At 36.2% G+C, this 144,179-nt stretch overlaps 1 protein-coding gene across 3 annotated transcripts; it reads left to right on the forward strand.

Moving 5' to 3' along the window:
• The first annotated feature begins 246 nt into the window (after positions 1 to 246).
• LOC100367399 (neuronal acetylcholine receptor subunit alpha-10-like) lies at positions 247 to 90,275 on the forward strand. 3 transcript variants are annotated; one of them, XM_085504782.1, is made up of 8 exons: positions 247 to 498; positions 48,599 to 48,789; positions 79,207 to 79,346; positions 82,626 to 82,670; positions 84,428 to 84,537; positions 85,582 to 85,784; positions 86,151 to 86,477; positions 88,416 to 90,275. In XM_085504782.1, the coding sequence occupies exons 2-8, from the start codon at positions 48,702 to 48,704 to the stop codon at positions 89,000 to 89,002; spliced, it is 1,500 nt and encodes a 499-aa protein (XP_085360908.1). In that variant the 5' UTR covers positions 247 to 498; positions 48,599 to 48,701; the 3' UTR covers positions 89,003 to 90,275. The 3 variants fall into 3 exon arrangements, with proteins under 3 accessions (XP_085360908.1, XP_077862575.2, XP_085360909.1); XM_078006449.2 differs by lacking the exon at positions 247 to 498 and adding an exon at positions 24,806 to 24,973; XM_085504783.1 differs by lacking the exon at positions 247 to 498 and adding an exon at positions 34,322 to 34,458.
• The last annotated feature ends 53,904 nt before the right edge of the window (positions 90,276 to 144,179 follow it).

The following is a 144,179-nucleotide window of genomic DNA, read 5'->3' on the forward strand; positions in this document are numbered from 1 at the left end:
GTAAGAACGCATTTAGTCACGTACCAGGATGCGACATCGGCCTGCAAATAAAGGACATCTCAAGCTATCTTGTGTTATTATAAAAAATAGATAATGTTGAAAATAAGCTTTACTTTAATTTCCCGTCATGCTCGGTTGTTTACCAGTGTAACATAATCGTCTGCGTCTTCGTTGATGTACGGATAACCCCTGACCTAAACACATACAACATTCTGACGTCATAGGTAAAAATCTCAGGTGATGATCGCGGCTGTCAGGCTCTAGATCGTTTACAAGGTTTTCGAGCACGCGCTGCTTGTGAGCGTTATTCAGTAGAGAGTGGATCAGAACACCGATAGCTTTGTATACAGCTCAGCTACAACTGACTCGTTTTAATTACGTTCATTCGCTCCCGGTGGTGCAATTCAAGGTGTAAGCATTTAGCTGTTTCGACACCCCGACTAAAAAGACCAATTTTATCAGTGTAAACCGACCCCGTGGAACACAGTACCAGAGCAGGTGAGTAAATATATTATATATTCAAACACTTGTGTTATATTGCATGTTTAGACAGATCGCATCAATAAAGCATATTTCTTATAGATATGACGCGACCTTGTCATAGAAGCTGTCCTGTTTTTTTCAGAACGGCGATCAACCTCAAGGACATGTCGCTTTCGATTCCACTCACTGAAATATAACCTTTATAAACATAAAATTACTGGTTTAGGAAAATCTTCAACTCGTCACCTTAAATACGTTGTGACTTTGTGTTTTATCGCGTCACTGCGATTTTTATGTGACTACATTTAGCCTGGAAAACATTGCGGCGAAATTATCAACAAGCAATTATTTAATGTTCAGTGTAAAGTTCTGTTGGGAGCCAATACTCAACATTCCATAGTAATTGCAGCGCTTTACGCCAACTACACGCCCCTGCAAACGTATGAGTTTACACACTAACGACGAGACATTTGCAAATGACAAAAAACCCAAAAGTGCATATTCATGCATACTTCCTGGCGGGCGGGACCAAGTAGTTGTAGCAGACCACACATTTATCTCATTTCCCGTGGCGTATATACATGTACAAGCGATGTTATCGATTGCAAAACATTATGATGCACGTTTTACATAGAGTGTGAATGTGATATCCACCAACATAAATACGACCGCATGCTCAGTATAGAGTGAATGAAAATAGATATGATCGTAAACAAGAGGCTCGTAGTTTGAAAACGATAGCTATATAGCAAAGATACATGAATAGATATCGGGTACGAGTGATATTCGGAATTTACTGATTACTACAAAGTGAATTTTGGGTATAAACAATATTGCTACTATTTGAGAAATGCCACCTAAGTTAAATGACATTTTTCTGTACTAAATTCGCGAAAACACGGATCACGGATGCAGATGTGTTAAACACATGTCCATACCCCTTTACGTATTGCCAGGTACGCTCTGTTCAGTGAAGAAAGGCATAAACGCGCTAGTGTGAATTATTCTATCACATAGTAACTTAAGATGAGACCCACCAAGCCAGTATATAGCGTCGGCCATTACCAAAGGCAACATTATTCCAACATGGCGCTCATCGTCCTTTGCATTGAAGCAAATCCCATGCCCGAATAAAGTATGTTCTTATGAGGGAAATTAAGCTCATTTGCTGTGATAAAACTAGAGATTGCGTCATGTTGGTATACATGTATTTATTAAAATAATATTAACTAATATCGGAATTGTGCAGCTCACATTCTACTTTAACTGATTTGATAATGTTGTATTAAACTGAAGGGTAGTGCAGTACTTTATTTAGGGAATTAAGGACGACGTAAATACTGATGCAAGATAATAAGACAAGGACGGGTATGTGTGTGACTATTGGTGAGGCGTAGTTGAGTCCATTATTTAAGCAAATATCCCCGTCCGAGCCATGTTATTAATAAATAACCAGGAACCAGACATGAAAGGGTAGATTAAAAACATAAGAGAGGGGTTTAGAATACCCACCTGTCGGTGACGCATGGGAACAATATAAATTGTAGCATTTTCGTTGGCATTCCCCCGGGATAATTCCACTGTGAAAGACTGATCAATGATCTATTTAATCGGGCATTTCATCGCAAGACGGATCATTTCTTTATTGCGATAGAATGCTATATGATAACCAGTGGGCGACTAGTTTGTTCAGGATTTGCACAAAAACCATTAGTGACATGATTATATTATCAGCCAATATAACAGATTAAAAGGATGGATCTTAAACTTTCTTTATAACGTATACAAGAAAATTTAAAAGCTCGACCTTGAAATTAAATCGTTCATTCGTGGAGTATTGTCGTATACTTTCTCAAGAGTTGTCATTTAAAAAAGTGGCATATATTAATATTTGTAACAATGCCATGCCAGCTTTGATCACTTATACACGATGTTAAAGTAGTTCACTTGGAGAGTAAAGATATGTTGAACACATGGTTACGTACATGTATGATATATGGTTTCTGGAGCACGTCCTCATAACGCGCCATACCAAGAGTTTTTTTTTCTTGTGGCATGCTCATTTGATCTAAACAAGGAGTTATGCCCTGCTCTGATTCAAGTCACCTGATATTTGTTCTATTTCAGTATGTATTTATTACGTCTTTCGTGAGCCGCATATATTGAAATGAAATATGATTGCACATAATCATTTACCTGTTTCCATGGTAATGGTTTTGACTGGATGCTAGTAAATCATTTACTTTGTAATTAACGCGATATTTGTATACGTTGGAGTCTAATTGACGTTAAATAAAAGGTTTCATTGAAGTTTCATATTAGAATGATTCAATTAAAATCATTTATACGCGGCGTTTAAATATATAAGTATTATTCATTTACTGCGTTAATTTACATACATATAAGGAAACAAGTATCATACACATTCAAAGCAAATACGTGTTTTGCCGAACAAGTAAAAAGAGCTTCTGACAATTCACTATCACTGATTACTGTATCGCAGGTCAGCTTTTCACTCTTCTTTAATTCATCTTGGATACCCGTCCACATATCCGATAACCCTTTTCAATCTATACTTATCCACTAACAGCAAAAGGTCAATTCTGTGACAGAGTGATTGAATGTGTCTCTTGGCTTTTTACTAAGAAATGTGCGTCAAAACCTGTTAAAAGGTATTTCCTATTAGACTTTTCTATTTAATTTCACAAAGACTGAGAACAGGAACATTACATGTACTTTACATCCTGTGACGTCACGGACATTTAGCCACTGACAGTATTTAGCTTATTATGTTATTTGTTTTAAGATACAAGTATTAATTAACACGGTACACAGGTTTTGAAATATTGCATAATTTAAATAAAGGTAATCTAATCTTGTAATATCGTATTTATTAAACAAGTGTAATTAGTAGCATTTCGGATGAAGTACGAAAACGAGGATTCATCTTATCGGGTGCGATGAGCAAATAATTAATGTTTTGAAACAATAAATGCGTTTATGGAGAAAACGAAATCGCACATTGGTAAATGCATGTTGTATATATAAAGTACATTCAGATTAGCCAGAGTTCAAACAGTTTTGACGAACAATATTCGTCCACTCATTAAACGAGCTATTTTTTGTCATTTTAGAGGGTACCTAGTTGGTGGCGTCGTAAGTTCAAATTGTATGCAAGAACCAATCAGATCAGGGGTGTAATATAGAAACATATTACATAGTTTTATAACTCTGTAACTGCGTGATACGTGTGATAAATGCTGACATTTAATATTCTTTTGCGGAACAAACATAACATTTTGTTTTTAACGATCAAATCAAATTACTATAGTTGTATATGTTTTTGACATAAATAACAGGTTTAGCGTAAATCTACTTATATTGTATTGTATTAACAGGAAATTAACGGGCTTTGGCGAATTTAATACCGGAACTAAGATAAACACCCGAGCTACGTAATCTGACTAACATATTATATACTTAACTGACAATGATATATACAATCTCTCATGCGTGATCCTACGTTTTCAGATTTATTAAACGAGTGTAGTATATTTCACACACGACGATTACTATTATAATATGAGTTTTATACATCGGATTTTGTAGGGTTTCGAATTTGATATCTTGTTTATCCGTCGCCGTCTTGCAGCGTTTTAATTTAACGCCGAAATTGAATTTGAATATTTGTGAGTGCATACTGAATAAATGCAATTCGTTCCATATCATTAATATATGCAATCGCCGTACATTTTACTACCAGTTACCCAATTGCAACTAATCAATTTATTTCCGAGCCATCGAGATGTTTATGGTTTAATATACACATATATACGTGTGCATACATACGTACGGCACCATCGAGTTAAACTTGGAATAAATGCAACTTTAATACAAACACATTAGCTGTTATCTGAAACTAAGAGAAATAACAAAATAATTTTAAACACATAATTTGTAATAATACCTTGAGCTTGCGTGGAGATGCATAGATGATAATGCCAAATGTTCGAACTGCTTGCAAGGGCTAATCAAGTTATTGGAATATAACGTGCTATTGCCCATATTTGGACACTGCGTTGCGTCATTTCTGTACTCTATCGGCCGATGGACAGGTGAAGAGTTTATGAAAAGTGTTTATTGGATACGCTCACTATACGTACGTGATGTTCGTGTCGCCAGATGGATGGCCATTTTCAGCAAAGTGTCCGGAGCCGTGTACGTCAGTGAAAGTATTGCTCATTTAGAATTCATCTTTCAGTAGCAAATTTTCATCAAATATCCAGATTTCCGGCTAGTGAATACGAAGTAAAACAACATAGTAAATTGTGAATGTTTCTTTATGGAAATATGTTTATGACAATGCATTGTCTGGCTTAAATGATATTTGCAATTTGTGGAATCAACTATATGTTAAAATTGTCGACCAGAAAATACCGCTTTCCCGTACATGAGTATCACGTTATTACCCGACATCATTTGTCAGTAAGAGGTTGAACAATAAAACGTCAGGAACTCGCATTTGCAGTTACGACCACCGATGGTTTCCTAAATAGGCGTTCAAATGTGGAACCGACAATTATCATACGTTTTTGTTCTTGTTGTTGCGTAATTATTTATTTGTACACAAGTCATCAACTTTGATTTCTTACCGAAATAAATGCATAAATGGCCAAATAAAACATTATTTCTTCAAAGAGAAATGGATTTTAAAAACTAGACAAACCAATTTTTTTTTTTAATAATGGACACTCAACTCTTTGTGAAAAGGGTTCAAATTGTTATAGTGTTTAATTTGCAACACGATACCTATTAGGTAGAAACATAAACTAAAATTAGAATCTCCAGTAAAAGCAAGTGACAAAGCTGCACGCGAACACATGTTTAGATGACTCAACAGCTATGTAATATTGTTTGTTTGGTTACACCATGGGGACATGACCCTTTACGCCAGAATATGAGTTGATTGCTTAATATATTGTGGTATTGGGCATGTCATTATGGGGAGAAATCAGTTTAGAAATTGTCAGTTATTGGTTTACAACCGTCATTCACTAGGTATTAAATACTAGTAATATATGCGATTACATATGTCACCGTAACGCCATAAGTTATAGCGTGCCGTAATGTTGCGGTATTTTACGGGGTATTTTCATCCTACCATATTAGGAAATGCGAATTCCAAATATGAAGAGATTACACGCGTGAGCGTCCTCTAATAATAAAAACAAATATGGCAGCACCAAGGGTTTGACCGGACTCCACACAAAGAAGTTCGCTAAATCTGTTCTAAACTTTTTGGATTTCGGCATTCCCATGATGTAATGTTGGGAGGAAAAGATCTACAATAATAAGGTTATTACGAGGATACCGCAAAGTATGCACTCAGACAGTACGCCGTCGTATCTAAATCTGCTGCGTCTCGTTCTATACTCCCGCTGTACTGTCTTCGTGCATACTTTGCGGTATCCTCCTAATAACTCCATATTAACCAGATACGGTAAAAATGCAACAGAAAAAACGTACATGTGAACAAACATTTCATTTTTGAAATCGTATTGGATTGCTAGAGAGTTCGCCATTTATTGCCATTATCAAACAACGGTATTCCTCGTCATCATATAATAAAAGCATATGCCCCGTGACCCTAGTTTATTAAAGGGAGGCAGTTTTATCGGGGTTCCTACTGTACAGTATGTGATGACAATTCACTTTGAACAATCACTATAAACACAATCAGACTGATCAATTTCAATACCTTTGTTATTCGCCTTTCTTATTATTAGATTGTTCAATCTCGTCTAATTCCGTTCATTCATAAAGTAACTAACTTCAATCGACTTTTTTTAATGACACGAGAAGTCTACTAAGTCTAGGTAATAACCACAAGCTATGCGTTTCTATTGTGTTACTCCACTCGGAATTGGCTGACAATTTTCTCTCGTAAATAATCAAGTTTCTGGTTCCCTTGTTGCTAGGTTACCATGTGTGTGATAGGGTTAATATATTAAAAGAGAGTGCGTGTGCTATTTTTACAGTCAATACACTTTACTTTTAATACTCATGCTAAAATTGTTTATTTTTGTTTTTATTTATACTCGGCTAGTGATTATTTCCAAGGAGGTTGAGAAGGGGACAACGTTCCAGTTTTCCCGAATTAGACCGTGAGTCTCACATTCATTGGAGGATCACATTGAACACATTTATTGTGTTTATTGAATGCGCTGTCCAGGATAAATCAAATAATGGTGAGAATTCTTGTCGCGGCAAGCACACTTTGATTGCTTACATGAAATGACAAACAAAATTAAAAGCGTTACGTTCCTTTCGGTCTATATGTGTTCTTATTTTATTCATACGCGACAGTTATGTTATCAATAAACATAATCTGTATAATTTTGATATCCTCTCAAATTACGCGTTCACCGAGAGTAACCAGTCTTACTGGTGAGCTGTCATATCCCCCTAATTTCATAGATAAATTATGCACATTCATATGCAAAGTTATTACATTGTAGCATATCGTACATATATGTACAAATTGTAGCTCTATATACGGTTCATTAGAATAAATTGGGATGTAGACCGTAACCACGTGTTTTCTGTTTGAACAGTCAGGAGCATGTTGGTAATTTAGAAATACATGTGGAATTTGTAATCACTTGCAACCGTGAAAATCGCTGAAATGTGACCAGAGTCGTGTAAGGATTGTCCATGCGCGACGAATGTACTTTCAGCACTATATCTTTCCTTCTTTCGAAGTTGTGACCGGGAAATAAACACAGCGGCTTGAAATAGATAATAATAATTGATATCGTAAATGATGTCACCAATACATTGCGCAATTCAACCACAAAGGGCGTTTATGTGTATTTGACAAACATATCATTATATTTAGAGAGAACGTGCATATACATTTATGATCATCGCATGTCTTAAATCATAAATATTCGCCCACCAATAGATGTTATTAGTCACCGGCTCACATAATTTTACGTTGAACCATACGTATTTTGCTGCATTGCCACAGTAAATGCGCTCTTACAATGACTAGATCGACAAGCGCAATTAGAATCTCCCACGTCATAAGGAACATGGAAAATATAATTCTTTACGCAAATAAAGCCTAGTATAATCATCGTCAGAACAACTTATCCAGTTACGAACCTCCTCGGGGACAAATCTGTCCACCAGCAGTGATGAACACGTGATGGGAAGCAATCGAAATTACAGGCACATTTTAGTCAAACTCTTAACATTTAGTAATCTACGTACATTATTGGCGATTGCCCCAGTCTGAAAGAATCTATTGAGTCAACATAAGTTGATTTTTAAAAATTGAAAGCAATAGATGATGCATGGCACATTGTTTGACTTCTTGATTGACTATTTATTCTCCTTTCCTGTCCCAGGATTAGTCATGAAAGGGACGTCGTTACTGAGTTACTGGGGCAGGTGCTTAGCCACGACAGTTTATTAAATCTTTCCAATGACATTGTGTCGTGAAATACCTATTTTGAGATGTACGATTTCCGTAAAACAGCTTCGTATTGTGCTTGGGCGTATATATGTTGCTGTACAGTCTCAGTACATATTCAGCTGTCGTGCATATGCTGTACAGGCGACGCCCGGTAATTATGGTGGCGACCTCCTCGCTGGGTTTGAACTCTTAGAAATCTCAGAGACAGCAGCGTCCGCAATTGGAAATACTATCTGCCAGTAATAAATCGCGCGTTGTTTTATCATTACGTTAGTTAAATCCACGCAAGGAAACAACAATGACAAATAGCTCATGGTGATTGCGAAAACATGTTTAATTAAAAACACAGATCTGCAAGTGTACTGAAAGTCACAGTAGACAGCTAGAAAAATATCTAATAATGCATGAAACAAACTGTGGAACCAACTATTCACATTGATATTAAGAATATATGTCAACCGTCTATTATCTAGAAATGCTATAGATTTGATAAACTGTCAAAATGGTGGTATTCGTTCATACAATATGGAGTATAGTGGTTGACAATGCTTAACATTTAATCCGTAAGTTTTGGATGAACGAATCCAATGATGTCACATGTTTCCCTGTTCTATCCACGTGCAATGAAGCGCGTTTTTGTGCATTGACGAGGTCGTTTTACTGAACTTAAAAATTCGTCTAATTAATTTTACTCTGATTGATTGCTGGTCGTATTCGCTACAAAACCTTGCATCTTCAAAATATGTTCAAATAACAGCGTGAAAATGGATTGACGTTTTCGTGAGACTGGCAATAGCCGCAGGTGACGGAGTGATATTAAACTTAAACAGGAAGTGACATGAATAAAATAATTGAAACTGTCAGTTGGAATGCCTTCTATTAAACGTTCGGAAACATGATTGCTCATAGTTTCCTTCCGATCTGAACGTTTGCAATGTACCTATTTCAATTTCTCAGTGTTGCATAATACCTGATGTTGCACAGCTTCACAATCGGACACTCGAGAATTAATCAGTGATCGAACATAGGCCGATGAAGGATTATAATACGGATATTTGCAGACTCATCCAAGACAGTTTCAAAGCTGATTTTTGGCAGTGCTACGATTTCTATAGCTAGACGGATCGGAGTGTATTATTCTTAAAAACAAAACCACCGGATGTTTGTATTACCGCAGCTTACCAGCAATATCAATTTAATTCAACGCAAATAGGGTGATTACCAGCTAAAATGCTTTCAATTTCAGCAGGTGCTTTTAGTATTTATACTAAACTCGTAACTCGGGTGTTCATAAAATGATACAGTATGAGTAACAGTGGGTTGAAGGAATCAATGATAGAGTGAACGGCCGACTGTCAGTGTGTCACTATTAGACGGTAAGTGTTACAAACTCATGACAGTCTTATGCGATTACGTGCGACCTTTTATTCGAGTACTCGCGCACACTTTCAGACACACACAAACACACATACACGTCTTACCACAGGTACGCAGTTGGTGATTTCAAATCAATGACATTTTTTAACTAAGATACAGATTCGTCTAAATGTAACGCAAAAATGTAACACAAAAAATAGTTTATCTGTTGAAAAATCTGTGAGGAATTCTATCAGATTGAAGGATTGTTCGATGCTCGAAAATATTAAAAATTGTAATCAATGAAACCTTCGAACTACGTAAATACATTTCCTATATAGAATAAGACGTACTCAGAGCTTACAACAAAATAACCAAGACAAGAACACTTACTTATATTAAAATATTTAAATAGGTGGGAATCAAAGCATATTTGTCAAAGTTGAAAAAGATCCAACGAGAATAACTTTCTTTGTGTTTTTTCCCTTTCCAAAATGTTGATTGAATCGACGATTACAAAGGGAGGTGGTCGTCGCACCGCCACATGTTCGACATTGGTATCATAGTGACGAATACAACGCATGCAAGATACATTGTTCGTTTACATGAAATTCGAAAACGAGACGACCACCGTCCTTTAAGTGGTATTTCATGCAGTATATTAACCCCATATGTCCACTTAACATAGTTCACTTGTTTCGAGTTCCTTATTAGAACTTTCAGAAAGTGACCTACTTATTTGTTATAACTATGTGCCCACGTCACCGTACAACTGCTAGAAATAGATACTTGATATGTAATATTCATGACATAAATAATAGTAAGTGAAATAAAATATACTTTTCTATACTGCTGCCTACGATCACACTAGATGAACATCTCGAATTACGTGAAATTCCATTTATAATACTGTTGTGTTGTCATGTGTAATTTTGGTCTGCATCCCCAAATGCCTTGCGTCCTACAAATAGAATAGAACACAGTCGGAATAAGAGGTGTGAATTATAATGAATATATGTTTAAAGTAGAAATGACGACTCATCTGCACACGCGGAGAAAGTCCTTAGCGCCGATATCAACGCACAATAAATCTCAAAGGCTAGTACGTAGATACTTGTTTGTAAAAACGACACGCAATGGCAGTCTACCTGTATGGGCAGACTCTCCCACTTTAATGTTTATACGAGGTTCATATGAGGCTTTATATATTGGCAGAAATATATATATATCGATTACACGACATCATTTTATTGGCGCTCAACGACACGCGCCGGCTCGGATCAGCAAAACATCGGTGTGTAAAAGAGTTAGGTCTTAACATAGCTCTGACCAAGCAAACGCATCGGGCCGAAATCACGCCCTCTTTTGGCAAATTATATTCAATTTAAATCATGGCAGCTCAGGAGTCGATATTGTTTGTTATTTCTGTGCATCTCATTTGATAGCGAAAATAAGTGTGATTCATCATCAGCTATTGACACAAATAGTTTATTGCTGCGTTCTTACTTCTCTTCTCCGAGGGTACCTGTTTCTCAAGAAATGTCATTTCTGTCATGACAGAACATCCCACGATCGTGATTTCACGATATTGTATTGTGTGGTAATTATTTGGAAACTGAGAAAAGAACACGTATAGGGAAGTGTAGAACCACCCGGTTGGATTTCTAGGAATTCCAGAGAGAATTCTAGAAAATAGCAACAAACCCGGGACTCAAACTCAGTTTCTTTTGATCATCCAATACATGAAATGACCACTCTACTGGCTGACCTAAGTAAACGAGTTATAGTGATTGTAACAAATGGTTCGTGATTACACGTAGACGCCTCGGTTTTTTTTCTTCTGCTCATAACTCCATTGTTCACCTACACAAAAAGTTACACTTATGTTCAGGCAGACAGTATGTAAATTTACACAGCAGCTGGTACTGAAGTTGATCATGGATTTTTAGAAATCTCTCTGTAGTTCGTTTCTGTACAAGGGGTGCGATTTAAGAAAAACACCAAAACGGAGGAGTAAACATAGTATAAATATAGTATAACTTGTAACTTACAATGTATTACAACGTTCTGTGTTGTATCACATTAATTCAGTGATGGGAAACTGTGAGAATATTTCAAGTAATATCGTGGGTCGAGACAAAGAGCCACCGTCCTTTCTGGCTATAAAATCGCCGAGGGCCGCCTTCTAAACCAGAAACTCCCTGGTGTCATGAGTTCACTATTGCAGACTCCACGGAGAATGAGTCAGGGATTTCATGTGTCATATACATACGATGTAGATATCGTACCTGTAATCTGCAGATAGAGTATGTCAATTCAAATGCATAGAAAATACTAATTCCTGCCAAACTATCACATGCTACGGCACACATTGCGATGATGAATATTATATGTTTAAGTTGCGGGACGACTTACATTAAAATAATTTACAAACAAATCACGAACATAAAAATGACCACGGCACCTCGCCTAAATCAAAGTTACATTATTGAAGAACATTGTTTTTCAAATCTTAATGACGTGCCACATGTTTATTTGAGTGCAGTAAAAGCGATGACCATATTATGGTATATGTATTAAGATGTATGTATGCGTTATAAGATGTATTTATTAATATTCGGCAGTAAAAACAACTGAGGATTCATAATAAGTTATATTATTGAAGCATTGTGTTTTTTAACGTAGTGATATGGAATGTGTTTCGACTGCTGACTTCAAAGAATGATCTCTATAATGATAAAGGAATGTACAGGCGACAGTTTCCTCTTCGTTGTTGTATTTTAATAATGTCCCATTAAGTCTTTGAATATCATATTGTATTCAATTTTAAGGTGCTGTCTCAATTTCATATAAGATTGAAATTGGAACAGTAATTGTTCGCTAATATAATGAGCTCGACTTCGCTCGCATTTTACTGCGCAAGTTTACACTGAAATGAATCACTGCACCGCCTTATTGGCTGAGGGTAAAGGTCTATGCAAGATAATGTGTGAGGCGAAGTCGAATTCTATATCGCGTCTAACCCTTCACCGAATCCAAATTACCACCACCATCATCAGGATTATTTTCATTATTGTTTGTATACATCACCAACATCAGAATTAACAAATTTAGTTAAATTTAGTTTGTTGTTGTTGTTGTTGTTGTTGTTGTTGTTGTTGTTGTTGAAATGAATTTAATTGCCAACAGATGTTTACGTTATCCTGTGATAAAGTAAACATTCTATATATATGGTTCCCTTCTTGAATGATATGTTAGATACGTTATTAAATAAGCACATACAAGCTAGTCCTACCCACATGTGTCACCTGCCATATATCATAAGAAACATGACATATACATCAATCAAATGACATTGTTGCCATCTAAGGCCATTTGTGTAACATTGTTATCATATTCAATCACAAGCTCATTATATATGCCAACAAAACATTTGAAGACTTGTCATTCCTCACAAAAAACAAAAGATGACTTAAATAATTTATAGTTGAATATATAAGTAGGAAAAATAATTTCAGAATTATTAATATTGTACTTAGAAATCTTACTGCGCAGATCTTCAGAATGTGTCACATAGCCTCACTCCTGACAAAGCCTATCAACATGTCACTCATGCTGGAGTACATGTAACAGTAAAATGAGACATCTTGATGTTGCGTCCCAGTTGTTATATCTTAGTCTCTGTATTTTCAAAAAACTGGTTAGACATCCGATCAACACAACCAGTGTGACTCCAAGAACCTACATATCATAGTAGGGGGTTTTGTGTTCTGACTACTGCCAACAGAAGACCTCGCTCTACAAGTGCACTATGGAAGGTCGATTGTATGCATCCGTAGATTTAAATCTGTATTTAAAGTACATTAGTAAGTGCAGTACCATCATTTAATGGAATACGCTATCAATATGTACTTCAGTGAATGTATATAGCCATTGGGGATTAGTGAAATATTACACAGATTAGCGCCGATTAACATGTACAAATGACATATTCTAGTGTTCAAGTGGTAATTAAGTATATTCTACTGAATCCAAAATACAATCTACAATAGTAATTGTATATTGTTCTCTCGAGATGTTTAGATCTCAGATCAAGGTTCGTCTGTGAATTGAATTAATCTATAGGTTATGGTTTGCAACCACTCAATAGAGATAAAAATCATTTACATTTTTATGTGTGGTTATCACCATCCGTATACTTTCGTTTCAAGCAGCCTTGAATTTAATGGTCACCTTGATTAAAATCCCTTTGAAAATATAAATGTTTTTTTTGTTCACACTCTACAATTTGTATTCAAATGAAAGAGTTATTATATATTAAATAATTATATTTCTCTAACCACAACCTAAACTATGTTCAATAGTGGTTGGCAACTGACCATGTCATTTGATGGCCGATCATGATGGCATTTTGCTGGGTCGTACATTTCATTATCATGAGGCTGAAGCCTCTCAGGGTTGTTCGCAATATCCAAATTTATCTCCGAAGCAATTTGTGTTTTCCATCGTTTGTGAACAGTTAGAAACCTGAATGTAAGTTCAAACTGCCCAATCACGTTCGGATTGGTGTTACTTTCTCAAAACAGATTTGCTAATAGATAACAATTATGTTGGTGAAGACTGACCCACAAAGCAAACAAATTGTCATGCAGAAATGAAGGATTATGATAATCAAGACTTGCTGTGGCGACACAAAAAATGGTATGTCCTGTACATGAGGTGCATGCACATTTTGATCACCATTGAGATATTGTATCGCGACGTTCATTCAGATGACGATCTCAAGACGTTACATGCCTGCATCCATCACCAGAAGTCGGATTCCGACTATGTTGAGGCAAGGGTCCAAAGGGTCAATGAATGACACAGTCTACTCTACCATCTGATTATTATCTTACCAGTTTTTATTACTGCGGGTACAAGTCATAAAATTAAACTTTGTTCTTACGATACACAGCGAATTGTTGATCCGATGCCATGACAAACACGCTATAATTATATATTTATAGAGAGACTTCACGATTTTAGTCACCCATGTTTGGATGCTACCCTTGTAGCCACACCCAACATTATACTCTGCACCAATGGATAGAAACACAATCAAGCCCAGTAAGTCTGACGCTGTCATATAGAACTTTGCTAGGCATTCCAGTGCTTATGGGTCGAGCCTTACTAAATAAGCGTTGACTCATCCATTTCTTTTGTGTGTAAGCCAATTAAATGCATTAACAATTTGTTGTTATGCAAAAAGCTGCAAAATTGAAGCCATCGGTGAAAACTTAGTGGTCAAAGTTCCATTCCAGAATCTCTTCTGCAGAGCTTTGTTCTCAACTCTCAGGGACTGCGAAAATCGCTTTATGTATTGAACTCACAAATGGAAAAATGTCTACCACTAAATGGGAGCCCTTTGCTCTGATTGTGCTCTCTATCTACCTTGAGATGATGGGTGGTCTATTGAGGCAATCAATTTTGCCGTCAGTAATAAAGACGTCCCCCTCCAGAAGTAAATATGCATGATAACTGCGGGACGGCAAACATACCTTTGTTGGTGGAGTTCTACTAGATCAGGTTTTTGCTTAGGGGTTTGGGCACTGTGAGGCTAATTTTATCAGCTTTTATTTTAGGGATTGTTTTTTCATTTTATTGCTACATATTCTATGGCGCCATTTTATAATAGTGAAAATAAGGTTGCTCTCATTTGTAAATGTTTACCTCCTATTGTTTCGATATTTCTTAAAATATCTACACTATAGTTTTTCGTTCAAAAAATCTTAAATCAGTCTTTACTTACATACCCTTCCTAGTGATACGCACACTCCAAACAAGTTGTTATTGAATCAGATATGATTCTGGCGAATAAGTTCATTCTTTCGATGTAAAATAGTTGCACTATATAAATGTCCGTGTTATATTATTATATATAAGAAAGGTGGAAATTATATTCACAACCGTAAATCCTTAAATAACACGTAGCAAATGATTGATCAAAACAAAACAACTGACAAGTACACTACACTATACATAGTTAAATCAGTAAGATAAAAGTAATTGGACTCCAAGGAATACATGATGTCAAGTGTTTCTAAAAAACGTGATTGCATCTTGCTTCACATGTGGCACCCACCGTATATCATCATTAAAATAGAGTCGCCGAAAAATATCCTTGGGGGATACCTTTGGTAAGTTGCAATAAATGAGTTGTTCATATGGTCATCGAGTTTCGAACCCAGTAACAAAAATGACCACGCTCATATTTTAGAAACCACTCCTATTTTAAAAACCACGCCCAAATCGTAACTCAAATATTTATTAACAGTTAACCGAACTTCTCGTTGCGGCAACATAGATATTTCTGTATTGCATAATGTTTTATTTTTCGAAATTCGGTTAACCGGTAATCAAAATTCGAGTTACTAAATTTGAACAAAACAAAATTTATTTTTATTTATTTGAATTTCAAACTAACATTATTCCGTCAATTATAGCGTTTTATTTATTCCGGTTTAATTGTTTTATAAGTTCCATCGTCGGATGAATATATCACAGCAGATAAATTACTTTTCCGTAGGACGGATTACGTAAAGAGAAGGTAGGAAATATGACTCACTAGATAATGTACTAAAAACGTAATAATAGATAATTGTCTGGACTTCAACCTAGACGAGGCTGGAGACGAAAACGCTATTTTCGATCAGTTTGATAAGCAAAGGGAATTACAATACAGTCTCTGGTGGCCCTGGCGTGTCAGTTTTTTGACACGCGAGTCGATTTCACGTTGGATTAGAAAATGTATAATTACCAAATTACGTAGTAATCTATGCTCGTCAAACATGCTACTGGACGCTTATAACTATATCACCAATTTCCAACTCAATTTCAATCAAGAAATTTTATTTTTCGCTTGAGTGAACGGATATATTATGAATAAGTAATTCAGTTGATTATTATTGTTATTATATTACATAATACTTTATTGAATATTGCCAATGGGTTATTCTGGTTTGCACCAAACGATGTAAAAATGTTTATAACAGACTGTATTTCACTTAGTGTCACAATATTATACATGCGTTTAGATATGGTTTCATATCAAATGAGAGTAGCGATAAACATGCAAGGCTATGTTAAAATTCAGGGATTATTCACGTGCAGTGAGTAGCTCCGTATTACGATCGGCAAACACATAATTACATAATGATAATTAAAGAGACACGAGACTCGATATGAATACATATGTGGGCGTAATTCCTCATGAACGGTTACAGGTGTCACTGAATGTCTCCCCGGGGATGGGTCATTATCTTGAGTCTGTTCAAATTGGACACGCTGTAAAACGCCTGTAACGCACCTCTCGAGTCACGATGAAGTCAGTTGTGTAGTCATGCCTGATATTCTCATTTATTTGTTGAGTACAAAGGTTGTGAGGCCATCTTAAATATTTGCACGGAACCTTGTGAAATGTGAGGGCAAGGGAAGCCACCATAAAATGTGAGTATTAGAAATATTTCTACATATATGTCAACAATGCGGGGTGCTTTCTAACTTTGTATCATTATAGTGAGAATATATACATTAGTCTCATTGGTTCTGAGAGTACTACAGAATGTTTCATGTAGTGATATAGAGTTGCATGTCAATCTTGTTGTAAGGGAAACTCGGGGAGAATGCAAATAGGACATTCTTTCACAACTGAACGAGTCGCACTGTACATGCTGAGTTTAACTCTGTGTTGGTGTTTACAGTTCACCATGGCTGTCACACGCTATTAACATTGATGGAAAACATTTCATGTATACTACTTGGTGTGACCAATACAATTTTCCATGACACGTCAATCACTGATGTTGCCGATGCAATATTATAACGACATGTAACGCCCACCCTAAGGTTGGTAACTTCATGTACTGGCCAAGATTCCGAGATACCACGTTTGACTCAATATAGTATAAACTTATGACATAAACACACCACATAAACTTATGACATAAACACACCACATAAACTTATGACATAAACACAACACATAAACTTATGACATAAACACAACACATAAACTTATGACATAAACACACCACATAAACTTATGACATAAACACACCACATAAACTTATGACATAAACACACCACATAAACTTATGACATAAACACACCACATAAACTTATGACATAAACACACCACATAAACTTATGACATAAACACAACACATAAACTTATGACATAAACACAACACATAAACTTATGACATAAACACACCACATAAACTTATGACATAAACACACCACATAAACTTATGATGTCAATATATGAGCATAGAGCATGCGTGCCACTTTCTTTTTTGAAACACATTATTTCGTATATAATCCACCGTTTGACTAGCGTAGGTAAAATTATACAAGATTAGGCGATCCTCTAAATTCAATGCAATATCTCACGTTACGGGCCTGCTGTCAAGCGCATGATCGTATCTTTATATCCATGCATTCCTTATGCATAGTCTTGTCAATAGAAAATCCCCATGAAACCAAAACCAACACAGCGTGTATTAGGCACTCTTTAGTTTAACTCATATATTTTATAATCTGACAGGCATGCTCAACTAACTCAGATTGTCAATACAAAAGCTGTCGTTACACCGCACACAGTGTCACGTGCGTATAAAAGTTATAGTCGCCGTCCCGAATCTCACGGGATATCATTGCTCGTTCTAGTTTGCAATATATGGCCTAGCCGTAGTTTATAAACACTAAATACATGTAAGGTCGAAATAATAAATAAGTAAATAAGTAAATAAATAAATAAATAAATTAAAAAATAAATAAATAAATAAATAAATAAATAAATAAATAAATAAATAAATAAATAAATAAATAAATAAATAAATAAATAAATAAATAAATAAATAAACAAACAAACAAACAAACAAACAAACAAACAAACAATTAAATAAATAAATAAATAAATAAATAAATAAATAAATAAATAAATAAATAAATAAATAAATAAATAAATAAATAAATAAATAAATAAATAATCAAACATAAAACATAATGCTGGATTTGTCAATTCAGAATATCTTTCCACAAACATCCAAACACGAAAGACGGTAATAACTGTCTACATCTTTCGTGATTTGCAATTATCGAAGGGTCAAATGAATATCATGGACGCCAGTCGGCATTATGAAGTTTTTTATAATAAAAAGAATAAAACAATGATTAACATGACTCTTGCCTCAATCTGGATTTTGGTATGCAAATTACAATAGATCAGACAATGTCGTAGGGAGGCTCTATTGCTGGAACTATGATTCAGCATGTGTATTCCAAGAACGCACCGACAATATTGCATCGTTCATGCTAAATACATCATTTCGTGTTATACAAAAGCAAATTGTTATTCGAGTTAGATTCGTGGTTTCCATGTTTCCATGTACGCGTATCATGACAGTGTAATTTGCTATATCTTCCATACAATAATAACAATCACAGTAATCTGATTGGTCCGTAGCAGACTATAACATCATCCGCAAATATCTCAATACGTTTCCGGTTTTACACATTACTGATGTCTGCTGAAGTGCGTGTGTGATATAAAATGTATTTGAGACTTCATTTCGATTCCCCCCAACATCTAATTCTCCGTGTACAGACATTTGTTGACTACTGTCGATTCATCACGCTTTGAATCGACTCCAAAACTAGTAAATACAGCGATGGCTTTAAAACTAACTCTATTATTTAATCGCAATAAGGTGGTAAACTGGCGGTGATAGATGCTCATTACTGCGACTACAATGAGCGTTGCATTGTATTGTATTTAGCTTTCAGAAGCTTTAAAATGAATATAATGGATAAACAGGATATCGACTTCGTAACCCTACAATATCACATTTATCAAACTCCTATAGTAATTTTAATTTGTCTGAGCCAAAGGCTCCTAACAAATAAAGATTACTACATTTGTTTATTAAATCCAATATTGTTGGGAAACTCATATCATAAGTTACAGATATGTACACCAACTGTGTTGCGCAGGTGAAATGTGAACAGGTGTCGCGTTCCACAGGCTGCTCGGTAATAACAAATGTCGAGGGATTTTCCCGTAATTACATTTTTTTAAATTGTTTTGATTTATGACAGTATATTCAGTATGAAATTACACACTAGTGTCATTTTGACAGGTATGCAGATCTTAGCCAACATTAAATTTAAATATACGCGATTTACATTATCCAAAATGTTTCCAAACCGTAACTTCTTTATGACGTGGGTAAACCACATAATTATCATTTTCGGATCCTAATGTATGTTTCACGCCACATTTACATTGCACGCCAAGATTCTGGATCACCTCAAAATTTGTTTCAATCGATATAATGTAAGACCGTTTTTCTGTATTTAATGTTTCAAAGTTATTATTAGAGATTTGTAATTCATTAAGCAAGCAAACACTTTTATTATTATTTATTAATACTTTATTATGGAACATTGGTTCCCATAGCAAAATAATAAAAACAATGCACAGTCAGCTGGTGCAAAAGTCATAATAAACTAAATGTGAGATAAATCAGATATAAGGACTAAATAAATATAAAAAAAATACCGATATAAAACAGATATGAGGACTAAATATAAATAATTACGGTACATGATGTTAATTCTTCACACAACAAAGGCATCCAAGTTAATTATGGTTCTAACGAGATTATTGTTACTAATAAGTCACGAAAGAATACAACTGGTTACGTCTTAAATGTAGGCAAAGCGTTCTGAACAAATATACCATATGCACTGCAGTCTAACTCGAGATCCATGAAAATACGAAATACGTTATTGTATGCAACACGCAAGCTATTTAAAGTTAGACATGTGGCGCTCATAACTGTGAATATTACAGTATGCTCAAATCAATTACATTTTGACATATATACAGCATCAGAGTAATCTATTCATTGAAGTTGAGTGGTGATCAGAAGATTATATTATGTATTACTTAATGAAACAATGTTTTCAGAGAAAGCCACGATGTGCATATAGGACATCCTCGGCATATTCTCAACACTTGAAGTACGCCATCTAGTGACATTACGTAATTATAGTATCATGATTGTTTTCACGCTATGTGGCGTCGTTGATAGCATACCTTACAATGGACATCATCAAATGATATCGCTAACTTCGCTCGAGTTAGTTTACCTGATTGTCCTCGTCTTTATAAACGTGTTGGTTTACCTTAACCCTGATTTTGATTCGCTGATTGGCCAGGTGACCCGCTGAAGTGCCACTTTGATTCAAACTTACTATGAGCAGTTAGAGAGTTCGTACCAAAATGTAGTATCTTGTCCTGATATACTCGTGTTCTTTTTTGTTTTCTAACATTCCGTAACTGTTTTTAATAGTTTGGGTTTTCTTACTGTATGTCTAGTAGACTTGCATGCAGTCTCTTGTTTGTTGTTTAGTATTTTTTCTAAGAAAATAAAATATTTAGTGAGTGTATAAACAGTGAAATGTGTTTTTATTGAACAAAACACCAAAAAACAAAGAAAATGTCCTCGGCGTGCAAGTGGCTACTCTGAACCCTGAACCAACACTCAAAAACCACAGTGAGGCTAGACGCGAATGCGTTCATTATAAACTGTGTCTGAAATCCAACCAATTGTACACTGGCATCGCGACGTAATTACGTAATGCGGCTAACAGTTAGTGTGATTGAGTAAAAGTATTATATAATGCAAATTCTGCATAGCTGTTTTTATAATACTGTTGTACTAACGTAGTTTTGGAAATGCTGACTTTACCATCATAATGTTAATTTCAAATGTTATTCCAACAATATTGGAAGACATTCACTTTATTGCAATAATTATTATTTCATTATTAATTAAATTACATTAATTAAGTACATTAATGTATACTTCACGTGGATTATCTAAATATCTTGGGCATTGCGTTCATGTGTGTCATATGTAACGCGAAGCAGTATGATGTACATTCTTTAAATAACAAATTATATGTCTGGATATTATATCACAGAATAATACATTGAATTGGTACGTACGATAATGAGAAACTAATTAGTGGTATGTTCCCAGAGTAGAAAAGGAATCTTGATACCATCGTTGTGTGGCACTGGTAGAAAAAGACAGATGATGTGTGCTTTCAACATTCCAGACTCCAGATTATGGCTTTGCAATATGAATTACCTCAAGTATACTTCCAAGACATTCTAATGTCACGTGCAACTAACTAATATAAACTGATTGTACACAATAATACTTATCTTACTATGGAAAACGTATTTTGTGACAAAATTGGAGAATTCATTGTCCAAGAATATCATAGATATACCATAATCACACTATAGTCGTCTATTGTGACAAGAATCATACGGACGACCAAAAAAACAGAATCCTTACAACTCCGGAACATTGAACCATTTTGTTGCTACGATTTACCAGGCTTATAAAATGAGGCTTTTATCCGCCTACATTGGAACGTAGTTTATTGCATAATGCGACATGCAATGATGTACTACTACTTTACTGGAGTGTGATGAACGTGAAAATATACTGTGCGATCTAGTTAAATAGGAAACACCGTGAAGTGATATTGTCTGACACCATGAACATGTTTCTCTGGCACTATAGGTGAGACGTAACGACCCTGAGAAACACGGTAACCATGGCAATTATCGTGTAGATGGAGCTAGTAGATATTCAAATACGCCGTGGCCACGCAGGCCGACAAAAGTATCCGTAGATTTCAAGGCTGAGTTACCAAAGACGATCCCGACTCCGTTGGGAGGAGTCTTGCTCATTCATGCACGAACAAACTAACAGTCTAAATGTAAATACTTCAGACGCGGAACACACTGCTAATATCTTACGACATTGACATTGCGAAAAGAGCAGCGTCGTAACAACACGTAACACGCCATCAAGGAATGTCCCATTGGGAAACAGTAATTAAATTCCATAGCCACGTGCCAAGAAAGAAAAGGGTTAAATTGTCAAACATAGAAACTCAACGACGACTCTAAATGTAGTCTTTCTTCTAAATTGGCGTCGACGAGTCGGTAAATTAATAAACGCGGTCATTGATCGAAAACGAAAACTAGGACAAATTACAACCTACTTGAATTGCGGATTTTAAAGTAGGTCGGAAATATGGTGTATCCCGTCGTTTTGCCACGCTTACATCAAAACTTCTTCACCGAATATCGCACAAATGACGTCACGTGCCGAGCACATTACGGCATATCCATGTACGCATATCAATGACAATATATAATGGGTTTTTCATTTTAGTCTAAGTCCCCAGTGGTTTATTAATTGAACGCATGTTTCTTTTTTATGATATATATATCCCTTCTAAAAATGACCAAAGTCATCGACACTCAGATTCGCGTTTTAAGTAGGTATTAGTACGCAAAGTCATGTTAGGGTCACGACTATGTTTTTCATTATTATTTCCACTGTCGACATTCATGTCAAGTTGATATGTCTTATCTTTGGATTATTAATATTAAGCGTTCAAGTGTATGATAGAAGGGGCGAAAATGTGCTTACTTGAATTTGACCATGGACGACTCGGACCCCTGCATATTGTGTAATATTAAATCAATGTAAGTTTGTAGTCTGAATTGCAGCCTACATGATGGGAAACGTACGATTACTGTTTTCATACATACAGACCCTCTCAGCCTTTCGTTCGATTACATCCGATAAACAGATTTCTGAGTGTTAGTATTGTAACGAACACGGATATAGAAAACCATATGTAAAGTACACGGTCTCGCGTTGTGAGGGCGCTAAATCTATTCTACCATGCTTTGGTTTTCGCTGGTTCCCTGCGCCCCTCGTACCGTCATCTTGTGGCATGGTGCGCCACGATGGTGGCTGAGTCTAGGAACCAAATCTTAATGTATTTATATCAGAAATACGTACGAGCACTGTTGGAGGCTAAGAACCCACAATGACAGTGATATAGCCTCAAGTTATTTTGTAAGGGAACAATTGAAATAAAGAATGAATTATGGATAGTCTGTCTATTGTCACAGTTTAAATATACGAACCAACTACTTTGCGATCAAGTTTGTCAACGCACGTCTTGCCAATAGCAAATAATTACAAACAAGTGTGTATACTTGAAGAACATGCTTGACCTGCAAAGCAGAGTCTATGATTGTACAGCATTGCGTCAATGGTATCACACAGGAGTAATACACTGACTATCCACTTATTCATATTTACAATATGACATGTAATACTACTACCCGCGTTGTGGCACTACTACTATCGATGTGGTACTACTACCCGCGTTGTGGCACTACTACTATCGATGTGGTACTACTACTCGCGTTGTGGTACTACTACTCGCGTTGTGTTACTACTGCTCGCGCTGTGGTACTACTGCTCGCGTTGTGTTACTACTGCTCGCGTTGTGGTACTACCACTCGCGCTGTGGTACTACTACTCACGTCGTGGTACTACTACTCGCGTTTTGGTACTACTACTCGCGTTGTGGTACTACTACTCGCGCTGTGGTACTACTACCTGCGTTGTGGTACTACTAATCGCGTTTTGATACTACTACTCGCGTTGTGGTACTGCTCCTCGCGTTTTGGTACTACTACTCGCGTTGTGGTACTACTACTCGCGTTGTGGTACTACTACTCACGTTCTGGTACCATTACTCGCGTTGTGGTACTACTACTTCAATACTTCATTGCATGATCGAGAATACTCGTATGTAATGGTTTAGACTTACAAAACACCATGCTATTAACTCGAAACAATATGATGAAAGTAATCTCAATCGTCATTCCAACTACGAGAGAGCGGTGGTGGTGGTAGGGAGAGATAGAATAGGATGAGAAAAAAATGTACGATGTACGAAGATTAGATGAAATATTAATCTATGCCAAGCAAGGTAGATATGTGTACGGAAATAAATTGGTAGAGTATATATTCCAGCACAACAAGCGAGAAAATGATATAATATTCAAAATGGTTTGGATTCATTTGGGAGAAGGAAAATACGACTATCGTGATTTCTGGTAAGCGTTGATTAATTAATAGATCAACACATATGTTAAAAGTGACAAGTTCCTTCCCCTTCTTGTGGCAGCCGGATCCCCGAATATTAATTTAGACTATGCACCTGTCTTCGAACTGTATGAGTGCCTGTGCAATTTACTTCACATGCACCAAACTCAATGTCATTGACCAACGCATTGTGTCATCTTTGTGCACCACCGCTATGATCAATGCTTTCGTGACAGTTATTATCCGTGAGTGAATGAAAACAACATTTGTTAGCCATGATCTTTTCGAACGATAACATATATTTGAAGAATTTTCCTTGTTAGTCGATGAAAGGGTGCCCTCAGGGAGCAAACCGCGCAGCCCGATAAAGTGGAGTGGTGTAAAAATAACGAGAAGCTTAGGGAGCTATTGTCATGATGACGGTAAAGCACACGGAGCAGTGGAGTGATCGTATATCAAGTAAGCGGACCTAACCGACACAGCCCTGAACTGCGTACATGTACATGTGTGACTGTGCAAGCCTGCGATCTTTTGTCGAGGCCGCGTGACAACTATCATATCGAAGCGGTACGGTCGATGGTGGTGAGACATACGAGTACCTTCAGAGGTAAGAACGTTTCGCAGTAGGCCGTTGATTACACATGCGATCGTCGTTATACTTTACTATTCTGTGTTGAAATGACAGCTTACCATTCCTCTTTCGATAGTTTCAACACGTTTCTATTTACCTTTTACGCAATACTAGCATACAGTGTGACTACGTGCTACAAACTTACAAACTGTGAGTGCCTTTCTCCCTTCTCCTTTTAATGAACTCATTTTGGGCGAGTAATAAGTCTAAGTTTAATCATATATAATCCACACACACACACACACACACATATATATATATATATATATATATATATATATATATATATATATATATATATATATATATATATATATATATATATATATATATATATATATATATATATATGTTTTATTGCATATGCAGCAATGACCCACTTGTGTAGTTACTGATTGCCAACGAACAATGAAATGCAAGAATTAAGATTAATGTGAATTTACATCTTATTTGGCTGTTTAGTTTGCCAGACCATCATTTCCGCCGTTTATGTGGCACATAGTCTCTGCGCGTTCTGAATCAGTGAGTTTTCACCCTTAAACACAACTGTACATTTAATGACGCATTTCAATTATCTTTGACATTGTTGAGGACGAAGAGGTATTTTTACGAGCATAGTAAATCTTCGGTGTTTCGCAAGTGAATCGAATAGGCGAGTACAAATTAGCGTGTTTGGGTATCAACGACCTGAAACATCATTTGTATATCGTCAGGTTGATTTACTGAAACGATGGTAGCCTGATCTCTTTTGTCAGTATCACGCAATTTATTTGACACCACAGTGACACCGACCTGTGATTCTACACTATGAGCGGTTGGCAACTGACTTTCGGGAAATGTGATGGCGAGCTTCTATGCCGATCGCCAGAAACTGCACTGAACGTTGCCATAACGATGCTTACTTTTAGGACTTCTGCGCGTGTACTGTGATCAATTTCTTCTTCGTGATACATTCACTGCGAGGTTTAAAGTGCTGATTACTTCTGACATTCATACTACTGGCAATCTGCCTTAGCGGCCTGCGTTATTATTATCATTATACGATGGATATCTATAGTAGGTCGCATAATAGCAGATTAGCTTTCACACCGTGCGTGAATGTTGAAATATCGTCGGTGCAACAAACCACAACTAAGGCGCCAGTGTCTTTGCATTTCATTATTGTATTGCGGTCTATGCACGAAATAGTGCATCGTGACACAGATGTACCATTTGTTTACATTGCGATCACTTTGACCCATACAGTCCTGTTATCTGTACGTTTGAATGTAAGTAGACACACTCATTGAATGTATGAAATATTTACACTATCTTTAGATCTAATAGTAAGTTGGCTTTACTTCCATAACCAACATAATCTAATGGTATAATAGATGTTCTAAAATGTTATTATAGGGAAAGGCCATCACCATTACAACTTGGATTGTTTCTCATATTGTAATTGGTGTGAAAATCTCTGTCTGTTATGGTCGAACTCTTCTGGAATTCGTCACTTCCTACTGTTTACGATAGGGACCGTGAATTTGGTAAACAGTTTATTGCTTAATTGCCATACGCAGATTAAATGGTAAAGTTATATGCGCAGGGAGACAATACAATCAACCTTGAACCTCAACTTGAATGGTATCCGTGGTCCAGTGTCATCGATATAACGAACAGGTCGCGTTGTTCCGTGAGAAACTTAGACGCGAAACTCTGTTGACACGGACATGTAAACATATGCTCATTGACGTATAGGTGGGCATAATCAAACCGCTGTTTGTCTTCTACACTATTAGTGAACAGGACAAATACTAAAGATGTATTGCTGTTGCCTGTGTACAAAATAGTCTACCCTAATGTAAGAGGCTCAATCCTGGAAAAACAATTGTGTTATTAAAAGTATTATATTATATTATGATTTATACGTTCAGGGTAAACCCATTAGTACGCCTAGTACAATATTAATGAAAAAACATTAATAACAAAGGTCAGTTTCCGTACCTTATATAACCCCTAGTTCACAATGTGTTTGGTTCAATGACAATGGCTGGAATTGAAAAAAATACTTTATGAATATGGCATGTATTAGAAATTTTTGACAAGAAAATGCGTTTTTCATTATAATACACTTACAATAATAATGATATAATGCAATGTATTATCTGTATCGCGCATGCGTGCCACAGGCTTCATGCTCGTGTAGTGTCACAGTTCCGATTATGAACACATCACATTCATATACACATTTAAAACAATTTAAACAACAAAGAATTACTGCTACCATATACATGTGTATACATATTGATATAGTGGTCCGGAACAAGTAATACTAAAACGGAAATAATCACTTGTTTCCATGCATATCCGGGATAGCTAGAAAGGACCAGATTGGATTCGAAGGAGAATCACTAAGAAAGGCTCTATTATGAACCCGGAGAACTTCATAAGCTACTACGTGGTCCACTTTGTTCTATTGCCGAGTGATCTGATAAGATCGGCTCATAATAAGACTTCGTTATTTGGAGGATCAGGCTCATCATCGAACCAGAAATCTATTTTTATCTCAATCGACGAGTGACGCCAATAGTTTGAACTCCCAACGGACATCGCGTCATGCGCTTGAATATCCTATACCGATTTGAAGATAGTATATCTGTACACCGTCAACTTACATCGACGTATATGTCTGACTGCAGTCATTGATTACACGTCTGCGTATCGCGCCACGCAGTCCCTGCCAACGAGGTAACCATCGTTCATTGCCGTGGTCTATGGTTAATGTCATTTACGTTGAACTATATACACTTGGCAGGCGGTAATGATCTAGCCTGACTCACATCACGCTCATTTAACATCATACCGCCTTCTTAATGGTAATTTTTCTTTACTCGTAATTTGTAACCAATTACTATTTGTACACTAAAAGCAATTGACGATTCTAAGCACATGTATAATGGACCCTTCTTGACTACGGCTTTATACTAAAATGACGCCATTGCCTTTGCACTTGTGCCTATTGTGGACTAATTTGGACATATTTCTTGCAGTATGTCCCTGGAGACACCTATACAAAGATGAGAATTACGAACACATTTCGCCTCGGTTAACCCGACCGAGCCTCTGAATGAGCGTGATGCAGCCATTCACACGACACGACTGACCACCATCACAATGATATCGTTGCTGGCTTTGCTCGGCACCCTATCACGGCCCCTTTGCTCGGTGGGCGTAAATATAACGTTAAGTTCATGTGCGATATTTTCAACTGAGCACTCGTTGTTAGTGGAATGAGTAATGAACACAGTGCCAAAATCTGCTCCAATTGTTCTTGAATTTTAAAGCATAATAAAAAGTGTACTACTCGTTAAAAGACAAATGTAGCAGCTATGCACATTAACTTTAAGTTTGTAAGTTATTATGGTTGTTATATTCGTTACAGTTCACACTTTCGCAATGACCAGGTGTCTACTATTTGAAAGCAGTGAATCGACGCAGTAGATTCATCAGTTGTCATGCTATAATTTTACACTTTATTTCTCACTTAAAAAGTTTAAAGCGCGGCGGTCGTCGCGCAGCGCGTGTTCGAATTTCATGTAATTAAACAATGTATTTTACACGCGTTGTATGCGTCGCTATGAGTCCCATATCGAACAAGACGCGGCGACTGCCGCCGATTAAATAAGTAGTATAAGTAGATAATAATATGAAATACGCAGAACACATGGTGTCAATGGATATCTAACAAAGAGGGCTACGATATTTGAGAAAATTGTTTCCATTGAACGACCATTTCGGCGGGATAGTAAATATAACTTAAAAATTATAATCTAAATCGACCAAATTCGGTACAAATTAATAATAGTAAGTAATGCATGTAAATATCGTGTCATGGAATCTTGTCGGATTAGTGAAAATTGGAACCCAGCGTGTTACTGTTTCAAGTAAAAAAATAATAATAAAATGCAATCAATTCATTGGGAAAGTCATGAAAATTTAGGCTATCCAATATAATCAAATAGATGTACACAACGACCAACTAAAAGCTGTCGTTTCAGTCTTAAATCTCCGATATATTCGACCTTCAGCGATATGGTCATTTATGACAAATTGATAAACTACTAAAAAATGGTTGACATTATCATGAGAACGCCAAATCGAAGTCAGTCAAGCAGACATGTGTTGAAGATTTGACGGTCGCGGCAAAATGTAAATCATGTGAAATTCAGTAAACTTCACTTAATCAAAATTTGAAACATTTTTAAAAGACTTTTCAATAACTTGAAAACAATTGAAAAATTACGTCTTTCTAAAATCGTGACATTGTCCTAGACCCTGCCATTACGATTCACCCTGAACTACTCTCAGACTGCATGTTCATGATTAATATCGGACAATCTCCGCGAATTGATTTGGCACAGTAGAATGGCAGAGATAAAATTTGTGTGTACGTGTTTGGTACTTAAGTAGGTCTATTATGATTGCTGCAATCACGTGACTGGTGGTAAATGACTATGTTTATCGTGTAACTTATTTAAAGGAAATTTCATAATTAGCATTATTCGCATGAAAACAAACATAGAATGTGTTTAACAAAATTAAGAGTGTCTTTCCGCATGCCTTGGAATGGAAAAGGCAAGTATAATGACACCAGAAGAGACAACTGATTTTGTAAGCTCTGTAATTGCAATTAAATTGGAGATGAAATTGAATACATTTTTTATTGTTATCAACAATGCATCTCTAACGGAAACTTCTTCGACAGTTAGTTTATTTATACACCTAGAATTCAAAGCTTTTGGCAATCAATATTATTATTGTTTTATAAGAATTGATCATTTTAGTAGAAATAATTTAGTATATTTTGTTTATAGTATATTAGAATTGTTTTAGTTTGTATGTCTTCACTGCGATAAAGAGTTTCCGTTTTCAGCATTGTGAAATTGTTTCAGAAAGAAATAAAGTTCGATATCTGCAATTTGGTCATTTCATTTCAAGGTCTTTCAATCAAAGTAACGAGACCGAAACGACAATTTTATATTGCTCTCATTAAGCACGTGACACTTCCAACGCAACGGCCACTGGTGACTAACATAAGAAGCATGTTTTTGTTTTCTTCATTTTCCAGTTTGTTTAACATCCCTCCTTTTTCGACACGCATGCTGTGCCCCCTCCCACCAAGTAATAAAATAAGAAGTACATGTGACCTCAAGTAACAACTCATTCCGGGCACTCTCACTGAGATCGGCGTATCACTGAGACATCGTATGAAATCGTTTGAAGGAGGGCACGCTACTGGTAAATTATTATTTATAGACCGTTAAGAAAACAAACAAACAATAAACAAAACGATTTCTGTACTAAATGATGCTAATGTTTGCTTTATGATTGAACAGTGTAGCTCATTATCTTTGGCCTGTTCATTGTAACCACTTCAGTACTTATTCGCGGTGGTAATTATGCACCACGTGACCACTATCACGTGATGGATATTAATCCGGATTTGATGAGGTAAAACCACATAAATATACAGAAAACGATCTTGGCAATCCAGATAAATGACTCCCTCGATCAGGATAAAACTTAACTTAGCATAAATGCTGCAGGCCAGCCCTGAACACGCTTAGCAACACAACTTCACGGTTCAGTACTGAACGGATAAAAAGCGACTCACGTAGGCTCAATGTATTCTGTTTATACTGCATCATGATTCTCTGCTGTTTCGACATCGACTTGTGAAAAATTACCAGTCAATAAAAGAAGTAAAAACCCGTCGGGTAATTATTTTATTTTGTCGGAAGCAATTACGAGATTAACATGTCGGAAAACATGTGTTAAACAAAGAACTGTCAAACAGGGTACAATAAGAAGAATTGTAACATATATGTGTATCGGAATTACACGCGTGTTAAAAACACAATGACGACTGAATTACCCGTTAGCAAAACAGTGCCGAGTGACCCGAATGTACAACAATGGAAGGAACACAATCGACGTGGTGGGAGTCTAACATTAAGAAAATAGAACAAAAAGTTCATTCAAGGGAGGAGCAATAACGGTCAATGTTTTTGCAAAACAAAAGCACACGACCTTTCAAGGTTATTTTTAATAGTTTGTGATTCTAAAACACGACAAACAATAACGACGAACTCAGAAACAAATAAAGTAATGCTCTTGGCAATAACCTTTTTCGGATATTTAAATTGATTGCCATGGGATCATTGAGTTTTATGGTATTTGTAATTACAAGTTTGTCATGAATATTCACATAGTGATAGGCTAGAATGTACTAGTAATGTAGCGCCACTGCATCTGTCGGCAAAATGATCGCAACAACTGCGATAGAATAACGTTAAATTTACTATATCGATTGCAGCAGTACAGTGATTTATGTAATGACTTACAACAATAGCACTTTATGAGATCGTTATTATACATATTTGTCTATTGTAGTTGACCTTGTACTCTGCGGAGAAACAGTGAAGGCATTCCTCAATCTCAGACTAGTAATAGATCCTGAGCCTATATTACACTTTTCATACTACATGTCAGCCAAACTACGTGATTTACATTCCGTGTATTACATAGAACATATGTTTTTTTTGTATTTCTTAATTTATTTTTGAGTTTCACTGATCAATTTTACAACTTGTGTACTGCACAAATTATCTATTATACCATCATTAACAGTAAATTTAAATTTAATAAGATAACAGTTTAGTAAAGATTCTGCGCACAAATATTTAACATCTTCCTCGTATACCTGGAACCCAAACACTGATTTAAATGACATCGAGCCCCTATAAATTTAACACCCAGCATAATGACCCAGTTTATTTAATATACTAAACTATGCCATGTATATTTCCCGTTTTCAGTTCAATTCCACACTGTTTTAAAAACGCTCTGGCTGGGTACCTTACTTTCAACTCCATGTTATTTAATGCGTTTCCCACGAATAAAAACTTGTCTTTTTGCCAATATATCGGTTATGCCATACACTCCGATTATGGACATGATTTTTACATTTGGATACAAGCAACGTTTGTAACATACTACGAAAGAACCGCTTACATTTTAAGCATTCCCATAGACACTTTTTCTTATTAAGACATTATTATTACATAATGTGTACTAACTGAAGCAGTAATGATGACGACGATTGCATATGGAATATCGCACACGTCTGCATATTTGCATGGCTTCAAGTCACGCTATCTCTATACTGTAATGTACACCATATTTTATGTAGGTATAAATCAAATCCGACTTATATAAGTTACAGATTGTGATCCTGACAAAATAACGAGTACGGTTACAAAGGTTGTGTCTGTACGTATCATCATATCCCTATTATAAGAAAGTGACAGACTAGTGTCAAAGGTGAGCGTCCCATATATATGTGTCATGATAACTTGATATATGTTGTTATATTATAAGAATGCAAATCTAATATGCATCGTGATAATATCAAGAACAAACAAACTTTGGATTCTACACGTTATTCAAACATTCGCGTAAGACCCCACCCCTGAGGTTCCGCTTACAAATTGACATTGAGGAATGAGAACCGTTTCTTTATTTAAATATTGGATTAAGTTGGAGAGATCACATCGACCTTCTGAATACGTGCCACGTGTCACCGTTTTGATGAAGGAAGAAAACGACAATCCGTGTTGCCTGTAGTTACAACATAGCTAATTTTAGTATCACTTTCAACTTGTGACCGATTGAGCTATGTCAAGAATTCTTTAAGTATCGACGACAGTGTTACAGTTTACCTAACTTAAAGCAAGTACACGCCAAAGTCAACCGGGAACACCATCCCCTGGTATGCCTTGTTGTGATTGAACTTCTGTAACAAGAACATATGTTGGGTTTCAGTGGGACTCACGTTGTGGGTCAATATTATTGCTCCGGTAATGAGCTGGATATGTTCAGGAGAAAGTGATACCACGAACCAGAGAAGGGTAATATAGAAGGGTAATGTGTTATATAAAAATATATACTTTTGTGTTGTAAGTAGACGTCACATTTCCATATAACTTTGCCACATTAATTTGACTTGAGTTCAACGTACGCAATTTGAAACGGATAGGCTTAAAGAGATGTGACGTAAGGCCTGCGTACGCCCACGTTTTTGTTCTCTGGTTGTTTTTCACTTACATCGCATTGTATTTCGTAGTTAATTCAAACGCAGTACTAAAACAAAAATAGAGATTGACGTAGCTTACAGTCTTACATACTTTATCTCCGCGTCAAGTCTGTAGAAATATTTTGGTTTAATCCAATTAATGTTATTAACTAAATACATTTTAAATATCATTTAAATGAGATTGCTACGTGCGTATTCTGTTTGCACGAGACTAAACTCACGCACATACATTCAGTTAAATGGTGCTATACAAGGGCAACTTGGGTTTCTGGGTATTTTGAAAGCGGTCCATGAAACCAATATCGAGAGAAATATATAAATGACGTAGGTTAATTTCACTTGAATGAGAATCTACCTGGACATACGTGTATGGCAGTGCAGTAGAACCATACAAACTGTTATAAGTGTTTGAGCAAATGTTCCCCGGTGAGCTGAATATAATGTATAGATGTTAGTTTCATTCATTCCTGAACAAATTTCACCTGAAGCTAGATATACCTTGTCGGAATTTGAGCTTTTATTAAGTTCCGTTTTTGTGTTTGTTTTGCGTCTATACCCCATAATATCGGCAGGTAAACACGTCTAGTGGAAGTGACGGCAAATTGTATTATCTGATTACATTATCACTGAGCAGTACTACGCCGCAATTCACGTGAACACGTCTGTTATTGCCATTTGTGGTATAATTACTAGTAAACATTGTCGATATTTATGTTGGTTCACTGACTGTATGAGTTGTATATAGTGGGAACAGATCTATGGCATGACGTGAGTCCCTGTTAGACAGATGGAATGCTATATGAAAATTCGCTTGGCTTGACCACATCACAAATAAATATGCACAAACTCGAGTATATAAATTGAAACCCTGCTTACTGCTGGGGCAGATATAAGTATATTTTGAAACTATTACTTTATATGGTCCGGTAACGATTTAGTGAAATTACGTAATAATAATAAAATAATACTAATAATAAAAGATCCACTTCCACTTGAAAAATTACTCCTTATACATTCCGAGTTAAATGCCAAATGCGTTTACCAAACAGTCGCACGCAAGTGTGATTTCTACGGTGATTTGCACGACAAAGGCAGGTGACACCTCCGAACAATCCCCCTCACTGTTCACGTTTCAGGGGGAAGTAATAATATCACAATACTCAACAAAACGGCTAGGACTGATGAACCAAGGGTTAACTCTCTTCAGTGCAGTGGCGCATATGCAGAAAACAACATATTCGGCGACACGTCGTGTATTGTTACAGTCTGCAGTGGCCTTCGAGTTTGCGTCGACATATTGGTTGAAACTTGCACCGTGTCTGATTAAGTAAGTTACTGGTCGTTTAGTTTTAATATAATTAATTCTTCCATGTTCCGTGTTTATAGTATCGTCATTGGAATGATGATGCAATTCCGCTAGGAAAGAAATTCTATTGGTGAGAAAACATTAACTTGGACGACGAAAACTTTGAAAAAATATACTCTCAAACTTGATGCTTGATGTCATATTTTGGGACTTTGTTATCAGCCAATCTCAATAAATGCAGTATATTGGAAGTAATAAAATAAAAACAAATATATTCTTCCAAAATTGGAACGTACTCATACTCGTAAAGCATAACGTTTATTACTGAATGAATTGTAATTGGTAACACAGACAAATGAGTTTAAAATACACGCATTAATGCGCAATTCCTTATAACCGTGACGATGTGTAATGTGTTTGTTTAATGCACAGTAATGACGTCATAATTACTTCCCGTAACTCCCAAATATCCCATCACAACGGCTGGCGCTAACACTGTATGCAAACAAGGCATATACTATGCATACGGCATAGTTTGTGAATCGTGGCTCAGTGCTTGGCGATGATCAACGATACGCAAATCCTAGTATATCTTTAACACGGCGGCAATATAGTTACTGATCTGATCTGGTGTAAATGCATCGATATTTACGAAAAGTACGACATTGTTTATGTTCGACGACACGGGTGATGCCTATATTTGCATAAGCTTGAAACCAACGGAATCGTGAATATTAATATATTATATATATATGAAGGGAAAGTTGCTATGTATGCATTCTGGCAGTGCCAATCATATTATGTATTATGTACACAAGTCAGTTGCATGAGAGCAACTTTCAAACACTTACAAATAAGCAATCTTTAATTTACACTGCGCGAGGTGTCATGTATAAGTTGTAAAAACGATTTATTGTTCATGGTTATTAAATTTATTATTGACATTTGCATCAATCGTATATCGATCATTACATTTTACAGCCAATCGGCGTGACGTGTGTAAATCCATTTCCTTTCCTGTATAAATATTCTTTATAGTTATCATTAAATATTCTTTTAATTTAAATATAATTGTGGTGAACTATGATCGCAGAGCAAGTAGAATATTTATATCTATATATATCTGTTTATTGTATAATATTTGTTGAGTTCGATTTGTTGGAATATCCACTCGTTCAATGACATGATGAACTCAAACGTGTATGCACTTTGAATTATTAGTACGTACCAGTTATTCAAAACGCATACGCATTAACAAAGTATTTCATTAAACATACTCTATTTTGTGCTGGTTAATAATAATAATAATAATAATAATAATAATAATAATAATAATAATAATAATAATAATAATAATAATAATAATAATAATAAAAAAAATAATAAAAATAATAAAAATAATAATAATAATAGGGCCAAACTTGATTGAGTTGGAGGAGCGCTATAATTTGTGAGTTTCACTATCCACGGAGTGCTCCTTAAACATAATTGATCGACTCCTGATATCTTTAGAATTAATATCTTTCAGAGATCGATTAAAAGTGAATATGAAGTATACAAAACAATCCATTAACTGATTAAGCCTGTTGTCTTTGAGGCAAATGTGAACTGGTATATTTATCACGAAAGCTATTCAACATTGAATTTAATTATCTTGTCAGCTGCAGTCGGTTGGCCTCACACGACCCCATACTTCAGAGCCCGCGCTGTTATGCTGACACTGAATTTCACTACGGGATATCCGTTGCCCGCTACTCGTCGCTATCATTACTATTTTCCATGCATCGAAACACAGGATAAAATGAATGATAGTCTGGGAGTATTTTATTCTGAAATAAAAAAAAAAAAACAGTACTTGTGTCTGTTCCTTGAAGTGATGAACCTTTGAACGCTAACGGTTTCATCGCTACCGATTCTCTTATTTAATCACGTACTTTTTGTAACAGTTTTTATTGCCGTCTCGATAAATTGATTAAACACGACTGATTATAATATGCCAACTCAAATTCGAGGTTTTTTTATTCACACAACCCGTACAATGGCAATCAGTCATGAGTAAGGTGGCCTCATAATAACAGCCAGTATGGAGTTGATTAATAATGAAAGGCAGTACAGTGTCGACTCTTCAGCCATTCACGGTTACCTGTTTGGTGTTCAGTGTGGTCGTGCTGTTTCAAGTTTTAAGTTTTTCTATCAAGTCTTGGTTCTTTGTTTGATTCTGACAAGCAGTACTGGTTGTTTTGATTAGTTGTCACATATTGTTTGGAATACGTCTTTTATATATTGTATATCGCATTTATTATGCACAATTCCGATCAGATGGATGTAAATTCAATTATTGGATTAAACATTGAAAAGTGCACCGATATTTCAAAGTGAATATTTCTTGGTATAGTAATCGTATTGATTGGCAGCCCATCCAATAATGGCTTGCTTAATCTTCACGTATTCCTACTTGTAACAAACGTTTATCTCAATATAGTGGTTGACTGTTACTAACACGTGCAACTGTGACAGAATTACGTTTCACCGTTAACACCGAGCACATTCATTTGAAGACTGGATATAGTATGACCTTTAAACCAAGTGAAGGTACTTATAGCGTGGTACGCGCCACATACTCTTCCTGCTATTTACCAAATACAAAAACGTTTAGATTGAAACATATACTGTATCTTGTCGCACATTGACTTCTTTAGTGCATTAAATAGTTACAAATCCCCAAACAGATGTTTAAAGATTATTAGGACGATGATTTGATCGAACCATCAATGGCAGTTTAAATTTGTTCCAAAGAAACCCACACAAGACTTGTTTAATCGCCTTTGCACAAATTCCACAACAAAGACTGTATATAAAGCGAATATTTTACCACGGTCATGGTTATGGCATGCACGTTTTTACTGGTTCTACCAGTACTTCAAGTTGTTTTCATGACTTTGTTTTCAAACCGGAAACGAGATAATGTCATACACATCTGAAAGTCATCTGATGTCGAATCATTTTTTTTTCTGAACATACGAAATTTCCAGCAGTTTAATTTTACCACTGTTGGTCAGTTACTGTTATAATGCAGTTAATGTTTACCTAGGTGTCACATGACATATATGTTTTTGACAATGAAAGTTGAAACTCATTCTATATACGTTGTTTAGTCGTGCGTCATATGTGTATCTTCGCTAGCACAGTAAAGTACGAGTAAATGTAAACCAAGACTTTTACGAACAAATTTGGGTGGGCACCCCTCGCCTCCTCCTCCGACTGACCACAAGAACGGGAAATATATACTTACTCGTAATTCATAGATCAGATGCGTGGTTAATTAATTAAATATTTTATAACCCACTTAGGGTTAAGTAAGGTAATGTCTATCATGATGTCACATACTACGTGTGAGACATGTCTCTGGTTGTCATGCATGGCGCGTAATTTATTTAAAGAATTTGAGTTGCGATAGTGGTGGTGGCAGTGGATGGGAAGTGACGTTGAAATTAGCAGTGAAGAGATAGGAATGTCGGCGGTGGCAGTGGAAAGGATGAAACGTTCGTAGTGGCAGGGGGAGAAGGAATGTTGGCGACAGCAGTGGAAAACAATGATATTGGTGCGCGGCAGTAGAGGGGGAGGGACGTCAACAGCGGCAGTATACGTTGGTTGTAATAGTTGAGGGAAATGGAAACGCGTGGTCGTTAAGCTTATCACACACAACTAGGGCTACGAATATGGATTCAATATAAACTAATTTTATTTGATATACCAATATATCTATTCACCTGTAAATTCCAACGCTGGCATTGATGTACAGAATGGTTTGGAATATCTGGTTATATATCAATCAATATATATGTTCGTATTTGTGCCTGTAATCATTTCAATCAACACATTAAAACGTGCGATACATGTCATACATATTCAGCAAAAGATATTTTGCATGTCATTTAACGGTTATATGATAGTCCGGGTTGCTCTAATTCAAAATTTATTTAGATTGTATTAAATACTGCTTAATTTTATTGGGAATGAATATTACCATGAGGACAAAATGAAATTAATATTGCGTCAATGTATTGAATGCCTTCCTGACAGAATGGCAATTTTCGTTTCAAGGGAGAACCAAATTATCTGCAATTGTGCAGCTATCACCAGATACACTCAACCAGGCTTAAAATAACTTATCTTATAATAATATTGTCGCTTGTGGGAACCGGTACATGATTGTTACATTTTTCGATGCACTAATACCAAGTGACCGAATTCAATCGCCGAGGGCGCTTTTTATAATGAGATGCTCAGTTTTGCTCAGTGACACGCTGTTACAACGTCTCAAACTCAAAACAACGTCATTGTACTTTACACTTACTATGAATAATATGAATAATTGATCTGTGTAAAAACATGTTGAGCAATTAATACTTACTTTTTGGATTTTTTAAATTGGCTTATATATAATGTAAATTTTATGGTATCATCGCGTGCCAATCATGCATATCGGAGTCTGGGGACCAACAGCCACAACAACTTGTTTGATGAAAGTATGTGTCGTGAAGAAATGTGTCAATTTTGTGAATAGATGTCAATTTTGTGAATAGACGCCAGTTTTTAAAGTTTACCTATAATACATGGACCTGCACTGGCGGATCAAGAAATTCGGTAAGGGGCGGGGGTGCGCGCTCCTGTTGACGTGGCCTCTGGGGGGGGGGGGGGCTGGGTTTGTCAATTGAGGCGCCCCCTAAATCCGCGCGTGCCCTGTTATCAGGTAAATGTCCTACGCTTTCACTTTGAACTCGTCCTCGCACGCCATAGAAAATATTGATCAAACTAATACTACTGTCTTTATCTTCCCAGTTTGACATGCACATTAGTCGTTGGATTGATTTAAATGGCAGCGAGATTTATGTTAATAACAGTGCTTTTCCCACAACCCGTGACGCTCTCCCAGTTGTAATCATGAATGAGAGTTTTGATAGTTTTGATCTGGTCGTGATATGCATTAAATATAGACTTTGACTCATTAGAGTCCCCCGCTGCGTTCTAATCATTTCAGTAATGACCTTTGTACGCGTTGATCTGCGCAACAACTTGAATAAAATGCCCTCACTTTGTTAAAGAGACTCATAACTCGCGCATGCGCGACGCACATTCCTTTAAGTGTTGTTGTAGATGTTACTGAAGTTTATTCAAACAATGTACTTACAACAAACGGTAAACAGAAAACGGTAAATTACCTGCCAAAATAACTGCACAAAAGAGCAAAAAAAGTGTATTTTTCAACCTTAAAACCGAAACCCCATGGCATGCAAATAAAAACAAACAAACAAACATTGTCTCTTACCCACCATAAAATGAGATGCTTAGCCTATTTCATATTTAGGTGAATTCCGCCATGTTTATTTCTAAGAATAGATCCATCACATAGGATTATTTATACATTTAGCGATTAGTTTAATCAATTATTGTGCCACACAGGAGATTTGCGATTATTTGAATTCCATCTGATCAATGAATACATAAATCTTTTTTCAAATACCTATCATATTCAGTCTACATTATGACTGGTATGCACACTAAAGCGGGACAAATCAACCGCTCAGTTCCGTTCCACAGCGCAGTAATTAAAAAGATTCTGAAGCTACTAGAGTGTTACTATGGTGGTTGCATATGCAGTCCATCAAACAACTAAACTGTGTTCTACACTGATACATCCCTTCTATCTCAATACGTTGTCACACGGACGGCTTCCATAATTGGAAAATTACGATAACTGAGATGATTGACGTCGCGGCATGTCGCGACACCTTTACGAGTGGTTAGACCTACACAGCTGGGATATAGAGCAATTTATCAAGTCCTTAATTGTTATGTGCTCGAACAACGGGAGATCGAATAACTAGTTATATCGTGTTTAAACGAAATATGTGTCATTTAAAACGTTCTATGGAGTACATTAACGACCCTTTTCTCACCTCTTGCAAGACGTGTGTCTATGTTATAATGATTGGCTAAATATCGCTAAGAATGAGAAGGCAAATGACTAGTACAAGTACACCAGTAAAACGATGAACTCATAAAGTTTTTGTTTTGTTTGTCGCTGAAACATACACGCGACTTTTTCAAGTCCACGTGCGTTTTACATTAAACGTTCATTGGTTGCTGGGTGGTGTAGTTATCACCGCTTCAGTTCGGTGACGTTACGTCACTCGCATCTTGTTACGGCATAACTTCCGTCATGAGTATCGGTAAACGTTTTAATAACCTATGAATCTACAGTAAATGACGGAATTGATTGTTACGTCAGGAGATAGATGTGGCACAAAAGGGCGTGAAACATACAAAACAGCGGCAGCGGCAATCACACAGGGCCTCGACAACTGCTATGACATGAATGGTATTTGTAATACAAGTGTATAGTTGGTAAAATCAGACACAACAGTTCACTCATTGCACTCCTTAAGTGTAACGTGGCGATATAACGTCAATATTAAACCCTTCAGTGCAATGTGACGATATAGCGTTGACATTGTACTCCTTTGGTGTAACGTGGCGATATAACGTCAATATTAAACCCTTCAGTGCAATGTGACGATATAGCGTTGACATTGTACTCCTTTGGTGTAACGTTGCGATATAACGTCAATATTAAACCCTTCAGTGCAATGTGACGATATAGCGTTGACATTGCACTCCTTTAGTGTGACGTGGCGATATAACGTCAATATTAAACCCTTCAGTGCAATGTGACGATATAGCGTTGACATTGCACTCCTTTAGTGTGACGTGGCGATATAACGTCAATATTAAACCCTTCAGTGCAATGTGACGATATAGCGTTGACATTGCACTCCTTTAGTGTAACGTGGCGATATAACGTCAATATTAAACCCTTCAGTGCAATGTGACGTTATAGCGTTGACATTGCACTCCTTTAGTGTAACGTGGCGATATAACGTCAATATTAAACCCTTCAGTGCAATGTGACGATATAGCGTTGACATTGCACTCCTTTAGTGTGACGTGGCGATATAACGTCAATATTAAACCCCTTCAGTGCAATGTGACGATATAGCGTTGACATTGCACTCCTTTAGTGTAACGTGGCGATATAACGTCAATATTAAACCCTTCAGTGCAATGTGACGATATAGCGTTGACATTGCACTCCTTTAGTGTGACGTGGCGATATAACGTCAATATTAAACCCTTCAGTGCAATGTGACGATATAGCGTTGACATTGCACTCCTTTAGTGTGACATGGCGATATAACGTCAATATTAAACCCTTCAGTGCAATGTGACGATATAGCGTTGACATTGCACTCCTTTAGTGTGACGTGGCGATATAACGTTAATATTAAACCCTTCAGTGCAATGTGACGATATAGCGTTGACATTGCACTCCTTTAGTGTGACGTGGCGATATAACGTCAATATTAAACCCTTCAGTGCAATGTGACGATATAGCGTTGACATTGCACTCATTTAGTGTGACGTGGCGATATAACGTCAATATTAAACCCTTCAGTGCAATGTGACGATATAGCGTTGACATTGCACTCCTTTAGTGTGACGTGGCGATATAATGTCAATATTAAACCCTTCAGTGCAATGTGACGATATAGCGTTGACATTGCACTCCTTTAGTGTAACGTGGCGATATAACGTCAATATTAAACCCTTCAGTGCAATGTGACGATATAACGTTGACATTGCACTCCTTTAGTGTGACGTGGCGATATAACGTTGATATCATTGTACTCTTTCAGTGAGAAGTGACTATATCTTCAATTTTGCGCTTTTGCATCCTGTAACGTGACGACATGATTATCATTCAAGAATAACACACTATCTGAATCACACTGTTAGAACAAAATCCCTGTGGCATGTACATCTAATTGTTTTTACAAGAAAGCGTGAATTTTGAATTATCAAATGACAGCTTCGATAAATAGAATCTAAAGCTCATGACCTTTAGTGTTCCATTTATTGAATGCCTCGAAGACTCGCAACAAATAAAATTTACTACGACTGTATAATAAATGAAACGTTGCAGGATCACTCGAGTACTGCACAATCTGACAGTTTGCCTACGGTCTTTGATGTGACAATATTACTGCCGGAATGTGCTACAATGAAGTCTATTGTAAAATGACATCAGGGACTTGACCCAAAATGCAGTAGTACTATACTCATCTAATGTTATGATTTAGTATTACTGATAACCGAGTCGTAAATTATCACGGATCAGATATCACCACAACATGTCAAAAAGTTATAAATATGTAGATGACAATGTGTTGTATTCCCAATCCAGTGTGTATCTGTGTCATATAAAAATAACCGTTATGCAAAGACATTATACTTTCTCATTACACGTAGCCGTTCTATCATTACACGTGTCCATTTTACCATTACACGTAACTATTCTCGCATGATTATGGTCCTCATTTCCTCATTACGCGTAATTGTTTTCTTAGTCTCTTTTTTTAAATCACTGGTATTATTTCAATTAAGGATGATACCAATGTTTGTAGGCCTGTTTCTTCAAACTATTTTTATTCTAAATCATCCTCCCTACGGTAGTCAATTTCCCCGGGAATAAGCGTGGGAGAAATCAACTCACAGTGTTTTAAAGTCAAAAGATAAGAAACGATGTGTTTCTGGCCTTGATCATAGAGTACAATAACGATGGAAATCGTAGAGATTGCTTTGGAAATAATTAAACATTCAACTATGAAAGGAACATATATTAAAAATGGCTAAATTAACATTTCCAAACTTATTTCAAGCTCATTCTCACACAAAATGGTCAACTATGTTCTACTACCATAATTCTCAAAGTTAATACACGAACTAAATCTAATTGTTGTTGGTATTTTGTTGATGTAAACAATTTGTTCAGATGTCCAAAGTCAATGAAACGGCGAGGATCATAAACAAATATCTAAAGTACGTCCCAGTTCGGCATTTTTCCGAGCAAATGATAGTTTCCTAATCACAAGATTGCAATGCATTCTAGGTAATCGAGGCGCGTCACGTGCGATAAGTATATTTGTATATAGTTAGGGTGTCCATAACAGTCAATAATACACTCGTCTAGCTCACTGAGTGGGCATGGGAGATAACCACACTTATGCTGAAACTATTTATGGACCTAAATATTTTCAAAACAACCAATTCAAGTGTGTTTATATCACGTAGTGATAAAAGACAGTCAAATGGTGTACCAGACAATCTCTAATCTAAACTGCCAATGTTAATTAATACACAATGACGAGCAACTAAATTCAGGGTGAGTGCAATGTGTTGTATTTTTCTCCATGATCAAGCAATATATTTGCCATGGCTGTTTAGAGTGCTTTTAGGCGCCACTAAAGTGTATCACATTTTCCCGCTGTGGTTCAGTGACATAAACAAATATTAGAACGAATAAACCAGACAAATTTAGTTTTCTGATAATAATGGATCATTGAGATTTTCTGATGGCGTCATAATCTGTTAGAATCCGTCCGCAACGTGCAATCTTATTTGAAGTTTACAAACAATGCGAGTTCAAATTGCCTGGATTACCCAGCGTTTCAAATCACACATTTTAAATTCACAAACCTGTATTTAGGTCAAATAAATGCTTGGAGTGACATTTTAGTTATTATTGTCGCAAATTTGTGATGACGTAGGTAGACAACAAATAAACGCGTTTAAGTTTGAAGTAACGTACAATAACGCGTATGTGACATTTGAATTCAACAGTCGTGTTTCTGCGTGGGTGCACGTGTGGTACCTTCGTTAGGCATGTTCATAAAATAAACCCTTCATACATTGGTCAGCGTCGCCAGTTAATGTGGGCGCATGCGCATGTGGTTGTTGACATTGGTGACGTATGTACTCATTGTTATTCATAACATACAAATGACTGTTTAGATGAACCTAACACTGTATCAGCGATTAATGTCATGCTATCTTAAAACGACAATTAAACACCCAAGCAACCAGTATCTAACGGTTTACAGAATTTATCATTGGAATTCGGTAAATCCCACTGGAACTGTTTTTCATTCATAGTAAATTATCATTGTACCGTTCAAAACAAAAATATTTTCATTGAATCCGACACTTTACATATATAACTTGTGTGACTGCAATGCGTTTAGTGGAAATGTAGGCATTATTTCGTGAGAAAACACGTGATTCATACAGGTGAAGTATTTAAATGTAGACAAGTCGTAACATGTCGTAAAATAGTGCACATTTTGCAGCATATACACAGACGCAGCTTAATTTCCTTTACACCTTGTGAATGCAACTTTGGAGTCGTACAAACCGCACAATTTAGACATTTATTCCAGACATCGGGATATGATTCACCCTACTGTGTTACAATGTATGACTTCCCGATTTTTATTTTGTCGCCATATCCTCAGATATGCCCTAGTGACATTGAATGCCCGAATCATTACAACACCTCCATATGTCCGCTTGGCGACAACTTGTTCACGGAAATCGCAAGCCTTTTAATATCGCCTACAAGCACGACATTATTTCTGTTTTAAAATTCTGAACGCGAGATTCTTTCATCTCATCACTACTTTTATTTTCCCATCAATCTTTAATGCCCGACAGTCTATGTATTCGCTAATATTTATTATTAATTGAGTGTCATGACCATTAACGTTAATGTCGCGTGTCACGTGCCTAGCCACTTCATTCATGTAATCCCAATTATTATACTTAATAACAGTGCTCATAAATACACAATTCTAGTGGAAATTTACATTTTTATTACTTCCCCCGCGGGACCCCCTTGTATTTATACAACGCCCTTTGGTTGGCTCGTTGTACAAGTTTGTAATTATCCACAGTCTTACGTCGAACGCTTCGCTTCAGTAGACAATTAAGACAACTAGTCTGGGGTTCCATCATTCAGTTTTATTATTTGAATATTACTGGTCGATATTAATGTTAATAATTATGTATATGAGCAAGGATTTGACGTTGATCTATTGGATTCACCTTTCCAACTTCATTTGCTATAAGTTGTTGTTTATTCCAGTGAACGTCTCAGAATAATGAGAGCCATAGCACCGTTATAATTCATTATTATTCACCATCTCATGTAGTTTGTACAATAATGATTACTACAGGGACTAAGGTAGAGCACTTTGACTCGCACGTCAAAACCGTCTGTTGTCTGTTTATGACAGTGATCCCAGCAGTGTTTAGATTCCTATCATGAGTTTTCTATTCTATTCAAAAAGACCGTGTGAAATAGCATAGATGTTTAGATGGAAAACCAAGTTGCGCAATCTCAATAAGGTCATGGCTGTCCAGTCATAAGACAAATAGTCGATATGTCTATTTTCCGAGAGCGCATCAGCATAAGCTTTTCGTCAGATATTTGATGCAAAAAAATATACTGATGTACACTGAGACAAAAAAGTAATTGTCATGTAAGCGTCCCACTGGCTATTGCAGGGTTCAATCCTATTTGCCTCAGTCGGTTAATGGAACCAATCGGAATAGTGATTCTTAATATCGACCTCAGTCAGGCCAATACGTGTGTTATTGGACCGCATAAGGACAATTGGATAGACTGAAGATCAACATACACACCTCTGGAAACGTCGAATATTGCGTATTCAGCAGACATATAGATATCGTCTCTCTGAAAATCCAATAGCACTATGGAAATGAGATGCAACCCCATTATCAACTTTTCTCGGCCAAGCTTGATGTACCACGTGATCATATAACGATAAAACTATGTTGAGCATGAAGGAAATGATTATCTTGTCATATTAATGCGTTGTTGTCACCGAAGACGACGTCCTTGAGTGTCCGCTTTGATACACCGACAACCTTTCGATTTTTCGCGTGTTTTCGTGAAGTCTATTTGCGTTTGCTTGCTCACGTTCAATCTCAAGGTCTTTACCACGATACGTGTCATTTGTTTATGGCTTTGTTGATAGACAACTTGATGAGTACATGTAATATACACTGATGATTGATCGGACACCCGAGCCCAGGTGAAATATGCATAGAGAAGGCAAACATACAGTTAAACTAATCATAATAAGAGCACATATACGGTGAAGTGAATTGAATTCTAGCAGTGTGCCCGTAAACATTTTTAATTTGGGCGAACCCGACACCGTATCGCAAATTCCATCGAGTAGGAAGCACACTGTGCACATTTTGTAAAAAGAAATATATTTCAGAAACGTTAAACTGTGACAAAGTTTATTCTGAATTCATAGAAATAACACATTTCTAGACTCGGGGAAAGTAACAGTACTGCTCGGGCAGTTATACTGAGATAAACAATTGAAGATGCCATATACAGGAAGACGGACATATTTGTATAGTGTGAAAGCAGAAGTTAACTATATTATACATGGCTGGTGACAGGAGAAGGAGGAGGAGGAGAAGGAGGAGGCAGCATCGTGAGAAATAGATGCACTAGCATGTTCAGTGAGGGGCTCATAGTATATGTATACAAGCCAAATTATTCCAACACTGACACTGTTTCAAATTATCGTTTAAAACAAGTAAATGATGAATTCGGTTAATTAAAAGATAATTAGGGCCTTATTTCACGTGTTCAATTCAGCAAATATTCCCCATGCCATTGGACATGGTTTGACACTAAAATATAAAAATATATAAAAATATATACACAAAAAGACTATTCTAATGCATAGACATTTTATGTGATGTATGCTTTTCGCAGTATTATATGTATGTGCAGATTATTGCAGTGTTTATTAAAAAAGTATGCGACGTAAGTGAAAGACGTTTGAGCAGCTACATCGATCTCCACACCAGCATTTTAACATGTTTGTTACATCGCATGTCGGAAACATTTTCAATACCCGGTCTCCTATCACTCGTCGCTAACGGCAGAAATGCGATTCTTCTCGCTGAAATCCAATCACAAACCCAGCTGCAGAGAACAGGCGTGGTAAACAAAAAAACAAGTCGATATTTGATTTGAAGTGTCGGTGTATAAAACGAATTGCAGCTGACAAGTGATGTGAAAGTCTGCTATTTAAAAAAATACATAAGTGTTTATGGAAACGGACAGATTGAACCAGAGTAAAGAGTTCAACACACTACAGTTAAACTGTATTTGAATAATTACTGTTGGGTGGCATCTAGGCCCACCGATTGAATAGGGTTTCTTTTGAGCAGTGCCACTGGTACAACGCAATCGAACATTCCGTAAATACTTTTTTCGGTTGTCAAACGCAGCAATAATCACCAAGATTAATAACGCGATCAAAGTGGAAGGGTTTGTCCCCGATGACCACCACACGTTTCTGTAAACACCACATCAATACTAGTTTGCGACATCTCAACTTCGTAAACACGCATCGTCATATTCTCGTAACCGTGCTACATGATCACCACATGTCACAATTTTAAATAATTGATGGATATTGTGTTATTGAATAAACTGATGGTAACAATTCCAGACTAGTGATATTCATATTTTTATAACTTCGCGTATAAATAAAATAAACTGACAGTTGATTTGATTGGCAGTATCTTTATTAATTAGGGCCAAATAATATATACTTGTGTTTCGGAAAATCACATCTACAGCGAAGTACCGTATCGCAAATTTAATATAATATATCGATTCCGTTCATCACGGAAATGGGTATTTTCAAAATGGTAACACGATTCGCAACTATTTGAGTTAATAACGTTTCTAACTTTGTTTGTTCGGCCTTTGATGCTGGTCGACCTAACATTTCGTAACCTTGTCATTTGTAATTAGTGAACACATGGACTCTTTTGAAATGATTAAATGCACCTTTGTATTTATATATTGTACCTAGAACAGAATGTTCAATTAACATGGAAATGTCGCTACAACTATACAAGGAGCTTTTACTTGTGTGGTTAATATGATGTCCAATCAATAGACCTCATATCGATGATGGATTTACCATTCTGATGGACCCTTTTATTTTTTCCCGAGGAAGCACTACACCATTTGGGTTATGAATTGTCTTGTTTTATTTGATGCAGGGTTTGACGTGACGTAACATTTGTTCAAAATAGTGGACGACTAATCATTCTTTCTAATTTGCATACAGCATACAGCGCACTCGCAGTTGCAGAGGTAACACTCCGAATAACCGTGTATCTTTCTTTTTTCCCGCAGAGACTACCCGATGTGTGCTTCGAGAGGAAATCCACTCAACATGCATATTTGCTTCTCATTTGCTTGCTAGGCGCTTCATCTACGAGGCTTATAATACACACGGATGGCGGAACACTGTCTTCCAGCGACGCACGGCACACAACCCAAGATGACTACATTTGTTGTCATGGCGATCGTTGCTACGATTTCAGGTATGCACGATTTGATACTATTTTCCCCGTTTCCGTGTCAGTTGAGAAATTCAGACATACCCTTATGTTCACCGTCGAGTATTCGATTTAAAATCAACTCCGTTCCTGTCCAGTTCACCTCGAGGCGCGGCGTTTTGTGAACTTTGGATCAGTGCACTGGAAAAATACATATCATACACAGCCAGATATACATAGCGTCTCGGTAATCATTTATTAATCAATCTTGTCGGTAGATTAATATTTGATCGGCTTTACGAACCCTATGACAGTGTCACATTGATTATTGTTGTTTGATGTAGCTGTCAGTTTTGTTGCCGGTGGTAGTAGGTTTTACGAATGTCGATAACGTTGCTGTCTATTTTATCATTTCTAACATGTATATAGCAGTAATTATTCGTCTTACTCAAGCAATTTCGTCACTGTACTTTGCAGTCAAGTCTGGAAATAAGAGTGGGTTATAAAAACATCACTCACTACTTAGCAATTATACAAAGTATGGAGAACAACTCGTTTTCAGTTACTTTTCTTTAATTAGACCCACTGTGTACTTAGAGACTTAGATAAACTCAATTGTATTCTCTCAATTATCCTGATTACATCGTTATATATCGAAAACAGAACAAATTGTAAGGAAAATATCCACTGCTGTTTTCACTAAGTTAATTTATTATGAAATTCTTAGCGTTACACTACCAACAACATGCAGACATCAAGTCTGCTCCTGCGAAGAAGACGTATACGTAGTCTTATATTGAATATACAATTCGATGCTGACTAATAATATTATATTTCTGACAAAATTAATTTTGTTTCAATGATACGAGTCATTGAATACTAATTCGGAAGTGTCAATATAATACGTCAAAGGTAACGAATCTCTACAGCGAACTAAATATATTCTTAGACTCGAGTTTCCTGATATTCACATTGTAAATTCCAAAATGCCAGGTGTTCGTCATAGCTTAAAGCTCGACAACTTTTTTTCTCAAGTTCCGCTTTACGTTCTATTAAAAAATGCAGAAAAAATATTCACTATTCGTTTACTAGAGACTCGGATCTGGATTTGAATAGAGTAGGCATATTTTGACATGGTTCGATGAGCTATCTAGTGTACAGACTGTCAGCATCACAATTTCACAGACCCATTTTATTTATTGGTCCGTTTCAATTAACTCAACTGTTATGGATTTGATTTATATTTCCCTTGCATCAATCAGCTTGACATGAAGTTATAAAAGTTGCGTTTGTTGCGTCAATAGAAATTTCGACATGAATAGCAATATCATATAATTACGTCATTGAGAATCACTCATAAATGTATACTAACTAACCCAAATGGGTTCGCTTTACTTCACTGATGACGTGTTCTGGCATTTAGGCGGCTTGACAATTAACGCTATGTCTATTCAAAGTGCGAAAACCACAGATTACTCATTATCTATTTACATACAGTTTCCCATTACTGAAGGTTTCAAATAATCTTCATTCCAGCAATTATTGGTCTAATTGAGATTTGGAAGTCAATAATCTATCTACTTCCCGTGTAGCATTGCCGCCTTTTACCTCATACACTTACTCCAGTGTCGCATATGAAAGATACCTCTATCGATCGTCGATCGTGGTTGTTAAAAGTTATGTTTTCCGATAGTTGCTATGTCAACGCAGTAAAGCTTGGTGACTATTAATCTAGAAAGTGCTCCGTAAACTGGCTTGATCCCTTTGTCGGAACATTTTTTGGCCAACTTCGACAATTAGTCAATTAGCCAAACCTGGACGTTATTGTAACATCCTACTACGAATCATTTTCATACACCATTTTCATGAATACCGTAGTACGTACATGTATACTACATGCATTTTTTAACCATCTTCAATACTATTCGATTCCGCATTTGTCAACGTTAAATCATAGATACTTAAAGATATTAAACGCAATGCGTTCAAAGCAACACAGCGTCACCTTGCGTAAATAAACAATACGACACATACGCCGCGTGGCGTGTGCGTAATATAGTATACTTAACCCAAGTGATTGTAGTCATGTTGTAAACACACCTAATTTTGAACATTTTTAATTTATTGGTAAAAAGCAATTGTAAAAAATGTAATTATCAGTATAATATCAGTTTCTCGTTGCAAATTACAAATGACTAGAAATACAACCTTCGTTAACGAAGATTACATACTGATTAAAACTCGGCACTTATGACATTATTATTTTCGTAATTGCTGCTTGTGTAGGTAATTATGTATTGCGGAGAATGTTAACTTCCATTTTACTACATGTTACTGCGTCCGACATATTGGAAAATATTAGTCACTGCCATCAAACATCATAACCATTTAGACGAGAATAACAAAGACATTTTTATCAAATAACTTTTGTGATAACTTTTTCCAATAAATCTATCACTTGGCATATCGGTACTGATGTCGCCGTCACACTCTCACACGTAAATTTATTTGGGATTAAAATACCTCAACTGAAGCTTATTTATTCATTATTAAGCGCGATTCCGTTATATAATTTTTCGAAAAAGTACTTAGTAACGCAATTTGTGAAAAGTTTGATATAAACGCTTCTTTCCATTTGATAAGGATTTGGGGGTAATTTGCAAATAAATTGCGAATTTGTCGCTTTACATCGGTTGTCCATTAGACCATGCCTTATAGATATTCGAAGTTAATCATAGGCAACGTAATATTGCTGCTGTAGACATTCAGAAGCTTAGGGACTCAGTAACTGGCATGGAGCTCTACACCAGTCAGTTTGAATTCAAAAAACATTCATCAAGAGTGTACTTATGTGCTTGATGTGTGCATGTGGTCGCCCGGGGCAACATTGTGACAATACACACAAGGTCCTAGGGCTTGGCATCATTGGCCTCGTGACAAGAGATTTACTTGTATAATGTTCAGTTATGTATTCAACGGAGAGTGAGACATGCTAACTTGTTCGTCATATACAATACAACTCGACCATGCTCCATACGAATACAGTGGGTGGGTAAGTTTGGTGCATTCGGACACGATGTTATCACATCACAACACGTAACGGCGTCCATGTCATTAATAAAACATATGAATTAAAAAAAAACTTAATAACATCAGCAGCTTAATATTTCGGTAAATCCGAGAACATACCAACATGGATGGTCAGAATCAAAAACAGGAAATTATAAAAGAGATTTGTTATCAACAAAAACCAGTGAGATTTGTTATATATACTTTGCAGGCATATTCAACGTAAGATTATCTTTTCTTGTAGTGTAACAATTATTTTACTCTGTCACAAAACCAATGATGCATTAGATTGAAAAGATAATTTATTTATAACACGTCTTTATTTCATTTGAGATTGAATTATATGGGTGAGATGTTATGGCCACATACAGCATGCATAATTATTCGAAATGGTAAAGAATTAACCTAGGTAAGAACAATTCTTACAACATGGTAATTTTGATCATTTCGCGAAATGCATTACTGTATAGAAAAATCTATGTCTATGTCTGTAATGAAACATTTAAATACGACACTTTATATAATTATACAGCATTTTACAATGTATACGATTCAGTTTTACTGTTATAATTATATTGATCGTAATATTGTCAAATACAGAAGTATACAAAGCTATATTTAATCTGGTAACGATCACAAGTAATTGAATATTTGCATAAATATACTGGTAATTTAAATAAAAATAGTAGCTTTAGGGCATAAATTAACTGTGTATACAGATATGATATATACGATATTACGTGTAGTTACTTGGGTAAATTTATGTATAATGATCAAAGACGCGATACTGGAAATATACGCTCATTTTTATATTGTAAAAAACGTAAATCGCTTAAACTACGAAATATATCAAGCGTGGCGTCCTGCAGTCGACAGAACCAAACATACCTCAAGTCATTAAGAAATAATATGACCTTATCGATGACGGTCTCTTTACTTAAATTGATGGAACAATTTGTCGTCGACAACAATCACTATAATTCAAAGGAAACATGTTACAAATAGGGATGAAATGGAATACTGACCAGATGTGGCCACACAGAATTGAATTATAGTATTCCACTGATGAAAATCATATAACAAGCTTAGTATTATCGAAGGAAATGTTGTTATCGGATTTGCATGGGATTATTTAAAGGACCACAACTACAGTAGACTAAGAGTAGTATTTATAGAATTGCTGATGAATAAAAGTGTTACTTTGAATCTACTCTATGTGTAGTTGAGTAAATGTAGCCTTACGGATATACAGCGCGGAAAGCCGAGTAACATCATTATTCACAACACAGCAATTTTATCTTTAAAAGTACTGGAAAACTCTACCATAAAATAGTCGTCTTCACATTCGCCCCGGGATAACACAGTAATTTATGGATAACCCTTAACATAGTTGCTATTTATCACCCAATGGCGGATTGTGGCTAACAACAAATTATGCACTTTAAATTTATAAATTCGTGTGCCTTCGAGCAACACATCACAATTACGACTATTTGTATATTGATTTCAAACTCAGCGATGTATGCGCGCACTACAAAGCTTTGAAACTTTAGCTTATCTATCACATCACTAAACGTACAAGCCAAAACAATGTTATGTAATGCAAGACACCGTTCCCCGTTACTTATATAAAGAAGGTGCCTTTACTACTGCTTAACAAAATAATTTCTCAAATATCACAATTATAATCTACAATTTAAAACTGAACAAGTACGTTTTTGAACGAAGCCATTAATGAACTTTTTTTAATCACCGTTACATAGCTATAAAACTTTTTTGGAAGATACAATGAGCTTGTAGTTAAATACACTAAAACTGATTATATCAGCTTGAATCAATGTCACTAATCTGTTGTACGATATATTTTGTTAACACAAAAACATGACATGTGACATGCGACGGGTACCATATGTGGATCAGGATGTGGTCACTTTTGAAACACCTGGCATCACTTCATGTGCATCTTTCTCTTACTGATTTGACTATATAGTGTAAGGTCGGTTGTTGGATTTTGTTCTTGTAGATGGTTTTGCCAATTTTTGTCAGGCATTTGTTTTGTGTTCCTAGACTTGTACATTTTCCTATATGACTTTAAAGATCGAGATTTGGTATGTTATTTTCTGTTTCCAGTTTCATATTTTTTTGAGATGTATAAAATAGTGGTTAGATTTAAATATTTTGTGTTTATTTAGTTGTGTTCAGAACAATACAATGTCAAACGGGTTGCAGGTGTTTCTGACAACATTTACCCAATTCGTCTTGGTAATTTACTGTAAGCCATGGTCCATTCTTTGAGTTTGTGTGCGGTTTGCGAAAGTATACATATAACCGATAATCATTCGGTACAGCGAAAGTTTTGAATTTGATATTTATATATTCAAATGAATTGTAATTAAACAATGAATTCGGGAAATTGTTGCATGCATTACATGAAACCCATATCGAAAACGACCATGGGAAATACTTTTAAGATCCAATCTATTCGGCCAACAGTGTTACATGTCTTTGGGTGTATGAATATGTAACCTGTATTTGTATTTGCATAAAAGGTCGAATACTGCTTGATGTCAATGGTTAACTAAAGATTTAGCTTGTTTATTTCAATATCAGAACATAAATATGACATGTGCGCACAACATTTTCAGATCGGCTAAAAGTCTACCATGATATGGTAATACAAAAAAATAGTTTGTAAGAACTATTGCCTAGCTGACCGCAAATTTAGTCAAACATATTTTATATCGCAAAATGATGTCGTACGATATAGTTACTGATAATAATTTTGCTTGTTTTCATTTTTCTTAGACCCACGATTATTCACATACACAAGGTCGTAAGATTCTCAAAATCTTGACAATTACGTTTTGGTATCTTCAATTAAAGTTGACTTTTAAGAATCGCAATATATCACTGTTTTAAATACATGACTGATGAAGTGAACACGTTGATGCTTGGATTGTAATTAGTTGTACATGATTTAATGTGAGCTTAAGCAAAACAATATGGAATGCGAATAAAGCAAATAAATATATCTATTATCGATCCAAATTTTTATTTTTATTTTGAAATAATTAGCAATTCCGAAAAAATGCCAGTAAAACACCTAATTTGCATCTATTGACCCTTCAGTTACTCTTGAAACCACTGGCTCAGGAGTAGATGATCGTACAGTCTGTTTCAGACTCGAGCATGACTAATTACTACATAGCTGCATGGTGTGAATATTTATTATAGTTTTATCAATAATTTAAATGTTTCCATAGTAATATAACAGTTTTTATGTAGTTATTTATAACGTTACATGTATTAAAAATATTAAATAATGATTATACTGAAGGCCGCCTGGAAATATGTCCATGCTTCATCGACTATATTCTTGTCTATTGCTTTGTATTTAGTCACGTAAATGTAAATGTTTTATTGATCACAGAATTAATTAACAAAAAGAATGTTATATTCTCTAAGCGAATTGAATAGAGGTAACCATCGACATGTCTACAATTAACAAAGTATATTGGCAAATCAACAGTATGTATTGTTTAGCGTAAATTATGCCGAACAGTGAGTCAAAGTATTCGACAACAGAAACTTAATCATTGTCGGTGAAGACTCACAATTCTTTAATTTCCTTTCAGTTTAGGATATTTTCGACCTTTATGACGGAAAAGCTGATTTATAGAAAAAAAAGCTACAAACCACTTCAGAGTAGAAAGGTTCTATATCGGAAATTGTATTACAGATTTCTGTATAAACTAAAAATAAGGCATCGTATTCTATGGTCCACGACTTCTGTATTGGACTACATGTTCTTTCTGAAGAAGCAATTTTCCACTATAGCACGTACACGCAAACCTTAGGGAATTTGGCTGACTGATTTGAATGGGATAGTTTTTTGTTATTTTAGTTGGAACATGGGACTTATTAACCGTAACGCAATAGCATCATTCTCTCCCAGAGTCGTAAAAGTTACGCTGCATGCACACTTTAAATTACGCACAACTTTACAGTTCCCCTGTGAGCGAAGCCAACACACACGACGATACTGGGTATGGAATGCTGATATTTATACTATTTATTGATCAACGATTAAATAGATATTTGTACAATACTATAACCATATCATGCGTCACTGCTTAATGGATTGTGTAAAATAAATGACCTACTCCAATGATTGGTTTCTTTGATCTTACCTAAACTCTGTTTTCCTCATTTAGTCACACAAGGGTGACAGCCATTTTGGATCGTTCGGTATGTTTCACGGGTCGTGTTAAACAGTCCATTACTGACTTTAGGTTGACGTGTAAACCCTAGAAAACAAGAACATGCAACTGTGGTCATTCTTAAACAGAGCTAGCATGTCACTATTTTTTCAGGTCTATGGTTGGTGACATAATATATACCACCTTATTTATCAAAAACAACTTGTGATTCACATGATCGAATGATTTATGGTGTTATTATTTCGACGTATGAAGTCAGAACCAATCTTTCACCTAAAAAGATAAAGCACAAAATCGGAAAAAAAACAAAGAACATTGTTACAGTATATTGTGAGGTTATGCTCTGTGGATGGCATTGCTTTCTCAGACACGCGCATGCTTGATGTCAGAAATGGAAACAAATGACGTCACAGACTCACTGGTAGAAGAATTGTAAATCTAGTCCTATAACGACATGCAGGTGCGACTTATATCGCCAATAAAAATGTGGTAATAGTTGACGCGTGTTGACGATTGTGTAATGAATCAACAGACACAGATAACACAAGCAAATTGAGAAGTTTCAGGCTCCCAATTATCACTTTAATGCATCTCGCGAGATTGCGTCGATTTATGATACTGATATGATCTTTCACAGCCATTATTTTTTTTCAATTTCTTTTAGCAGAAGAAAAATAGCTAAATACCATTTTGAATAAAAATAAATGTCACCGTTATTACGTTCACTGTTTGCTCGCCTTGAAGTTAAAAGTGTTTATTTCAGCATTTTGTGTCAGCTCCAATGATTGATGTGTTTACTGTCCATAACCGGTGGCACCGAAGACGAATGAAAAATAGCTACATTTTATCAATCCAATCGTAGATAAGAAAGGGTAATAATTAAGAGAAGATTCTTCAGAGATTACTTAAAATGGCAAACATAACTTTAATGGAAACGAAAGTGAGATAAGGCGAATATGAAGAATTGGGCTATAACTCTATGTGTATAAAACTAGTCTTCGACCTGCAATACAATGAAATATACGCAGTTTTTTTCAGTGAGGTAGCGTGTGATTATACGCGATCGATAAGAGCCATTCGATGTACGTCATATAATCGGTTTTGTCTTGGTACAAGCTCAGAAGTAGAACATATGTTGGATTTCGGTGTAGTTTTACCCTATATATCAGGTTGTTATAGTAGTATTGAAAATGAACGTACTTATCAGAGTAGAATATCGACATCTTAATGTACCTGTTTTCACTGAGCCACGCTCTTTTAATGATATAATTGATATTAAGTTCCAGTACCAGCTTTATCTACAGAATAAAACTCGATATATTCAGAACATTGCTAGGTGGAATACTAAAATATCAACATAAATTAGTATTGTATATGTAGACAGTGATGCACATACTACAATACTGGAACATACGGTATTGAATATGTACTCAATGTCAAACACACCGCAGTACTGGCAACTTTATTACCTATCAAAATCAATTTAGTTAGGTCACAGTGCAATCATATCCCACCATATATCGTGTAATAATATATTGTCATCTAGTATGCCTTGTCTGTAAAAATAGTTTATGCTAGTGGCGTTACGGGCTTCATTTATTGATTGAAACACTGAAGAAGGACAACCGCCCGAAACTTCTTGTATTATAAAAACGGGCCAAATAGCTCATCAATTATTTGAGTAATTATAGTATAATGAATCAATAAATCAATAGTCCCAGGAATGTCATAAAACTCATCCAGGGAAGTTGGTCCTAATATTTCCCTGGATATAATACACTAATTCACTTTCTGTAGTCCTGTCGTTAAGGTGACTTATTCGGCAAGCACAGATATCGCTATCACTATTTACCCGTCATCTTTGTGAATGCGCAGGTGCAGTCCTCGCGTCTGTCGTTGCATTAATATTATCGCCGTCAATTTTTATTAAAATATCAAGGTGATGTCAAATATCTCGAAAACAACCATCAGAATAGTAGTAAGTCGTACTGTGCATGCCGAAAAATGATTAAACATTAGAAGATATTTTATGTTCATATATTTTTGCTGAATGAAACAAATATGACATCATTATAGATGAAGAACATGTAATGTGTTCATTATTCATTATTTCCCGATTTACCTTAGCAATAATGAAATTAATATGTAAAAAGAAAAAGAATCAAAAATGTATAGTTTCGAGGACCACTGAGGATTCGCTCAAAATGATGATTCATTGCAAAATAAAAATAAGCAATTAGTCAGTGGGCCATTTATCTGTATTTATTATTGACTGTATGTATACAATTTAACATCTATTATATGCGCTATTTAACAACCAATTTTTTGATATTGTGGTTGGTCATCCAGGGTTACAGTTTTTGAAGTTTTGTCTGTTTACGTAATTTTGTATGTCTTGTGAGTCCCTTATTGCGATTTTAAACTGTCGACACGACTAGCAGAATCAAAATAATACGTCGCAGAACACGCCATCACTATTGTACGCTGTATGTCCATTACGCGATACGCTCGTCTAAGTCCTCAAATGTGGTCGTGTTCTTCCTTTAGATCACGAATCAGCGCATTTGACGGCATCCGGTGAATTCAAAGCACGCACGGGTTTCAGTAAATACGTGACCATCCATCCCCGTTTTTCATAAAAAGCTATTTAAATTGTGTAAGCATGCTGTTATTGAGTCACCTTGCTGTCTCAGTGTCTACGTGGTTAAAGGTAACACAACTATTATGAGTAACATCCAAATGAAGTAAAAAGAGAAGGAGTTGATGTCTCCATAGTAATGATATATTATGCGAAGTTGAAAAACTCTTTAAAAAAATAAAGTGCTTCTAGACAACTGATTATGATGATATATACCTACACTTAATGTTTTACAAAAGAGAAAGTTTGATTGCGATATCTTCAATTGATTCATGTATCGTTGCATTGTATTACACTATATTTTTGTATTACAACGTGGATACGATTTTTGTAGCGTAGTGTGGATTCATATATCCTGCCTTCTCATAAAACGAAATATATTAGATTCAATTGTGTTAATTGCTATACACAAGAGGAATACCACTGTAATAGCTGTCTCAAAAACAGCACTATACGTAATAACGTGCAATACATTTGAACTATGTGAACTAATATTAACGTTGATATGGATCCTACAAGGCAAGATGTACTCTAATAAACCGAGTTTATGTGATCCGGTATTTACACAGTTACGGAATGGTTGAGATTTGGATTTGCAAAACCAGTGAGTAGTACAAGGCAATTCCCAAAACAAGTTGTTTGAAATGTCATCATTCGTCGAGAGTTCCTGTCTTATATGCAACATACCACTACCATTTCACCAAATCACTTACCCTGCCTCATAACGTGAGACTAACACATACTTCAGGCAGGAGTCAATCTTGCCCTTATCCACGGAAGAGTCTAACTCCCTAGATTGAAAGCACGACATCCACAAGCACAATGAATATCTCATGCTCATCTTTTATTATGGAACGCACGTTAGATTTTACTATTCGCGAAGTCAGGTTCTTGACGTTTTCCGGTTAACACTCTGATTTCGAGCGGGTGTATTTGCGGATCACCGACCTGTTCGCATCTGGATGTACAACCTAAAATTGAAATTCAAGTAACAATTGGATTTCAATGTATAACGTCATCATCTTCAGAGGTCATTAGAACAAAACTTTGGCCTCATATAATGTAATGTGAAATGTAAGTAAACACGATGAAATATATTGGCTGACCTAGGAACAACTAATACTTTTAAAAATATTGCGGACATCTTAAAACGCTCCGTGGCTATCAATCAGCCACAATCTTAGATGGCAAAGCGGTCAATCATACCCGCTAGTTCAGATAACAGAACGTTTGATGGATTTCAAATAATTCCAAATGTTATGGTGTTTGTATTAGCCAGCAATTTGCAATTTATATTACAGACACTAATTAGTCAAGAATAGTTTATAGCACTCAGTTGAAGAGGTGACCATAATTTAATGGCCATTCTGCAATTCAACTGTGACACTGTTTGCAATGATGGACGTATCGCACTCACAATATATACAAAGATATATCTTTCTGTACACAACGTTATCCAGCTGGGGAATTCTTCTGAAATATTCGCATTTGCACCGTTTATCATTCTCCGTTGATCAACTGTTCGTAACATGACGGGTTATCCTTCTTATACTCTAAGTGTCAAGTTTGGCGTAACTCTCAATTATTCGCGACGGTTCCGTCAAACAACGACTCTCTGTGGCAACGTTAATTCTCATAACTAGTAAAAATCAGGATATCATGAGACGATTTATCACATCATGTGGAACTATCAATAAAATAAATGGTTACTCGGGCTATTTTATGAGTTATCTCATAACCATCTATCATATTCCTCGCATTCCTCGCTGTCACATTACTGTAGTATAATTAGAAATAAAATACTTGTATCAACTGTTTTTTTCATTATGTTTACCAGGTACTCTGTCATAAAAACCGCAATCAGTAGTGATTGTAATTTCCGAAAGCTCTCCGTTCCAAATTATATAAATCACAATTTGGTTCCCGTCAGAGGAAACCTGGTAATCTGGGTAAAACTTAACTATACTATAAATAGTAATGTGTTAAATATACCAAGTAGTTTTTTTTAAATTTGAAACAAAACAATAAGAATAAGAACAAATTCACATTACAGTAAAATAAACCACGAAGTTGTCGTGCGTCTTATTACACATAAGGTAAAACTTTATCATTTTTCTTATCCGATTTTACCATCGTATGAGGTGTACAATGTTTAAACTTTTTTTCAGCATATACATCTGCCTTGCGAACGTCTTGTATATATGGTTTATCAGGCGGTTGGCTACCCATTCACTATAAAAGAATACATACTGTCAGCCAAACAAACAAACAAACAAACAAACAAACAAACAAACAAACAAACAAACAAACAAACAAACAAATAAATAAATAAATAAAATAAATAAATAAACAAACAAACAAACAAACAAACAAACAAACAAACAAACAAACAAACAAATAAATAAATATGTTCTTTAACCTGCAGCTAGTTCGTCTTGTAAAACCGTTCATATAAAATGCAGACGGGTACAAACTACTTCAAATCATGCGGCTGCCTCGTGATAGCTTCATGTTCAGATACATCTCCAGTAAGTGCATTTGCTGTTTAATACGACTTGAAAAGAAAAAAGTAAATCTGTTCAGCGTGTAAATTGAAAATGCGTTTTTAATAAAGTTCTTTGGTAGCGGTGGCATGAATAGGAGGGGCATTGATGCTCCCGGTAATCCATTAAGGAAACATATAAAACATTACGGAACACTATCTTGGCTACAAATCTAAGTGTATTTTTATTACGTAACGTAGTAGTCGATTCGGACAATAACCGTCATTATATTCGCATCGGAATAGTTCAATTCACAGCCAGAGTGTCATTAATGTAACGACTTCTCCTTAATACACCATATTTAATCATGTAGAAAACTGCAAAACGTCAACCTAAACGTCTAGATAACACTAGAACATAACGCTAGAAGGTGACACTTGTATGCGAATCATGTGGTAGTGAGGCGATCAAGAAGTAGGGTAGCAGCCTAAAAGCTATTTAGCGATGCAAACTAATCGAGCAAGCGAAATAATTTTCTCATTTAGTGAGTCGCTTACAGTAATTAATGGAATGTATTTGTGAACAGCTTATACCGTTTATGCTTTTACACAACTTTGACGCCATCACCAGAAAACGCTTTCAATGTAAAAACTATGCTAAATATATATGCTATGAATGAGTACATAGTCTGAGATACAAACTTAGTCTCTGAATAGACTGCACTAATATAAAAGACGAGGTTACATACAAAAAGACGACTACACTTTGTTATCGTACGGCGTGAAATGAATAGTCCAATGCAAATATATCACTTTTTTCCGACAAAATGGTAATTTGAAGTACTACATTTATATTTAATTCAAGTTGTAGTTTGCGGTCTACCACAATGACTGTATCATTGATAGACCGATGTGTTCTTACTATTTGTAAGCGATGTATATGCAAATCTTGGAAATGTCTGTCTGGGTCCAAAATAATGCCCAAAGCCATAGACATGATTACAATATGTCTTGGCCTTCTCTGCTGTTAAAACTTTCAGATCACCGTTTAATCTCAATAATTATAAAAAGATGTTTAATGTAATCTGGGGTTCAATGTGCTCCAATAACCAATTATCGAGTATCAATTAATCATTAATTTTATTCATGGCTATGTTGACTTTAACTGTATTCTATAATATAGGTAAGCTTTATCTTGATTTATTCAGTGAGATGTCCGCATAGAACACCTTCATACATGCGTTTTCAACAAACTCGTGAAGAATTCAAATGAGAATCTAATATTTTTAAACTACTGCAATTATGTATATGAGGTTTCTTCCGATTATCAGAGAACACACATTCATAGACGACTCATTCATCGCCATGGTGATCCTTAACACTATACACAAGACCAGAATATATAACTCTTGCCGCGGAAAAGTGGTCTTTGATTGAATTCTGATGCTTACGTTTGACTTGAAACGTCTTGTCATGATAATATTAAAACTATCAACTGCGTAATCGTAATTAGATCTTGAAACGTGCCTTTCTGAATACCAACTGACCGCCAGCCGGCTATCTTCGAACCAGATTGCTCAACAAAATTGTGTTTATGTCTTGTGCCTACTATAATATGTATCAAGATGCAATAAAGTCGGTCTATGCATAGCTTAGGTCATACAATACACTGCTTTAGTGCGAATACATACATGTCTGTAGTAGATTGGTCTTTTTTACAAACAATATTAACAATACGCGAGCTGTTGTGGAAAGCCAGCCAAGGAGACAGTGAAAATAGCTAAAGTTGGAAATACAGCACTTCCTCAACTTTGAGGCAATCTGAGCAATCAATCGGTTGAACGTATAGGGGATAGTCTTGTTACGCTGTTCAGGAGAGACCAAACTAGCCCAAAGTCCTGTTTCCTGCGAGTTTTCGGTCTCTGTATTCACCGGTGATGGTTGCCAGGCGGTGAAAAGACCCGGATGTCCGCCCCCGAAAATAAATGTTCATAGCTCAGGATGAACTTTGATCTAAATGTCCAAGTTGATTGAAGTCGTCACGGTTAACGGCATGTAAATGTCATGACAAATTACAAATATGTCAAGTATATGAGAAAGAAATGGAGAGAAAACATTCGATTGCTTTGAGCTAAGCAACATATACGGCGTCAATCAGTATAACCTATATAGGGACGGGGTGAGTAACCGCTAAAATAGGGGCTAGCGGTTGATCTATTCGTTGCCGTGTAATATATGGGCAAATATCAATATGAGTATGATATAGATGGATAGTTTATATTAAGAATTGAAGCGGGAAATGCAAGAATATACAGAGTGATTTTTTTTAATATTCACTTGAGAATTTGAGCAAATATAGTACTTAGTGACAAAATATCATTTTACTCAAACATAGTAAAATATTGACAGCCTTCTCGATATGATATTTGTGTGACCTTTTAAACCAAGTTGTCATGACAACAGAGATAACCCATTAAGTGGTTTGCCTGGGTATCGCGATGTAGTCGAACGACATACTGCGAATAGCTACGACAGTCGACATCTTGATTGCAAAGCACATTAATGAATCATACTAATTACTTTTAAAATTAGAATTGTTGAAAAATAATTTTAAACTTTAAACGGCCGACCTGTCAAACTCAACGCCTCCCCCAAGTATTAGAATGCAATTTTCGGTCGACGTTATTAAAGGTGGTACAGCGATTCGGAAGTAGATTAGTTCTTCTTGAAAATGTGATTTCAGACAATTTGCACAGCAAAGAAGCGACTCGTTAACAGTTCAGTATGTAATTATCTGCGTTAAATGACACTCGTTATTGTTCACTTGTGAATGTTGGAAATTCAAATAAATTCACCCGTAGGATTTTACGTTTCTGGCTGTAAAGTTTATGGGTTTTTTTTCCTTTTAATTATAATTGGAATTTGCGCCACAATAAATTTTGATTGCACGTCGATTGGTTTGAATCGGTCATAGCAAAGAGATTGACACAATAGTGTTAGATTCATCTGACGTTAAAAAAAACGCAACACTACTACTAATACATATCATTTTCGTCTTTTCATGATAACACATGACATAGCTTCTCTTATATATTCTGCTAAACATCCGCACAATTTTGGAAAGAAGGCCAATTAAATTACCATATACTCCTAAAAATGGAAAGATTTAATTTAGATTTACAAGTTTCCCAGTGCGGTCTAGGGATTTGAAAGGGGGCGTTTTTTTACCTGAGGCGAAAATGACATTACCCTGGAATAGGATGATGGCCATGACTCGACTTTGATATTTAACTTGATTATATGAGATTGTGTGTACACGGAATTAACCTTGTTATTGAAGCTATCGATATTAGTATGCTAAACACGATCAGTACTTTGAACTATTCTGTCCTCCAAATTAGGGGGGTTAACATATTACACCAGATCAGATTATTCATGAATTAGATATATTGTTACTTTTCTAACCCGGAGGTTAATATTTAATTTGGACAAATTAACCCAAAGTAATAATCGTTCACGTCCCTGCAATGGACACACGTTATTAAATCACCAAGCCCATTGTGACTGATGGACTGACCGAATAAATGTAGCTATTTGGATAAATAGGATATATGATGTAACTGCAACATTGTCACCTCCCAACTTAAATAACTTTTCCCCGATGCGCTCCAATCACACTTTGGAAACATCCTGCGGCAATACTAGTATTTCTTTTAGCTGTGTTTGTATTTGATGATATTCATGGTATGACAAAAACAGCCAATCAGCATTCATGGTATGACAAAAACAGCCAATCAGCATTCATGGTATGACAAAAACAGCCAATCAGCATTCATGGTATGACAAAAACAGCCAATCAGCATTCATGGTATGACAAAAACAGCCAATCAGCAACTGCTTTAGAGCGAGGGCGCCAGTCGTGTACTTGTTTCTATCGATATAAATACCTTTTCCGTTGGGTATACCAGTTACACAAGCTGTGACGAGCCTGCACAAATAATCAAAGCCAAATGACCCGCAAATTCATGCAAGTGTAAATACACGTACGCGTTGAAACAGTGAATGCGGCACTCTTTTAATGTCCATTCGAGCCGCCATCACGTGACAGCGTCGGAGATTGTGCTTTTACGGGAATCAGCTTAAATGTCAGAGGTTAATGGTAGACATGAATGAATCAGTCAAATTAACCCAACCACTTTATAAGAAATAAAATGTCAATCATGTATACTCAACGCAATACAAATAATTGTTCTTGTTATGGTAGTAGAAGGAGACATCTTGCGCAAAGAATCCTCCAAAATGAAAATGAATGTTCAATTGTGCAAGGTCCCTGTCTATTACAGCATCCACATAATAAGCAAACAAATAATTGATTCCATTCATATCAATGAAAAGAATGCTGACAGTTGTAATGTTACCAGCATTGTGACACATTTCATGCGTGTGCACGTCCCAGTTGCCCGCAGAAGACAGACGAACACACGTTACAATTTGCTGACCCTATGGCCTTTATATCACTTGTATATAACACTGATCCCAATAATTAATTCATTGATGAATCGTCACATGTCGCGACAGTTCGATTCAAGAGGATACAAAACAAGACCTGTATGTTGAAGGGGTTATGGTCATCGCGCCGTGTCCTGTTCGACATGGGTTACATAGCAACTTATACAACGCTTGGTAAAAAATATAGATTGTTGCACAAAATTTGAATTCCCGCCGCACGACGACCCCCCACCCTTTAAGAATAGTTAATTACGTGATTTCCATGCCATTTTGCCTTATATCCCAGATATTGTATACTAACATTAGGATTATTTTTTTTTTCTTTTAGGTTTTTTAGATGCGTATAATATTATGTAGGCTAAAATTTAACTTCCTTATTAGGGTATGTTTTGTAACCCCCAGAGAACTGCCGAAAATACTGTTTCTCGTCATTTCGTGTTACTATAGTAACCGAGTTTATAAGTGTTTTACCTTGCTCTCTTAACACGTGCTTATACACTTTCAACTTTCGCTATACAGCACTTATACCGATTTTCTTAAACCGTGTATAGAACATTTGAGCAACGATTTGCCAACCGTGGTTTCTATGGAGGCGAAAAAACCTACATTAAGTAGTACATACGGCATAGCAGCAGCAACATTTTCTGGAACGAAAAACAAAATGGCGAATTTTATGAAACTATGTTTTCATTGTGATTGCCGCCACCGGCATCACATCAAAATACTAAGTGAATAAGTCAATGAAATGTATACTGTTTTAAGCTTAATCAGGGTTGCAATAATTATGGTTGTTATACTTGAATAGATTCGATTTTCCGGGAATAGACAGACATACCTTGCTATCCTTAAATCGATAACAAGAATGTACAAGTATAGCTATGGCAGACTTCAACGATATTGAAATTTATGTGATTGGAATGGTCTCTTTTATTGTACATGTCACAGTAACGTTTATTGAAAACAAGCGGCATCACAGTAAATGCTCTCACAATGTCTAACTAGATATTGGTTACGCATAAAACACACATTTGCGAAGGCTGTAAAAGTCGTGAAATATACGCCGTTCGCGCTGTGTGTCTTATCAATATTTATACGGGATTAACGTAAGGGTCACTGGATAAATGGATATAAACACATATCACATATCTGTGATGGAATGAGGCGACATCACGTCATTTTGCTTTGTCACGTGTGTGATACTTACGACGCACCCGTGCTCAAACAAATATTTGTTTATTTTGTTTAAATTTATATACTTTCTCGTGGCGTGCGTGATTTGTTCTGGGATTAGAAATGGCGCATGGTATTATACTGAATTTACCAAAGCTAATCTGTATATACATGTATCGGATTATAACTAACCTGCCTGATTAGTCACTTTGTATACTACTAATATTTTACAAATGTACCAAGTATGGAAATATTTATTGACAATGATTTATCACCATCTGTTCAGCAGTATACTACCTAAAACGTCACGGGGTCGAGTGCCATGTAAGCAGATATTCATTTCAACCCGTTGACATTATTCTGGAATTTGAGATAATTGCAGAGTAATAGTCGACTATTGACTTTTTTGGCTGATTTAAATGTTGTGTCAAACATTCATATTAATACTAGTGTCACATGCTATGTCATCAAATATGTCACATTCTATATCATCAAATACTCCACATACTATGACATCAAATATGTCACATACTATGTTATCAAATATGTCACATACTATGTTATCAAATATGTCACATACTATGTTATCAAATATGTCACATACTATGGCATCAAATACTCCACATACTATGTCATCAAATATGTCACATACTATGTTATCAAATATGTCACATACTATGTCATCACATATGTCGCATTCTATGTCATTAAATGTATCACATACTATGTCACATTCTATATCACATTCTATGTCATTAAATATGTCACATACTATGTCATCAAATTTCTCACATACTATGTCATCAAATATGTTCAATCACATCAATGAACCTAAAAGTACCATTTCGGTGTACTTGTTTTTACAATAGGATTGCAGATTCAATATAAAAAGCTTCTCGACTTTACAATTTGTTGCAAAGTGGGGTGAATCTAATAACAAAAAACGGACTAATGCTCGAAATATTTACATGAAATATGTTTTTCCAGACGAGACACTACCACCATTAAAAACGATCATTGAAGTAATACTTGTAAATGTGTTATGTATGTCTCTGTGATAGATCAGTCAAGCTGTCAGATAATATTTGGAATGACGTTAGTTATTATGCGAGCGACTATCACGAAATACACATCATCATGTTATCTTCCAGATAATGACATTAGGAAACGTCATTTTCTATATGAGGTTCAGTAAGAATGACTTGTTTGTTCATGGTAGTATAATGCTGGAGATTGCCTTTAATGCTATTAATCGTCGAACCAACAGCCTGAATGTTTTCATACAACACAACAGATGGCAAGGCAATGTTAATATGCGTTTATCAAGATTGCATGGCGATAGCTCTCGCAAGATGTGGTCCAATCTACGAGGTCTGTCGCCCGAGGTATAAGCTATACCCCATTAGATGTGATTAATTCCTTCGAATACACTCTTCGATACTTTCGTCTATCTAGATTGTTATTAGCTAATTGCCGCGCTTATCCACTTAATTTGAAACCTGGAGCACAATTCGTGCTGTGTCTCTCCCAGAATGTTATAATTAGACCAAGCCTCATCATCTGGTGATATACAATGGTTCATATCGAATTAAGAATAGATATTCATTAGCACCTTCACTTTATCCATTTTTAGGATGAAATAATCGTCGAAATAGCAGTATTGCGTTTGTGTACAATCTCACATTTTTTTATTTTATTACATGCATGGTTTTTAAATCTAGGCAATTGAGAAAGTGCCTGATTGTATATGCGCAACTCATCATTAAGCCCACGATGCCTCACAGCTATTCTGCTTCCATTCATTTTTCCTAATCGACAACATTAAGTTAAAGCAGTGGTTAAATAGACAATTAACGATTTTCGTATCCAAAGATGACAAACCTGTATATCCTATAATACAAGATTGGAAAAAAGACTTTACCGAGCTCCCGTATATATTGGAAAATGATTGTATGGTAGTTGTTACATTAATATACTGTGAAAACATTATGAAAACAGATATTGTCAGTATATTTTTTCTCGTCTACTGATATTTGGAAAATGGCTTATTGGTTCTACTATAATTATAAGATATTCCATCAATTTCCAATTTCATATCTAAAATGTTTGGAAGGACAGATTTTTAATTGACATTTGAGTGAATATCGAATGTTGTTCACTTATTGAACTGTTGTATACTGAATGCAGAAAATTGACCTCCAGGGCAGACATTGTTGGCAAGAAAATGATGTACACAATTTGTATACAGGTCAAGCGAGAAGAAAGAAACAAGCCAATTAGTTCCGTCGGCCCCACTGAGAGCTCAACCTACAAGTCGTAATTCACCATTGAACGTATGGGGATGCCGTTAGCAACGCACTGCATACTTTATTTCTCATTGACCTTTAATATGCAATCTTTGTATATTCCCATGTCTACGTTTCCATGTTGCAACTGTAGTAAGATTTGCATCCGGGGAAAATGGACATGAGTCAAATTATTGGCTGCCACAAGCAATTTTGATCCAGGTTGTAAAAAGCAGTGTCAGTGGCACAGAAGATTCTACTACTACTACTTTTTGGCTTGTCACTATTGAAAAACCGGTTTGGCAACATTCTATAGCGGAAGGTTTTTACAGAATTTACTGGGAAGGTACTCTTTTTTTATTAACAACAAGAAAGTACTGAGAAAGTACTGTTTTTTTTCAGAACTAAGTTGTCCACACATGACGTTTAATTAAAAATGGTACAATTTTTAAGCAGCAAAAACCTGGATTCAAACTAACGAGCTATGTAAATGGGCATATGCTGGATTGTGGTTGAAAGCTGTTCAGGTAAACTACCTCGGTCCTGTGGACCTTGGACGTTTAATTGGACTTCAACCCAAAGCAGGCCATCAATTACCGTTAGCCTACCCGTAGCCGTACATTAGAGGGTGGTGGTCGTCGCGTCGCGCATGTGCAACTTTTGTGTTGATAAACATCGATTTACCCAAAATTCAATGCTCTTCTAATGGAAATCACAACTACGGCGTGAACTAATTGCCACCGGTAATAAATTACCTAGTTAAAACATCTCAGTTTGTACTTGATCTACGCAAGAGTGAAAGTCGCCATATTTGTTCATATGAGGTCATCGCCTCGTAACATCCAGTTCATTATTGGTTGATATATTAAGAATCGCATATTTCCCCCAGTTTTGTGGTTAGAGAGACATGTTCTGTACTCATAAACTACCTACTCGTATTTTGAATCTCTATCCGATAGTTAAATCTTTCAATGATACCATTTAAACAGCAAAAATATGTTCTATACTGAAATAAACTGTTTACTACAACGTTAGTTTGTGTAATACAAATTGACTTCACTTCTCGCTTCCAAGGTTACATCCTCGTTGTCAGTAAACCTTCATATGTTAGTAGTAACCTGACAGTTGTAACCTGGACATTAACACTGATTTGTTTCTTGGCACGTGGCATATGGAAAACGTTGCTGAATAGTCTTTTATCTCGAAATCTATGTATAAATGACACTGGACGTTATTTTTCATCAGCTTAAAATGTCAATTATGGCATTTATAAGGCACAATTCCACGGCCATTCATCTCTAATATTGGCTTCTCTCTAAAATCTTTCGTATACTTCATTTCAATTTAAAATGAATGAGTTTCCAATTACGTGGTTCATTGTGAGAATCACCGGCAGCCTAATTGCCACTTAGTGTCAATTAATTAGTGTTTATTAGTTAGGTATGCTGGTAATTTGTATAGAAGTTATTCTATGCCTCTGTATACAGTTGAAATGTAGGTTTATTGTTCGCGTATTGTATACATTGTAAGAAATAACCTACGTCAAAACCAAGTTCATTATGTTTCTTTTGTTCCTATGCTAATATTAATGAATGTTCCATACAATGAAAGACTGCTAAACTATAGATAGGTCAACTTATTTTAAAGTTTATCTCAAAACTACTCTTTTATTGCACTAGCTATGTTTGACTGATTTGCCTTTATAACATCATACATATAAATCAACGTTTCCCTTCTGTGCCTGGAAAATTGTATGTTAAGATGAAATCGCATATATGAAAACATAGTGACACACATAAACAAACATTCGAACATACTAGTCAAACATGGACAAATATGTGTAGTGAAAACGACATAGTACAAATATATATATACACAGGGAAATATGTACAAACCTAAAAAAAGACCTACTAACATCTAAGCAACACCTCTTTACTATGTTTACTTTGTGATATCGCAATTTATGTTCTTCTTAGTTTTCACCGTCGTTGCAAAATGGGATTGGCCATATTGAGATTGAATTAATGTACTGTAAAGCAGTGTACTCACATCAAAGGGATTAAACAGTAATTACATTATATGTGCTGAACAGTTAATGACATTATATGGAAACATGTGTTTAAGACTATCATACCTGTTACGGTATCAAATCCATTACTTTGTCTTAAATTATTCAAGTTGGTGCATAACTCAAATATAAAACTAGTGCATGTTTTATGAGAGTCTACCTTTTGCTAAACTCTATTCTACGTCTATATATAAATATAGTATATCGATCGCGCGAGAATTCGGTCGTTTGAAAATGAACAACTGTTGTTCATAGCTGGGGAATATCAAATTTCTTAAACACATCGCTGATACTATGGGTACGTGATCAATAATGTGTATTCATTTACAACAACGAAAGCCCTTATTGCATTGTCCTGTACTTGTTTTATTTCAAGTTAACAAGCACACATGCAATGTATACGTAAATAAAAAATGTATAATACACACAATTTATAGTAATATATATTTACAATTATATGTCATACGTAATGCGTCCATATATTATAATAAATATTACTTAGAATGGTTATCCGAGTGCAACACGTGTAGTTGATGTGGACTACGTCTTACTGTCAGGTTTTCCTAACTATGACCATAATATTGATATAAGGCGGATGTCACACATGAAGAAGGTTGTATTCCCTTGCTATGGATATAACGCGAGTGCCACGCGTGGAGCGGGTTGTATTCCCTTGCTATGGATATAACGCGAGTACAACACGTGGAGCGGGTTGTATTCCCTTGCTATGGATACAACGTGAGTGCCACACGTGGAGCAGGTTGTATTCCCTTGCTATGGATACAACACGAGTGCCACACGTGGAGCGGGTTGTATTCCCTTGCTATGGATATAACGCGAGTACAACACGTGGAGCGGGTTGTATTCCCTTGCTATGGATACAACGTGAGTGCCACACGTGGAGCAGGTTGTATTCCCTTGCTATGGATACAACACGAGTGCCACACGTGGAGCGGGTTGTATTCCCTTGCTATGGATACAACGCGAGTGCAACACGTGGAGCAGGCTGTATTCCCTTGCTATGGATACAACGCGAGTGCCACACGTGGATCAGGCTGTATTCCCTTGCTATGGATACAACGCGAGTGCCACACGTGGAGCGGGTTGTATTCCCTTTCTATGGATACAACGCGAGTGCCACACGTGGAGCGGGTTGTATTCCCTTGCTATGGATACAACGCGAGTGTCACACGTGGAGCGGGTTGTATTCCCTTACTATGGATACAACGCGAGTGCCACACGTGGAGCAGGTTGTATTCCCTTGCTATGGATACAACGCGAGTGCCGCACGTGGAGCAGGTTGTATTCCCTTACTATGGATATAACGCGAGTGCCACACGTGGAGCGGGTTGTATTCCCTTGCTATATATCTTAAAACAAATGGCTGACAAACAATCAACACTACATTCATTCAAAACAAGCAAATATACAAACATCTATACAAATACATAACAGTGAAATTAGTGAGATGATTCAACTAATAGGTACACCACAGTACAGAGTGAAATCAAATAATCAAAAAGTACACTGATATCCCACAAAGATAATGACTGTCAAACTGTTCACGATATCAAAATAAATGTACTATGAAGCTCACAATCAAATCAATAAATAAAGATGTATGAACCTCGTGGCATACATTGAGTGATGTCAGGAGGGGGTTAAATAATGTAAAAAGATGATATCATTATAATGTAGAGCACAACGTGCTCAAATATGTAAAAATGCAATTAATATTCAGTTGGTGATAAATTACATATTATGTATTCCCCATATTACTGAAATACAAGAAAATCCCTAATTATATACTTTCGAGTGCCTTTTTTATTTTAAATGTTTGAAAGATTAGAGTGTTAACAATAAATACCAAAGATTAATGGTACGACTGTTTCCAATATAAACTATATCTTTATTAAACTCATTGGGAATAAGGAAATGACACTTTACTTAGAATAACTAACGAGTAAGCCGGTACATATCACGGATGAATAAACATACTGACGTAAGTATTAACACAGAATTCAAAGTTGTCGTAGACTATTGAGAGAATATGAATTTGTAGGCTGTTATTACTGAATCTAAATCCGTCAAGCTTCAAACGATGCATGCAGGTCCGCCAAGCAGAACAAATTACGTGGGAGACGTATTTGATATGATCGCGATGATAAGATTACTCGAATACAGTTTGCTTCGTAATGCAATCCACAGAAGCCAACTTGCAAATTAATTTAGACGTTGTGAATTCAATGTTTAAGTTTTCACTTGTTTATACGATTTATTCTTACGTTAGTTTTGCTTCGACAAAAACCCATAGTGAGCTCTGGGAAAATAAATAGAATATAAGTTTGTCGACTCACTGCAACAAGGGAAATTAACTGAATAAAGATATTTGTGTGGCATAACTGCCAATTAATTATTGACTGGCGCCGATATAGTCATATTTTGTCTTTACTCTGTGACTATAATTATGGATACGGTGAAACCCTGCAGCAACTACTTAATGATGATTGACATTTATATAAATACTTTGATTGCAGAATTTAATAGCAGTATTTGGATGAATTGAATAAATGGCCTCCGTTCAGGTGACAGACAGTTATTCATTCAGACAATCCCGTCAAATGGACATTATAAGAATTAACTATTACGTACAATATACAAAATTCGTATCACGAACTAATTTAAGAATTTGTTCATATATTCAATGCCGGCGATAGCAGTAACTGCGTGCCTGCTTAATTCCGAGTCCGAATGACATGTTAACCCAAATGTTTGACGTCGACACAGACATACGAAGCTCATCAAACGTCACGTTTCTCTAATTAGTGTAGTGTAAGTCAATTATGGTTACACGACTAATGTTGAATTTACGGGATTTTTGGTGATTTAAATATTGTGAATTAGACACAGAGTTCGGAAGTATAGAGTACACAGCATAACATTATAAGTTATGTTACTGAAATTTTTTGACCCCAACAGCGAGGGCTTAAAGAACGCGATCCTTTCATTTTTACGGAAATAAGGTACGAGGGAATATATCTTATTATGGTGGTCATAATAATTATACGATTAAACTATATTAGTTTGTATTGTACTTGGATATCCAGTGACGTCATCAGTGTACATTACCATTAGCAGATACCAATGCGTTGTCACAGTTGTAGTATGATTGTGTCCATCGCACACTAAGCCAGATACATTTGAATAGATCAGACAAATGCCATCGACCAAATCTAATGTATTCAACGCCGTCGCCGGATTAATCTGTGAAACAGATTTGCGTATACCTTTTCTCGTGGACAGATTTAGTGAGATTCAAACATATAATTGACATTCATATAGCGCGGTGAATCAATTCATTCTTATAAATTTATGTTTGAAATACAACGTATTTCGCGTAAATAAACAATGTATTTTACACGCGATGCGTAGGTCGCCGGGAATCCACATTGAACACGACACGGCGCGCGCGACCAGGTAAAGCATTAGATAGCAGGAAACAGACTGTATATCATCAATGATTTTTGAAAAATAACTCGTACATTTCAACGATGATCATTGGACAGCAAATCTTTCTAATGTACTTATTTTGTCAATCCACTTTAATTGAGAGATATATTTCACCATGCGTTTTTTCACCTACTGACCCCTTTCACTACTGGCCCCTTTTTGAAAGTTTTATTTATATTCTTTCGATGGAAAATGACAAATAAAGGCTGTGTGTATACATTTGATGTAAGCTAATGAGAGTTGGTATTAGTAGTTGTAGTCAAAATATCTAGACGCTCCAGATAATGGCACTGTATTAGCAGTGGGAGAATATGAGTGTTTCCAATAAAATCAAAAGGTTAATTTTAACATTATTTCATATTCTACATATCGGTTGAAGCATTTTTTTATTAGTATAAGTATAAGTAACGGGTGGGGTTGATAAAATGAAGCCAAAGTGACAAAGTGCTTCCATAACGCAGAAATTGAGATGACGGCGCATGGGTTCGATTCAGTAGATTTAAACGTTGTTTTGTTTGATTCAGTTCGCGTCTTTCAGCCACGGATACACGGTAGAACACTTATACTCCAGGCTTTTGTTTAATGTTGTTCGCTTGATTGAATAATCACTGTCTTTTATTATCACAAAACTCATGCATAGAGACTGTTTAATCATCGTTATTTTTCTGTATCCTTCAATCTATCGTCTCACTTTCCGATCCGAATGTTTCTACGGCCCATAATGGATTTCTTGTCACTGCAATGACTAAATCGGCTGTTATGTGTAAATGTGTTCCCTGAATGGACATCGGAATTGATTAACGAGGCAGTGTATGCATTGGATGGCCTTGATGAGTTTCAAAATTTTTTTTGATACTGTGAATTTAATATGAGGTTATTACGAGAATACCTCAAAGTATGCACGAAGACAGTACAGCGGAAGTATCGACCGACGCGCACTGTCTGAGTGCATATTTTGAGTATCTTTCTAATAACCATATTATTATACATCTTTCCCTTCCAAGGATACGTCATGGGAATGCCGAAATCCCAAAACAGAATCAGCGAACTTTTTTGTGGAGTCCGGTCAAACCCTGGTGGCAGCCATGTTTGTTTTTATTATCAGAGGACACTTACGCGCGTAATCATTCTATATTTGGAATTCGCATTTTCTTATATGGTAGGATGAAAATATCCCGTAAAATACCGCAAAATTACGGCACGCTGTAACTTATGGCGTTACGGTGACAGATGTATAATAATCGGTTATAATCTTTGCTTTATTGGCACCGTATTGTGACCAATTAAAACCGTTAAAGGGAGAAACCGGAAATAGGGAGATAGGAGACATTTCCTCACTGTGGGAATCTTTCTTTCTTAATTTCTGCAGCCTTCTGAATATGTCTAATTAGTGTCTATCTTTTTGTTTTCAGCATGTTAATAAACTTGTCTTTGTTTTTTTAATTGTTAAATTCAGCAATTTGTGAAAAGTTTGCGTTTTGTGATAAAATGCATCTTATTCTCTAAAATTTCAGATTCTGGGGAAGTTCTGTGTTCTACCTTCTAGTCACTGTTTGTTGTTATTCATTAATCACTGGAATTTAATACATCGTAAATGTTGTATATGACGCCACACTGTTGACACAGTGTCGTAGAGAGTGTATGTACTATTCTTTGAAAGCACGTCGGTGTTGGTGTAGACATTGGGTGGGTTACAATTCATAATATTTTTACTAAATGTCATTCAATGTGAGCTGTAACACCGAGGTTTGTGGGGATTTATAAATTGTATTCGGACCGTGAGGTCATTAGTACATACACTGTCACTCTTGAAAAGTACAATTTGAAATTTCGTAGATGTTACTTCTTGAAATTAATAACTCAGTCGATACTGGAGACATACCTTTTTTAAAAAGTTGACTGATTCGGCTACATTTTCAAGTAATTTGTCAAAAGTGATGAATAGGTGTTTGTTAAGTAGTGACCCTGTCTGTAATAATGTGGATCGATTAAGGTGTTTAGTCAATTATATCTCGGGTTTAATCAATCACACTCCATAGGGCCATCCAATTAAGATATGTTCCATGTATTTGTTTTGAAGGCTTCTGATTTATTCTTTGTGTGTAATACAATGCAGTGTCTCGTTTGCTGTGCACTTTGTACACAAATATGGAAAATCTATTCACCGTGTTAAAAAATGCATTGACAAGTACTCGAGAAAGCGCCTCTATTAGACATTGATTTCTCTAAAAGTAAACATTGTCAACACTCCGCCACGACCAACATGTGAAAAAGGGGCAGATTTATATTTAACTCAGAATGAATATCTCATGAGTGACACCTCAATATAACATTTATTAGTAATATTCATAAAAAAGACGAATATTGCTACATGAGTTTAATAAATGTGATATTTTAGTGTCAAAAATATGATATCCAGTTTTTTTTTTATCTCATGTACCATTTCGCAGCTTCTAAAGGCTAAAAACTAAAGCTGTGCACGCAATTTGTCACTGTGAGCGCTTATTCAAGACAGCAGAGCGCTCTGGCTCAATTGCATAACAGATCACAGTTTACGAACACCGGTTACACGTAGTTTACGACATTGGTATTAGAAATATTTATTTTTGGAACCATCACATATTTATAATTCCGGGGATGTATTGAAACTATAACTGTTAATTATGGAGAATTTTATATGACATCGATGATGACATCCACAAATATATGTAAATTTATATCACGGGCGTTTTCGCATTATTCGAATATTAATGCAGGAAATATTGTGTAAAACCACCAACATTATAAGATTTTGGCATATTTTTTTTTATACTAACCAATGACGTCAAAAGTTCAATCTACTGCGTTGACCAATCAGATTGCCGGGATTTTTCTTGCACATTATTGAGATATAGAAGATTATTACATTGCTTTATTAAACTGAACTGCCATGTTATATTGGATATATTATATTATTATATGCGAGTAATTTTCAAGTGTTAGAACACCAATGATTGGCATTGTCCAGTGTGAATACAATTCCGTGACCAAACCAAACACGGAATTCGAATCAACCCATTCTGTCAGATTTATTTTTGGTTTGCTGATTCTATAACTTCCAAATACCATTGGAATAACTGTTTGATGTACATGGGTAAACGGACAACGACTGTAGTCTCCCCGTGTCAGCGATGATGGATTCGAGGTTAGACTAGACGCGTTAGCAATTGGGTTGATTGTTGCAACAAAGCAGTTCGCATCTCATTAAAACCCTTGTGTGTTGCGTATAAGCGTCGAGTAGATCGATTGCCGGGTTGAGCATGAGATTCATATTTCTGAAGATGTTTGTAATATTTCAAATAAAAAAAATAACATTTTATAGCGTTGCAATGTAAAAAATTGGGCGATCTTGCCATTATTACTCACCACAAGGATATCAGTAACACGCTGCGATGTAATAACGAAGACGACGTGATCCGTGATAACATATAGAGGTATGACGTAAAAACAGAGATAACAACGTTGAGGAATTCGTATTTTTTCTTTTAAAATACCAACATTGAATAAAATTGAAGGAGTAATAAAACAGTGACAGAATACAGATTACAAAATCAAACATATTTGTTTTGAAAATAAAAGTTCGTATTTTGTAAATAGATCTAGCTCATTTACAGCAATATGCATGTATGTTGGATATCAGGGGTCAGAGGTCAGGACACAACATAGCGAGTTGTCTTTTTTGATGAGATACTTTTCCTTGAGCAAGGCAGATATTCTTAAAATATTCAGGTTATTGCTACCCGAATGTCAAATCTTGTGGAAAATAACGATCATGTGGCTAAGGGGGAAATGAATGACTTAATATTGCGTATTCATATGACAAGCACAATTATAGCGCTTCAGTCACCACGTTCCCATCATGCGGCAAGCGACGCATAGAACGCGCTATTTGACGAACACGGTATGTGTTTCTGTAACGAACTCCTCGCTATCAAAATCAACCAGATTATTTTTAATCCGCGCCGTGTTTTCAATTTCCGTTTGAATATGCTTGCCAGCCGCATCTAAATGGCAACTGTGCATCGCCACTGTACAGGATGTTCAGTTTATTAACGTTAAGCACATAGCTCACATGAGCTATAGGAAATATGTAAATTAAATAACGTATGGGAACTACTAAGCATGAACTTGTCGGCGTCTTCGATGATTTAAACTGTGAGGTACAAATAATTCATTAGTGGTTTCGAAACTAGTTATTTAGTATGTTTCGAACGCACCACTCCCTGCTCACGTAAGCAATGCATCATTAATATCGCAATTACAATGGTCAATCTGTTTAAATAAGTAATTTCCTGTAAAGAAGAAAAACAGGTTGGCAATGCGTAAATCGCGAATTACGTGAATACAAATATGGTACCCCAGGGAAAATATTGTCGTCTGCAAGTATCCGTGTGAAACTTCAGGATTGGGTTATGGATGTTTTATCAGTTACATAATATTTCAATAATCGGAGTATGTTTTTTATATTTCAGGCGTGGCTGCGAATGAACATCAGTACAATCTGCTAGAAACTCTGTTCAAGACATACAGGAAAGAAATTCGACCAGTTAAAAATCTTACTACAGTTACACACGTGGAGTTTAAATTCTTTGTTAACCTCGTTCTCGATATGGTGAGTACCTAACTAGAACCCTGTTTAGGGGTGTGGATTTAAATCCGTCCTACAAGTTGCATTAATCCAAATATATTTTTTTTCTAGTGGCCCTGTAAACCATGTCACGTCAGTGACATCGTATGAGGTTAGGGATTCTCGGCTAGACCGTGCCCCTTGACCTTTTACTAATTTTTCCCATGTGTTGGTTTGCGTTTACCAACTACTAACATAATAATACGAAGCATCTATCACATGGAATTGTATTTGGACATTAAATATCTGAAAATCATTGCGTCGGACTGAAGTAGCCATGCTTTAAGGAGATGTTCAGCCGATCACGAAACACTGGACGTATGGAAAATAAATATCCAAGGTGGCATTTTATGAGCTGACACTTAGAATCGATATAATCCATGACCAAAAGTAACTGGACAAGTTAGGAGACAAAATATAAAGCCGTTGTTACTGTGAGTGTGTACGCTATTCTTCAAATACAAAAGAAATCCTTGAAGGGGACTACTTATACAGGCTAGTTCACTCGAGTGGAAAATTCCAAATTTGAAATTCGCCGCAACATAACGTTTATGGAACGTCTATACAATGCCACTCGAAGACTTCATAATACCTGTAATGAGAACATGATTTCATCATCTCTAAGTTTCTGAGATGATTTCAGCTGCTCCTTTTATACATCGAGACTTCCACACTTCTTAATAACTGAGCCCCACGCTTGGACGCTATTAAAAAAAAAAACTACTTTTAGCTGAGAGAAAAGCACTCAGCGCATTATATCTTCAGAGTTTCATTGATTTTGTTTTGCCGAATGATTGCATTTTCAATTACGGGAACTGAATCCGATAATCCATTTGGTTGTACTGAAATATACTGATTTGCATATCGGAAGTATACTTGAGTAATTCTACATGCTTGTTGTGAAGTTCTTCTCTAGTGATGTAACTATTCAAATTACCGAGAAATTATTAAATTTCATTACTAAAAGAATGACGACATTTTACCTAAAGAATGATTCCATTTTGCCCACGTTTTCATAGACTAGCAGCATACGTTTGAATCACGCGGTGACCTCGGACGACTGTTAGGAGGTAACCCGGAATAATTGCGGGGTTGCTTCGGTTGGGAAAACCGCGTTACGATGTATTTCCGTGAATTACCGTGCCGTAAATATGTAAGCCGCCGGTAAATAAATGCGTATATTACGTTTATTGCGCATATATATATATATATATATATATATATATATATATATATATATATATATATATATATATATATATATATATATATTTGGCCACAATGTAATTACTTACTTACTTAATTAAGACATACTATTACAGCAAAATCTAGTAATTAAACGTCCAACGTAATTGTGATACGATATTTCTCGACAAATCGTTGCAGAAACAATCTCTCGTTATCACTTTGCTGTAAACTTGACACACAATTAGCAAAATATTATCTTGGTATTGACGCTATACTTTCTCCAAAGCAAACTGACAATTTGAACAGTGTGGGCGAGTGTGTCCTGATTACTTCACATATGTATAATCGTGGCTTACTGAACATTTTCATTTATTCAACGGTTGTCGGACGAAACTAATTTTATCCTATTTTTTGTGGCAAGTCTGATGGTCGAGAGTAACTCGTATCGTAATGCCGTCAGAAATGCGTTGGTAAGTACTGCCACATGCCACGTATTCCGAGTAATTATCAGTACCTTAGGGGGGATTCACGAATCTTAAGGCTGTGTACTTCATTTCACCACGTCACAGATTAGTTGCGCTGACAAACCACTATATATACAAATCGGAGCAATGATGACGTGGGTTGTCACGTGATAACACAAGAGATCCATATCGATTAAGTGCCATTTGGGAAAAAAGAAACGAAAACAGACAAATGTACAAAATATCAACACATCGAGAGACGGCTCCTATACATTCATGCAAGATCTTTTTTTAAAAACAGGTGTCCAAACGAAGTTGAAAGCCGTATACATTTCAACGAAATCTGATCCGTCCATTAAACTACTTCAGAAATTGTTGTACGTAGACAGTATCGTTGATGTAAACAAAGTCTAACATTCACACCAACTAAATAAAATACCTTATATATGAATTTCTCAGTAATTCTTGTTACATTCGTTTTTTGTCTTTGATATGAATTTTGGGAATGAATATCCTTTATATTTTTGAAATTTACAATCAATTCTATATATTTAGTATTGCTAATACTCAGTAGATTATATTATTTTTATATACATTTATTGCAACTGTTTTCCGTGACCTTCACTCCATAGTGCATGTCAAATAATGTTAATCCGATCTAATATAAGCAGCATGAATCAAACATTCTCATCAAACAAACAAATCAAACAAATGCATAAATTTGCAATGCTTGCAACAATATGTTAAGAATGTTATTCGCAAGAAATAAAATCCAGCATTTAAAATAACAAAAAAATCAGCCTAATCTTAAGTTATACTTTTGTACATTGATATTCAACACAGGGCTAGCTGTTACCTTATTATGATCATCAGTGATATTTCACACCAAACATCACGACTGTGAAAAATAAACAAACTTGTTCAGGTCATATTTTCACAAAAAATAAACAGATACCCCATATGAGTACGAAAATAAAAGAAAGGAATTCCTGTTGAAAACGGTGATGTATCGAAATGTGAATGGTAGCCAGAAAACGGGTGTGTTTATGTAGTGTTGTTTAAATGATGCGCACCAAAGCACGTCCCGTCTTTCAAACCTTTCAGCCAGCTTGAATTATTTGGGCATATATTGCTCAGGACAAACACGTGATCACTGATCGTGTCCGCCCACGAACAAGAAAATTTAATAATTCATCACAACTTTCTAGAGCAAACTCAGGTGGTGGTGTAAAAATGCCTCGTTAGTTGAGCGAAGGCGTCCCTCCTTGATATACCGGATTGTAATTCATGGTGACTTGTTCTTTAAACATTCGATGCTATTCTAGCGGTTCGGCGCAGTGCGATTGCAAAGTTCCACATTTATTCAATCAATATGTAGCTATATGGGGATGAGTATTTAATTATAGCTTTGTAAATCCCATGCAATCCAGATACGTCCCAACGGATTTCATGTAATCCACGGACTTCATAATATAATAGAGTCTAGGGGTATTGTGACGAGTGTAGAATAGCTTAGAAGATATGGCACACTTAATGTCAGAGTTTCATCCCACTAAATTTCAATAATGTGATGGTTATCTAAAATCATATTCCGTTGTTTTTTTATTGTTAGGATGAGAAACATCAGAAACTGACAAGTAATACGTGGATAACACTAGTAAGTATATTATATATGTATCTTGATAGCAGCTGAATACACATCCCGGTGGGAGAATAGCGTTGAGCTCTTGTTTTGACAGCAATGCTTTCACTCTACTCTGTGTTATCCATAACAAACAACTATACACCCTAGCGCCTTGGCTTGTGGTGGCGTATTTGCGTTGTTTTGATAGCACGCATCTCATTAGCATTAACATGTGGACTACAGATCGTGATATTTGTCGATCGTTGATTTTAGTGAAAGATACATTTGACAAACTTAACAGCAATGAGTAATATCGATAATATCGTATTGTATATCAGGCTTAGATCAGCGTTCTGTTAATGTTGTCAAATTGAAAAGTATTGAACGCAACTTCCAGTATGTCAAATTAAATTCAGTGCTTTCTTGTACTAAATTATATATACCCAGTATGGTCACTATCCGACCAGAATCCCTCTCTCTGCGAACAATACGTGGAAGCATTTTGCTGGCTGGCATATTAAACCTTGAAATGTCAAAATGAACATGATAGATATCATGAAAGTTTAAGATAATTAAGAACAGAGAATTTAATATAAACCAAGGACGGGTTTACGCAGGGTTTACGCGTGTCATCCATAGGAAATTATCAAAGTCCGCGTCACACTGGTCTTAACAGTGATTTATTGTTTTTTATGTGTTATTTATGATGCTCAGGGAATTAATGAAAATTTTATAAATTGGCCGAATAGTATTATTTTTATTTGATATAGTACTACGTCGTATAAGCAATTCTCGTGGGAGCGGGACAGCTGACTGACCCATCTTACTAGCGATGTATTCCTCAATTACTACAATAAAACACACGTCAACAGATGTCAGAACTACGATTAATTGCAATGTGATCGTAGCCCTCTATATTTTTCTCGCACGCGAAGACGTCCGTTATCATTGGGGCTACATCGAACTCAAATTTGTATTATCAAATTTTAGTTTGAAACTAGTGACGTGTAAAGTATTACGTGTACTGTAATAAATGCAACAGCTACGGTATTCGCGTAATATCTGCTTTGCCAATAACCAACTATCATCGAGCAGTTCCGTAGCTTCGGCTGAGATTGAGTTTTCTGTATTTTTAGAGTGTTATCAGATCTCTGAATCGCATGTGGGATTCAGTGTTCGAAGATCAAATATGGACTATATTACAATACTAATATTCGATGTAAAGCATTTTCCATTAAGATGAAGATTAGTCTGAGACGCACACCAGACTCTTGGGTTCTTTCCTGTATAGCCATTTTGTACCTCACTTTCGATTTTATAGGACGATTATTTTTATTCTGCTTTCGATCGAACTTGCTAGGTTAGATGTGCATAACACGCAGCCGAAGCAATGCATGGCGGGATTTATTGTAGTGAAGGCAAATAATAAATTAGTCAATAAATGGCGCTATACGTCAGCTCTCGATCAGGTAAACTCGCGAGCATCGTAATACAATGTATTCAGATTCGAGTGTTGGAGAAGATACTCGCAATTGCAAAGGTTTTCAAATACGTTTTGTTGACATTACGACTTTAAATCGAAGCGTTTTGTATTCAAAGACAATTTAAAAGTTGATATTTTTATTTTCAGATTATTGACATACATTATATATCATGCCCATAAAGATCTTGACATTTCCAAAATGTAACATATCTGGGCAGTAGATTCTACTGTACGTTTTGTAACGTGTTTGCTGTCATAATTATATGTGTACAATATCGTCTGATTTCAAACATGTTTACGTTGGCAGACATGGATAGATGAGTACATGGTATGGAGTCCTACTAAATACGGTGGAATTGACAACATCAAGCTACAAGCAGACAACCTGTGGCTCCCCGATGTTTATTTCTACCAAAAGTGAGTGCGTTTTTTTTATACTACACATTCATACCTGGTGTTTCTAATTTTATTTTGCACTTTGAATTAACACAAAGACCGCAGTTCGAGGATAGTGATTAATCATGACCTGTACTGTGAGGAATTCTCTGGAATTGCTTATGTCATGCTTACGTCAGTAGTATTCAAATTTACCACAGCGTGTATAATTATACCAGAGAAGTATGCAAACAATGAACGATATGTAATAGTGAATGCTATCCAGAACATTTAACAGCGTGTTTATAATATCCATGTTATGTTCGATTACATCAACAACTCAAAATCGTGTTCGACGTTGGACCGCGGTGAGGAAGGTCACTACAACCTCATGCCTAGATCTGTTTCGAAATTTTACGTTACCTTAATTAACTTTACCTACTAAGACGTAGTGTGGCAGATAGACATTTGATAGACTCTTGTTTTACCGCCGTTAACAAGATTAGATACGTACGTGGACAGGCAAAATATAAGCATATATCAATCACAAGACCTCACGATGCAATGGACAATCCGAGTGAATTAGAAAAGCATGTATTGGATTGTGTACACGTGTGCTCGTCTGTTGTTACGCCACTTTACATCTACCAGTAAATATTACGTTAATATTAGCGTGTCTACGATGAATGAAAGCATACTGAGATCTAAGTTTACGTGCCTGGTGATTCATTCTTACTTTAATTTTAGTGGACTTCTTTCGATTTTCGATTTCTCTGGTTTTCTGTCATGAGCAAATAACAAATTCGTTTGTGTGGCGCCCTCTGTTGACATTTTTCAACAAATATTTAATTTGATTATCAAAATTATTAATGTACATGGTAACATTTAAACATGAAAAACATAGCCATGAAGTCTTACAGCACCATGGGCTGTATTATCCACTTAACTTCGGTTCGTGGTCAACACTAGCCGGCCTCGTGTGACTTGGTACGCCATGACACTTGAGGCGGGAACCAGCCAACTATATATAGTGATGTAATGGAGTTTAACATTCACTTGAGGGCGTTTGTTTCATTTTTCACGCAGTGCTGCGAATAAGTATGAAAACTTCCTGGAGAATGCCATATGTGTAATATATTATACTGGTGAGATCATCTGGTCCGCACCTGTCATATTCAGCGGCCATTGCCGGATAGACACTAGGTACTTCCCGTTTGATAGACAACAATGTGTTATGAAGTTTGGAACTTGGCAACACGACGGCACGGAAGTAGCTCTTAACGGATCAGGTAGGTACACATGTTATGCGCCCTCATCGGTCACCGCGACGTCAAATTGAGAGAGTTTACCGCTATACTACCTGCCATTGGTCGTAATAGCAGGTTACTCCAAAGTAAAATATATGGTGTTCCAATAACTATCCCGATCTCTTTTAGTATTTCTCTTCATGCTTTTTACTATGTAAGATAGTATAAATCATGCCTGTGCCCTGGATACGGTGAATATGTTACTAAAAATAAAAGTAATTATTTGACACTGGTCGAAGTAGTTCTGAAAGTGTGAACAACGTCGTCAAGATATGATTTACATGTCCTAGGCCCATCTAGAAAAAAACACAACTATTAACGCACCTACCATATTTTTTTCTCTTATAGGAGACACATCTGCGTTCGTAACGAACGGTGAATGGGATCTTCACGGTCTCCATGCAGAAAACAACGTAGAATATTACCCAGATACGCCGGGTATCCCGTACACCGATGTGACATTCACAATAGATTTTCAGAGGCGTAGTCTATTTTATGTGTTCAATCTTCTAATGCCGTGTACGCTGATATCACTAATGACTGTCTTGACATTCTTTCTACCTGCCGAGTCACAGGGTAAAATCAGCCTGGGTGTCACTGTATTGTTGTCGCTAACAGTTTTCCTTCTTCTGGTCGCCGAAGTAATGCCAGCGGCAGACGAAGTGCCGATCATAGGTGAGTATGGTTTTAAGGTATACGTCATACAGCAGACATTGACGCAAGTAAAATATGTACATGAGGCGATATGTTTTATTCAAACTCAATAGGCAATGTGCCTCAAGTATTCCGGCACTTGTCGTCTAACCATTCTTGATCTTTTAATTGATCTGAATGCCCTGTAGCCTGACATGTAGGCGTGAGTAGGCCCTCACCGGCCGAACGGCATCAGGCCTTACTAGGGTTTGGAGCACCGCGGAGAGCGCAACTCACACAACCTCGTCAGGCTAAATGTACTGTGGCCACATAAGACTACAAGAAGCTTATGACATATTACGGGTTACGGTTTTACCTCGTGTGTTTATTTGGCGGCGAAGCGAACTTGAATCATGCATTAGGTCACCCGTGGATGGCACACCCGGGACAGTGATACGTTACCGCACACACTTACTATTACATTTCCGCAACAAGTTACTCCCACCCTCAGTGCCACTTGTACGAAGTATTTTTCGAGCCACACACTATTAATATAATTGCTAATGATATTATCACAAACTATCGACCATGTATCCTGTTACGGTGTTCGGGATATCCACGCTCAAGTTCTTGAGAATACAATGCGACCAAAACGAACACACTCACTGTAATCATACGACGTTTAGCCGTTTTCTGAGTAAAATCGTAGAAGGTCTATGGTGAAATTAACGAATTTCTTAGTGAAGATTACAGCCTGGAGGCAGATTAAAAAATAATCTATACTTTATCGGAAAAATATTTTGTAGATATCACTTTGTACTACGCACTGATGTTCACATCCCAATCATACTCCCTCTGCATTTGCTGAATATTGATTAATCGATTTGCGAGGTTTAGTCTTAATCATATCCTCTCCACAAGTTCCAGACACCCAGATTGATCGTGGATTAACAATCGTTATAACCAGTTCTGTTTATGACGAAAGGGAAGTAGTTAAACAGTCAGTTATGCGGGGAAATAAACAAACACATTAAAAAAAACAACACCTGCAATCTATTGTAAAGGAACAAGATTTTCGATGCATATGACTAATATTTTCTAGTAGAAATTACTTTCATCGAAATGGTCATCGGAGGGCGTTCTCTTTGGGAGGTGTATTAAAGATGCTATATGGTATTTTGTTCAAAATTCCCAAAGTGTTCGTGTACATTTGATTCTGACTCTCTGTACACTAAACATGATGTTTCGATCGCACACGTGTTAAAGTAGGATTCGTAGGATAAATTAATAAAACATTAATGGGCATGCGCATCACAGACCCATGCGTAGTCCGAGGTTTTATCGAACAAATATGTACGATGCACAGAACGTTGTTAATTGACGGTAAATCCTAACTTGTAATATTAAAGTTTATCTGTCATCTGTCACAAAATAAGTCTGCAGAGTTTTAAAATCAAATATCCTGGAATAAATTATTATATATTATATTTTTCTAAACTTTTCAAAGATTTTCTTCGAAGATCAATGGCTAATATAAAATCATTTGCATTTAACTCAAATAAATACATAAATAAATAAATTAAAGCGAGGAAGTCGTCACCTGCGCATGCGTCAGATGGTCATAGCGTGTCATTGTTCACAAACTACCCACGAGCCTTTGCGCTTTTAGCGTATGTTGTTATCGCCGCTTGGGACTTACTAATTCCCGCGCGTGCGCAGGTGACGATCATCCCGATTTGGTAATGAAATAACACGTAACATTTTGCAAATTTTACACCAAATACTAACTTGAAAAAAATCATGGCGGTCAAAAGGTTAACAATTATCTACGAGTATGACTGAATCGCAACATTCATCACGCTGAGCACGTGTGAAATATATTTTACGCGCGTTGTGTTCGTCGCGTGGGAGTTCACGATGCGGCACACCGACTACGGCGTTTTAAAACCACCTCATTGTAACGTTTTGTTCACTTTACAGGGCAATACTATGCATCGACAATGATACTCATATCTATATCACTGGGTATGAATGTGCTGGTTGTAAATATTTACTACAGAGGCCCAGACAGAGACAGTGGTCCCGTGCCTAAGTGGGCAAATACGTTTATCACAGGATACTTGGCATGGATACTCAACGTCAATGTCAAAGATGAATGCAAAACTGACAGATCATCGCCCGAATCTGTGCCCTTAATAGAGGTTAACTGTAACTCTCATCATGGAGGTACTTCGACGGTTAATGTATTGGATCCACGCGACAGATTATTAGACGGTTCGCCGCTACCGTCGCTACGACGGGCCTACCACATGCACGCGGACGGCGGCTACCCTTCGATTAACGACTGTGGTATGAACAAAGACGACAAGGAGCAGGTGATACTTCTAAGGATGGTACTTAGGGAGCTCCGAGTCATGACAGCCGTGCATGATCGCCAAAAGATTATAGAGAGGGCTAAAACCGAATGGAAGCGAATGGCAAGAGTGATGGACCGACTGTGTCTCCTTATTTACGTCATTGGGACTGTGAGTACTGTATTAGTCAGCGTTTGCCAGATACCGTGGTAACCTACACGGTTCTTGTTGACATTCTTCGTCGAATGAGACACCATTTTTTGTGAGCGCAGTGTGGACCTTTATGTAATTTGTTTGAACAATGTAACTACACAAAGACGAGCTAACGAAACTCTTTAACCAACTTGAATAGAGACAAAGTCGCAGTTTATAAGTGAAATTTTGAAAGAAACGTGTATACAGACTTGTAATTTGTCATGGAACATGCAAACGGAGTGTTCTAAAAAATCCAGGATACTGCTATATATGTTTCCAGTGAACGTCCGATGCAGCTGAACATTCTCAGATACATTATGCAGTCAGTATCTCACTACTTCAAGTTCTTGTTATCAGACAATCGTTTCACGTAATGTGTTTTTCAATATCACGGCTGTTCTAGTTTTAAAGTTAAACAGCCATGACGCTTTAAATACAAAACGTGTGGCATATGCAGCATATTTGAATGGTACGTTGACACCGTAACTACGGTAACAGAACACTCTTGAACGATAAAATGGTTCATTGCAACTTATTATTGAGATAATGGTAACATGTATATCTCAGTATGGCGGAATAAAATAATTCATATATAGAAAAAATGACTTTCCTATATTCGAAAGCTTATTTTCCAAATTAGTTGTTCTATTATCTCGTTTTGATGGCTACAAGACAATATAACAATTTTTTTTAATGAAAATTGAAAGAACGGTAGTGTTGTGCGCCCTCAAGTTGTACACATAAATATATTTCGGTTCTATACGTCGTTTGGGGGCGCTATGCACAATAAGCGGAGTAATCATGATGTGAATGAAGACTCGACAACACAGAGGACAGGATTACTGTGGTCTCCAAACTTTTGACAGGAGAGACACTTAAATATAAGATAACTAGCGAAAGCAACATGGAATAGAATAGGTGACAACAATATGTTTTGTTAGAAATGCGTACGTCTCAGTCGTGTTGTTACCTGACAGCACCCTTCGACTTTAGGTGAAATCGACATAGCTAGGTCACGTGTCTTTATAAATAAACATGTACTCTCACGTCAAGTTACGATGATCATTCATATAACTTTGAACAGTGAATCCTCTAATTTTAATTGGAAATGATGAAATACATTACGGCTAATTAGTGCGCACCATCATCATGCCAATACTCCCCCGAGGCCCCGTTATCTGATGCACGATTTAGATTGTCCCGCGCCTTAATTCTTAATGAGTTAAATAATTAATTAATGTTGATTATGTTTATTCGTTGTTATACAGAATAAAACAAAAATGAATGATGATGTATATTTCATTTTTTTGTTCCATGCCATGACGACGGAATGTATGAGCCAGGATGATGTTGAACAAACGTTAGCTCAGACTCCCGGCGAGGATGAAGAGTCTAAAAAGGAAAGAAACACATTTTATACACAATGGTGGCGCAATTCTTCTAAATAATCCGAAATGTGTTTGTCATAATACAAGGATTGCTCCTGCATAGTTGCGACAACGACAAATTGATCGCGTTTTATAAAATCACTCTCTCGCCTGGTAACTGACTGCTGTGCATTTAGAACTAAAGTTTGATTCAACATTATATTGTCAGAATATTATAGTTGCATTGAATTTCAGCGGATTTTTATAGCTTACTCACTCTCTTCAAAGTCAATACACCAATTAATAATAATAATAACTTTGGACATTTGCACAAACGACTATAACCGAACATATGTTTATGAACAAAGATGATATTTTGTGACACAGATTGTTTCTTATTTACCGAGAACAGAATCTTAACGTATAATAAACAGTAACATGAGTCATCTAGCCGAACCAGTGCAACGATGTCATACATGAGTTCAATTTATATGGCTACAGAAACATATGCATATTAGAGTGAATGATGCCACCGCAGCAACGGTAGTAACATACGTAGTGATCCATGAGTATCCGCCATTATGACCAAAGAACTGGATTTTTATTCTGTCAGTTTACGGCTTTCCACAAAGTCGCGCCCTCTATGAAGCGCTTCTTTGACGAGAAATTGACAAAGATGCGAGAAAGCAATGTCATTGCACTGTGTATATTTGTGGGTAGTTCCGTCACAATTTAGAATGCAGTTCAAAACAATATGGTCTTATTATACCACACCACAGAGCGCTAGAGGTTTTAAAATGCCAACAGACGAACGTGATCATTGATAACCTGGAACTGACGTCATTATTGGTAATGCATCAATTATACTGTCGACAAGTATTTTATACCTAGCGGTTCAGCTTGTGCCATTTAATACTTAGTTTCCATAGTTCGTGACGGCCTGTAATATTCGAATTGCCTGAGGCGTCGCATCTTCGAGTCGCCAGCTAAGGAACGTTTCAAGTTGTTTCGAGTCACTCCTCCAAACTAACCCAGGCATCTAATCACTAAGTGTGTATTTAATAGGCGCCCTAAACAACAAGGAGGGGAGATGCGACAAAAATAAACAGCCAATCAGCTATCTTGTATCAAAATACAGTAGAGAGTTTTTGTTTTAAATGGTGACCCAGGCAGAACAGATTTTCAAGATAAAAAGCCTCACCGATCACCAAAACCATGCAATTCAGGCATTACTAGCTGAAAAAGACGAGTTTGTTGCAACGAGAACAGGGAGACAAATCACGAAAATTGTGCAACAATTCAACTCTTGAATGATCAGTCGAGTAGAGTTTCTGAGATTTTCTTTCAGAGTTGACAGTTTCATTACTTAATTAAAATATGGTCGACATAAATATTTGTCATTTTGCTGACGAAGTATGCCACAAACAGTCTGCAACGTTGGCATAAACAATTGTGGAAAACTGGATGAAAAAATTGGGTTTGGAAAACAACCTAAACACACTTTGCACGGTTACTAGAGGAATTTCGAAGTAAGCGTGCTTCACGGTGCCATTTCTGACATTTTGTTCCTTATCTTACTGGGCAATGTTACACAGCGTCTGATTGGGCGCCTTTTCAACAGGCGTGTCCAATCAAACTTGGCTATTTGTTTAACATAAAATACGCGTTTACCACGGGTTGGTGGAGTCGGCACCAACAAACCGTGCGATTCGGACGATGAGGCGTCGTAACGCGTAACAATTATCTAGGCCGGACGGAACCATTTGTCAGTGTCAAAACTACGGAATCGTGATAGTTTAAAAACGTTTATAAGAACAGTATTTTTTCTTACGAAGGACAGTAATTAGAGTGATAATCGCAGGTTAAGTTCAGTGTCACCTTTAAGTGAACAACTTAACAACCGGATCTAGAAATAGCGCCACCTAGAAGTGTAAGTGAAGATAAATATACGTCATTCAAATGTCGTTGGATGCACTGTTCGCAGTGTTACAATTTCACATGACAAACAGTTAAACTGGAATACACAATCAACAATTTGCCCTACCAAAGCGGATTTCCTAAATCAACGCGGATTATTAATTGGTCGACATTCGCACATGCTTATGCTGATTACGGAACAGATTTTATACGGAAGGACAATGAGTTCGGTTTCATCCTCTCGGTGAACACACAACGATCGCCGAACCACATTATCTACGTAAGTATTGTTTCGTATGATAGCCCAAATATCTGTACACCAAATGCTCGTCTCATTCCATCCAATATTCGCCATGACGTAGCATTTCAGATGAATGCACTATCTAGTAAATTGCCTTCTATTAATTTGATAGACGATGAGTTTTTATTATACATGTATAACATATGTAGTTTATATTGACACATACATCTAGTAACGTTAAATGGCTCCTGTGTCAAGTCAAGTATAATACTCACTCATTATAAACCCATCGCTACTTGTTTAAACTATGTTTAAACACAAACAAAATCGTGGACCCAATGCACACCCCGACAATCGTTTAACTATCAAGATATATTATACTATTCAAGGTAAAGAAGAGATTATTTCTCGGGGAGAATTAATCGCCTAATTTTTTGGGCTTGTATGGTAAAAATGTGTGCTTGTACACACATTCCAGTGAACGTAATGTGTTACGAAATGCATTACATTATTGGCCGCACGACACGTTGCAACATTGTTTCAGCATGATAATAATGTAGGTGCATATAGGTTCAGCAATAACCTAAAATGTTGCATGCAGATGGAATAAAACCTCAGTTGATTTGCATGAATATGAACGAACAAGTATTATCCCCAGACGATTTCCGGTTTTCGCGCCATATTTAATCTAAGACACCCGATAACTAACAAAACATGTCCATCTTCATGGGGTGTCAGTCTATTACACCATAATCTTATGTGAAGGAGTTTTATTAATTAAACTAGGATGCCTGTCTGTTACGCCACAATCATCTATCTAGTGTGGATGAGTTTTATTAATTCAGCTAGGGAGCCTGTCCGTTCTACCACAATCCTCTATCTAGTGTGAATGAGTTTTATTAATTCAGTTAGGGTGCCTGTCTATTACGCCATAATTCTCTATCTAGTGTGAATGAGTTTTATTAATTAAGCTAGGGTGCCTGTCTATTACGCCACAATCCTCTATCTAGTGTGAATTAGTTTTATTAATTAAGCTAGGGTGCCTGTCTATTACGCCACAATCCTCTATCTAATGTGGATGAGTTTTATTAATTAAGCTAGGGTGCCTGTCTGTTGCGCCACAATCATCTATCTAATGTGGATGAATTTTATTAATTCAGCTAGGGAGCCTGTCCATTCTACCACAATCCTCTATCCAGTGTGAACGAGTTATAGTAATTCAGCTGGGGTGCCTCTCCATTACACCACAATCCTATATCTAGTGTGAAGGAGTTATATTTATTCAGCTAGGGTGCCTGTCCATTACACCACAATCATCTCCCTAGTGTTACTGAGTTTTATTAATTCAGTTAGGGTGCCTGTCCATTACACCACAATCCTCTATCTAGTGTGGATGAGTTCTATTAATTAAGCTTGGGTTCCTGTCTATTACACCACAATCCTCTATCTAGTGTGAATGAGTTATATTAATCCAGCTAGGGTGCCTGTCTATTACGCCACAATTCTCTGTCTAGTGTGAATGAGTTTTATTAATTAAGCTAGGGTGCCTGTCTATTACACCACAATCCTACATCTAGTGTGAATGAGTTATATTAATTCAGTTAGGGTGCCTGTCCATTACACCACAATCCTCTATCTAGTGTGGATGAGTTCTATTAATTAAGCTTGGGTTCCTGTCTATTACACCACAATCCTCTATCTAGTGTGAATGAGTTATATTAATCCAGCTAGGGTGCCTGTCTATTACGCCACAATTCTCTATCTAGTGTGAATGAGTTTTATTAATTAAGCTAGGGTGCCTGTCTATTACACCACAATCCTCTATCTAGTGTGAATGAGTTATATTAATCCAGCTAGGGTGCCTGTCTATTACGCCACAATCCTCTATCTAGTGTGAATGAGTTATATTTATTCAGCTAGGGTGCCTGTCCATTACATCACAATCCTCTATCTAGTGTGCATGAGTTTTATTAATTAAGCTAGGGTGCCTGTCTATTACGCCACAATTCTCTATCTAGTGTGAATGAGTTTTATTAATTCAGTTAGGGTGCCTGTCCATTACATCACAATCCTCTATCTAGTGTGTATGAGTTTTATTAATTAAGCTAGTGTGCCTGTCTATTACGTCACAATCCTCTATCTAGTGTGAATGAATTATAGTGATTAAGCTAGGGTGCCTGTCTATTACACCACAATCATCTATCTAGTGTGAATGAGTTTTATTAATTCAGCTAGGGTGCCTGTCCATTAAATCACAATCCTCTATCTAGTGTGGATGAGTTTTATTAATTAAGCTAGGGTGCCTGTCCATTACATCACAATCCTCTATCTAGTGTGTATGAGTTTTATTAATTAAGATATGGTGCCTGTCTATTACGCACCAATCTTCTATCTAGTGTGTATGAGTTTTATTAATTAAGCTAGGGTGCCTGTCTATTACGCAACAATCCTCTATCTAGTGTGGATGAGTTTTATTAATTCAGCTAGGGAGCCTGTCCATTCTACCACAATCCTCTATCTAGTGTTAATGAGTTTTATTAATCCAGCTAGGGTGCCTGTCTATTACGCCACAATTCTCTATCTAGTGTGAATGAGTTTTATTAATTAAGCTAGGGTGCCTGTCCATTACATCACAATCCTCTATCTAGTGTGTATGAGTTTTATTAATTAAGCTAGGGTGCCTGTCTATTACGCCATAATTCTCTATCTAGTGTGAATGAGTTTTATTAATTAAGCTAGGGTGCCTGTCCATTACATCACAATTCTCTATCTAGTGTGAATGAGTTTTATTAATTAAGCTAGGGTGCCTGTCCATTACATCACAATTCTCTATCTAGTGTGTATGAGTTTTATTAATTCAGCTAGTGTGCTTGTCTATTACGCCACAATTCTCTATCTAGTGTGAATGAGTTTTATTAATTAAGCTAGGGTGCCTGTCCATTACATCACAATTCTCTATCTAGTGTGTATGAGTTTTATTAATTAAGCTAGTGTGCCTGTCTATTACGCGACAATTCTCTATCTAGTGTGAATGAGTTTTATTAATTAAGCTAGGGTGCCTGTCCATTACATCACAATTCTCTATCTAGTGTGTATGAGTTTTATTAATTCAGCTAGGGTGCTTGTCTATTACGCCACAATTCTCTATCTAGTGTGAATGAGTTGTATTAATTAAGCTAGGGTGCCTGTCTATTACGCCACAATTCTCTATCTAGTGTGAATGAGTTTTATTAATTAAGCTAGGGTGCCTGTCCATTACATCACAATCCTCTATCTAGTGTGTATGAGTATTATTAATTAAGCTAGGGTGCCTGTCTGTTGCGCCACAATCCTCTATCTAATGTGGATGAATTTTATTAATTCAGCTAGGGAGCCTGTCCATTCTACCACAATCCTCTATCTAGTGTGAACGAGTTATATTAATTCAGCTGGGGTGCCTCTCCATTACACCACAATCCTATATCTAGTGTGAAGGAGTTATATTTATTCAGCTAGGGTGCCTGTCCATTACACCACAATCATCTCCCTAGTGTTACTGAGTTTTATTAATTCAGTTAGGGTGCCTGTCCATTACACCACAATCCTCTATCTAGTGTGGATGAGTTCTATTAATTAAGCTTGGGTTCCTGTCTATTACACCACAATCCTCTATCTAGTGTGAATGAGTTATATTAATCCAGCTAGGGTGCCTGTCTATTACGCCACAATTCTCTATCTAGTGTGAATGAGTTTTATTAATTAAGCTAGGGTGCCTGTCTATTACGCCACAATCCTCTATCTAGTGTGAATGAGTTATATTAATCCAGCCAGGGTGCCTGTCTATTACGCCACAATTCTCTATCTAGTGTGAATGAGTTTTATTAATTAAGCTAGGGTGCCTGTCTATTACACCACAATCCTCTATCTAGTGTGAATGAGTTATATTAATCCAGCTAGGGTGCCTGTCTATTACGCCACAATCCTCTATCTAGTGTGAATGAGTTATATTTATTCAGCTAGGGTGCCTGTCCATTACATCACAATCCTCTATCTAGTGTGCATGAGTTTTATTAATTAAGCTAGGGTGCCTGTCTATTACGCCACAATTCTCTATCTAGTGTGAATGAGTTTTATTAATTCAGTTAGGGTGCCTGTCCATTACATCACAATCCTCTATCTAGTGTGTATGAGTTTTATTAATTAAGCTAGTGTGCCTGTCTATTACGTCACAATCCTCTATCTAGTGTGAATGAATTATAGTGATTAAGCTAGGGTGCCTGTCTATTACACCACAATCATCTATCTAGTGTGAATGAGTTTTATTAATTTAGCTAGGGTGCCTGTCCATTAAATCACAATCCTCTATCTAGTGTGGATGAGTTTTATTAATTAAGCTAGGGTGCCTGTCCATTACATCACAATCCTCTATCTAGTGTGTATGAGTTTTATTAATTAAGATAGGGTGCCTGTCTATTACGCACCAATCTTCTATCTAGTGTGTATGAGTTTTATTAATTAAGCTAGGGTGCCTGTCTATTACGCAACAATCCTCTATCTAGTGTGGATGAGTTTTATTAATTCAGCTAGGGAGCCTGTCCATTCTACCACAATCCTCTATCTAGTGTTAATGAGTTTTATTAATCCAGCTAGGGTGCCTGTCTATTACGCCACAATTCTCTATCTAGTGTGAATGAGTTTTATTAATTAAGCTAGGGTGCCTGTCCATTACATCACAATCCTCTATCTAGTGTGTATGAGTTTTATTAATTAAGCTAGGGTGCCTGTCTATTACGCCATAATTCTCTATCTAGTGTGAATGAGTTTTATTAATTAAGCTAGGGTGCCTGTCCATTACATCACAATTCTCTATCTAGTGTGAATGAGTTTTATTAATTAAGCTAGGGTGCCTGTCCATTACATCACAATTCTCTATCTAGTGTGTATGAGTTTTATTAATTCAGCTAGTGTGCTTGTCTATTACGCCACAATTCTCTATCTAGTGTGAATGAGTTTTATTAATTAAGCTAGGGTGCCTGTCCATTACATCACAATTCTCTATCTAGTGTGTATGAGTTTTATTAATTAAGCTAGTGTGCCTGTCTATTACGCGACAATTCTCTATCTAGTGTGAATGAGTTTTATTAATTAAGCTAGGGTGCCTGTCCATTACATCACAATTCTCTATCTAGTGTGTATGAGTTTTATTAATTCAGCTAGGGTGCTTGTCTATTACGCCACAATTCTCTATCTAGTGTGAATGAGTTTTATTAATTAAGCTAGGGTGCCTGTCCATTACATCACAATCCTCTATCTAGTGTGTATGAGTTTTATTAATTAAGATAGGGTGCCTGTCTATTACGCCACAATTCTCTATCTAGTGTGAATGAGTTTTATTAATTAATTAAGCTAGGGTGCCTGTCTATTACGCCAGAATCCTCTATCTAGTGTGACCGAGTTTTATTAATCCAGCTAGGGTGCCTGTCTATTACGCAACAATCCTCTATCTAGTGTGAATGAGTTTTATTAATTAAGCTAGGGTGCCTGTCCATTACATCACAATTCTCTATCTAGTGTGTATGAGTTTTATTAATTCAGCTAGGGTGCTTGTCTATTACGCCACAATTCTCTATCTAGTGTGAATGAGTTTTATTAATTAAGCTAGGGTGCCTGTCCATTACATCACAATCCTCTATCTAGTGTGTATGAGTTTTATTAATTAAGATAGGGTGCCTGTCTATTACGCCACAATTCTCTATCTAGTGTGAATGAGTTTTATTAATTAATTAAGCTAGGGTGCCTGTCTATTACGCCTGAATCCTCTATCTAGTGTGACCGAGTTTTATTAATCCAGCTAGGGTGCCTGTCTATTACGCCACAATCCTCTATCTCGTGTGAACGAGTTTTATTAATTCAGCTAGGGTGCCTGTCTATTACGTCACAATCCTCTATCTAGTGTGAATGAGTTATATTTATTCAGCTAGGGTGCCTGTCTATCACACCACAATCCTCTATCTAGTGTGAATGTTTTATTAATTAAGCTAGGGTGCCTGTCTATTGTACAGCAATTCTCTATCTAGTATGAAGGAATTTTATTGATTAAACTATGGTGCCTGTCTATTTCACCACAGTCTTATATCTCGTGTGGAGGAATTTTGTTAATTCACCTAGAGTGATTTGCTATTACACCACAACCGTCTTATTTAGAGCGATTGAGTTGGGTTAATACAGCATAGGGTGTCTGTCTATTACATCATAGTCTTCTATCTAACGCGAATGAGTTTGGTTCGTTCACTTAAGGTGCCTGTGTATTACATCACTACCCTTTCTCCGATGTTTCTGACATTATTGAGCTTGCCAATTTTGAAGGCACGGCAACTCGGAATTCTTCTGCATATGCATTTTGAATAGATGACGTCAATGGCTGGCGGGAGAAGAAATCAGTCAGTCGCCTCTATTAACGAGCCAGTCTGGGTGAATACATCGCTGTGAGTTTTGCGTGACGTGACACCTGTCCACGGTGTTCAAAATTGCGCTATTACTTTGAATTTTAAACAAAAAGCGAAGTCGAATGTGCCCCCTGTAGAACAGATACCTCCATTGAGCATTAGGTAGACGGAATGGCATCTCGGACGATTCACCGTTATTATAGTTCCTATGTGATTATTTTCGATCTGCAGATAGTTTGCGCACACACCGCCGTTCTATGCTTCTGTATCAGTTTCATTCCGTGACAAGGCTTATGTCGATGGTAACTTGAATCTAAGGACAAGTACAGTATTTGACAGGTAAGTGTTAATTATTTCAGTTCGCAATACTAACAGTTTCATTTATTTTTTTAAATAGTTACTAAGTACAAAATACGCCACTACACGTGTGTTGTCTGAGAGACACCATAGTTATGCCTATATCTGAACAGAAAATTCTGAAAATCTTATTATAAAATATTCATACTACTTTAAAGTAAAGTTGGATAATACTGCCTTATCTAGAAATACGCACGTAATGAAACCTAATCGCCTAATATAACATTTGTTGAAAAAGTGTGATTGAATTTTTTTAATATACACAATCCAATGTATTCACATACATTTTTTGCTACTGGCAATCACCTGAGAATATATCTTCATTTTCGTGACATCACTATACTAAATGGGGATGAAAACAACAATAAAGTCAGCATAGTGATTAGACTCGTATGAGCTGTTTAAATGAGTTTATGTACCATGACTAGAACATATATGGGGCGGCTCATGTCTAGATTCTTTAAACTTTTATCAACGACGACAAAAAGACGCAGATGGATACCCATGAATAGTTCTATTTGATTCTAGCATTACTTGCATACCTGCGAACCATTAATGCTCTGTTCTGTAACCATATACGTGCACGTGAGTCCATTTTTTATTTGTAGACCAATTTGGAGGTCCTGTGTCTGTTATCGACAGAAACACTTAATTAACAATTCATTCAGTGGGACCATGGGACCCCGATATTTGTATAATTTTCATTAAGTTAAGTTAAAAATTATACTTTCAATGCCTTGTGCGCACTGCCGAGGCTAGATCTACGTGAGCATTTTTAAATATAACACTCTGCCATCAGAGTGCCTCACACGTTTTGAGAATGTACACTATGGTTTCTGAGAGCCTTATTGAATTACTAGTTTGAGATTATGTAATGGAATAATAATTTTCCCATCGACCCGTAATTAAAAATAAAACGTATCCATTCACCCCCTAAACTAGAGTAATTTAAAATAACCCGATAGCATCACGAGAAAATCACGAATTTCGCCGTGTCTCCAGGGCAAAGTCTGAATAAAATATGTTGTTTTACTTTACAGTGAGTTTGGATTATTTTATTTCTAAAAGAGGTATTATCGTTTAACTAAATTGAAATGTATGTGTGTATGTATGTATTTGAGAAGAGTCTGAGATCACCATGCATTGCCTAAACACCTGCTAACGAAATATGCACTTAGCTAAACCTTTTGTGTTTTGTTGGACGCTAATGGCAGTGAGAATTGATCTGAACCATTGAATAAACTTTTTGTCAAATGATCCATTACTAAAGTGGCCATAAAATGTATGTGTTTAGTACTCCCGAAACACTACCTCAGATAATATATTCAGTTAAAAAACCATTTCCCTCATTGTAACAACATATTGCTAAAGGAACGATTCCAATCAATATTAAGAAGTGTGTTGCATATGTATACTGTCTATGTGTGTCCAATTTGGTATCAGACATTTGATATCACTTTGCTTGATAATCCTAGAATCTATGGCGACGCAAGCTACCACGTGTACCATATTGTCTATTCGGTGTCATTTATCTACCACGTGTAATCGATCTCTGTGGAGTATGCATAATTATACATTTCTTTATTATATAGATATATAGATAGAGTTATTTTATAGATCATATGCGCAAAACGGTCCGTATTACTGGCATTATGAAAATCTTCTTATAACATTGGTAATTGATATATGAATGTACTGCATAGGTAAATGTTTCCATTACCCATTTTTGAATTCAACTCGTTAATTTACTTTTTGCCATATCGCCGCTATTTTGGCAATTAATATTTTACAGTAGTTATTCAACATATGAAACAGAGAAATTGATTTCCACAGGTAACATGCAAGTCCTCTGTCAGGAATCAATGTGTCTAATGCAGAATTGACACTGTCTTTGGTTTTACAATTGTTACGAAAAATATACACGTTGAAGATTTGATATTGCTGAAGTGATAAGTCAGAGTGAAGAATTCAAAATAAATTTCAAAATTGAATTTTAGTTAGCTTATTCTTTGAGATAAATGTATATTATCTTGTCAAGTTAGATGACACTCACTGTAGTCTTACGTATTTTGTACATGATCCTTGGTAATCTAACAATATGCAATATACACTACTATAGAGCAGCATAACACGACAGATAAGCAACACGCATTAAGTATGCTACTTAAGAAATAAATTCACGCAGTACATTTTTACAGATCGTCACTACTATTTGACTGAATTACATTTAACACAATAAGTACTTGGTACTAAAGTGATAATATACATTAATTTTTTTGCGTGTTGCGTGTCCAAATCCTCACAATTCCATATAAATACAGTTACCGAAATGGTGACCAATATTCAATTTGAATGAACCAAAGAGAAAATGATTGACCGAGGCGTAGCATTGACCAAATACTGTATAGTATAGTTCTGTGACCAGGCGCTTCATCTCCGTCCCAGACTTTATTAACGGCAATTCTTAGCTTGTTATTATCCTCCTCGCTCATATATTCAAAAAAGTCAGAATCTGGACTACACAGCACCGAATGGAAATGCACTTGCTCCAGAAGATACAGAGAGATAATCCCGGACTTATAAAATGCAGTTTCCATATCTTTGGATTATATTAATACAGTGACATACGTCATCATATTCCACAAGACCCTCTTTTTAACAATCGTAGGCTACAACTCGAAACAGACGTGTATGTGTGTTATTGTACGACTTCTCGGTAACGATAAGGTCGATTTTAATCAAAACGAAAGGCCACTGTTGCACATTGTCATGTATCGCGATTAGATTCATTTATTTTTTAATGAAGTTGTTCAGAATCCTAAGTGAATGTAACATTTTCTTCATAGGTTTGTATAATCTAAATAGCACATTGTCAATTGCGTAGCTGAACAGCAATATCGTTAAAATGCTCTGAATAATTTGAGTCAAACTTGGTTTGCGTATAATTTGACGAGTTACATTGGCGAGTTTGATTTTATTTTTGTCCATGATTTTTTTTGTGATTTTAAAATGCGACATTGGAATGTGACAATTATCCTTTTACGGGACAAATATAGGATGACTGGAATAGCAATGCTCTTTCAGAAATTTTAAATTTGTATCTACTGATTATTACATGAATTTCCGATGTCTACACTACCCTTGATGCACTTTAAAATATGTTGCATATCAACAAAAACATAATATTTAACTTAGACTGTTTTTTGATATAGGCAGTTAAGACTCTATTCTGTGTATGTATGAATATACACTGTGAAATGCCCACAATTGGGACCATGAACTACAGGCACTGAGGATCGTTAACATGTAAAGAGTGGTGTGTATGAGATTATCAAGGACTCAGATCCTCTAACATCTAAACATCGGTATTGAAAGCGAGTCTTTAACCCGGTGTGTTTTCAACTATATTTTGCTCCGTTCTGTTTATTCCTCTCTGCTCTGTGAACACTCCCGAAAAGGTGATGCAGTACTATTTCTTCGTCGTCTTTGCCACGTTTTTTGCTAAAGTTACCGCATATTTATTACCTCACTGTCCGTTAAACTTGTATCTTTACACAAAAATAAATAAATAAGATAGATTTAAATGTGTAAACTACAATATATAGATAGTTGAATAATTGAAGTCAATGAGATTGTGAACTAAGATGTAAAACAAGTCAAGCATTTCACATTGAACCCAACATTGTCACTCTTCTGTACCTAATCTCCTTTTTTTAAAAAGATGTACAAATGCTGCATAACGTTATTTCTGATTATTCATAAATATATTTTCTGTCTAGCAGTCCAAAGTTCATCCTATGTATAACAACTTCCTAAGGGTCGAGTCCCCCCAGTCATTCATCTTATCTTCAGCAAAACTATTAGTCTATAACTATTGATGACAGAGATCACTGTTTCAGATTCAGTATTAATGATAACAGCTTTTCTTATCGTAATCGTCAAACAGTTAAATTTTAATAACAGTTATGTTCTCCACAATTATAGCTTTCACATTAACAATGCTGTTTCATTTGAGAATACAAGTATGTTCGAGAGGTTCGTCATATAATTACTTCTCAACTTGCAATTACGTTCCAGTTATCTTGCGGTATTCTACCACTCGTTGCGATGAGAAAATTATGGTCTGTATGCACAGAAAAAGAGACATTGATGGGTTATACAGTGTCATGTCTCCTTAGACTAGATGAAATTTTCACAACCCTGATGGCCTCGAGCCAAGCATATGCACAGTATGTACTAGTTTTATCCACTGCTAAGTAGTTAAACGACTACCGCCCTTTAAATGGTTTAAAAAGACGTTGGAGGGCACACTACAAATGAATATGGCGGGTGACAAAGATGGGAGATATCGTGTTTGAGATACCTTCTTTGCTAGTTAGAGGATTACTACATATTTTTGAAAGAAATTATAATAACTAAGATGCCATGACCAATAATAACCCTCATATTTGTTGCTGACTACTTTTAACCTCTATTGAATCAATTCAGTAAAACTGTATGGAAGCTTACACACTCGAGAACAAATACAAATTAACAATTGGACACCCAAACACAGGTTATCTAAATTGAACTTTATAAACGTCAACGATTCAATTACTTGATAATACGTGAAGTGAAATCACGCACTGAAAACAAAATTGTCGCACCAACCACGTACGTCAGAAAAAAGGAATAACACAGTTCCTTACTTAAAGCGGTAATAGCTGTGTCTCAAACTTGTTTTTGTTGATTTAAACCTTTCGTGATTTTTATTTTTGTCTTTATATAACCCACTGAATGTTCAGTGGTGAGCACTGTGTGTAACAATGTAAAGTTATTCAGGACTGACCCTAAATTCGCGGGTTTCGAAAAGTTATCGCTATTCTGCGCATGCATAACTTAGGGGAGATAAAAACGGTATCGAACGTTGAAAAATGTTTTTAAATTCAAATTATAATAATATGTAGCGTTTTTAGCGTGTGTTGTTATCGTCGTTTGGGACTCAATTCCTGCGCGTGCGCAGGTGACGACCCTCCCGTTTTTAGTAAACACGCCACGACATTTGTACTGTAAGCTATTAGTTCAAAAAAACGTAAATTTAATACAGAATAACACACTGTATAGTTTAGTGCCAGTTTGAATAGTTTGAAGCTATAACTGTGGAGATTACTCCAGGCGTTACTTATAGCCGGTGTGTTTTGCTGCATGCTATCGCGGGGATATGTTAGATATTTGAAAGGGTGGGGCAAACTTTAATTTTGCTGTTCTTGTCACAATGTTGTATATTTTATAGATGTATATACATGTTGTTTCTGTTTTAACTTTCGAGGATTTGCGGTAAATTTACCCACCAATAACATAACATAATATAACATATATCAGTTTAACACCACAATTATAATGTGTGTCAAGACATAACGTCACTTAGGCACCCGCGTATATGTAATCAAAACTGGTTTAATTCAAAATGGCGGAGTTACACATTTAGAGTGAGTAATCAGCTGGGCCAGATCTTCCAATATTGATAGTAGAATTGACTTCATTTTTGGGACTTTCAACACTTGTGATGATGTTGTTTACTATGTGATTTTACAAACTGAGGCAAACCACTGAAATAGTAGAAATTTTTAAAATGTTTACACAGTCGTATATTGAGACTATAACATTCTGAGAGAAATTTTGTTTTTACATGAGACAATGTTGTGGCAAGGATTTTTCGATCGGAAGTGATGTCATATTGCAGGAGCACTGTCGTTAGAGTTGAGCATGTGTGCATTATGCTGTTATAATATAATAATTTAGTGAATCATGCGCACGCATAAATACACAAATAATTGCAGCGCAATAAACACAAACATTGGCCACAATGTGTAGTAGTTAGACGCCATTTAACTAAGATCGTGCACGAAACACAATTTTGACAATTGCCTTGCCTGTAAGTAAGTCAAACAGGCTCTTAGGAAATATCCAAACATGGTTGCTATCCATATCTAAACATTCATTGTTGTGTGAACCCTCCATATGCACATGCGCAGTTCTGACGACAGTCCTGCTTCAGGGGTGCTTCCATAATATATCAAAATGAAAACGGAAACGAAGGGATTTGAATCTATTACAATGACTCCCATACGTGTCGTTATGGTAGTAATAGTAATGCTGGATTCATAAGATACGACGAAAACACTATCACTGTATCTGTTGCGATGCTATCAGGCTCTATTTAGTAGCCAAACCCTTTGTTTACAGGGAACTATATATCCTGTCCGACGTTGCAACGTGACGTAGACATTATTCGATAAAAGGGTTATCAATTTCCTAAACGTAAATTATAGCTTAGCGTTGTAAGTAACACCGACGGTGTTATGAAAGAAACACTGTTTTTCAAAAACAAATTACTGATTTTATGATATACATTCAGAAATAATCTAGAAATACATTAATGTAATATTATTATTCATATATTATTCCCTGAATGATGTAAATTTCATGTCATTTTTCATGTCATTTTTCATGTCAGTTTTTCCCAATGCATCTTATATCAATGTTTTATTTCACATATTTTTCTAATGAGCTATAACAAACACAATCGAAATAGAATTCAATTTAAAGTACACGAACATCAGCTGATCATTTAGGCTCTATCCGTGACTACCCTGGCAATAAATCAAACACAAAATCCGCTGCATAGCGCTTCGGTGCATCCTGGAAAATGCACAGCTGTTGTATGTCAAGGGCGTTGATTATTGTGTAGTGTGAAGCTATGTAGATTAGGAAAGTGCGTTCTGAAATGTGTCAGTGGTAATGAGCAACTTTCTTGGTTTACCTTGCTGCAGCGTATTGTGGGTCGAATACCCCGGATATAATCGTTATACACATTCAGGCGAACCAAGATTTAGATTACATCCTAAGTTTGATACTATTTGTTTAGTATTGAGGAACATCGATATTTCAGGAAAATACTGAGTATATATGCAGCTTTATAAAATAATATGTTTTTTTTTTCATTGAGAAGACGATAAGCATCATATGCATTTTATATGCAAATTTTCATCGAGAGAGTTCGTTTTCTTGGCTTTTACAGTGTAGCTGTTACTATTAATATTATAAATCTTACTAATACGTAAGCGGCAATGTAACGACGTCATTTTGCTATTCAAATGAGTACAGTGTTTGTGTACCATGTTCCTTTTCGAATTCATGACTACACTTACCGAGTTGACCTAATTGGCCGTTACAGTGAATGACTCCCATGACGATTGAAGATCAAAATATTGTCATTGAATTGAATCACATTTAGTAAGTGATACGATTCCCAAACCACATAGTACACTAAACAACATTTGCGTGTCAAGGTTCTAATGTAACGATTCAAGCCGAATAAAAATGTTGAGTGTTAAGCAGAGAGACTAGTTGTACATGAAAACTTTGATATTGTTGTTCCAGGCAACAGTTCCGCACATTGAATGTCACTGTAGTCGCTCCTTGTTTTTCAGTGTAAATATTCAAGTGTGAGTGCTGACATATAGGGTATTTACGAAGACCATATTCCAGCTTGGGACTACATGATATGGCTGTGTGGCCATATTCGTGTCACAATTATATTATGGAAATTCAATATACTATCCAGGCGTTAACAAGGTCCGGTCGAACACAAGCACATTAAGTAATGTTCCCCCAAAGTAGCATTATTTAGTGGATATAGCCTTTCTATTGAGTCTATGGAACACGCGCCCAGGGAACAGTGGATTTGGTCCAGCAACTGAACTGATTCAACAAACATCATCTTTCTATTAGCAGGCTTACGCGGCAACATTCGTATATCAGTAGCAATAGTTTAAGATTTGTCAAAGAATTTTTTTTTACAATGGCCTCATAAATGTTCTCATAATTGAGTTTCAAATGCTATATATCTAACTGTCGAGACATAATATGAATTCTACACCATATCCAGTATTAATTTTATTGTTCTCATATAATTCACATGTCGTCACAGTATGCTTTCTGTGAGAATAATTTAATACAAAATAATGATTTAATATAATTTAAGAAAGGTCACTCAAGAATCTATAATTCATATGGGAGCCCTGTGTGCGGTGAACTTGAAAGAAAAACAATGTTTGAACATCTGCTATGTATAATATTAATAGTATAGTTGTTTGACAGTATAACACGTCTGATAAACTTTCAAAACGATTTTCTGAAAAACGGTTTGCCTTAAGAGGAACAAATAGTTTTGGTGAGCTTGTGGAAATTATAATATAGTAACTCTGTTGATAATAACAGAAACTAGTCACCATGAATCATGCCGTAGGATGCGATTCATCTTTGACGTCATTTCTTGGCTGTTTGTTGTCACGTGTTCTTGGATTTGTGAGTCCTCTATGGGAATTATGAATTTACATATCGATTGCGTTCGCCGGAAATATATTTAATTCCAACAATACTTTAAATATAAAAAAAAAATATCGATAATAAAAAGAAGTATAAAATTTACCCCTAACTTTGCTGATACATATTTTTTTGAAATATAAACTGTCAAGTCCACGTATAAAACTAAGTAATTCTTCGCTAGCATGAACGCGCTATGTCGAAATGACAAGTAATAAATTAATAAGGCCTTCACCGTGATATTACATACATCTTTATCACTTCCTTGAATAAACTATCCCATGCTCTCTCATCCGTCGTTACCTACTCTCCACTTTGAATATAACGTACCCAGACAAGCTTAAATATTTTATTGGTAATTTGACGCCACTTAAGTGCCCGTTGCCTATTTCCGGTCTAATAAAGTAATCCGCGACGGCATTTACTGCTCTTTCAATGACACAATTATGATGTGTACATACAACGATACACGGGCATTATACACGCCAGTACGCTTCATTAGAAATCCGCTTAACCTCCAAGTACAACGGCTAGTAATTAAAGAGCGACCTCATATGTAATGTACTGATGGAAAATAAAAATGTACAAATTATATGACGTTATTTTTTTTATGTATTATACGTACATCCCGGAAGTGCGAGTCATATTGTTTAAATATTTACGATATTTACAGGAAGTAACATGTCCGATTTTATAATATTATATAATGTATATTCATATACTCATAATTGATCGCACTTGCCGTATACATTCGCTAATTCAATTATATTGTAATCGCCAGTCGTCATACCATGGACACAGGCAGTCACTAACCATCACATGCGAGCAATTTTAACAAGACTCTGTTTGTGATTGGCGACATTGGTACAACACCGGTAAGTACGAGTATACATGTGTGTACAAAGGTAGTAAGTTTTATAACAAATGTGTGGCTTGCATCAATGTATTCAATGCTGTGAAACTGCAGATTATATTCGTGTAAATACTAAGAAATACGTATGGTATCACCCCTGTATTGAAAGGAAACGCATTAATTGTCTTTATTGTATATATTATGATTACAGGGAACTGTATCATCCTTTATTATTACAGTACATATAAACACAGTCTATATTAGTGTATTTACTGATGGAACAGAATTGTCAACCAGTGAATGCGCATGGCATAGTGTTTAGCAAATGTTGTGAACCAAACATATAAATATTCTTGCATGTCTTGGCAAAGTACAGCGACTGACTGTGACGGCCGGCGACATTATTACAGCTGTAATAACTCAAATAAAATAAATATTAAGTTCTGTGCTATGAGAATATCGTATTTCGCTCGTGAAGTCTTACAAACATCACGTTGAATAGTTTTCAGTTATAACGCTTAACTCTGGTAAATATGGTAGCTGTTTAAATTAGCATTATTGTGTTCAGATATATACCAACAATCAGCCATTCTCGCCTTTCATGTCACTAGTAGAGGTCAGCTCGTACCTGTAAGTCTCACTAGTAATTACTGCACGCGATACATGTCCGAGACAAGTAAATTAAATAGGAATACTTGCCAGAAATCGTATACTTATGCAGCATGATTTTATCATTGCTACATGTTTTAATGTGATTGATTCCAATATGAATACCTTATCCACAAGAGTGGCCTAATCAATCAATCAATCAATCAAGCCAATTTAAAAATGAAGTTGATATTACATGACAGTATTGGCGCTTATTCCTATTGAAATGTTGAATTATTCACCATATTGATTAATATTCGTCTGCGACTCCAATTAGATATTTGACACAATACACATGGAAAGTTTTGTGATTCTGCGAGTATTAACCTTGTCTTGTGTAAGACGTGCTCTGAATAACACGATAACATGAAGTCATTTAATTTTATTGAGATTTAAAGTTAATTATCTTTTTGGAGATTATACAAAAATATGAAAAACACTGTAGTCATGCAATATATGATAATGCATACGTTTGGAGTGTGGATGTTTCTGAAACTTCCATAACGGTTATCTTTTATACATATCGAACCAGGAATTTTCTCATCTATAGAGCAGCCATTTTGGCATATTTCTCTATCTAAGACACTTTCCTAGATTACGTGCTTTATATATTCAAATCCTATGACTGAAACATGGATCGACCGTTTGATAATTTAAAAGTGGGTATGTAAGCCAACCTTTCTATCATATCACACATAATTATACAGGTCACGACTCCACGCCGTATCCAGCAATTCTCATCACCCAGCACTTTATATCGGGAATGACTGTTCTCAATAAGTGAGCTGAATGGCTGAATGTATTGTCCAGGTGACTGTGTCGACAATCGTACGAAAATAACATTGCCATTAAAATATATGTGAGCAAAATACGACAGTGTCACAGCCGTGTTTTATTGCAAGCGTTTTAGGCGGTGGACCAAAGTATTATCGACGCCGACGTCGTATATATTATTCTTTACGGACAATCGGCGTAGATTGCTCGGCTATAAACAGTAGAACTCCATCTGGGTTGAGAACTTGAAGTACGCGTTCATTAGAACTCCTCTTACCAAAGAAGTCAAATTTACAAGCTCTATAAATTCTACTAAAAATCCGCGACATTGTATAATTCGTGAACCACGGTCCAGAATATTACATGAAAACAAGGGGTATACGTCCCTATTTGTTAGAAGGCCATTTTTCTCAACCTAATACCGCATACTTTTTGATTTGTGCATCGAGCAAACAGCCTCTCTAATAAAGCCAAATACGTTATCCACTGTACCACACGAATGGGCAGTAATTACACACACCATTGGTGATAACATGGCTATACACAAGACTATTACATACAATAATTAAGTTTAACAAATATGAATGTTGGTAGTAATTACTTTTTTGAAAAAAAAATATCTCAAGGCGACCATTTCTTACCAGCCAATTCGTTATTATTGTCACGATTTAAACACATATTCTAAAATCAGAATTTCTTTACGTTGAACATTCAATGCAAAACATGTTTTCGAAGACAAAAGTATTTCCCGACCGAACTTTAAACCGAACCAGATTTCATGTTTGGTTTTATTAACTCATTAGGCACAGTTGTGCAAACATTATGGCAAAAGAGATAATTCGTCTATTATGATAACCGTCCTTAATTCGTGAAATTTTATAGCAGCAACAGAAAAAAGAGCAATCAACAGACAGGTAGCCAATAATGGGACACGCTCAATACACGTAACACCTAGCCCTTTTGGTGCTAACGTGCCGACAAAAAGAGTAGTATTGATGAGAATAAAATCTGGTTATCTTCAGGTAGCAATGTGCACGATGCCCTGACATTCCAAACTTATTCACGCGTTTGGGATGTTTGCATTTGCAACGAGGGTAAGATATTGTTATTCAGGTACATTACGCCAACATCCGAGTTTAATTTCAGCTCTTGCATTTCTGTTATCCAGTACATGCCTAATTGAAGGCACTTAATTATTTAGAAGACACAAACCCCCACCACAGATGCAACGTACCAATCCATATCTAATACATCTACCGTATGACATACTAATATGATCAATAGGTTTATGTCTGAAAGGCATCCTCTTCTTAGCAAATCATGACAATCGGGCAATGAATAAAAAAACTCCAACCGATTGGTTCTTTGCTCAAGAGCAACTCTCCTCACAGACTACAAATATCATGAAAATTGTTTCCTAATTGTTTGAGTTATGGCCGAAAAGACATGCCAAAATCTTGAATGAAGATGTGATTGTAATGAAGATTTAACTATATTTGATGATTTGCGAGCAAATTCCGAACAATCAATTCTCCTTAAAATAATTCATATGTAAAAGATTATCAGTAACCTGTTGAGTTGTACTCATTAACAAAAAAGGCATCTAGAGAGTGTAAATTCCTGCCACTGATGCAAAGTAGTTATAATTATAATGACCTTATCTAGCAATGACAACAGTATCCCTATCTCTCTTAAAAATAATGCTTCTTATCCAACATATTGTTACGGTAAAATTGTTTCATTGCTTTTATTTGTTTTTATTTTATTCTTAACAATAAAAACTATTTCTTGGAGAAGCAAAAAACACGTTTTTCAAAATTCAAAATGCATGCACTGTAATGTATCATCATGCCAAATCTCTAAACATAATCGTTGACATAGCTAGATGAATAAATATGTTATATTCATTCAAACCCGCTTTGCACTATGACTGTGTCGCTTTAATGTGAATTCGCAACTATTACTATTTTAAAAGCAATATTTCTATAGTTTCACTATGTTATATTCGGGTCATGGTACTAACCAGCATCATCTCAATACCGTATCAAACTCTCATAGCATCCTTGTTAGTGACTGCACCAAATGTAAAACACAAAAACGGAGTTGCTCGAATACAGAAGTAAAATGTAATTGCTTTGTATTATTGGGTAGATTTAGATGATAACAATACGATAACCATCATCTGTCCTTGATCCATTCTCTAGCAGAAATGTCAGTGATTTAACCTATGAAAATAAAACTGCATACAGGGCAACAAATCCTTCAATTACATTAACCCAGCAGTAAAGCTGATTATGTTTTTTAGTTTTTCTCAATCTGATAAAATTTTGTTCTGCCCATTAGGGATAGGCGTATACCAGTTATGACGATTGCAATTGACTGATTCTCGATTCACTCTACATGTGACCCGGGAAGGCAATACACGAACTGTTACTGATATCTTGTAATTATTGTTACATGGTAACATGGTTACATGGTCGCATATCCCAACGATTAGCTCAAGTGTAATTTGTTACAATGAATGATATGAAAGGGATTTAAATGACGAATTAGTTAAATTAAGATATTGTCAATAAAAATACAGTATACAAGTCTCTATTTCCTTATAAACATATCCAGATAATTGGTGATTTTGTCAGGGGGTAACCCTTGGAAAATTCATGAGTATACATCGATAGCTTGTTGAGTTATCAAATAAACAAATGAATTCCGACAAAACATAAACCTCTTAGGAGGAGGTAACTACTAAAAAGACACTCGGAGAATGTCTTCCTCAGCCACTACTGTAATATATCCGGCATTGGTGATGCACATCTTTCCACCATGGCAACCTTTTTACCACTGAGCTGTGACTTAGCCTTAGATTCCCGACCGTTTTTGCCCCGGTGTATAATAACAAACACCGTTTAGGGCAGTTAAACAAACGGGAACGGCAAATGTATACTAGAGGGGATGAGACTGAAAATCGAATCTACCTGTTTATTCATATGTAGATTGTAAACCCCTACGAGTGTATTCATATGTAGATTGTAAACCCCTACGAGTGTATTCAAATGTAGATTGTAAACCCCTACGAGTGTATTCATATGTAGATTGTAAACCCCTACGAGTGTATTCATATGTAGATTGTAAACCCCTACGAGTGTATTCATATGTAGATTGTAAACCCCTACGAGTGTATTCATATGTAGATTGTAAACCCCCATGAGTGTATTCATATGTAGATTGTAAACCCCTACAAGTGTATTCATATGTAGATTGTAAACCTCTACGAGTGTATTCATATGTAGATTGTAAACCCCTATGAGTGTATTCATATGTAGATTGTAAACCCCTACAAGTGTATTCATATGTAGATTGTAAACCCCTACGAGTGTATTCATATGTAGATTGTAAACCCCTACGAGTGTATTCATATGTAGATTGTAAACCCCTATGAGTGTATTCATATGTAGATTGTAAACCCCTACGAGTGTATTCATATGTAGATTGTAAACCCCTACGAGTGTATTCATATGTAGATTGTAAACCCCCATGAGTGTATTCATATGTAGATTGTAAACCCCTACAAGTGTATTCATATGTAGATTGTAAACCTCTACGAGTGTATTCATATGTAGATTGTAAACCCCTATGAGTGTATTCATATGTAGATTGTAAACCCCTACAAGTGTATTCATATGTAGATTGTAAACCCCTACGAGTGTATTCATATGTAGATTTTAAACCCCTTCGAGTGTATTCATATGTAGATTGTAAACCCCTACGAGTGTATTCATATGTAGATTGTAAACCCCTACGAGTGTATTCATATGTAGATTGTAAACCCCTACGAGTGTATTCATATGTAGATTGTAAACCCCTACAAGTGTATTCATATGTAGATTGTAAACCCCTACGAGTGTATTCATATGTAGATTGTAAACCCCTACGAGTGTATTCATATGTAGATTGTAAACCCCTACGAGTGTATTCATATGTAGATTGTAAACCCCTACGAGTGTATTCATATGTAGAATGTAAACCCCTACAAGTGTATTCATATGTAGATTGTAAACCCCTACGAGGGTATGCATATGTAGATTGTAAACCCCTACGAGTGTATTCATATGTAGATTGTAAACCCCTACGAGTGTATTCATATGTAGATTGTAAACCCCTACGAGTGTATTCATATGTAGATTGTAAACCCCTACGAGTGTATTCATATGTAGATTGTAAACCCCTACGAGTGTATTCATATGTAGATTGTAAACCCCTACAAGTGTATTCATATGTAGATTGTAAACCCCTACGAGTGTATTCATGTGTAGATTGTAAACCCCTACGAGTGTATTCATATGTAGATTGTAAACCCCTACGAGTGTATTCATATGTAGATTGTAAACCCCTACGAGTGTATTCATATGTAGATTGTAAACCCCTACGAGTGTATTCATATGTAGAATGTAAACCCCTACAAGTGTATTCATATGTAGATTGTAAACCCCTACGAGGGTATGCATATGTAGATTGTAAACCCCTACGAGTGTATTCATATGTAGATTGTAAACCCCTACGAGTGTATTCATATGTAGATTGTAAACCCCTACGAGTGTATTCATATGTAGATTGTAAACCCCTACGAGTGTATTCATATGTAGATTGTAAACCCCTACGAGTGTATTCATATGTAGATTGTAAACCCCTACAAGTGTATTCATATGTAGATTGTAAACCCCTACGAGTGTATTCATGTGTAGATTGTAAACCCCTACGAGTGTATTCATATGTAGATTGTAAACCCCTACGAGTGTATTCATGTGTAGATTGTAAACCCCTACGAGTGTATTCATATGTAGATTGTAAACCCCTACGAGTGTATTCATATGTAGATTGTAAACCCCTACTGGTGTATGCATATGTAGATTGTAAACCCCTACGAGTGTATTCATATGTAGATTGTAAACCCCTACGAGTGTATTCATATGTAGATTGTAAATCCCTACGAGTGTATTCATATGTAGATTGTAAACCCCTACAAGTATATTCATATGTAGATTGTAAACCCCTACAAGTGTATTCATATGTAGACTGTAAACCCCTACGAGTGTATTCATATGTAGATTGTAAACCCATACAAGTGTATTCATATGTAGACTGTAAACCCCTACGAGTGTATTCATATGTAGATTGTAAATCCCTACGAGTGTATGCATATGTAGATTGTAAACCCCTACGAGTGTATTCATATGTAGATTGTAAACCCCTACGAGTGTATTCATATGTAGATTTTAAACCCCTACGAGTGTATTCATATGTAGATTGAAAACCTCTACGAGTGTATTCATAGGTAGATTGTAAATCCCTACGAGTGTATTCATATGTAGATTGTAAACCCCTACGAGTGTATTCATATGTAGATTGTAAACCCCTACGAGTGTATTCATATGTAGACTGTAAACCCCTACGAGTGTATTCATATGTAGACTGTAAACCCCTACGAGTGTATTCATATGTAGATTGTAAACCCCTACGAGTGTATTCATATGTAGATTGAAAACCTCTACGAGTGTATTCATATGTAGATTGTAAACCCCTACGAGTGTATTCATATGTAGATTGTAAACCCCTACGAGTGTATTCATATGTAGACTGTAAACCCCTACAAGTGTATTCATATGTAGACTGTAAACCCCTACGAGTGTATTCATATGTAGATTGTAAATCCCTATGAGTGTATTCATATGTACATTGCAAACCCCTACGAGTGTATTCATATGTAGATTGTAAACCCCTACGAGTGTATTCATATGTAGACTGTAAACCCCTACGAGTGTATTCATATGTAGACTGTAAACCCCTACGAGTGTATTCATATGTAGATTGTAAACCCCTACGAGTGTATTCATATGTAGATTGTAAACCCCTACGAGTGTATGCATATGTAGATTGTAAACCCTACGAGTGTATTCATATGTAGATTGTAAACCCCTACAAGTGTATGCATATGCAGATTGTAAACCCCTACAAGTGTATTCATATGTAGATTGTAAACCCCTACAAGTGTATTCATATGTAGATTGCAAACTCCTACGAGTGTATTCATATGTAGATTGTAAACCCCTACGAGTGTATTCATATGTAGATTGCAAACCCCTACGAGTGTATTCATATGTAGATTGTAAAGCCCTACAAGTGTATTCATATGTAGGTTGTAAACCTCTACGAATGTATTCATATGTAGATTGTAAACCCCTACGAGTGTATTCATATGTAGACTGTAAACCCCTACGAGTGTATTCATATGTAGATTGTAAACCCCTACGAGTGTATTCATGTGTAGATTGTAAACCCCTACAAGTGTATTCATATGTAGATTGTAAACCCCTATGAGTGTATTCATATGTAGATTGCAAAGCCCTACGAATGTATTCATATGTAGATTGTAAACCCATACGAGTGTATTCATATGTAGATTGTAAACCCCTACGAGTGTATTCATATGCAGATTGTAAACCCCTACAAGTGTATTCATATGTAGATTGTAAACCCATACGAGTGTATTCATATGTAGATTGTAAACCCCTACGAGTGTATGCATATGTAGATTGTAAACCCCTATGAGTGTATTGATATGTAGATTGTAAACCCCTACGAGTGTATTCATATGCAGATTGTAAACCCCTACGAGTGTATTCATATGTAGACTGTAAACCCCTACGAGTGTATTCATGTGTAGATTGTAAACCCCTACGAGTGTATTCATATGTAGATTGTAAACCCCTACGAGTGTATTCATATGTAGATTGTAAACCCCTACGAGTGTATTCATATGTAGATTGTAAACCCCTACAAGTGTATTCATATGTAGATTGTAAACCCCCATGAGTGTATTCATATGTAGATTGTAAACCCCCATGAGTGTATTCATATGTAGATTGTAAACCCCTACGAGTGTATTCATATGTAGATTGTAAACCCCTACAAGTGTATTCATATGTAGATTGTAAACCCCTACAAGTGTATTCATATGTAGATTGTAAACCCCTACGAGTGTCTTCATATGTAGATTGTAAACCCCTACGAGTGTATTCATATGTAGGTTGTAAACCCCTACAAGTGTATTCATATGTAGATTGCAACCCCCTACAAGTGTATTCATATGTAGATTGTAAACCCCTACGAGTGTATTCATATGTAGACTGTAAACCCTCAAGAGTGTATTCATGTGTAGATTGTAAACCCCTACGAGTGTATTCATATGTAGATTGTAAACCCCTACAAGTGTATTCATATGTAGATTGTAAACCCCTACGAGTGTATTCATATGTAGATTGTAAACCCCTACGAGTGTATTCATATGTAGATTGTAAACCCCTACGAGTGTATTCAAATGTAGATTGTAAACCCCTACAAGTGTATTCATATGTAGATTGTAAACCCCTACGAGTGTATTCATATGTAGATTGTAAACCCCTACAAGTGTATTCATATGTAGATTGTAAACCCCTACGAGTGTATTCATATGTAGATTGTAAACCCTCAAGAGTGTATTCATATGTAGATTGTAAACCCTCAAGAGTGTATTCATATGTAGATTGTAAACTGTCATAATAATACATTTCAAATAACTTTTAAACGACAATTTAATGAAACAGTGCGAATTACATTTGTAAACTTTCTCCGACGGATAAAAATGGCAAACATACTGTGATAATTTGTAAATCAATGCTGCAGTGAACTGTAAATATTGACATCTGCTGAATATGATAAATGTTTAACATTTATTGTCTTCGCGATTGCGCATATTCAATACTAATGCCAGGTATCTTGCCATTTTAATAGAGATCGACATCGTCAGCAATTTTACCCACAGTGAATTGTATATGTGTTTCTACGCTATGTGTAGGATTACTGTGTTATTTAATATATACATCACTTATTTACTACTCTGATTGGGCTGTGTGAATTACTGGACCAGAGTGCGATAATGTAGCGTAAATGCAAACTGTTCCATGGAAATCTGACTATATGGGTCTTTGCATTGGATAGAAAAAGAATTTTATTATTTTGATCCGATCATTTGTAAATAATTGATAAGATCATTATGTGTCAAGATCCGTCTAAAGAACTAGTCTAAAGAGCATTCCAAGCATTCTATTGACAGTTCACACCAGGTTGATCTACCCCAGGCTGTTGATGAGGCTGATTTATCGGTAATTGACACGACACAACCCCATATAACATTGAAGTGTAGCGATCTGCAGCATATCATGTAAAGCGATGAGGAAACTACATAAAAATCCTTAGACATCAAGACTGCGAATAATTTGAATACGGCATGCGCACCGTCTGTCATATGACGGTCACCAACACCTTTTAAGCGTCATGAACAATACAGTGACAATGTCGAGGTCAATTTCCAGTGTTAGTGACTGGAACATTTCAAAGGTTGATTTCACCAGATTGGACAAAAACAATACAATGGAGACCGGGACATACTTCACTTCTCGTCTGACCTTCTTCCCCGTCATGGCATAGTTCCAAACACGAAATACAAAATAATCCAGGTACAGTTTCAAATGTATTTATCTCGCAGACAGCTGTCAAATATACACTATGAGCACCTAACCTAGAAATACAAAATGTGCACTGTAACCTTGCTATATTGACTCATTAACCATTACAAACAAATATGCCAAGTACTTTGTACAAGATTATTTATGACATCATGTTGCGTGCGTTCTCATCTTGTCTCATATATTGCTAATTGCATTACGCAGTTAAGCTCAGCCGCTCTTCTCTTCTGAGGAGTTTGGTCGTCGGGAAAATAGCATGACTGAGTGGTCACAGTAAGATACCATGGACATGCATGTTTGTATATGTGTGTTTGTACATATGTTATGCATATGTGTATGTGTTAAGGTGTGTATTTTTAAACGAAGTCAGCTGATTTATTTTTTATATCTTGTTAAGGACACCACCAGCAATAGTGCCGTACATTGTCGGAAAATCGGTGTAGTTATTGTATTATTTCAAACGCTGCCGCCATCAAACAGACTCTTATCACACATTCTTCATGGCTGGTATAAGTAGATGGATTACGTAACATCCGGTGTGTAGATAGTTTTTAATGCCGCCTTCATGTCTGACTTTATATTTAGTATTAGTAGTAGTTGTTTACTTCAGCTATATAAACAACACATGTTAGTTATCTCTGTATTACTGAGAAATTAACCAATTCTTCTTTAGGTTTGAAACAGTCAAGATCGCCTTGGTTTACTCCCTCACTCACACACACACACACACACGTAGAACCTTTTACCACATTAGAATTGTTGGTGCCGAGAACAGGATCTTGAACTGAAACAGAGAGTAAAACAAAACATCATCGATATGACAGAAACTGACGATCAGAAAGCAAACGAGAAGCGTAAGGGCAACAGAGGACAGATAAAGAAACAGAATCACAAAGCCGAAGAACTCATGCAAAAAGACGAATTCCTAACTTCGGATAAAGATTAGATGACTGCAACAATACAAAATATAAGGCAACTTCTAAAGACCATTGAAGAATGCGATGACAAAAATACTGGATGAAGCCCAAAACGAGAAAGTATATGCCAAAATAATCGAAGAAGCAGATGACTACGGAATCAAGTTAAACGAAACTTTGGTGCGTTTTCAAAGCTTTCTGGAGAGAAACACTGAACAAAGACCGGTAACAGAGACACCCACATTACCCGATACTTCGATGACATCAAGAACGGTCAACCTACCCAAGTTACAGTTACCAACGTTTGAAGGTAGCATTCTGAAATGGTCCACGTTCATTGACGCCTTTAGGTCGTCCGTAGATAATGACTCTAGTCTGGAAAACATCAAGAAATTCCAGTACTTGATGACACAACTAAGTGGTGAAGCAGCAAGAACTGTTAACCAACGCAAACTACTCAGAAGCACTAACACTCTTAGAACAACGGTATGGTCAACCACATAAGATTATTTCAAGCTACATGAAGGCATTATGGGAGATACCGCCACCAACAATTTTTATGACAATCTAGAAACCTACATTCGTGGATTGCGATCTGTTGGTAAAAAGGAGGATTCCTATGGCGATCTACTAGTTCCGATTAATTTCGAGAAGTTGCCTGCAAATACAAGAACCCAGATTTCACGCGAACATGGTAATAACGCCTGGTCGATAACAGAGTTGAAGAAAGCCATACACAGAGAAATCCAAGCCAGACAAGTGGGTAATTCGATAGAACAATTCAATGAACAACACGCCACTGAAAGATATTCACCCTCTACAACATCTTTTCATGTTGGATACAAGTCAAACAGATCTTCCGATTTCAAGCCTAGACCCATCAAATGTGCATACTGCAAAGCTGCCCACTCAGCACATGCTTGTGAAATCATAATTGGAACTGATAAACGTAGTGAAAAGGGACAGATTGTGCTTCAACTGCTTAGGACACCATAAAGTACACGAGTGCAAGTCTAAATATCGCTGTAAATTTTGTCACGGGAACACCATTCTACGCTCTGTGACAATGCTAAGAAGACACCCGTAAAATCACAAACTTCCGGTATTGAAGACTATTCTATCTGGACCTACCAATGTACATAACAAAACATCATTTATGAACGCTACGTGTTTAAAGGTTATGGTAGACAGTACTACCGACGAACTCAATTTCTCGCGATATTGGGACTTAGAAGCCAATGGTATTTCTTATAAAGAACACTCCAGGCAAACTGATTTCGAAGAGTTCAAAGAAAATAATTTGACCCGCACCAGGAATGGCAAATATGTAGCTAGTCTACCATGGAAGGAAAATCATCCTCCCCTTCCCACAAATTTTAATATTTGTCAAGCCCATACTAGATCAATGGTGCGACACCTTTGACCGGAGCTGTTGCACACTTACAATGTAACCACTATTCTCACGGAGATTGAATCTGTTATAAATGACAGACCATTAACGTATGTTTCGGGAAACAATGAAGACCCATCGCCCCTCACGCCTTCGCGCTTGTTGTACGGCCGTTTGATCACACAATTACCTCATGACGTCATCGATGATGACGAGTTACTCGATCCGAGTTACGGCAACGAACAATCCGCGCTCCAAAAACGCGCTATACACTTAGACAATGAATATTACAGACGCTACGAGAAAGACACACGCAGATAACTGACAGGGGACATTTGAATAACGTAATCAAAGTCGGAGATGTTGTACAAGCTCATTCGGACACTGACAAACGTGTTAACTGGCAACTTGCTGTCGTACAACAACATGTACATAGCGATGATAACCTAGTTAGATTCGCTATCACAAGGACAAAGAACTGTGTTACAAATCGACCGATAAGAAAACTGTACCCCCTTGAAGTACAAGATGTTAGTTCTAACTAGTCAGTTCGTCCGTCAGCGATACAATTTCAGCGACTCAACGAATAATAGACAATGTGAAAACAACGCGCCCAAATAGAATGGCTGCACTCCATGCAAAAGAATTTATTAGACTCTCGAGTTAAGACAATATATAATCTGTATATCGTACTTTACTGTAAATAGTGTGCTTGATATTAGTTCGTTTGTTGAATCTAATTACATTTGTTTATTTTCAGTTTATATTTCACATATTCTCTATATACTTTATATTCACATTAGTTAATACGTATTGAATTTACTACTACTTTACTTGGATTATCGCGTAGACGTTCGAATAAATATTATATTTTCTCGTGCTATTGTTTCGATATTTGTATTAATTCTTATTTTTTCTTTGATTGTTTATTATCTCGCCGGCCCGGAGTGTCGGAAAATCGGTGTAGTTGTTGTATTATTTCAAACGCTGCCGCCATCATACCATGGAGGTCTCTTTTCTACCTCCATGATCATACAGACCACATATTCTTCATGGCTGATATTAGTAGATGGATTACGTAACATCCTGTGTGTAGATAGTTTTTAATGCTGCCTTTATGTCTGACTTTATATTTAGTACTTTTTCCACATTAGAATTTTTAACAACCACGTGTGTGTGTATGTGTGTGTGTGTGTGTGTGTGTGTGTGAGAGTAAAACACGGCGATGTTGACTGTTTCAAACCTAAAGAAGAACTGATTTATTTCTCAGTAGTACAGAGATAATTAACATGTGTTGTTCATACAGCAAACGACTACTAATAATACTAAATATAAAGTCAGACATGAAGGCGGCATTAAAAACTATCTACACACAGGATGTTACGTAATCCATCTACTAATACCAGCCATGAACAATATGTGGTAAAAGTCTGTTTGATGGCGGCAGCGTTTGAAATAATACAACAACTACACCGATTTTCCGACATACATTTCCACTCATTTATTCAGCCATATCATCTAAACATACATTTGTGCAAACACGGTTAACATTCAGAAGAAGTCCTGATTCAATCTAGGGAACAAATATGGCATGAACACAACTCGAGATCAAATGATTGTTTTGTTATGTGTTATAATCATTTAAAGTCGTTTATTAGTACGCAGGATTCAACTTGAATACAAATGAAATGTGAAATTAACTAAATCAATAAGATATTTACATTTCAAAAAAGTAATTTTCTCTATGTACCACCTGATCACGTTTTTCATTACGTGGTGTCGTTGCCAATTCGGGGATAGTTAAGTACAAGGATACATTGCGCTAATCACGCAGTCATTAAGTCATTACGTGCTTTCTTCTCAGTCTGATTGAGAACACGTGTTTTTCGTTTTATTTTTTTCCCTTTTCCACGACGCGCATTATTCTCGTCCAAATCCCCAAAACTTGTACTTTCAAATTAGTCATTACATATGTATTATCGATTTCCCTTCGGGTTAAATGTCACATACGAGAGTAGGAATTAATATGTTTTCTGGCAATGCACATGTCGCGCCAACCCAAGCGTAATTGATCCATATCTGTGTCTATAACTCAAGTCCTACACCAGTCAATTCAGATGTTATAAATAAAAAATAAAATAAGATAAATAAAATGTGATTGTTTTTTTTCCAATCCCGTAATATCTGTTATTGACGGGTTCTGTGCTGAATTGACATTTGCTTTGTTTCAAAATGTATGTATAAATTATATATTAACATACAACTGTTCCTTATTAATAATGTTGATGATGAGAATGCCTGTGAGATCGGACTATCGTCTCCTGGTACAACCTATTATTCGACTGATTGAGGCGATATCTGGCCCGTGTAACTCGACACATATACCAATAGCACTGAATTAATAATCATAGACCAGTGCGTCTGTTTTAGATGTACTGTTTCCTAGTCTGACTCGTAACATGCGATATAGTATAAAACTCAATTTGACATTGATCTTTATCTTTTATTCAGAGTGTAACATATTGCCCATCAGTTTCAATTAATGTATGTAGTCGGTTAGTGTGATGAATGTCATATTTATATACACTGGCAGCACATTAATATAGCCATATTGTTTACAGTGTAACAATACATTATACTTTGCATATATAGTTTAATGGACTCAGAGATCTGGATGCCGCATCCTTTCATTTCGAAAAAATTGAATTATTTTTATTATTCAGCTTGATGATAAAGTTGTTATTAGTTCTTTGTTTGATGTCCTTACACTGGATAAATGTGCCCTTCCATCACATGGTGTCAGATTTTATAGAAATACTCCAGAATTGGGCTTAAAATATCTCTATCGCTCATGTAGAATAAACACGGCAGGCAGAAAGATTACATGTCCTTTTCATAAGATAACCGTCGTCCAGGACCACGCCTAAACTGTATCGTAGGATATCACATGTGTATATTTACGTGTGTTACGAGGGGTCGGGGTTAGACATATGGATCGATGTAAATATTTATCGTATCTCTGGTACACATTTTCCAGGCCAATAGTCACAACGATTGAGGCAGCGTGTGTTTTTAGCATATATATAACATGAATGTGTTCAGTACATTGGCCACTGGCCTTATGTACAAACAATTACATACTTCTAACAAAATACACTAGACCATTGTCAATATTGTGGTCCGTTCTGAAATGCACGGCGTAATACGGTACAGTGTACGACATACATGTACACAGTCAGATGGTGTACAAGAGATAATCAAATAAATCCGAAAGATATGTACTATATGGGGAACGACAGCTTGAATACGACTTCAAACTGAAGAAAGAGAAAAGTTGAAAAACGGCTTTTTCAGATTCCCACAAATCAGAGGAAAACAACAAACTTTCAAAGCCAAATGATCCGTCGGGGATAACATTAAGCTTACTGCAAATATAATTCGGCTGAGTTCATCGTTTTTGTGTGGGGGAAAATCACTTTCATACGAAAACCTTATTACACAAAGAATCTGGAATACATTTTTGAAACCAAAAGTATATTGTTCAACGTGAAGATTCAATAAACGACAGTCTTACAATTGAACGATAATTTTGATGGCTGCCCTCATACAGTAAATATCTATCGGTTGATTAATCGCATTTATTCAATTATCACTTTTACGCCAGCTGACTGTGAGGCGTAGTACTGTTCAATCAATAATACGGTTCGACACGACGTAATACGTAACAGTACACGACAGTACAGTACTGATACAATACAATCAAACTAGTACAACAAATTACGATTATTGTTCAAATTGCATTCAACACCCGCAGTACATATAGCCAGTAATTGATTATTCGTGTCAGCATATACATATACACTCAGTAAAAAATCTAACGATTAAAACATGTGTTTACCGAATAGTAACAAACATTGTCACCTTACTTACTGACGTCAACAATTTAACAGAAATCAATGGTTACAAATGGTGTAAAGCTTGACTATACCCAACTTGTGAGCGCATAATATTGTACATACTATAATAATAAAAAACAGTACAAACGTTCTTTTGTTATGTATTCACGTGACATTTCGGTGTAAACGAAATGAAAGAAGTACATTTAATGCGGTAATAGATAAATAAGATTATATTTTTATTTGTGTTTTTTTCAGAAAGCTATGTATGGCAGCTTGTCGCAATTTGATTATTTTTTGTGATTCATGAGTCTTTGACTTTTGATATTTCGTCAAAGTAACGAAAAATAAATTAGACTAAAAACTTTTATGGGATTTTGTGCTGACTGGTGTTGTTCAAATACCATAAATGATGTCAGAATGAATTTGTATTATTAGTCGTTTTCAAATAATAATAAACCCTCAAATTGGTTATTATGGCGTTTAACTTTCAAACTGTGTTAGGTTTTACATATACAAAAATGCGGACAGGTTAATTTGCATAATCGGCCAAAAACCTTTTTCTTATTGTAGTCACTATCTACTCAAATATATGTAAAGTAAATAAACTGCGTTTTTTCAACGAGAGTGATTCATTGAAAATAGCATATAAACATTAGTGTGTACAAAAAGTAAAACAAAATGATAATAACAACAAAATGCCTAAAATTGATTCATTACTATGACATTGTTATGTCAAATACATATTCGTCGTCTATTAATAACTATGGATCCTCTAGGCGTAGACAGCATGTCACTTCTATATACAAACACTCAAATAAGATGTTCTCTCTTTGTAAGAAGACAGTCGCCCCTTCCCCATGCAGATAAAATATGCCAGTTTCATTTACACGTGTAAACGACGTGTTTGGATGGATAACCGAGAAAATATTATGTTTTCCATCCGGGATATAGTCAATGATATCTATATTAAATCAGTTCCACACATTGCAAGTAAATCACTTTCTGCCGTACAATTTGATTGTCATCTCCACTCGCTTAATGTATATGACATCACTCGCTTATATTTATGCGCGAATCTCGCACCAGCTTGTCTACTGTGCGTGAACTTGTACCCATGCAGATAAAACAAACACAGTCATGTCAGATTGTTGACTCTGTTTTTCTATTTGACCTGAAATTGACCGACCCGGTCAAAAACTTTGTTTTTCTACTGAATTCCTTCAGATTTCAATAATGAGTTTACATTCCCATGCTGGTGTTTCCATCATTATCTAGACGCCGTGACTACTTATCAAAGTCAGCGGCGAAACGAAAACTAAGATACGATATTTTTTTTCTGAATTGTGAGATAATTCGATACGCTGACATACCTGGTTGCGTAAATATTTCCGCGCATAAATTTATAAGTCAGGAATACAATGCTACGTAATATTACCACGAGTTGTCATAGAAATACGTTTGTAAATATCTGTGAAACGAGTTTTTATTTTACAACCATCTGTTTTATATTTCAGACATGCCAATTGCTTCAAAAATGTTGTTCTACCTGGGGGTAATGTTATTCAGATTGGATGCTTCACTGACATTAGTGTAGCGTAAACATAATTGGGCACTGATGGGGTGTAAAGAACATTAAATATGAACGATACGTTATCTAGCCTATTTGTTAAATGAAATCCCCTCCGAGCCTTGTCGGTAATGCAGAGTACTATATGTAGCTCCGTAATGTCGACGAATTGAAAGAAAAAGTGCCGCGAAGGGTATATTTATACATCCATGAGGAGACGTGAACACACTTCCCAGTCAGAAAACTTATTCAAATTCCAACGAATGTACGCATCGGTTAGCCCGAGAGGAAAGATATTAAACTTGTCTTGCAGCACAGTTTGAAATATTGTTATTGATATCATTATTTCACATCAAGAAATGATTATTTCCCTCTTATATATGGGTTCCGTGTGATATCATTTGGCCAATAAGAGCGCCCATTTCAAGACAGCACTGCCACAGAGGCTGTTTACAGGGTTTATATGATCTGTTTGATTGTGTTGCCGATAAATGTGTTAAAGGATAGTTGTAATACGATGTTTATAGACCAACAGTGACGAATACATTTTTATCACATGTATCTCGCAGTGGAAGTGACATGATGTTCTAAAATAACAAAACATAACTCGTTTAATGACTAGACAAATTATATTTTTTGTGAAAACTATTTGAGATTCTATCTATCTAAATTTTATCATTATTTACCGATTATTTCATACATTCACAGATATGCGTTTTAATTTTAAAATGCATTTGATTTCAGCGTTCATACTTACAGTGACAACGAAAGGAACCCACTTTCTCCACTGAACTGCCACTAATGTTGCCGACTTACTGTTATAATACCTGGCGACTTTTGACAAAACTATCCTACAATTTAGTAATCGTTTTGACAATGTGTCTCTATAAATAAATTTGCAGTAACCCACGTTCAAAGAACGGCGTTGCTTTATGTAATATTTTAGAGTATGTCGTTACGTGTTATGTTACCTGTATGTTTTCATTGTCGTTCTCTGGTCTTAGTGATCCTAATGATCTAATCCCAGTGACCTAAGTACATAATTACAGTTTTATAAGGTTTTGTTAGACACAAAGATGGTTAGGGCATTCACCCTGTCTAAAATGTACTAATGTAATGTCAACTAAAATATAGACAAAGACAGTAATAATGCCAATATTATAATACAAACTATATATGTAAAATAGGACAGTGCCAAGTCAAATTTAGTTGATAATTTACTTGTAATTTGTGATAGGTGGTCCGGATGGCCATATCAAAATATATAATAGTCTAAAATACAAACACATGTACGTGATAGACCAGGGTACTGTTTTTTAACATCGTGTATATCGGTTGCAATGTCATGATAATATATAATATGTAAATGTAATATTTTAAATAGATTTTATCTTGTCATTCAGATCTGAAGCTTCATTAACCAATTTTTATTTTATTTAGGTTATTATGTTCGCATTCTACATGAATGTTGTTTAGACCTAGCGACTGCATTTATGTTTACATTTGCATAATCATTCTTCTCCCTTTTGATTCACTTTAGAATTTCTAATTCTTAATAAACTGATTTTGTGGGTGTTAGTTATGAATAAGTTACAAGTGCAAACATCACAGATGGGGTAATTATTTTCTGAGCAATTCATTCATTCATTAGTATACATCTATCACCGTAACGCCATAAGTTACAGCGTGCCTTAATTTTGCGGTATTTTACAGGGTATTTTCATCCTACCATATTAGGAAATGCGAATTCCAAATATGGAATGATTACGCGTGTAAGCGTCCTCTAATAATGAAAAACAAACATTGCTGCCATCAGAGTTTGACCGGATTCCACGTAACGAAGTTTGCTGATTCTGTTCTATACATTTCGGATTCCGGCATTCCTACGATGTATCTTTGGAAGGGAAAGATGTATAATAATACGGTTATTACGAGAATACCTCAAAGTGTGCAGTCAGCCAGTACGCCGCGCATCGGCCTCCGCTGCGCGTCGGTCAATACTCCAGCTGTACTGTCTTCGTGCATATTTTGAGGTATCCTCGTAATAACCTCATACTATGAAACTGTCAGACTAATGTACAACATATAAATTATAGACAGCATGAGTGTAGTTCTTTTGGTTAACCATATAAGTCAAATTATAATATAATTAGGTTATTTAACTAAGAATCTGAGGGCATGACATTTATTCAACTGATTTTCACCTCGCAAATGCTGCTTGCAATTGTATTCATGTATATTTATACGTTGCAGATGTTTACGTCACTCAACGTCTAAATGAGATAAGACAATTGTAATCATAAATCACGTTTATTATGACTACGCTCTAAGTGTAGCATTGGTAACTGTCCAACTCGGATATACCGATAGTCAACTGTGCACTACACTGAATACCGTCACGGGGGAAACTCGAGCTCAAACAATCGGGCTTCTTTAGAACTAAGTTTGATGTTGCCTTTTCGATTAGAATGGTTAGGTATGAAGTTCATTTCTGAGAGTGTGTTATCTTTCACTAGATACACGTTGTCCTCCTGTGTAATGCAGTCACGTGACGAGGCATGTGGTGTAAACGACGGTTTTCTGTGTTTGATACGCTGGGACCATTATGACATTCTGTACGAAATTCGGTTGCATGCCGCTTTGTGCATTAATCCAAGCTGCTTTTTAATTTCTGCTGATTTTATAATTAGACTTATTCAAAGTGGTATCTTCAATTTAATTTACACATAATCTATTTGGTACGTCATATTATGAAAAAATAAAACAAGACATATTTTCGTTTTACATGTCTCTCGACAAAGGTTCGGAACACATTTGGTTGAGACACATATAACTTTGTTTGGCAAGATTAGGACAAATTGAACTTCTGTCTGTCAAATCTCTCCCCAACCAGTCATCTTCCATTGTTACCATGACAACTCGTTAGTCACCCTTGAAATGAATTCCAATATAAACCTGCGGCCTCAGTAACAAAGTACATGATAAAGTGACTCCAAAGAAAGTAGTGTATGAAATATTTGGTCTCTTTTGAACGTAAACAATACCCTACGCGAACACAAAAAGAGAGTGTGAACTCATTGTGATTAATTGCCAAATTGGTTATTGGAGCAAACGACTAAATGCCAGTGAACACTGGTTAGGTTTTTGGTTGGTGTAAACCACTTTGTTCAGACGGGATTTGTTTAAAAAATATGTTTAAAAACTCGTCCGTAATTTACTATATTCTCGCAATTTTTTGTGATAGACAAAGTATTATTTTCCATATAATTTGCTGGTATTTTATTATAAATGGAAATCACAACTTAGTGTACGACGTGTGCAAAACGATAAGAATGCGAAACTTTAAAGCCTTGATATGACCACGAGTGACTACAGACAGTCTGAGATCAGGTTACACTCCAATGCCGAGTTCAGCTCCAGTTCGATGCAGTTGTAACAATACAAACTGTATAACAAGCATATTTAAACCTCGTTGTCATGGAGACACTTTCTGGGTCTGATTAACTGAGACTTGGTTACGGTCACGCTATAAAAATTAACCCTGCTTTAACGTATAATGTACCAGTTACCATCTAGTTAGACTGACCTTTACTAACATGCTTTATTTTCACAATAATTTCGTCACGTAATCAGTTGCGTAATGCAGATGAATCCAAACAATCCTACCCTCTACGGCGTCCCGTAACACAATATAATCATATTTTCGTAATTCATCTAACGTCCCGACAGATGTGTATTGTACGGCGTCCCACGCGTTCTTTGAAATATCAATCCCAATTGAAAAAATATAATAATAAATGTGTACCCATTTAAAGTTCCTTCGTAATTGTATGACTTATTTTTACGTTACAATCCGTGATAATGATTGGGGTAAATGTGACCACATATCATTTCACTTTAAGATGACGTCATTGGATGAGTAGGCCATATTCGTTGCACGAGTACATTATGGTCATCTTAAATTTGGGAAAAAAGTCGAGTGGTTTGAGATATGAAGATTGTTTTATCATGGAGCCGGGCGTTTATGAAGCAAAAGATGCAGAATACATTAAGCAAAGGGCAGTAACTTTCCAATATAATGCGTTAATTGACGGGGAGTTTTGCAAAAATATAATGACCTAGTTCGTAAACTTATGAATAACAATGAGCAGTTATAAATTTAAATTAAAGCCGCAAGCGGCATCACCGGGGCCCAAGCTGACAAGATTCTGTTTCATAATTAATGTGGTCACTTGTTAGACAATCAGGTAGCTTGAATTATCAGTAACATGAGGTCAAAATGAAGTTGGTACCATGTATTTACCTGGTTTGGTTATCGAAATAGGGTTTTCAGGATATATAATGAGCCATGTTCTTATGCACAATAATGAGATTACATAATCATATATAGCCATTTCTAATGTCAGTTACATCTTTCATTCAATGTCTTCATAATGACACTTGTTACATGTCCTGCTCTGCGACAGTGTTTTAGATATGACTGCTTTGCATATTAATGAGTTCACATTACCATATATGGTCATCTGTTATTTTAATCAAATCTCTTGTTCACTGTTGTCATAATAACACAGGATTCATCTTCCTAACTGCAACAGTGTTTAAGATATAATGGTTATGCATATTAATGAGTTCACATGACCATATATGGTCATCTGTTATTTTAATCAAATCTCTTGTTCACTGTTGTCATAATAACACAGGATTCATCTTGTTAACTGCAACAGTGTTTAAAATATAATGGTTATGCATATTAATGAGTTCACATGACCATATATGGTCATCTGTTATTTTAATCAAATCTCTTGTTCACTGTTGTCATAATAACACAGGATTCATCTTCCTAACTGCGTCAGTGTTTTAGATATGACTGCTATGCATATTAATGAGTTCACATGACCATATATGGTTATCTGTTATTTAATCAAATCTCTTGTTCACTGTTGTCATAATGACACAGGATTCATCTTCCTTACTGCGACAGTGTTTAAGATATAATGGTTATGCATATTAATGAGTTCACATGACCATATATGGTTATCTGTTATTTTAATCAAATCTCTTCACTGTTGTCATAATGACACAGGATTCATCTTCCTAACTGCAAGTGTTTGAGATATAACGATTACGCATATTAATGAGCTCACGTGACTATATATGGTCATCTGTTATTTTAATCAAATCTTTTGTTCAATGTTGTCATAATAACACAGGATTCCACTTCCTAACTGCAACAGTGTTTGAGATATGACAGTTATGCATATTAATGAGCTCACATGACCATATATGGTCATTTGTTATTTTAATCGAATCTCTTGTTCAAGTTTGTCATAATAACACAGGATTCATCATCCTAACTACAACAGTGCTTGAGTTATAACAGTTATGCATATTAATGAGGTTAGAAGCCCCCACCCCATGGGTGCCCAGCCACGTGGCCTAACAGTGTGCTATTGGGGCAAAATGATGCATCTGATGACACAAATGCACATACAAAATTTGAAAGAAATCAGACTAATACAAAACGTGTAGTTGCATAATTTCTATTTTCACAAAATCCAAGATGGCGGCCAAACCACGTGACTGATCAAAATAATATTATTTTTCTCGTATGCAGCTAAGGCCAGGCATGGTAAATATAAAAACATCTAGTAGATTGGTTGAATCGTCTCTGAGAAACAAATACCCAAACTTTTGGTCAATTTTGCTTAAAATCCAAAATGGCGGCCAAACCATGTGACTGATCTGAATTTTTTTTTCAGATTTTTGAAAGGGTTTGATACACTAATGCCATGAAGCAAAATTGAAAATAATCCCTCAAGTGTTGCCAGAGTAAAAAACTACTTCCTGTTTAGAAGAAATCCAAAATGGTGGCCAAACCACGTGACCAATCGTAAACATTTTTTCAAACATAAATGGGATTCATATATAGAAGCTAAATACTACATATGAGAGCATTCTGCTTGGTGGTTCTGAAGAAGAAGATTTTTTAGTAGTTTTTGCCGTTTTTAGGAAAAACAAAATGGCGGGAAAAGTCACATGACCGCTAAAGTTTTTATTGCTGATATCTATTACACATGAGTTGTACTATATACCATAAAAAAATCTAGACGCCTAGACCCTCAGAAAGTGGTCAAACAGCCACTTCCGGTTTTATTTCAATCCAATATGGCTGCCAAACTAATTGACCAATCTAAATTCTGAAAGCATGTTGCACCAGTTCACATTAGGGACTATCAGAATAGAGCATTATCAGACCATTCCGTTCAGCGGTTTTCTCAAACGGCTTGACGAAAAAAGTTACGGAAGAAAGAAGAAGAAATTAAAGCCGCAAGAGGCGTCACCGGGGCCCAAGCTGACAAGATTCTGTTTCATAATTAATGTGGTCACATGTTAAACAATCAGGTAGCTTGAATTATCAGTAACATGAGGTCAAAATGAAGTTGGTACCATGTATTTACCTGGTTTGGTTATCGAAATATGGTTTTCAGGATATATAATGAGCCATGTTCTTATGCACAAAAATGAGATTACGTAATCATATATAGTCATTTCTAATGTCAGTTACATCTTTCATTCAATGTCTTCATAATGACACTAGTTACATGTCCTGCTCTGCGACAGTTTTTTAGATATGACTGCTATGCATATTAATGAGTTCACATGACCATATATGGTCATCTGTTATTTTAATCAAATCTCTTGTTCACTGTTGTCATAATGACAGGATTCATCTTCCTAACTGCAACAGTGTTTAAGATATAATGGTTATGCATATTAATGAGTTCACATGACCATATATGGTCATCTGTTATTTTAATCAAATCTCTTGTTCACTGTTGCCATAATAACACAGGATTCATCTTCCTAACTGCAACAGTGTTGAAGATATAATGGTTATGCATATTAATGAGTTCACATGACCATATATGGTAATCTGTTATTTTAATGAAATCAATTGTTTAATGTTGTCATAATAACACAGGTTTCATCTTCCTAACTCCAACAGTGCTTGAGATATATCAGTTATGCATATTAATGAGGTTAGAAGCCCCCACCCCTTAGGCGCCCAGCGACAAAACCCAGCCACGTGCCATTCGGTTGAAAAAATGCATCTCAAGAGTAGAATGCACATATACAATTTTAGCCAAATCGGACCAATACAACACATGTAATTGCACAAGATCTGTTTTCATAAAATCCAAGATGGCGGCCAAACCATGTGACTGATCAAAATAATATTATTTTTCTCATATGGAGCTACGGTCAGGCATGGTAAATAAAAAAACACCTGGTAGATTGGTTGAATCACCTCTGAGAAACAAATGCCCAAACTTTTGGTCAATTTTGCTTAAAATCCAAGATGGCGGCCAAACCACGTGACTGATCTGAAATCTTTTTTAGGTTTCTGAAAGAGATTGATATACAGATGCCATGAAGCAAAATTGAAAATAATCCCTCAAGTGTTGCCAGAGTAAAAAATCTACTTCCTGTTTAGAAGAAATCCAAAATGGTGGCCAAACCACGTGACCAATCATAATAATGTTTTCAAACATAAATGGGATTCATATATAGAAGCTAAATACTACAAATGAGAGAATTCTGCTAGGTGGTTCTGAAGAAGAAGATTTTTTAGTGTTTTTTGCTGTTTTTAGGAAAAACAAAATGGCGGGAAAAGTCACATGACCGCTAAAGTTTTTATTGCTGATATCTATTACACATGAGTTGTACTATATACCATAAAAAAATCTAGACGCCTAGACCCTCAGAAAGTGGTCAAACAGCCACTTCCGGTTTTATTTCAATTCAATATGGCTGCCAAACTAATTGACCAATCGAAATTCTGAAAGCATGTTGCACCAGTTCACATTAGGGACTATCAGTATAGAGCATTATCAGACCATTCCGTTCAGCGGTTTTCTCAAACGGCTTGACGAAAAAAGTTACGGAAGAAAGAAGAAGAAAGAAGAAAAAACCGAACAATAAGAATAGGGGCCTCGCCCTTTGGGCTTGGGCCCCTAATTAAAGCCGCAAGCGGCGTCACCGGGGCCCAAGCTGACAAGATTCTGTTTCATAATTAATGTGGTCACATGTTAGACAATCAGGTAGCTTGAATTATCAGTAACATGAGGTCAAAATGAAGTTGGTACCATGTATTTACCTGGTTTGGTTATCGAAATATGGTTTTCAGGATATATAATGAGCCATGTTCTTAATAATGAGATTACATAATCATATATAGCCATTTCTAATGTCAGTTACATCTTTCATTCAATGTCTTCATAATGACACTTGTTACACGTCCTGCTCTGCGACAGTGTTTTAGATATGACTGCTTTGCATATTAATGAGTTCACATGACCATATATGGTCATCTGTTATTTTTAATCAAATCTCTTGTTCACTGTTGTCATAATAACACAGGATTCATCTTCCAAACTGCAACAGTGTTTAAGATATAATGGTTATGCATATTAATGAGTTCACATGACCATATATGGTTATCTGTTATTTTAATCAAATCTCTTGTTCACTGTTGTCATAACACAGGATTCATCTTCCTAACTGCAACAGTGTTTAAGATATAATGGTATGCATATTAATGAGTTCACATGACCATATATGGTCATCTGTTATTTTAATCAAATCTCTTGTTCACTGTTGTCATAATAACACAGGATTCATCTTCCTAACTGCGACAGTGTTTTAGATATGACTGCTATGCATATTAATGAGTTCACATGACCATATATGGTTATCTGTTATTTTAATCAAATCTCTTGTTCACTGTTGTTATAATGACACAGGATTTATCTTCCTAACTGCGACAGTGTTTAAGATATAATGGTTATGCATATTAATGAGTTCATATGACCATATATGGTTATCTGTTATTTTAATCAAATCTCTTGTTAACTGTTGTCATAATGACACAGGATTCATCTTCCTAACTGCAACAGTGTTTGAGATATAACGATTACGCATATTAATGAGCTCACGTGACTATATATGGTCATCTGTTATTTTAATCAAATCTTTTGTTCAATGTTGTCATAATAACACAGGATTCCACTTCCTAACTGCAACAGTGTTTGAGATATGACAGTTATGCATATTAATGAGCTCACATGACCATATATGGTCATTTGTTATTTTAATCGAATCTCTTGTTCAAGGTTGTCATAATAACACAGGATTCATCATCCTAACTACAACAGTGCTTGAGTTATAACAGTTATGCATATTAATGAGGTTAGAAGCCCCCACCCCATGGGTGCCCAGCCACGTGGCCTAACAGTGTGCTATTGGGGCAAAATGATGCATCTGATGACACAAATGCACATACAAAATTTGAAAGAAATCAGACTAATACAAAACATGTAGTTGCATAATTTCTATTTTCACAAAATCCAAGATGGCGGCCAAACCACGTGACTGATCAAAATAATATTATTTTTCTCGTATGCAGCTAAGGCCAGGCATGGTAAATATAAAAACATCTAGTAGATTGGTTGAATCGTCTCTGAGAAACAAATACCCAAACTTTTGATCAATTTTGCTTAAAATCCAAAATGGCGGCCAAACCATGTGACTGATCTGAAATTTTTTTCAGGTTTCTGAAAGGGCTTGATACACAGATGCCATGAAGCAAAATTGAAAATATTCCCTCAAGTGTTGCCAGAGTAAAAAACTACTTCCTGTTTAGAAGAAATCCAAAATGGTGGCCAAACCACGTGACCAATCGTAAACATTTTTTCAAACATAAATGGGATTCATATATAGAAGCTAAATACTACATATGAGAGCATTCTGCTTGGTGGTTCTGAAGAAGAAGATTTTCAAGTGTTTTTTGCCGTTTTTAGGAAAAACAAAATGGCGGGAAAAGTCACATGACCGCTAAAGTTTTTATTGCTGATATTTATTACACATGAGTTGTACTATATACCATAAAAAAATCTAGACGCCTAGACCCTCAGAAAGTGGTCAAACAGCCACTTCCGGTTTTATTTCAATCCAATATGGCTGCCAAACTAATTGTCCAATTGAAATTCTGAAAGCATGTTGCACCAGTTCACATTATGGACTATCAGTATAGAGCATTATCAGACCATTCTGTTCAGCGGTTTTCTCAAACGGCTTGACGAAAAAAGTTACGGAAGAAAGAAGAAGATGATGAAGAAGAAAAAACCGGACAATAAGAATAGGGGCCTCGCCCTTCGGGCTTGGGCCCCTAATTAAAGCCGCAAGCGGCGTCACCGGGGCCCAAGCTGACAAAATTCTGTTTCATAATTAATGTGGTCACATGTTAGACAATCAGGTAGCTTGAATTATTAGTAACATGTGGTCGAAATGAAGTTGGTACCATGTATTTACCTGGTTTGGTTATCGAAATATGGTTTTCAGGATATATAATGAGCCATGTTCTTATGCACAATAATGATATTACATAATCATATATAGCCATTTCTAATGTCAGTTACATCTTTCATTCAATGTCTTCATAATGACACTAGTTACATGTCCTGCTCTGCGACAGTGCTTAGATATGACTGCTTTGCATATTAATGAGTTCACATGACCATATATGGTCATCTGTTATTTTAATCAAATCTCTTGTTCACTGTTGTCATAATGACACAGGATTCATCTTCCTAACTGCGACAGTGTTTGAGATATAACGATTACGCATATTAATGAGCTCACGTGACTATATATGGTCATCTGTTATTTTAATCAAATCTTTTGTTCAATGTTGTCATAATAACACAGGATTCCACTTCCTAACTGCAACAGTGTTTGAGATATGACAGTTATGCATATTAATGAGCTCACGTGACCATATATGGTCATTTGTTATTTTAATCGAATCTCTTGTTCAAGTTTGTCATAATAACACAGGATTCATCATCCTAACTACAACAGTGCTTGAGTTATAACAGTTATGCATATTAATGAGGTTAGAAGCCCCCACCCCATGGGTGCCCAGCCACGTGGCCTAACAGTGTGCTATTGGGGCAAAATGATGCATCTGATGACACAAATGCACATACAAAATTTGAAAGAAATCAGACTAATACAAAACGTGTAGTTGCATAATTTCTATTTTCACAAAATCCAAGATGGCGGCCAAACCACGTGACTGATCAAAATAATATTATTTTTCTCGTATGCAGTTAAGGCCAGGCATGGTAAATATAAAAACATCTGGTAGATTGGTTGAATCGTCTCTGAGAAACAAATACCCAAACTTTTGGTAAATTTTGCTTAAAATCCAAAATGGCGGCCAAACCATGTGACTGATCTGAAATTTTTTTTAGGTTTCTGAAAGGGCTTGATACACAGATGCCATGAAGCAAAATTGAAAATATTCCCTCAAGTGTTGCCAGAGTAAAAAACTACTTCCTGTTTAGAAGAAATCCAAAATGGTGGCCAAACCACGTGACCAATCGTAAACATTTTTTCAAACATAAATGGGATTCATATATAGAAGCTAAATACTACATATGAGAGCATTCTGCTTGGTGGTTCTGAAGAAGAAGATTTTCAAGTGTTTTTTGCCGTTTTTAGGAAAAACAAAATGGCGGGAAAAGTCACATGACCGCTAAAGTTTTTATTGCTGATAACTATTACACATGAGTTGTACTATATACCATAAAAAAATCTAGACACCTAGACCCTCAGAAAGTGGTCAAACAGCCACTTCCGGTTTTATTTCAATCCAATATGGCTGCCAAACTAATTGGCCAATCAAAATTCTGAAAGCATGTTGCACCAGTTCATAGTACAGACTATCAGTATAGAGCATTTTCAAACTATTTGGTTCAGCAGTTTTCTCAAACGGCTCGACGAAAAAAGTTACGGAAGAAAGAAGAAGAAGAAGAAGAAGTTTAAAGAAGAAATTAAAGCCGCAAGCGGCGTCACCGGGGCCCAAGCTGACAAGATTCTGTTTCATAATTAATGTGGTCACATGTTAGACAATCAGGTAGCTTGAATTATCAGTAACATGAGGTCAAAATGAAGTTGGTACCATGTATTTACCTGGTTTGGTTATCGAAATATGGTTTTCAGGATATATAATGAGCCATGTTCTTAATAATGAGATTACATAATCATATATAGCCATTTCTAATGTCAGTTACATCTTTCATTCAATGTCTTCGTAATGACACTTGTTACACGTCCTGCTCTGCGACAGTGTTTTAGATATGACTGCTTTGCATATTAATGAGTTCACATGACCATATATGGTCATCTGTTATTTTTAATCAAATCTCTTGTTCACTGTTGTCATAATAACACAGGATTCATCTTCCTAACTGCAACAGTGCTTAAGATATAATGGTTATGCATATTAATGAGTTGACATGACCATATATGGTCATCTGTTATTTTAATCAAATCTCTTGTTCACTGTTGTCATGATAACACAGGAATCATCTTCCTAACTACAACAGTGTTTGAGATATAATGGTTATGCATATTAATGAGTTCACATGACCATATATGGTAATCTGTTATTTTAATGAAATCAATTGTTTAATGTTGTCATAATAACACAGGTTTCATCTTCCTAACTCCAACAGTGCTTGAGATATATCAGTAATGCATATTAATGAGGTTAGAAGCCCCCACCCCTTAGGCGCCCATCGACAAAACCCAGCCACGTGCCATTCGGTTGAAAAAATGCATCTCAAGAGTAGAATGCACATATACAATTTTAGCCAAATCGGACCAATACAACACATGTAATTGCACAAGATCTGTTTTCATAAAATCCAAGATGGCGGCCAAACCATGTGACTGATCAAAATAATATTATTTTTCTCATATGGAGCTAAGGCCAGGCATGGTAAATATAAAAACATCTGGTAGATTGGTTGAATCACCTCTGAGAAACAAATGCCCAAACTTTTGGGCAATTTTGCTTAAAATCCAAGATGGCGGCCAAACCACGTGACTGATCTGAAATCTTTTTTAGGTTTCTGAAAGAGATAGATATACAGATGCCATGAAGCAAAATTGAAAATAATCCCTCAAGTGTTGCCATAGTAAAAAACTACTTCCTGTTTAGAAGAAATCCAAAATGGTGGCCAAACCACGTGACCAATCGTAAAAATTTTATCAAACCTAAATGGGATTCATATATAGAAGCTAAATACTACATATGAGAGCATTCTACTTGGTGGTTCTGAAGAAGAAGATTTTTAAGTGTTTTTTGCCGTTTTTACGAAAAACAAAATGGCGGGAAAAGTCACATGACCGCTAAAGTTTTTATTGCTGATATTTATTACACATGAGTTGTACTATATACCATAAAAAAATCTAGACGCCTAGACCCTCAGAAAGTGGTCAAACAGCCACTTCCGATTTTATTTCAATCCAATATGGCTGCCAAACTAATTGACCAATCGAAATTCTGAAAGCATGTTGCACCAGTTCACATTAGGGACTATCAGTATAGAGCATTATCAGACCATTCCGTTCAGCGGTTTTCTCAAACGACTTGACGAAAAAAGTTACGGAAGAAAGAAAGAAAGAAAGAAAGAAAAAACTGAACGATAATAATAGGGGCCTCGCCCTTTGGGCTTGGGCCCCTAAAAACCGAACAATAAGAATAGGGGCCTCGCCCTTTGGGCTTGGGCCCCTAAAAACCGGACAATAAGAATAGGGGCCACGCCCTACAGGCTTGGGCCCCTAATTAAAACACAGAGAAAGCCACAAGTCTAGTGTTCCGTTACATCAAATCTTAGTTCAACGGAGCAAAACTTCATCTTCTATAATTGTCCAAGGTCATTTAGTACATCCCATGTATGTGAATGTCCTCAATGTGTTTTTATCTGTCGCGATATTGAAAATTGGTTTCAAAACACGCTGAGAATTATGACTAGAATATACTGCCCTTAACATTGACCATGAGCTTAAAGGAATTTCCCAAATCAGACGGCAGGTGTTTGAAGAAGTTACGCTAACCACTTTCGCTGTGTGTTGATATAATAAAAATAGTGTCAAATTATGTGGGTGATCACAAAACCCTATTGTGCCGCTGGCGAAACTGGTAAAAGTGAGCGAATGAACAATACAGATGCCAAAGTGTGGCCGGCATTTCCAATGTCACCAGAACAAAGACTATCAAAATAACAATAGTTGAATTATACACACTTGGATTCATCAAACAGTTAGGCTGCAATGTCAGGACAGTTGGAATATTATATCACGACACCGACACCGATCCGAGATCACTGAATAAGCCACGCACTAGGCGCGGCTGCGACATATGACAGGAACAACGTCAAGTTTATATTATATCTCAGAATGTTTGACTTCATGTCGCAAAACTTTTGAATGTAAGTCGCAAACGGTTGGGTCCCAGAGCGCAATACATAGTTGCGGCAAACGCAATAGGAGTATACTATTATATGACGCCCTCTATGGGTAAATTACTGACAAATGCGACCATTTGGTCAATTTCACGGACCGGCAAATTCGACGGGAAGGCTCGTTAACTATTTGATGTAAAACAAAATGAGCACCACTAGTGCTGGCTCTTGAACACCACTTTATCCACCCAATGAAATTAACAACCACCTGCGTGTGTTCATTTCCGACTGATAACTTAAACTTTCGTATGAACAATTCCCTTGGTAACGAGGCTACTACTAGCATGTCAATGTGCCTGTGACGGCCGCAAACAGCGGCGACTCTGGTTGATACTATTAGATTACTGCGTACACTAATGCACTTGTTCCTTTCATTCTCAAGGAATCAGTATATCATGCCCGATGTAACCAGACTAATACCGTCTAATTTAACTTTACTTCAACGTAACAAAGTATGAGTTTGGAAACAATAGATACAATTATATATATATATATTTATAAATACTAGTACTACTATTAATATGTCAACGTATTTAGTACAACTCCCCCCGAACCGCGAATTATAATTAAATAGCTGACATTCTTGTCGACTTTCGAAGTAGTTCTTTAGATTAAGGTTCCCTTCATTTATTATAATTAATTATTAAATTAATTAATTAATTAGACGAAGGTTGCGTTCATACTTTCCGCGGGTCACAATAAACACGAGGAATATACATACTGTAGCACGTATATAATCTTACCTCTTGAATAATGGAACCACCCAAACAGCATTCTCTGTTTAGTATACGAGGCGAGAATACTTAGTCTAAAACATATGCACGCTTGGAAGTACTGACGAGCCGGTATGGACACTCGTATCTCCAATATAAAACGTCGGCCACAGCTAACCAACAAACAATTGAAAGACGGACGTATTTGTTTTAAATTAACGTATATGAACGTCGGCGACTTCATCCCATTTTGATTAATCTATTCACAGTCTCGCCGAATGTGACCATACTTGTGAAAGCCGAGGCGGTTCATCGAGCCTATGCACGAACATATTATAAGCTGCAAAGAGCGAAGAAACTGAACATGAACTTTACAAAGATACTTGCTGTTTTATCCGTATTTATGGCCTCATGTTTAATCGGTAAGTGTTTTTAGTTAAAACTGGCTTGTTACAAGTTCATTTAAAGCGAGCTATATTTGTTTTTTAGTGCGTTAATATTATGCATATTGCATATGTATGTGTGTAACATTTGAGGTATGTACGGAGTCTTGTATTTCATTCGACGGGGAATAACGGGATCAAAAATTAAGATTATAGGCGCAAAATCAGTAATATCTAATATAAGCACATTCCCAGCTCAATACATTTTACAAAACAACACGGTAGAGGTTTTTACATCATTCATACATTCAGATATTTTTCCGATTGGATTCTGTTTAAGTTTGTGTAAATCCAACATTTTAAAATATAGAGGTCATAAACCAGATTGTCCATGCAACTAGTCTTCAATATTCAAACCGACCACTGGTCTTCGCGTTTTCAGAAATTTGTTCACCCTCACTTTGTGCTCAGTTGTGTGGGTCCATATAAGCATATATAAAACTCGGTATTCAGACATCAGAGGTAGAAAATGACAATAGTCTGAGTATTGGGGTGCAATATCAACTTTGCTGTGACTTTTGCCGAGTGACCAGAGATGTTGAACAATGTGGGACAGGCATACATTGTTTTATTCCACGTACATAACTCATTTCGAAATTAGTTTTTTGTTATCAACTTCAAATTCAATAAGTTAAATGGAATTAGGTAAGGCCCTCGTCGTCAGCAACAATATATGATGTAAATAAAAGCGAGACACAGAGTTAAAGACACTCTACCATGGAATTCATTGTGTTCTTGTGAAAAAGAATAATACATGCCTCGATTTTTCTTCTTCCATTGAAACACCATGGTTGGCGCAGTGTCGTCGACCATGATCAAGAGATGCCTTTGTTCTGACATGCATGGATTTCAGCACCGCGCCATGAACCAAGTACAGCGTTGCTGTGCTGGTCCATTCATATCTGAATGTGATGCTATTGAATTTGGTGTGACATGTTATTCTATAGTCTCTGTATATATTGACCAGTTATGAGTCGTATTGCAAGGTACATCGCAATAAAAGCTAACATTCTCAATGTCGTTTTGTCAAGGAATAAACATGTGTACTTTTTCTTGACAACAATGCTGATTTGTGAATGTGATCGGCGACAGATTTGTTTCTACTTTCTAGTTACATGTTATTGTTAAATACGGTGGCTCATAACAACATATGCCAAGCAGTTTTTTCATTAAGACATGTATGTTGCATTGTATATCTCGCTATGCTATATATAATTCGCCGCGAAATTTGTTTCTCGTGATGCTATATTTGTTTTTGACTTTCGTTTAGTTATTACTCAACCGGCGCATGCCCATTAGCTGAAATCTCTATTAAGTAATTGCGCATATTGAGCTGTTTTGATGCGACGTTAATATTATTAAGTGACTTACAACTTTGTTGCGACTTAATTAATTATCAGATGTACGTGTGGTAACGCACTTTTATCAAGTTGACATAACATGATTTCAGTATACTTTTTGATTGAGTACATTCGCAATCGTGAATTTTCTAATGACGGAGAAACGTAATGTTACAACTGCATTCAGGGTAACGAGCGCTTCGTCACAGCCGCAATGTAACACATTGAATGCTGAAATATTCCCATCGCGGACATAGTATAGTTACTGTATCATCCCGTAAGCCATTCGGGTGCAGACCACGGAGACGTCGTACGAGTGAGGGATAGCGGAGTGATGTATTTGCAGACTGTGAACACAATTTCTCGGGAATCGGCAATTTTTTATGCATAAGATGACAATGAAACCGCACGTTTAAGTTATGCAGTCCTGCCGCAGGCATGTGTCGTGTGCTATGAACGCTAGTGTCGTCGTATCAAAATGATTACGTGGTTGCAATGCATGTATACACATATGTAAACTGCCAGTAATTAGGTAATAGCTAACGCAATGGGTCGTTCTTCACAACATAATATTTTTCGGTGTCTTATATGTAGATTTTCCAGTCACTGAGGGTTAATAATAAATTATATAGTGACGTTTGATTGGTGAAAGTTCAAGTTGTCGAAATTGACGTAGAAGGACTCAGGCTCTCGATACACTGTGCGCGCGATGTACAATCGGAACAAAACCATACCAGAACAGAAATGTACATAAGGTTATAATACTGTAAGAATATCCATATTTGTAATTTCGTTTAATCTCCATATTATAATGATGTTAACAATCCGAACTTTTTATATGCCTAGTTACGCTCACATTGGAATATAGATTCATTGAACTCAAATACGTCTAATTTTACTGGTATATACTAGTCTAACGACTAGTACTATCACCGTCATTGGTGATATGCAGTATATTTTAGAATTTCGAATTAAATGAAGGCAGTTATTATCATATTTTTCGAGCATTTGTAAAATACAAGTTTTAATCAATGGCCACGT

The sequence above is a fragment of the Saccoglossus kowalevskii genome, chromosome 10 (genome assembly GCF_978046115.1).
Source record: "Saccoglossus kowalevskii chromosome 10, keSacKowa6.1, whole genome shotgun sequence".
Taxonomy (NCBI): domain Eukaryota; kingdom Metazoa; phylum Hemichordata; class Enteropneusta; family Harrimaniidae; genus Saccoglossus; species Saccoglossus kowalevskii.

Excerpts from the sequence above, each read along its gene's own strand:
- LOC100367399 (XM_085504782.1), top strand. The coding sequence starts at position 48,702 with ATGGCGGAACACTGTCTTCCAGCGACGCACGGCACACAACCCAAGATG. Across the intron at positions 79,347-82,625 it reads TTAACCTCGTTCTCGATATG|GATGAGAAACATCAGAAACT; the intron begins GTGAGTACCTAA and ends TTTTATTGTTAG. Across the intron at positions 85,785-86,150 it reads AGTAGCTCTTAACGGATCAG|GAGACACATCTGCGTTCGTA; the intron begins GTAGGTACACAT and ends TTTCTCTTATAG.